Below are 143,363 nucleotides of genomic sequence, written 5' to 3'. Positions count from 1 at the left end.
TGAGGCTGTTGTGTGTCCTTTGAAATCTGCGCAATCTCTCAAGAAGGGGTGTCTTTGCTTCCTATGGCTGCCATAACCACCCAGCACACACACAGCACAGTCCTGTCCTGCGAGTCTGCAGTGAACCCGACGGGGCTCGAATCCAGGGTCAGTGGGGCTGTACCCCGTCTGGAGTCTTCAGGGCAGGATGTGTTTCTCTCCCTTTTCCTGGATTCTGGGGGCTGCCTGCATCCAGGGCTCACGGCCCCTTCCTGTGTCTTCACAGCTCATCACTCCTGCCTCTGCTTCTGCTCTCACGCTTCCTCTGTCTTTCACTCTCTTGCCCCTACCTCATGAGGACCAGGATGATAACACTGAACCATGTGGAGAATCCAAAAAAAGAGTCCCCCCACCTCACCATCCTTAACTTCATCATGTCTGCAAAATCTCCTCCTTTGTTGTGTAAAAGGAGGGATTCACAGGGTCTGGGGTTAGGGCACGGGCATCTTTGGAGGACTGTTATTCTGTCTACCTCAGGGGACTTCTCTCTTCCTTCTTCCGTGCAGAGGACTCAGGGTATTGTGGGGTCAAGACCACAAGGGGCTCTATTCTGGAGCAGGTCCCCCCGACCTCATCTCAGGGTGCCTTCCTTCCCCAGTATAGGCACAAAGTGTTTGCTGAAGCCAAGAGCTCTATTTTTAAGTTTTGCTCTTTACACTTAAGGCCGGTGCCAGGTCTCAGCCTTTGACTGCAGGCGGTGAGGGCCCCCTGGCCTCTCACACTTGGCTGTCACTGCTGAGTGACAGGAGCGAGCCTGTCCTTGTCTCTGGTCCAGGCTCAGGTTACCAGCACCTGATTCCACACGCCTTCTCTCTACCAGCTCCCATGTCTCAACCCCGAGACAGCATGCCAGCTGTGCACCCCTGTTCTTATCCCCGCTGCTCCCCTCGGATAAAATGTCCAGGATACCGGTGCCCTACTTCCCAGTCCTGTGGGTGAGTGATCCGATCCAGAAACAACTTGCAGGGCTGGCTTCCGAGGAAGAGTCACTGCTGGAGTGGATGGTCTCCAGTCAGGTTTCCTGGAAGCAGAGCAAGAGAGAAGATTCCAGAGTTTCCTGGAGGGGTCACTGGAGGGAATCCGGGCAGCACAGAGCCAGGAGCTAGCCAGGGTCAGGTCTGAGGGGGGACGTGCTGCAGCCTGACCGCGGGGCTCTGAGCACACACTTCAGCCCATGGCTGGCCTCACCTGGGGCTCCAGAGCCCTGCACCAGGCAGTCCTGGCTGCTGGCTGCTCCCAGGAATGGGTGGGGGGCAACTGTCTGAAGAAGGGACTGTGGCTCAGCTGAGGGCAGTCTCTGCAACAGAGTGAGGGCCTCTGTGAGACCACTGAGCAGCCTGGGTACAGGCACCACACCGTGCACCCACGGCAGGCACTATATCATATAAATATTTTTAGAGGAAAAGATCAGACTCTCTGGGAAACACATCAGATGCTTTGGAAACAGAGGTGGCAATTAGGATTCTGATCTGGGGTGAGATGAGAGATTATAAGACTCCAAAGCACATGAAAGGAAGTGAAAGTGAAAGTGAAAGTCGCTCAGTCGTGTCTGACTCTTTGCAACCCCATGGACTGTATAGTCCATGGAATTCTCCAGGCCAGGATACTGGAGTGGGTAGCCTTTCCTTTCTCCAGGGGATCTTCTCAACCCAGGGATCGAACCCAGGTCTCCCACATTGCAGGTGGATTCTTTACCAGTTGAGCCACAAGGGAAGCCCCTCCAAAGCACAATCAGGGTTAAACAGTCACTAAGAGAAAGGACGCTCTCCAGACCCAGCCCAGGGGGAGGGGTGTTCATTATATCTGTGTGTGTTTATGTGTGTGCACCTCTGTGTTTGTGTGTGAATAAGTATGTGTATGTGTATATTTGTGTGTATGTGCCTATATGTGTGTGTGTTTGGACATAGGGAAATGTTTGTGTGTGTTTACATGTTCGTGTATATTTGTGTGTGTTTAAATGTGTCTATGTAATCTGTACGGACATGCAGGTGTGGGTATATGTATGTGTATTCACATGATTATAGGTATCTGTGTGTGTGTGTGTGTGTGTGTGTTTCTGTGTGCTGTGCATCTGCCTGTGAAGGGGGTTAGGGACACACAGGCACAAGTCAGCTGACACACGGGAGTTCCGGGGCTAGAAAGGCAGAGAATGAGCAGGGAGTAGAGGATGTCAGGACCCAGGAGGAATGGGAGGAAAGAAAAAGCTTGAGCTGAGACTGTGGCGGTTCAAAAAAGGAAAGGACCAGAGGGCTTGGGGCGGGGACTAGAGTGTAGGACCGGAGGGCAGGGTTTCCAGGCTTCAGCTGGGACCAGGCAGAGAAGGGCAGGGCTGGTCTGGGGTGCGGGGTAGGGGTGTCTGGGTGGGGAGGAAGACCTGCAGGAGAGGGAATGGCCACCCGGGGGCGCCCAGCGTCCTTCCACAGAGTTCGCCAGACGCTGAGACCCGTGAGTAGATGAAACCGACTCAGACCCTAGCGGAGGCTCCAGAGCCGAGGAAGGCGAGGGGATCGACGACAGAAGAATCTAGAACACGAGATGGGGTAGGGGAGGAAATGGAGGAGGACAAGTGAGACCGTGGTGAGCAGAGCCTGAAGAATCCAGCAACTGGAGAGTGGGAGGGGGAGAGAATCAAGTATGGGGCAGGCCTAGGAGTGTGCAGAGCCCGGAAAGGTCTAGAAAAGCCGGGGAGAGGAGACGAATTGAGGGGGCCGGGGATGAACACAGGGTCACGGCCCTGACAGACAGAAGGGAAAGTCGGGGTGAGGAATAACTCGGCGGCGGGGAGTGGGGGCAAGCGGGGGCTGCTTGCGCGGTGTCAGTTCTTGAGGCTAAAAGAGGCCTGAGTCCCCCCCAGGGCTGCTGCAGCCGCCAGCCTCCCGGGCCGCCTTGGGGAGCTCAGGGCTTGTTGGAGTCCACACCGTCCGCACGCTTCCCCTTCGGGGCGGTCCCTCCCCTCCGAGGGCGCCTCCGTGGCGCAGCTTCTCCTTCCCCCTGTTCTCCCCCTGGTCTGTCCCTTGAAGACCAGCGCCCGGGCCCTGTGCCCCCCACCCGACTCCTCTCAAGGTCCGCAGGGCTCCTCCGGCCCTTCTCCCTCAGGTCGGGAACCGGCCTCCCAGCTCCGCGCCCAGCGCTGCCCTGTTCCCCACGCCGACCTCTCCTCAGGGCTCCCGTCCGGAGTTTTCCCTTGGAAACCTCTTCTGCCCTCGGCCCTCCTGCCTCCTCGCTCCTCCAGACGCGGCCCTCCCCCTGCTCTGCGCCCGCCTGCGGGACCCTCACCCCAGCAGGAGAAGAAAGTCAGCACACGAACAGGCAGGAGACCACAGTTACCGTTTTATTTCTCCAGGGTCAGGTGATTTATTGTCAGAAAGGCGGAGTTGGTATGTAGACGGTAACAGCCAAAGTTTGCTTTCCAATTTTCTCCCAGTGTTTGCAGAATTGGCAATTTAGGAGCCAATATACTAATTCAAATCCGATGTGTTTTTCCAAACTCGTATCATAACGTTAGTGACATTTCTTCAGTTTCTAATCACTCTTCGTTAGGCAGGTGCAACTGGTAGGTATAATTAACAAGGAAACTTACATCTCTGTTTTAAACTTCCCACAATGATGCCTGTTCTTATACAATAGTATATGACGTCCTTTAAGATTTTCTGAATGTAGTATAGATAGCGAACGGATATATAAATAGAAATTAAGTCAGTCACTTTTGCTGGTTGATGTTTTATGCTTTTGGTGTTGTTGTTGTTGTTGATGTATTGTTTTTATTGACAAGGTTTATAGGAACAAATCAAGTATTTAAAACCAAAGGCCAGTTCTCAAGTCTCATTTAGTTGTTTATTTCAACCTTTCTTTAATGTCTTAATAACTTTATCAAGAAACAAGTCAAACCTGTGAAAATACCTGTTAGCAGTCAACGTATTTTTATAAATTTCTGTACTATGATGCAAAGATATTTTAAACACTCAATGGTTCATCAAGGGTCTAATTCTCAAATAAGCAGCAGTTTTAAAATTCAGATTATTTAATAAGTTGATTAAGACAATCAAAAGACAAAATTAGTCTCATTCAGGAGTGGTCCCTGTGTTGATCACCTAGAATCCTGATTGGCCAAAATTTAACACCCCTGATTCTGTGAATATGTTACGTTTCTTTAACATTTTAAGTCCATCACTTTTGAAAAATACTTTGTCAGATACCCACTATTGTCTACACATTATCATCTTCTGGCATTATAATTGATACTTGGAACCATAATTATAAAGGTAGCCAGGTTTCCTGTAAATACCAGCTTTTTATGTGGGCAAAAGCAGTTAAAAATCAGTATATTTATTTGAAGCCAAATGTGCTTCTACTTGATCCAGATCCCCCCAATTTTTGAAGTTTTGATGTGTTGATTTTGGTCTACCCTTAATATAAAATGTATCTACAGACACTTGCAGAGTTAACACTAAAACTATAAATTGATGACACTTGGAGGCAAAGCAGAGAACTATCTATTGCTTCAGTGTTTTCTTCACTGAATTCTGACTTTCACTGCTCCGTCATACCTTCTGGTTGAACACTGTCATTTCATAGTTTGTAACTGTAAAGATACCTACTTATATGAGTTTAAAAATTGATCTGCACAAAAGAAATAAAAAAACTTTATATACAATAAATTCGTTTTTAAAAATACAAAAATAACATCTGTCACTCCTGTCATGCTGACAATTTGACATACATATACATGCAGGAGAAAAGTTCCAATTTAGTTATCTGGGCAGCTGAAGCTCATATATTTTTAACATGATGAACACACTGCCACTGGTTTTAACACTGACAGACGTGTATTCAAAATATTTTATCTACTAAATACTGCAACAGTCTCTGCATGTATAAATGCCAATTACCATAGTTTCTGTTCTACTTGATTAAAAGTATGACTTAAGCTAATCTTGCGCACATACACTAAAAACTACAACAGTTCAAGAATCTATAGTCTTATATAAAGAAATCCAAAATGTACAAAATACAACTATAAAAGCAAGGGACAATTACTGTAGCCATGCAAAAATTTAAACTAAAAACTGCATAAAAATGCAGTTTAAAACGGCAAACGCAATTCACCTAACACTCAAGATAAAAAGGTCAGCAGGAAGTTCTACCAACAACGCTTGCAAAGATTTAGAAAAGGAAATACATTCTCTTTGCTGGTATAATGGTATATAAATCAGATCTTTAGCTCCATGGGCACAGGTCATCTGTCTCTGTCCTCTTTCTCAGGAAATCAGCTCTTTAACAGTTGTTTTTATGAACTCTTTATTTTCAGTTAAGTCATAAGCAGGATAATTTTCATATACCTCTTTGCAAATCTGCTTCATTGTGACTTCCTCCAAGTTAGCACTGGCCAATAGTTTCTTTACTGTTTCCTTTAACTCTTCATCTGTAGGAGGTTTCTTCAATTTGTTAATTAAAGGTTCATCATCTGAACTATCCTCAGATTCACTTTTTTGGAACTATTTTGATTCTTCTTGGTGGTACTGCTATCTGCCTTCTTAACATTAGCACTTTTTACAGATTTTTTACTTTTAGGAGTGGCTTTCTGTTTGGGCTTTTCTCTTTTGGATGTCTTTTTTGGTGGCTCGTCTTCACTCTCTTTATCTTCATCCTCTGAGGACTCTTCTTTGTTTTTCTTTTCCTCTTCATCACTGCTAGATTCATCTGACAGGATTTCAGGACATTTGGTTCGCTTAGCTTTCCTGGCCATCCCAGAACTGTTCTGTTCCTTTTTGTTGCCTTTGCTAGAACTTTTTTTAGATTTTGGCAATGGTTTGCCAGAAGGCTTTGGATGCATTAAAAAATTCAAGATCCTTTTCACCAGTTCACTATTTACACCCAATCTCTCCAAGTCAAGAACCTCGCAGATGCTCTTTAACATGGCATTTCTAAATTTTTTCAACATTTCTTCCTTCTTTTTATATTGGATACTTCCTTTTTCAAATGGAAAGCCACTGAACTGACCCACATTCTTCTTTAATGAGGACACTGTTCCTGGTCTGTTGTAAAGCAGTTTATGGAGATTTCTAAGTTCATCTGTTTTCTTCTTACTCAAAAAGAAATGTATCCTTTCCATTTCACAAAGTTTCTGCCCTTTTCCTTGTGCGATTGTAAATGGCTCTCTTAGTAAGGAAGAGACTTGCATCGTCAACCTCTCTACTTTCTTCTTTTCTCTCTTCATCCTCCTCTGCTTCGTCGTCGTCCTCATCCTCCTCTTCACTTTCCTCTCTCGGGCTGGGCATGTCGGGCTCTTTTTCCGACGCGGGCTGGGCGGGGGCTGCCTCTCCCTCCACAGCTGTGCCCGAGGAGAACATGCCGTGGATCGCGGGTCCCAGCGGCCAAGGGCCTGGTGCGCGAGGGCACAAAGAGGCTCCCGGTGATGTTTTATGCTTTTAAAGACGTACATGAGCTTATTTTTTAAACAATTCAGGTATAACTGGTTGTATGTCCCGGATGTTAATTTCTGTAGTACAAATATCAATATCCTTTTAATCAGGTATGCAACCAACCAGTTTAAGGCTTTTAGGACTTGCTCCGTTCCATGTATCATTACTTTATTATTTATGAATTTCCTTACCTTCTCTGTGAGGAATTCAGCAACCATACCCGCTAGAAGTTCCATGGTCTTGTGCTCCTTCAGTGAAATAAGTAAAGCCATGGGGAAAACTGCAAGTGCGTCTGCTCCTTTCAGTCCCCGTCCAGAATTTGGTTTCTCTGACAGAAGTCACGGGATGAAGTCACTGGCCAGTGAGTGTGTAACAGGAACAGGGCGCCACTTGAGGGAAGAGGTTAGTTCACGCCCACTTGTTTGCCGGCATGATGACTAATCATAAAACTTCGGGGAGGATTCAGTGTATAAGTCAAAGTCCATAGTGTGTGTCACATTGCACTTGAAAATGTATTGGTCATTTTAAAATATATTTTGATATTGAGTTCTGACTAATTCAACAGTGATAAGAGAATAGACTGTGTATGATTTTGATACCTTTAGACCATGACGTGTTTGTACCTTGTTTTATGTCCCTGGATGTGTTCCAGTGTCTCCTAGTTTATGGGAACTTGAAGAGAATTTGTATCCTACTGTTGTGTGAAAATTATGTAAGTCTTAATTATGTTGAATTGGTTCCTTGTGCTTTTCAGGTCTACTCTATCCTCTACCTCTCTGAATATTCATTCTATACATTTTTGAGAGTTTGATATTGAAACTCCAATTACAAATCTTAATTTATCTATTCAAAATATAATTACAATATACAGTGGAAATACATGTAACCTTGTTCTCTATTTTTCAAGTCTCCTGTAAATGTGTTTGCATACTTTCATAATTAAAAAATAAAAGAGAGAAAAATGAATAAAGACTAACAATTTAAAAAATTCGGGGAAAGACTGATATGCAGCGGGCCTCTCCCTCTAACACTATTGCCGTTGGCGGCCCTTAGCACCTGGTAACTGAGAATGATCCTGTGCAGAGTGGACCCAGGGGGACACGGTACTAAACAGGTGTCAGTTCAGAGCCTTTTTCCTTTTATCCTCTTCTGCGGAACTTCTGACAGTGGGAGCAGATTGCCATCCTGTTTATTAATTTAAAGTATAGTTGATTTACAATGTTGTGTTTGATTTCTGCTACACTGCAAAGTGATTTATTTACATATCTATCTAGTCTTTTTCATATTTTTCCATTATGGTTCATCACAGGGTAATGAGTGCTATACTCTAGGACCTTGGTGTTTACTCACCCTATATATAGCAGCTTCCATCTGCCAGTCCCAAACTTGCAATCCTTCCCTCTCCCAACCACCTTCCCCTGGGCAACCACAAGTTGTTCTCTATGGCTGTGAGTCTGTTTTTGCTTCAAAGACAAGTTTGTTTATGTCTTATTTTAGATTCCACATACAAGTGATCTATGGTATTTGTCTTTCTCTTTCTAACTCACTCAGTATGATAAATCCTAGCGCCGTCCATGTTGCTGCAAGTCACATTATTTCATTGTTTTTAATGGCCGAGTGATACTCCATTATGTACGTAAAATGTATATATATGTATGTACATGTACCACATCTTCTGTATCCGTGCATCTGTTGATGGACATTTAGTAGTTTCCATGTCTTGGCTATTGTCAGTAGTCTTGGCTATTTTGAACACTGGGGTCCATCTACCTTTTTGAATTACACATATGTCTCAATACATGCCCAGAATTAGGATTGCAAGATATATGGCAACTAGATTTTTAGATTTTTTGAGGAACCTTCATATTGCTTCCAAGTGGTTGTACCAGTTTACATCCCCACCGCCTGTTCTCCACAACCCCTGCAGCATGTATTATTTGGACACTGGTTTCTCTTCCTAACTCCTCCCCTGGGCTGCCGTCAATGTCCCTGTCCCCAGTGGCTGCAGCGTAAAACCCCCGCGTCCTGTGCAGGGGGTCCCCCCACCCCCAGTGCACTCGAGCAAAATATGAAGATTTCTGCTCATATGTCAGGAGACTGTCTTTCTTATTTACCTTATAAGGCTGCTCAGAAGGTAAGAATCACTAATTTCTGGAGGAACAAAGAAGAGAGCAAAGAAACATATTTCCATTTTACTCACAGAGGGAATTTACTCAATTGCTGTCAGTCATTAGTAGCTTGAGGGCAAGGGCTTTGCTTTGTCTGGAAATCACAGATCAAACCCAATACTATTTCAGTGCACAAAATCCACCAACTTTAAAATTATATTTACAAGTTGTTTCAGTAACTCATCTTTTTTGTGAAACACTTTTAGGATATCATCAGGTTTTTTACATTAGGATTTTAAAATTTCTTTTACCAGCTGAGCCACAGGGGAAGCCCCCTGGGTTGGGAAGGTCCCCTGGAGAAGGGAGTGGTTGGCTACTCTCCAGTATTCTGACCTGGAGAATTCCATGGAGTGTAATCCATGGGGTCGCAAAGAGTCGGACACGACTGAGCAACTTTCACTTCATTTTAAATTTCCTAATGTGCAATTGATCAGAGACCAGTGCTTCTCAAAATGGTCTTCCCTCTATGAAGCACTTTTGCAAAACCATCAGAATACAAGAACTGTCTGTGAGTGACTTAAAGATATGGTGACACGCGTGAGCACAATGTAATGGGTTAAGAAACTGGATTACAATAACCAGAATTATGACTTGGTAACATCAGGACATACCAGGTTTGTAGGAATTCCATAATTTTTAACACATCTCTATTAATAGCAACCATCCACAGTAGAACTCTAGAAGACTTACATTTGATAATGCTCCCCATGGTATTTAACACACCAGTCATGCTGCTGCTGCTGCTAAGTCGCTTTAGTCGTGTCCGACTCTGTGTGACCCCATAGACAGCAGTGAACCAGGCTCCCCTGTCCCTGGGATTCTCCAGGCAAGAACACTGGAGTGGGTTGCCATTTCCTTCTCCAATGCATGAAAGTGAAAAGTGAAGTCGCTCAGTCGTGTCCGACTCTTAGGGACCCCATGGACTGCAGCCTACAAGGCTGCTCTGCCCATGGGATTTTCCAGGCAAGAGTACCGGAGTGGGGTGCCATCGCCTTCTCCGACCAGTCATGCTAGTTAATCTAATATTTGCCTCTGAGCTGCCTCCCACTTCTCTGGAACATTCAAAGTTAGTTAGAGAAAGAGACTTACCATCTGTTCTCCAAGGCAGCTCATTATTCCAGGAAAGGTTTGTTCTGTTACCAGAGAGAGAAAACCAAATTCCAGTCTTGTACCAGCTTACTATTAAAAATAAAGTTCTTTACCTAATTAAATTTAATATAACCTTAATCAATCCTCCTTTTTTTTTTAAAACGTTCCTCATTTTTTGTATCCATATGATGTGTCTCTTGCTTTTCCCTATCCAAATCAGCAAAATTATCCTCTTGTTAGATTTCAAGAAAAACTACTGTTACTTTCTATATCTTCTATTGACAACAAACATATATCCTACTTGCATTCCATTCTCTTAGCATTTTTAGTAACTGTAAATACATTGCATTTTTTAAATCCCTTAAAACTTAAAACCAAGAATCAAGCAATTGAATTGTATTTCTTTTTACGAATATTAGATTTCATAAAGTATATGACATACATATTTCATAGCATAATTTTTCTTCAGGTAGTAGAAGATGTGTGTTTAATGAACACATTTAGTGTTTTTATTCATAAGAAGGTAAAGATAAATAAACATTGACTTGTTCAGTAGTCAATGTTTCACTATTTTATCTAAAATTGATTTCAATATTCAATGCATTCTCATCATTTGACTGAATTTAGAAAACCCTAAAGTTGTAAATTCCCAAGAATCCAGAAACACAAACTACAATTCTTTTAAAGAGGTTACCTAAAAACCTCTCTACCGTTTATCTCTTCTTATCTATGACAATATCCTCATGGTTAATTTTCTTGCAGTCAAAGTTGGCAACAGATATGACTTTTTGACTGGCAGTGGAACCAGGTGCAATGAAAGTGGATGACAATGTTGGTGACTCATGTCTCCATTAATTCACACACAGTTAAAGAACAACCTAACCTGAGGTCAGTACCAGATATGGACTTAATATTGAACATTTCCCAGATTATGTGAACCTTAGAAATACTTTATTTGTAAGCGCTAACTTTTCTTTTAGTCAATTAAATGGACCTCATTTAGAAATGAATCTCAGGAATTTTATCTAAAGACAAAGACACCCTGAGTCATACATATATTCAGCTAAGACTAGATCTCATTTTTTCATCAGTCTTATTTGACTGTTTTCCTTTCCACATTTTCTCACTTCTCTGGTTAAATTTGTTCTTTTTTTGTTTTTTCTAATCTTCCTGCAAGGCATGTGGTATATTCGTAGCCCGAACAATTATTCAGCCTTCAGCCCCTGAATTTGACTGGTGGAGTCTTAACCACTAGACCAGGAGTTAAGTCCCTACATTTATTCTTTGGTGAAAGTTTTCTTTACAGACAAAAGGCAGGCAGAGGACTTGGCTGGGGGTTTATTCTGGGAAAGCCTCAGACGGTCCTGCTTGGTTACAATCTGTCCCTTCCCTGGTCTGCCCCTGGCTGGAGTCTCAGCCCTCCAGGAGAAGGAAGTCAGCACAGAACCGGGCAGGAGACCACATGAGAGTTCAGATATCCTTTATATTCTTAGAGTGAAGTCTATACAGAAGACAATGGCACTCTACTCCAGTACTCTTGCCTGGAAAATCCCGTGGACAGAGGAGCCTGGTGGGCTGTAGTCCATGGGGTCGCTAAGAGTCGGACACAACTGAGTGACTTCACTTTCATGTTTCACTTTCATGTTTCACTTTCATATATTAGAGAAGGAGATGGCAGCCCACTCCAGTGTTCTTGTCTGGAGAATCCCAGGGACGGCAGAGCCTGTTGGGGTGCAGCATACACTGTTAGGGGGCTCAGTGATAAAGAATATGCCTGCAATGCAGGACATGCAGGGAACATGCATCTGATCTCTGGGTCCATAAGATCCCCTGGAATAGGAAACGGCACCCCACTGCAGTCTTCTTGCTTGGGAAACCCCATGAACATAGGAGCCTGGTGGACTACAGTCCGAAGAGTCACAAACAGCAACTGAAAAGGCACACAGGTCATCCGTTGTCAGGAGGGTAAGAGGTGGTGTGTTGCTGGTAACAGCAAAAATTCTGTTTCTAAATTTTTGTCAAGTGTTAGAGCAAACTGCTGTTGAGGAAGCAATAAAGGACGGCAAGCTGGTAATCTGTGTCTTCTGAATACTATTATCATAATCTTAAGGATGTTTCCCCTAGGTTCAAATCAGTCTTGTTGGTTAGGCAGGCAGAGTTGGGATGTATACATCAGAAGGAAACTGAAATCTTAGCCGTAAACATCCCACAGTGACGAGTCCTTTTACCCAATAATGCACGATGCTGTCTTGTCACTGCTGCTGCTGCTGTAAATCGCGTCAGTCGTGTCCGACTCTGTGCGACCCCGGAGACGGCAGCCCAACAGGATCCTCTGTCCCTGGGATTCTCCAGGCAAGAATACTGCAGTGGGTTGCCATTTCCTTCTCCATGCTGTCTTGTTAAGACTTCACAATGATAGCGTAGATACTGAACTGATATATAAATAGAAATTAAACCATGATGATTCAGCTGGTTGGTGGCCAAACTTCTTAAAGACATATATGATCTTACTGCTTAAGCAACTCACGCCTGTTTCCATGTCACCAGAGCCATCTTGTGTAGGACAGATAGCAGCAACCGCTGGACTAGGTGTTTAAGCCACTCACTGAAGGGCCTCTGGGCCGGCCCCAATTCATAGACTTGCAATTTATCTTCTGCAAATGTCCATAAAATCTCTGTGAGAAGGTCAGCAACTATATTTTCAAGAGATTCTTTGACCTTGTTCTTGGCTAAATGAATCAGTGTCTCCATGCCAAAAAAGTGAGCATTTCTGTTGCTTTTAGTCTAGGTCCTGATTTACTTGCTCTGACAGACATAGGGGAAGTCTCCATCTCCTAGAGGCTGTGTTTTGGCTACTCCTTACTGTGTGTTGGATACAGCACAGTATCCAGCAAAGGGGCACAAAGTAACCCTTTATTGCTACATACAGTACTTTCTTGACTGTATATGAAGTGGATATAAGGAAAAAGTTTTTATACTTTTATACTGTTTTCTTGTAGTGGATATAACAAAAAAAATTTGTTATCTACACAAGTTTCCTGGCCAGGAGTGGATATGACAAAAAAAGCAGAAGAGAGATATTTTGAACTAGTGGTTTCTATGGGAGGGCAGGAGCTTAAATATGGGGAGGGGGAGGTACCAACTGCTGGGAGGAAGACAGGCTCCCCTGTCCATGGAATTTTCCAGGCAGGAATAGTGGGATTGGGTTGCCATTTCCTTCTGCAGACAATCTCCCCTACCCAGGGATCGATCCCGTGTCTCCTGTGTGTCCTGCATTGGCAGGCGGATTCCTGAACACTAGTGCCACCTGAGAAGCCCTAAGGCAGCTTCAAGGATGGATCGTACAACATGGGAATATAGGCAATATTTTGTAGGAACTGTAAATGGAAAGTGGCTTTCAAAATTGTCAACAAAATAATTGTAGAATTTAAAACAAAGGAAGTGAGTTGAGCCTGGGTGTGTGAGTAAAGGGTCGCTGGACTGGAGCCCAGGGGAAGTGAGGGAGGCCAATGGTGAGAGGTTTTGGGGTGGGGTCTAGAATGTGGGACAGAGGGCAGGCTTTCCAGGCTCCAGCTGGGACCAGGCTGAGAAGGGCAGGATTTCTCTTAGATGGGGTCTGGGTGGGGCCTGCAGCATCTGGAGAAGCTCTGTAGGAAAGCGAATGCCCCCCTTGGAAGTCGAAGTCATGCATCAACCGAGTTTGAGAGATACTCAGATGTGTGAGTAGGTGAACCAAACTGAGACCAGAGTGGAGGCAAAACAGATCCAGGGTCCAGGGAAGGGATGGCATGAGGACAGAAGCATCTAGAACACAGGGAGCGGGGAGGGAGGAAAGGGAGGAGGGTGTTGACCTAGGAGTGTGCAGAGCCTGAAGGGTATGTTACCCACCAGGGTTCTTGGAATCCTAAGTCAATAGACATTGATAAGAGCCCAGACAGGATATTCAGACAAGGTTTTATTGGAGCTCTGGCTGCATCAGGAAGGGAGTCAAACAAGTTGCAAGTTGCCTTGTTTGCTTCTGGGGGGTGAGGAGGTGTTGGGGCACATGTGGGAAATCTGGTCCATTAAGTGGGGTGAGCTCAGGCTGGGTCCAGCATTGGGCTGGAGGGCTGACTGCCAGGTCTGCCCAGCCCCTTGGTGGTGCTCTGTGCAGGCATCACGTCCAAGACCCCATCTTTGCCCTCCAGCTCCGAAGGGGTGACTGGAGTTTTGATCTTTTTTCTTTTTTTATATCGTGCATCGTTTCCCCAAGCTGTTCAGGTATGTAGAACTGTAGTGAGTCCCTTGTCGTTTCCTTGTTGTCTGTGGCTCAAGAAGATGTGTGTCCACGTGGAAGCACTGCAGCCCAGGTCCCAGCGTGTCTGAAATCTAGAACCTGGAGAGCGGGGAGGGGCAGAGAATCGACGATGGGGCAGGCCTAGGAGTGTGCAGAGCCCAGAAGAATCTAGAAAAGCCGGGGATGGGGGATGAGTTTAGGGGGCAGGGGGTGAGGAGAGGGGCACTGCCCTGAAGGATGGGAGGGGAAAGTCAGAGTGAGGAATAACTCTGATGGGGGAGGGACGGGGCTGCATTCCCAGTTTCCCTCCTTGAGGCAAATAGAGGCCTCAGGTGCATCCGGCACTGTTGGAACCGCCAGCCTCCTGAGCCTTGCCTTGAGAAGCACGGAGCTTCTTGGAGTCCACACCATGGTCCACAAGCTTCCCCTCGGGGTGATCCTTAAACCCCGGGGACTCCTCCATGGCACAGAGCTTCTCCTTCCCTCTGTTCTGACCCTATTCTGTCCCTTGAAGACTGGCGCCCGGGCCCTGTGCCCCTGATTCGTCTCGGGGCCGCCCGGGTTCCTCTGGCCCCTCCGCTGAGATCAGGAGCCCGTCTGTGCGGGCACTGCCCCTACTGCCCACAGGACGCCTCCTCAGGGCTCCCCTCCGGAATGTCCCATTTGGCACCTCGCAGCCTTCCACCCTGCTGGGATTCAGGTCCCTCAACCCTCCTGCCCCCAGGACCCTGTTCTTCTAATTGCTCCTGGCTTCCCTGAAGATCTCCTTGCCAAAACTGGGCCTCTGTGTACTGGGGCCAGATTTCATCTGAGAGCGAGTTTTTAAATGAAATGGAAAAACTAACAAATGCTTTGCCATACTCGGGGGACCAAGCAGGCTAATGCCCTCAAGACTGTGTCCTGAGACTTCCCTGGTGGTCCAGTGGTTTAGAGTCCACCTTGAAATGCAGTGGACGTGGGTTCGATCCCCGGTGGGGAATCTAAGATCTCACAGCCCAGGAGCAGCTGAGCCCTCGCCCCACAGCTGGTGAGGCTTTGCGCTACATCAAGATCCCATCAGAGGTAGGGGCTATCCCGCATCTGCAAATGAGAACCAAGGCAGCCAAATAAATAGATACATAAAATATTAAATAAAAGGCCGTGTGTCTGGTGGAGGGGTTTGAGGAGTCTTATAGTGTTCAAGGAGTAGAGCTTGATCAACTTGAGGATGCTCTTCTGTTGGGTCTGTGGTGAGGTCTCTGGGAGTAGCAGCATCACCCTTGTGCTTCCAGCCGGTCTCAGGTCTTCCTGCTTGTGGGTGGCATCGTTCACTTCTTCCATCTGGCACAGGTTTCAGATTCTGTGAAAGGGGTCAAAGGTCCTGGCTCTGAATATTATCGATAGCCCTTGACGCAGAACTAACAGTCCATGAGTTTGTTTAATAGCTATGATATTATTATATTGACTTCTTTGACAGTTTCCTTTCTTTCTGCATTTTCTCACTTCTATGATTAAAGACATTCTTGACTAAAGTTGTTGTTCATAGATGAAAGGCAGGTGCACATGGGTGGGGATCTACGAAGGCATCATGAGTTCCTTCTGGGCTACAATTCCAAGGGGAGTCAACCTATCTGATTTGAGGAAAGGACACAAGAGCTGGAAATAATCTCAAGTTCCAAGTTTTGTTAGCATCAACAGTTGGTGTTAAGGAAATATTATTTGTCTCTTTGATAACCTTGTCCTAGCCCCTGGACAAACATTTGAAAAATATGAAAGCATATTACAATGAGAATAATGATTAATGATTTGCAATATTTTTCAAAAGAGTCCTCCTATTTTAGAGGGCAACAAGCAAGATGAGTTGTCAAGTGTTTCCATGTGATAAATATGCGGTGTCCCAGTGGTCCTTGCTGTGAGGCTAGAGCTGGAATTGTCTCGCTCACAGTTAGTGTTGCAACTAGAGAAAGCCCGCACTAGCAATGAAGAGCCTGTGTGCTACGTCAAAGACCAGCCTCCAAGAATGAGTAAATAAGTAAATCATAAAACCATATGTACAAAAAAGAGTCTCAGACTGAATTCCAGAAGACAGGAACCAACACCATTCTAACCTCAGGAAGTCCAGGCCCAAATCCTGCCATTTGATTTTGCTTGTGGATTTCTCTCTTCGTAAGGGCCCCAAAATATGAAGGTTATTGCAAATGTCAGGAGACAGTCATTTTTATTTACCTGATAAGGCTGCTCAGAGTTAAGCATCTCTAAGTTCTGGAGAAACCAAGCGAGAGAAAAGTAACATATTTCCATTTTACTCACAGAGTGCATTTATTCAATTGCTGTCAATCATTAGTAGCTTGAGGGGAAGGGCTGGGCTTTATCTAGAAAGCCAACACATCAATGATATTTCAGAGCAAAAAAAAAAAAAACAAAAAAACCCATAAACTTTAAACTATATTTACAAGTTGACTCAGTATTTCATCTTTTGTTAAACACTTTTATAATAGCAAGTTTTTTAAATTGGGATTTTAAAATATCTTATCCAGTTAGTTGCCTGGTATAATGTGAAACTGATCAGATATCACTGCTTGTCAAAATGCTCTCTCCTATGAATCTTGTTGGAGATGAAGACCTTTTGCAAAACCATCAGAGTACAATAACTATGTGTGACTGACTTAAAGACTGAAAGATATAGTGACACAACTGAGCACAATGTAATGGGTTAAGAAACTTGGTTACAATAACCAGATTTATGACTTGGTAGCAGAACTTGGTATGCCCTGGTATGTCCTAATTATGACATTGGGACCTACCAGGTTTGTAGGAATTTCATAATTTTTTTTTTTTAGCAAATCTCTATTAATAATATCCATCCCAGTATAATCTGAGAAGGCTTCTCATTCACTTGATAATGCTTCCCATGGTGTTTAACATACCAGTGATGCTAGTTAGTCTAATATTCCCCTCTGAGATGCCTCACAGTTCCTCTGGAACACTCGGAGTTAGCTAGAGAAAGAGACTTACCATCTGTTCTCCAAGGCAGCTCATATTCCAGGAAAATTGTGTTCTGTTAACAGAGAGAGAAAACCAAATTCCAGAATTGTTGCAGCTTACTATTAATAATAAAAGTCATTTACTCAATTAAATTATATTTAATCTTAATCAATCCTGAAATGTATGCAATTCTTGCTAAAGTCACATCATGAGAAACGCTGCGCTGGAAGAAGCAGAAGCTGGAATCAAGATTGCCAGGAGAAATATCAATAACCTCAGATATGCAGATGACACCACCCTTATGGCAGAAAGTGAAGAAAAACTAAAGAGCCTCTTGATGAAAGTGAAAGAAGAGAGTGAAAAAGTTGGCTTAAAACTCAACATTCAGAAAACTAAGATCATGACATCAGGTCCCATCGCTTCATGGCGAATAGATGGGGAAACAGTGGAAACAGTGTCAGACTTTATTTTTGGGGGGCTCAAAAAGACTGAAGGTGGTGACTGCAGCCATGAAATTAAAAGATGCTTACTCCTTGGAAGGAAAGTTACGACCAACCTACATAGCATATTCAAAAGCAGAGACATTACTTTGCCAACAGAGGTCTGTCTAGTCAAGGCTATGGTTTTTCCAGTGGTCATGTATGGATGTGAGAGTTGGACTGTGAAGAAGGCTGAGCGCCGAAGAATTGATGCTTTTGAACTGTGGTGTTGGAGAAGACTCTTGAGAGTCCCTTGGACTGCAAGGAGGTCCAACCAGTCCATCCTAAAGGAGACGAGTCCTGGGTGTTCATTCGAGGGACTGATGCTGAGGCTGAAACTCCCAATTATTTTTAGTAGATATTAAATCATATCACATTAGCACAATCCCTTAGAACTGAAAATCAAGAAATAGGCAATTTAATTTTTTTATCAACAGTATATTTTATAACGTATAAGACATGCATATCTTAGGGCACAGTTTTTCTTTTTGTCATACGAGATATATACTTAATAAATTCAAAAATGTTTAGTGTTTTTTCATAAAAGGAAAGGTAAGTAAACATAGACTTGTTCAGAACTCAATGTTTCACTGTTTTATCTAAAATTGATTTACATTTTCAATGAAGTCTCATCATTGAATTTAATTGAACAAAACTCTAATGGTTTAAATTCCTGCGCGTCCAAAATACAAAGTGTAATTCTTTTAAAGAGCTTACCTAAAAGCTTATACACCATTTATCTCAGTTATTTATGACAGTTATCAGTGTGAGTGAACTTTCTTGCTGACAACTTTTGCCACAGGTATGACCTAGTGACTAGCAGTAGAGCTAAGTACAGTGAAAGAATGTTGGTGTCTCGTGTCTGCAGTAATCAGACACAGTTAACAAGCTAAACTGATGTCAGTGCCAGACAGAGACTTAACTGAACATTTCCCAGATTTTGTGACTCAGAAATACTCCATTTGTAAGCCCTTATTGTACTTTTAGTCAATGGAATAGAGCTCATTTAGAAGTTAATCTCAGGAATATTTTCTAAAGACAAAGACACTCACGGAGACATACACACGAGCAGAGATCTGTTTCGTCATTTTACATTTCATGAATGAGGCACTGCAATTAAACTTGTCAGTTGATGAGAACCATCAAATGTTCACACTCAAGGTCAAAGGCTTCTTTTTCTTTCCTCCTTCCACCCGTCTCCCGGCTCGGTTTCAGTTCTTCTAAATAAGCCAAGGCTGAAACGCAGGCAATGTGGGCTGTGTTTGGATTAATACCTAGGGACATGGTGAGGCTTAACATCAACTTTTCTCCTAAGAATATCTTTGTTCTCTCAGAGTGAGTGTTCTAAAAAACTAAAGTGTGTTATCAAGCCACTCTCTCCAACTGCACATGCAAAAAGAACCAGTTCTGAAATTTCAAGAGTTTCATCTCAACCATTTTCTCCAAAGTCTAAAGAATATTGTGACTACATAGTGTTAAACTATTTTGTCCTTATTGATAGGTTTAAACGTGTAGGTTGACCAGTCATCCAAAATGTGTCCTAGGAGGTTATCAGAGGGAATCAAAGGAGCATTTCCCATTTTGGATCAGATACCTATGAGCCAAAAACAAACCAGACCTCATTAGCTGATGGAAATCTTATACAAGGGGGAAGACACCAGAAAGCATAAAGCTCAGAGTGGCTGTTTCCAATTCCTGCGAAGTCCGTGACCTTAGTTCTTAGACCTCACAGGTGGGATTTCCAACATAACTAACCAGACAGGCACTCAGTGTTCCCCAGATGGAAACAAATGTTCCTCAGATGGACATGTTGAAGGAGCCTTGGATACACAGTGGGGGACTCACCCAGATGCTGGTCGAGATGTCTCGATGTCCCAGATGTTGTCTTTCTCCTTCCTCAAAATATTTCCTTGGAGCAGCAAAATTCAAGCTGGTGTGGGCTGGAGGAAGACAGGAACATCCTTGAGGTGAAGGTGGCCTCCCCACCCTCTAGGGCGGCCCTTCCTCTTCCCTCCTCTACCGCCTTGGAGTCCCCACTGCCTGCTTGGTGGACCGAGTATGACTGCGGCTCAGCCTTCTTGACACGGGTCCTTGGGGATCAGGCCTCTGAAGGAATCTTCCCAGCGTTCCAACCTTCTGGAAAGAGGCTGCATGGAGGAAAAATCTAGAGAGTGTGATGGAGCCAGGGGACACCCAGGGGGTCACCCCTAAGCCAACCCCACACGGGACTCCAAATTTGTTACCCAAATTCAGCCTCTGTACACCAAGGCAGAGTGAAGTCTGTAAGAAAGAAGTTTGGGTGAGGTAGAAAGAAAGAGCTTTACTGCTTTGCTAGGAAAAATGGGCCACATTGGCCTAGTGCCCCCAAGACCATGAGTGCCAGCCTGGAGTGGGTATGTGGAGTCTTTAGTGTTTATGGAGCCATGGCTGGTGTTGAGGCAGTGGGGAGGCCACAGCGTCAGCCTTCTTGTTCCAGCCAGTCTGGGGTCTACCTGCTGTGGGCAGCAGTTCACTTGTTCAGCCTGGTGGGGGTTCCAGTAACTGAAAAATAGCTCACACATAAGGCACAGAATATTACCAAGAGACTTGAGGAAGAAAAGTCCTTGACTTTGTTTGATGGCTCCAGTATTATTGTCTTTTTTGACATTTTCCCCTTCAGGATTTTCTCACTGCTCTGATGAAATTTATTCTTTGTTTTCCCCCATCCTCATGCCAGAAGGCATGAGGGATCTTTGTTCCCCGACCTGGATCCTACCTTCAGCCCATGAATTTGACTGGTGGAGTCCTAGCCACCAGACCACCAGGGAAGCCCCTAAGTGGATTATTTGGTGAAACATTTTCTACAGACAAAAGGCTGGTGGAGGACTTGACTGGGGGTTTCTTCTGGGAAAGCCCCAGTGGGTCCTGCTTGGTTACAATCTGGCCCTTCCCTGGTCTGCCCCTGCCTGGCGTCTCAGCCCTCCAGGAGAAGGAAGTCGGCACAGAAACAGGCAGGAGGCCACATGAGAGTTCAGATGCCCTTTATTTCTTCAGGGTGAAGTGTACACGTTGTCAGGGTGGCTGAGCAGTAAAAAATATGCCTGCAGTGCAACACATTCCGGGCACTTGAGTCTGGTCTCTGGACGAGTAAGATCCCCTGGCGTAGCAAATGGCACCACTGCAGTATTTTTGCCTGGAAACCCCATGGACATTGGAGCCTGGGGGGCCACAGTCCAAAGGGTCGCAAAGAACCACTGAACAGGCACACAGGCAGGAAGGTAATTTTCGTGCGGTGTTGATAACAGCAAACTTTCGGTTTCTATATTTGTCCTGGTTCCTGCAGTGGAGGAACAAGTACAGGAAGGCAAGCTCGTAATCTTTGTCCTGAGCACTGTTACCATCATGTCAGTGATGTCTCTCCAGGTTCAAATCAGTCTTGTTGGTTAGGCAGGCAGAGTTGGGATGTGTAAATCATAAATCCTGATCATAAAGATCCCACTGGAATAAATCTTTTAACATAAAAACGTGTAAGATTTCGCAAAAATAGCAAAAATACTGAAGTGGTAGATAAATGGAGATTAAACCGTAAAGACTTCAGATTGTTTGTGACCAAACATCACCTTAAATATATACAAGGTCTTATTCTGTAAAGAACTCAGGCCCAGGTGGTTCCATGCCACGGAACCTATCTTTTGTAGGGCCCATCCCACCAAGCATTTGACTAGGTGTTTAAGCAGCCGTTTGAAGGGCGTCCGGGCCTGGTCCATTGTATATAATTGTAATTCATCTTCTACAAATTTACTTATTTTCTCCGTGAGAACATCAGCAAGTGTATTTTGAAGAGTTTCCATTAGCTCGGTCTTGGTTAAAGAAATCAATGTCTCCATGCCGCAACACTGAGCTTCTCTGAGTGTGTCTGTTCCCCTTAGTCCCAGTCCTCTATTTATTTGCTCTCAAATCCTGCCCTTTTTATCAGACAAACTAGGCTACTTTTGTAGCTCTTTTTAGCATGCAAAAAACAAACAACAAAAAAAAAAAAACGCTCTAAAGGGCAGCTGCAAATGCCCAGTTCAGGAAGTCCCCAGTTACATGCTGCATTTTTCTGATCATATACAATACAAAATTGACTCTAAAGGGCACTTGGAAATCCCCAGTTCAGGAAGGTCCCAGTTACAGGCTGCATTTCTGTGATTATAGATACAATACAAAATTGACTCTAAAGGGCAGCTGGAAATCCCCAGTTCAGGAAGGCCCCAGTTACATGCTGCATTTTTGTGATCATAGATACATACAAAATTGACTCTAAAGGGCAGTTGGAAATCCCCACTTCAGCAAGTCCCCAGTTCAGGAAGGCCCCAGTTACATGCTGCATTTTTGTGATCATAGATACACTACAAAATTGACTCTAAAGGGCAGTTGGAAATCCCCACTTCAGCAAGTCCCCAATTACAGGCTGCATTTCTGTGATCATAGATACAATACATAAAAGACTCTAAAGGGCAGTTGGAAAAACCCACTTCAGCAAGTCCCCAGTTCAGGAAGTCCTCAGTTAGAGTCTGCATTTTTTACTGTGCTCTTAAATATGTTCACCAAGATTTAAATGTTCAACCTTCTGTTTCATGTTACTAGAACCTCCCTAGCTTTACTTCCCTGTGACTCATGTGGTCACTGTATTTTTGCAGATCTTTATTCATCACATCTCAGTTCTTAAGTCCTTGCCATAAGGGTGTTTATTGCAGATATAAGTTTAGAGCCTCATATGTGCCTCCTCTTGTCTCTTGTCTGTCATAGGCCTTTTTTAGTCCCTTAGTACTTCTTGTGCCCAGTCTCATTTTCTCTTCATTGTTCTGCCAGGAGTTTGCTTTTATGCAACCATCTCTGACTTTGTTCATTCTTTCTAATACATATTAATGAGACACTGAGTAATTTGATTTGGCTTTATTTCCTTTCTCCTTTAAAGTTTTGTTCTTTTCCCCCTATTCTTTTTTTTTTTTTTTTAATTGTGTCTGAGTACAGTATTTTTGCCTGGAGAATTTCATGGACATAGGAGCCTGGTGGGCTACAGTCCATGGGGTCACAAACAGTCCAACATGACTTAGAGACACAATGAACAAAAACACTATAGACACATTTTACTCTTTAGAATGGAAAATTATATTAATCAACAAACAATTTAGAGAGTAGTTCTGATAAGGAGATGTCAGTTGTCAGACTTAAGTGAAAAACTTTCAACCTCTTAGTTTCTTATATAGGGATTAAGGAGAATAACTTTATTCCTTCGGGATTTTATTTATAATAGTTTCTAAATTTCTTCCAAAATTATGGCATATTACAGTGCATCTTACTGCTCTTTTTTTTTTCCTATTATGCATTTTAATGGTCTTTATGATTCATAAATACCATCTTCAAAATTTTTGGGTGGCTACTGTTTTATAGTTAGCTTTACAGAAAATCATATGGCTGGTCTGTTCTCTTCAGAAATTCATAATAGGGATGGCTTTTCTTCCTCTACCTGTTTCCTTTTCTATCAGTTCTGTTCAGTCACTCAGTCGTGTCTGACTCTGCGACCCCTGGATTGCAGCACACCAGCCTCCCTGTCCATCACCAACTCCCAGAGCTTGCTCAAACTCATGTCCATTGAGTCGGTGATGCTGTCCAAACATCTCATCCTCTTTCATCCCCTTCTCCTCCTGCCCTCAATCTTTCCCATCATCAGGGTCTTTTCCAATGAGTCAGTTCTTCACATCAGGTGGCCAAAGTATTACAGCTTCAGCTTCAGCATCAGTCCCTCCGATGAATATTCTGGGTTGATTTCCTTTAGGATTGATTGATTTGATCTCTTGGCTGTTCAAGGGACTCTCAAGAGTCTTCTCTAACACCACAGTTGAAAAGCATCAATTCTTCAGCGCTCAGCTTTCTTTATGGTCCAACTCTCACATCCATACGTGACTACTGGAAAAACCATAGCTTTGACTAGATGGACCTTTGGTGTCTGCAAATAATGTCTCTGCTTTTTAATATGCTGTCTAGGTTTGTCACGGAGAAGGCAATGGCACCCCACTCCAGTACTCTTGCTAGGAAAATCCCATGGGCAGAGGAGCCTGGTAGGGTGCAGTCCATGGGGTCGCTAAGTCAGACACGACTGAGCAACTTCACTTTCACTTTTCACTTTCATGCATTGGAGAAGGAAATGGCAACCCACTCCAGTGTTCTTGCCTGGAGAATCTCAGGGACGGGGGAGCCTGGTGGGCTGCCATCTCTGGGGTCGCACAGAGTCGGATACGACTGAAGCGACTTAGCAGCAGACTTTCTATGGGGTCACACAGAGTCGGACACGACTGAAGTGACTTAGCATAGCATAGCAGCAGCAGCAGGTTTGTCATAGCTTTTCTTCCAAAGAGCTGCTGCTGCTAAGTCACTTCAGTCATGTCTGACTCTGTGCAACCCTGTAGGGCAGCCCACCAGACTCCCCTGTCCCTGGGATTCTCCAAAGAGCAAGCATCTTTTAATATCATGACTTTTCTCTAGACTTGGAGAAAAAATATTAAGAAAAAATAATCAGAGATCTAGGCAGTGATTTTCTATTGGATGCATAGCTATGGAAGTGACTTCATTAAGACAGAAAAATACTGAACGCATGTGATTAGGTCAGTCTTTCTGGGATACAATTAAATAGGAACATTTCAGTGTTATCACAGAGGTGACAGTGACTGGAATGCATGTGTGTGTGTGTGTGTGTGTGTGTGTATACTTATAAGCACACAGTCAATTTAGAGGAAGATGAAAGTTTGGAATTATTTCTTTAAAAAGAATTCTTGTAAATCGTGCTGCTACTTAAATATTTAAGGAATTCAAAAAATTAGGTAGTTATCATAAAGTGTTCCTTCCCATTTGTTCTATTGCAACTGACAACAAAAGAGAGAATATTAAGCCTTCAGTTCAGTTCAGTTCAGTTCATTTCAGTCACTCAGTCTTGTCCGACTCTTTGCGACCCCACTGTGATTCAATGAATACTTGTATGCCTCCCTCCCAAAACATTTTTAAAGTTGAGATAGTATCAGAGTTAATAAATATGTGTAAATAGTTTTGATTAGTATTCTCATTTTAATGAAAAGTGAAAGTGAAAGTCGCTCAGTCCCGTCTGACTCTTTGCAACCCCATATAGTCCATGGAATTCTCCAGGCCAAAATACTGGAGTGGATAGCCTTTTGCTTCTCTGGGGATCTTCCCAACCCATGGATCTAACCCAGGTCTCCTGCATTGTAGGCAGATTCTTTACCAGTAGAGCCACAGGGGAAGCCCAAGAATATTGGAGTGGGTAGCCTGTCCCTTCTCCAGTGGATCTTCCTGACTCAGGAATTGAACCAGGGTCTCCTGCATTGCAGGTGGATTCTCTACCAACTGAGCTATGAGGGATGCCCATTTTAATGGAGGTACTGTTCATCTGGTACAATCCATTCTTTTCTTTCTCATCCTTTTAAAATTGCATATATAAGATGTATGTTTTGTTTTGATACATTGAATGCTGTTTTAAACATTTTTAGTGTGTGTATATGAGCTAATGTTTGATTTGTTTCTGTATAGCATGATTGAAGATAATAATGGGAAAATCTACACATTTTTTTCATCCTTTGGAAATGTGTATTCTAACATTTTTTAAGAATATGCATTTATTTTGTACATAATAAATTAGCTTTGTACATGAAAATGGGTTTGAATCAAATAAAAAACGATGTTACTTTCTTCAGCTCAAAAAAAAATAATAAAGAAGAAAAATAACAAAAATTTAAAGGACAAAGAAAATAAAGGTCAAAGGAAAACATTCAGTGTCTGTGAAAATGTCCTAAAGAATCAACAATGTCAGGGATAGTTCTGTAAAGGCAAACTTCGGCCAGGAGGATAAAGAGACAATGAGACTGGTCACAATAAGCAGTGCTAGGAACAAAAAGGGAAACGATGACAGACAACAGAATAGGAGGGTATTGTGAGCATGTTTATTGCAAGTGCTTGTAAAGGAAGATATGAAGTCACACCAACAAATGTGAACTGAAGACAAAGTGAGTCACAAAAAAACAAAAGTAGGGCAGGTGTTTCTGAACTACAAAAGTTAATGCTAAGCCTCATCGGACACACAGAAGATAAAGCTGACCATCAGCTTTTCTCCTAAGAATATTTTTGTTCTCTCAGGGTCAGTGTTCTAAAAAAAAAAGTGCGTATCAAGCCTCCTTTCTCTAATAGCACATGGAAAAAGCGCCACTTTTGCAATTTCACAGGAGTTTCATCCACAAAAGAGATGAGGTCCTTCTTTTTACGGAATCTCACTTTAAACAGAACATTATAAAAAAATGTATTTAAAGAATACGCCAAACCTTGTTTGACAGAGGTGCTTTACAATTTCTCAAGGCACTAAAACATGTTCATTTGGACAGTGCAAAATGGGAACAGATGAACTCATCTGCAATACAGAAAGAGTTACAGATGTGAAAAACAAATCTTATGGTTACAAAAGTGAGGTGGGGAAGGAGAAAGTAACGGGAAGATTGGGGCCGACAAGTGCACACTACTGTATATAAAATAGATAATGAATAAGGACCTGCTGTATAGCACAAGGAACTCTATTCCATGCTGCATAATCGGCTATGTGGGAAAGAATCTCAAAAGAGTGTATGTATGTAAAACTGATTCCCTTTACTTTACGCCTCAAACTAAGACAACCTTGTAAATCAACATTATTCAAATACAATTGGGAAAAAAAAAAAGACGGGGAAAAAGAACAAAACTTTAAGGGAGAAAGGAAATAAAAGCCAAATCAAATTACTCAGTGTCTCATTAATATGTATTAGAAAGAATGAACAAAGTCAGAGATGGTTGCATAAAAGCAAACTCCTGGCAGGACAATGAAGAGAAAATGAGACTGGACACAAGAAGTAACACAGGGACTAAAAAAGGCCTATGACAGACAAGAGGACCTTGCTTCTATCACCAGTCACATCCACAGCTGGGTATTGTTTTTGCTTTGGCGCCATCCCTTCATTCTTTCTGGAGTTATTTCTCCACTGGTCTCCAGTAGCATATTGGGCACCTACTGACCTGGGGAGTTTCTCTTTCAGTATCCTATCATTTTGCCTTTTCATACTGTTGATGGGGTTCTCAAGACAAGAATACTGAAGTGGTTTGCCATTCCCTTCTCCAGTGGACCACAGTCTGTCAGGCCTCTCCACCATGACCCTCCGGTCTTGGGTGGCCTCACAGGCATGGCTTAGTTTCACTGAGTTAGACAAGGCTGTGGTCCTAGTGTGATTAGATTGACTAGTTTCTGTGAGTATGGTTTCAGTGTGTCTGCCCTCTGATGTCCTCTTGCAACACCTACCCTCTTACTTGGGTTTCACTTACCTTGGACATGGGGTATCTCTTCACGGCTGCTCCAGCAAAGCGCAGCCGCTCCTCCTTACCTTGGACGAGGGGTATCTCCTCACCGGCGCCCGTCCTGACTTTGAACGTGGAATAGCTCCTCTAGGCCCTCCTGCGCCCACACAGCCACCACTCCTTGGACATGGGGTTGCTCCACCCGGCCGCGGCCCCTGGCCTCGGATGCGGGGTTGCTCCTCCCTGCCGCCGCCCCTGGCCTCAGATGCGGGGTAGCTCCTGGCCGCCGCCCCTGGCCTCGGGTATAGGGTAACTCCTCTTGGCCGCCACCCTTGACCACGGAAGTGGGGTACTCCTCCCGGCCTCCGCCCTTGACCTCGGAAGTGGGGTAGCTACTCCCGGCCGCTGCCCTTGACCTCAGAAGTGGGGCGGATCCTCTCGGCCGCCACCCCTGGCCTAGGGCGTGGTGTAGCTCCTCCCGGCTGCCGCCCTTGACCTCAGAAGTGGGGCGGATCCTCTCAGCCTCGGCCCCTAGCCTAGGGCGTGGGGTAGCTCCTCCCGGCTGCCGCCCTTGACCTCAGAAGTGGGGTAGCTCCTCTCGGCCGCCGCCCCTGGCCTAGGGCATGGGGTAGCTCCTCCCGGCTGCCGCCCTTGACCTCAGAAGTGGGGCGGATCCTCTAGGCCGTTCCTGCGCCGTCGCAGCCTGGCACTCTCAGACGCTGCCCCTGACCTCGGACGTGGGATAACTCCTCTTGGCCGCAGCCCCTTGGGCATGGGGTCCTCCTGGCTTCTGCCCCTGACCTCGGACGTGGGGAAGCTCCTCTCGGCCACGCTAAGTGCGCCAGTGGCAGCCGCCCGCATTCATGTCCTCAGCATCCCCTTTCTCACCTACAGCTTCCTAGTCTCTGTCTCCAATCTCTGTCCACAATATGCCCAGCTGGAGTCCATGTTGAAGCCTCCCCTAGTCTCTGTCTAGTCTTTCCCATCCTGCCTATCATATTGTCTAGGCAGTCGACAGCTCTGCTCTGCTTGCTGAGCTCCTGATGAACCACCTGGGAAAAGGCAGGGCAGAAGTGGGAGCTGTCTGTGGTGCTGGAGTGGATCAGCTCAGAAATCTTCCTAAGAAAGGAGGGCCCCAGGAAGGATTTACAAGGCAGATCACACTTGTGCTCTGTAGTGTTTTCGGTTTCTTCAACAGGACCACCATGCCTGAAAAAGTAAAAACTTCTCCAGCAGGTGTGTTTACTCCATGTCCAGCCCAGATTCTCACCCAAGTGGTCTAACCACAAATGAACATTCCTCACGTCATTTCCTGTTATTGCAATATGTTTTTCCGGTTTTATTTTATTTGTTTGGTGCACTAGGTCTTTGTTGCTGTGTGGGGGCTTTCTCTCTGCTGTGAGTGGAGGCTACTCTCTAATTGGGGTACACACGCTTCTTGTTGTGGTGGCTTCTCTTGTGGAGCATGGGCTCTAGGCAGGCAGGCTTCAGTAGGTGTGGAGCACGGGCTTAAATGCCCCAAGGCATGTGAAATCTTCCTGGACCAGGGATGGAACCCATGTCCCCTGCATTGGCAGGTGGACCCTTAACCACTGGAACGCCAGGGAAGCCCTACATGTATCTTTCTTGTTACATGTAATTCTTCTTCATTTCAATGACTAGATTGAATCTTAGTGCTGTTGTGTAACCAAGTTGTGTCTGAATCTTTTGTGACCCCCATGGATTGTAACCCACCAGGCTCCATGAGATTTTCTAGGCAAGAATCCTGGAATGGGTTGCCCTTATCTCCACCAGGAGATCTTTCCAAGCCAGGGATCAAACCCGTGTCTCTTGAATTGGCTGGTGGGTTCTTTACCACTGAGGCACCTGACAAGCCCAGGGGGACCCTGAGGTGTACCAAAAAGGGACTCAGAGCCAGGCAAAGCAAGATGATTGGCTAAAGGAAATCCAGAAGAAATGCCCCTTAAAAGTGATCCTACCTACCATGAGGCCCGACTCCCCCACTCTCTCTGAGCCCTCTGGCATGTCTACCCACAAGCACCCTTTCCCTCTTAATAAACACTTTGCTTGCTTCACCATTTTCCATCTCTAGGTGGGGATTCACCTCTACATAGATAATGAGTCAGGGTCTGTCACCAGCCATTCACCTTGGTGGTCTAGTGCTTAGGATCCAGTGCTCTCCCTCCCACAGCCCAACCTCAGTCTCTGCCCAGGGCTGAAACCCTACTTTGAGTCACTGCAGGCCGAGATCAGTCTCCTGCCTGGTTGGCTGCTGACCTCCTTCCCCTGCTGAGCTGAGGCTCTGGCGAGGCACAGGGCAGGGGAAGGGCCAGATCTGGAGGGCCTAGGGCCAAGGGATCTGAGCCCCCTGCGTTCGAGGGCTTGGGGAGGTTTTCAGAGGGCACATTCTGGAGGGGAGCCCTGAGGGGTTCAGTGTGGGGAGCAGGGGTAGCGGTGTGGCAGAGATCTGGGAGCTCAGAGGCTGGTTCCTAATCTGAGCAGAGGGGCCCTGGTGGTCTTGAGAGAAGCTGGGGGCACAAAGGACCCAGACGCCAGTCTTCAAGGGACTGAATAGGGTCAGAGCAGAGGGGAGGAGCAGCTCTTGTGAAGTCTTAAGAAAATGCACTATTGTGTTAGAGGACTTATCAGTGTGGGATGTTTATGACCAAGATTTCAGTTTGCTTTATGATTTACACATCCCAACTCTGCCTGCCTAACCAACAAGACTGATTTGAACCTGGAGAGACATCACTGACATGATGATAACAGTGTTCAGGAGACAAAGATTACCAGCTTGCCTTCCTGTACTTGTTCCTCCACTGCAGGAACCAGGACAAATATAGAAACCGAAAGTTTGCTGTTATCTGCACCACACGAAAGTTACCTTCCTGCCTGTGTGCCTGTTCAGTGGTTCTTTGTGACCCTTTGGACTGTGGCCCCCCAGGCTCCAATGTCCATGGGGTTTCCCAGGCAAAAATACTGTAGTGGCGTGCCATTTGCTACGCCAGGGGATCTTATGCATCCAGAGACCAGACTCAAGCCCCCGCCATGTCTGCAATGCAGGCATATTCTTTACCCCTGAGCCACCCGGACAATGTGTACACTTCTCCCTAAAGAAATAAAGGGCATCTGAACTCTCGTGTGGCCTCCTGCCTGTTTCTGTGCCAACTTCCTTCTCCTGGAGGGCTGAGACGCCAGGCAGGGGCAGACCAGGGAAGGGCCAGATTGTAACCAAGCAGGACCCACTGAGGCTTTCCCAGAAGAAACCCCCCAGTCAAGTCCTCCACCAGCCTTTTGTCTGTAGAAAATCTTTCACCAAATAATCCATTTAGGGGCTTCCCTGGTGGTCTGGTGCCTAAGACTCCACCAGTCAAATTCATGGGCTGAAGGTAGGATCCAGGTCGGGGAACAAAGATCCCTCATGCCTTCTGGCATGAGGATGGGGGAAAACAAAGAATAAATTTCATCAAAGCAGTGAGAGGATCCTGAAGGAGAAAATGTCAAAAAAGACAACATAATACCGGAGCCATCAAACAAAGTCAAGGACTCTTCTTCCTCAAGGTCTCTTGGTAATATTCTGTGCTTTATGTGTGAGCTATTTTGCAGTTGCTGAAACCCCCACCAGGCTGAACAAGTGAACTGCTGCCCACAGCAGGTAGACCCCAGACTGGCTGGAACAAGAAGGTTGATGCTGCGGCCTCCCCACTGCCTCAACACCCGCCATGGCTCCATAAACACTCAAGACTCTACATACCCGCTCCAGGCTGGCACTCACGGTCTTGGGGGCACTAGGCCAATGTGGGCCAATTTTCCTAGCAAAGCAGTAAAGCTCTTTCTTTCTTTTTTTTTCCAACCACAATTTCATTTTATTTTTAAACTTTACAAAATTGTATTAGTTTTGCCAAATATCAAAATAAATCCACCACAAGTATACATGTGTTCCCCATCCTGAACCCTCCTCCCTCCTCCCTCCCCATACCATCCCTCTGGGTCGTCCCAGTGCACTAGCCCCAAGCATCCAGTATCGTGCATTGAACCTGGACTGGCAACTTGTTTCATACATGATATTTCACATGTTTCAATGCCATTCTCCCAAATCTTCCCACCCTCTCCCTCTCCCACAGAGTCCATAAGACTGTTCTATACATCAGTGTCTCTTTTGCTTTCTTTCTACCTCACCCAAACTTCTTTCTTACAAACTTCACTCTGCCTTGGTGTGAAGAGCTGAATTTGGGTAACAAAATTGGTATTCGAAGGAGAGACGGCCTAGGCGACTATTTATATGTTAATTAGAGATGTAAGAGTAATAGAATGAGGATAGCTCAGTAGGAAAATTCAGTGGAGAAAAGAAGCTGAGTGGCTTGGTTTATGCGGAAAATCAATATAACCCGTGACACCAGGTTAGCTCTGACCACGGAGGCCGCAGGCGCCCTCTCGAATAGTGGAAGGTGCCCCACCTTAGACACCTTCTCGAGTGGGTCTCAGAAGCCCAGGCAAATAAATGGTCGCAGAGGATATCCGCACTCCAGATGGACACTCAGCTGGAAGTTAAAGGGAAGAATGACATGGGGAGACCAAGCGTTGGTGAGCAAGGCCCATAGCTTTATTTCAACAGGGGTTTTTATGCCCTAAGTTACACATAGAGGATAATAGGGGATGCAAAGTCAGCAGTCTTTGATGCTTATCAAAAACCAGGGTTTCTTTCCTGCAAATTTATCATATACAAATGGTTTAGGTGATTTACATCATCTTCTGGCCAGAAGGCCTATTAACATTTTATGACTCTTGACAAGGACTTATCAACAAAGACTTATTTTCTCTAAGAGTAATTATTTTAAGGTTTGGCGCCATCTTTCGAAGATAAAATTACATTCCTATAGGGCGGATGTGTAATGGGTTTACAAAGGAAAGAATTTATTACCTTAAGGGTCTAAAGTTACTAACACCAAGGCCACTACTTATTTTTTCGACATAGCAACTATATTAATTAATACACATTCAAGGATACAATACAGGGGATGTGGAAACTTGGCAACAAACATTGGCTCATCAATGAAATCTTTTACTAGTTTTATTCTGACAGTTTCTAACTCTCTGAGAGGCTCTAAGCTATTTGAATATCTTAGGCTTCCCGTGCCTCTCGGGGCTGGGAGACTGTAAACAATCGTATGCATAGCTGTAGGTGTCCGGGAAACTTGTCAGGCGAGTTAGAGAGCCATCTGAGGGGTTTGGACTTAAACACTCCTAATTGCCCAGGAACTTTATTAATTGGAGCTGTAAGTTAACTCTTTGACAGAGAGAGCGAGATGGTGGTGGGGGACAGCCCCCAGTAAAGTCAGAGGTGAGAGCACAAAGCAATAAAGTAGGCAGACTCTGGTTTTTGGGGGTGGATGCTCGAGAATATCCGGGGGCACACCCGAGGCTCGATCCCGCCTTTGCGTATGCCGAGCCTCCTTCCTCATGACCTTTGTCACGAGTGGAATGTCTCTCGCTGGCTCCCGGCATCTCCCCCTTTTTTATTTCTTAAAACAGCCAGATGTAGCTCAGTCGCGAGCCTCTGAATGCTCTGCCGAAGAATCCTGACAATACAAGGAAGAATGATTATGAGAAGCAGAATTAAAGCAGCCACCGCAGCATAGCTAAGGATGGTAGACAGAATATTCTTTCCTGAGATGTAGTTAGAGAAAGTATGGAAGAAATCATTTGCTGTTCCAGCGGCAGTAAAATCTAATCGGGAGTGTTCCATGGTTGCTATTTGATTGTGAAGTTTCCCTAAGTCTAGACCAGTGTCAGAGCTGTTCCAGATACCTGAAATATGGTTTTTAATCTTTTCCCATTCAAAATCTGTCTCATTTACTTTCAGGGGTGTTACACATATCCACCGATAGTCAGCATGACAGGACAATGCCATTTTCACCTTTAAAGCCTGCAATTCAGTCCCAATATGTATTACTGCTTCCTCTAGGGCGTCTACCCTCATTTCTAATTTCCTGTCTATAGCTTCCTGTGTTGCCAATGCTAAAGAAACATTTTTGGACATAGACTCAACATATTGAGCAGTATGTACTTGTTGAGTCAATGATATTGCTGCCACAGTAACAGAAGTGATTGCACTTATCAAAGCTGCTATTCCCAAGATAAGTAAGCCCACAAACCGTCGTGTTCGCATTAAATCCTGCAGTTGTTGTAATACAACCAAACCGTAATTATCATACCAATAAGAATGCACAGACACAAGTATCATGAGATAGGGTGGGCGTTTCAACACAACAAAAGAACAAACATTATATTGGGGGGTCAAACAAGATGAAAGCACACATTGTTCACAAGTTACTATATTAGGTCCACCTGAATAATTCATGTGTACATTTAATCTTTTGGAGTCATTAGTAAAGAGAAAAACATAAGGTGAGGGTACACAAGCTAAAACAGAATAAGTAGAATTGCTATTTGGACGGAATAAGGAAATGGGAGCAGTGGCAGCAAGGGCCCTCCAAATTTCTGGCTGCCAAGAGGTTCTGTTCTTAGTTGTATAAGACAATATGGGTGACACAAATCGATTATTATGCCATCTAGTAATGCTTAATGGCCAGGAAATAAAATCTTTCTTCCAATTATAAAATCTGCTGGGAAAGTCATCAAGGGGCAATGGGCTCCTACCTAGGTCTGAGTTACTCCAGTCTTGAATCATGTAATTCCCTCTTCCCGGTATTCTATAATCAGCTCTTAAACGGTAAGCACAAGATTTCCAAATCGGATACCCTGTACGATCATCTATGGTGTTCCATACGGCATCTGAAGGCTCAGTATTATAACAACTTGGATATCCAGGAGGGGGTCTATGGAATATAAATTCGTGGGGATCAAGGGCCCTGGGCATACGAGCTTGTAAGACCCAAAGCGCTAGACGCCCTCTATGTTCAATACCTGAGGCTGGAGAATGAGTCAGAACTGCCTTTTTAGAGGCTCCGACACATCCTTCTTTAGGGGGAATAATAAAGCTTTCTATATCACTGGGGAAGTTAAAGCAAACAGGAAGGTCGTCTGCTAATCCTCTGAAGGTAAAATTGAAATTAATAGGATATTCGTCTGTGGTGTAGGAAGTATATGACCCTCCCAGTAACTGAGGCTGGTTTGTATGGACCCTTAGGGGGTCACTGTTCCAGGTAACTACTTGAAAGGTTGGAGGATCTGGGAAGTAAGCCCAATACTTTTCAGGAGTGGAGGAGGAGGCGCTTACCTGGCAAGATAATAAGGCAAGCATAGCAATAAACATCTTCTCAGGGGAGGAAGGAGAGCCCTGCAAAGAAGTTATTCCCCGTGCCTGATGGCAGAGTGTTTTTATTTGTCCCCAAGTAGGTATGGAGGCATTCCGGGTCGCCTGAGTCAGGCGGCCTGACCCCCTTTTGTGAGGCAAAGGATGGGGGGAGCAATATCCTGTATGTGAAGTTGAGACATCTGTTTAGTGGGCGGATCCATTCCCTGCTCATCCAGGATCCCTGATGTCAGTTGCTCCGATGTCAGTGGTGTTTCCCGTGCTGGCAGGGGGAGCGAAGGCAGAGGAGGCCCTTTCCTCTTTCGGGGTCGCCGCGGCCGTGAAACCCGGTATCCGAGAGGCTGAGACATGGCGAATTAATCTATCTGGAACCCAAATTGGAGAATCTGCGTCCTGTGGAAAAATACAAGCATATCCTCGACCGCTGGTTAACAATGGGTCGGGACCTTTCCATTGTCCGGAAAGGAGGTCCTTCCGTTTAACTAATGGTTTTGCATTCAGTTGCTCCGGGCACCAATGGCGAAGCATTGCAGTCATTCCAGCTGAATCAGTATTTAAAATATTTATTACAAAAAGAGCATGTTGCAAGAGGTGATGGGGAGAACTATATTTAAATTCCCCTTCTTTTAGTTTTTGAATTTGGGTTTTTAACGTTTGATGTGCTCTTTCCACAATGGCTTGTCCTTGTGGATTATAAGGGATGCCTGTATTATGTTTAATTTGAAACTTTAGACAAAATTCCTGAAAAGACTTAGATGTGTAAGCAGGAGCATTATCAGTTTTCAAGGCTTTTGGCAGACGCATATATGAGAAACAAGTAAAAAGATGTTGTATTACATCTTTAACTGCTTCCCCTGTGCGAGCAGTTGCAATAATAACATGAGAAAAGGTATCTACTGTTACATGAACAAAAGACAATTTTGCAAATGAAGAGATGTGAGTTACATCCATCTGCCAGAGTGCATTAGGTTTAAGACCGCGAGGGTTAACTTCCATAGGTAAACTATTTACAGTAGTGGGACAATGAGAACAGGAACGAACAATCTCCCGAGCAGATTCTCGAGGAATCTGAAATTGATATCTTACCGCAGTAGCATTTTGATGGTGGAGTGAATGAGAAGCTCGGGCTTCTTCAAAAGCAGAAGCCACTGTGACCTTAGTTAGTGAATCTGCCAGGTCATTTAAGGCATTTAAAGGTCCAGGCAATCCAGAATGAGCCCGAATGTGGCCAATAAAATATGCTCGGCTTCGTTTCCAAATTTGCAGCTGCAGTTTAGTTAACAAGTGAAATATTGCAGTTTTGTTCTCAGGCAGGACCACAGTCTCAATGTGTGGAAACAGCCTGACCACATACTGAGAATCAGAGTAAAGGTTAAATTCCTCCTCTGCAAACATAACAAAAGCCTCTATAACAGCTGTGAGTTCAGCTCTCTGGGCCGAAGTTTCCTGCGTATGTAAAACTTTATGCTGATCTTTTGTAACTATAGAAGCTCTGCCATTAGCAGACCTGTCAGTAAAAACCATTTGAGCATCTGAGATGGGAGAATATTTACATCTAACAGGGAAAATAACCGGGTGTTTAGACATAAAATTTAGCAAAACATGTGAAGGTAAATGATGCAGAATTTGACCAAAATAATTTCCTATAGCAATCTGCCAATCCTCATCAAACATTAGAAGAGCATCAAGTTGTTCTTTATTATATGGAATTACAATTTCTGCTGGTTCTTTACCAAACAAGTCAATGCTACGTTTTCTCCCTTTCAATATCAACGAAGCTATCAGTCCTGGATAAGAGGCCACTACTTTTTTAGGCTGGGCGGGGAGATGGACCCATTCCAGGGGGCCGTTTTGCCATAAAACTCCCGTAGGTGCTGTTGGAGTAGCTAGGCAGAGGAATTGCCTATTTGTTTGTAAATTAACTCTTTTAACATAGCTATCAGATAAAGCTGCTTCCACTTTTTCTAAGGCCTCCTGAGCCTCAACAGTTAATTGTCTCTTAGAAGTTGGATCAGGATCCCCGCGTAAAATGTTAAAAAGAGGCTTTAATTCAGCAGTGGTTAATTTTAAATAAGGTCTGAGCCAATTAATGTCGCCTAAAAGTTTTTGATAATCATTTAAAGTAACAAGGTGATCTTTTCTCAATTTTAATGGGGCATGAGTCACAGTTTCTGAATTGATAACCCGTCCTAAGTAAGTTATGGGCGGATTGACTTGAATTTTTTCTGGGGCAATTTTTAAGCCTCTGTCTGTTAATGCCTGGGTCAAATCTTGAAGGACAGTTTGCAAATGAGCTCTATCAGGGTGAGCTATTAAAATATCATCCATATAGTGAATCATATACAGTTGTTCATATTTAGCCCTAATATTTTCTATAGCTGCATTAACAAATTTTTGACATAAAGTAGGGCTATTTTTCATTCCCTGGGGCAACACTTTCCATTGAAACCTTAAATGAGGCTGTTTTAAATTTTCTGCTGGTAAACTAAAGGCAAATTGCTTTTTATCTTCAGCATTTAAGGGGATGGTGAAAAAAACAGTCTTGTAAATCAATTACAATAATATTATATCCTTCTGGGATGGCTACTGGGGAAGGAAGCCCAGGTTGTAAGGCTCCCATATCTTCCATAGTGGCATTGATAGCTCTTAAATCTTGTAAAAGTCGCCACTTGCCAGATTTTTTCTTAATAACAAAAATAGGAGTATTCCAGGAGCTATTGGAGGGCTCAATATGTCCCAATTCTAGTTGTTCAGAAATTAACACTTTGGCTGCCAGTAGTTTTTCTTTAGTCAGAGGCCATTGTTCTACCCACACCGGGTCTTGAGATTTCCATGTAATGGGGTCGGCAGCAAAAACAATGGCCTCCATCAAAAATTTGGATACCCTAATCCAGTACGGAACTTTCGAGGAGCCGGGCAAATTGGCTCAATTATTCCTGTCTGTTGTTTACCTAATCCTTTTGAAGGGTCATAGCCCATTTGTAGCATTTGAAAAGTTACTTTATCATCAGGGCTAAAAAGTAACATGCCCATTTGAGACAGCACATCTCTCCCCCACAGTGAGAAGGGCAGCGAAGGAATCACATACGGTTGAAATGTTCCACGGGTATCATCAAATTGCCAGTCTAAAATTTTTGCACTTTGAGCTACTGTAGGAGCTCTCCCGATGCCCACTATGTTATTTGCAGTAGTATGTGTGGGCCAGGAATTGGGCCAATCTTTCCCAGAAATACAGGAAACATCTGCTCCTGTGTCTAATAGCCCTTCAATAGACTTGCCACTGACAAGAATAGATTTCATAGGACGCTTTTTAGTAATTTCTGTTACCCAAAAAACCATGTCACTAGACCCAAATCCTTTGTCTTGTCTTTCATTTTGGGTGGCTGTTTGCCCAATTGCATTATAATATGGCAAAAGTAAAAGTTGGGCTATTCTCTGTCCCTGATGTATTTGAAAAGTTTTAGTCGGGGGTGAAATCATTATCTGAATTTCTCCTGTATAATCTGAGTCAATTAGTCCAGGAATAATTTTAAGACCTTGTATAGCTAAGGAACTTCTGCCTAGTATAATTCCTACCAGGCCTGTTGGTAACGGGCCTTTAACTCCTGTAGGGATTTTTATAGTGGGGCTATCTGGTGTTAATATTGTTGAGGTGGTGGAACTGAGGTCCAGGCCTGCGCTGCCAGGGGTTGCTCTGATGAGCTCTGCGACGGGACGAAGGGAATGAATGGGTTCAGTGAGGCTGCCCCAATCGTCGTCGGGGCCTGGGGCTGGCCCCTCAACCCGTTTCCCGACTGCTGGTCGGGGCCTAAAAAGGCTCCGTTTCTATAAAATCTTGACCTACAGTCCCTTGCCCAGTGATATCCTCTCTGGCAGCGAGGGCAAAGATACCTAGGATTAATGGGCAGGGGGGCAGGGTTTTGCGGAGCAGACACAGCCGGTTGGGCTGGATTAGGCAGATAAGAACCGGGTGTTCTTTGAGGGCAGTCATGAAAGGTGTGTCCCTTCTGGCCACAGGAAAAACAAGTTCCAGGGAATGCATTCCTGCCTTGGTTATTGGGATCATCTTGTGATGGCTTATTTTTGTTAGTAAAAAAAGATTGGACTGCCTGCTGATAAGTATTTCCTTTTATCGCTGCAGCTATCGCAGCACCCTGTGGCATTGACGGTCCTACATCTGCACACTGTTTCATATAATCAATTAAAGATCCAGTTCTTCTAACAGGACGCAATATAGCCTGGCAGGTGGAATTATCATTTTCAAAGGCCAAGTGTTTTGTTAACAGTTTAGCTGCCTCAGAATCAGAAATTATTCTCTGGACAGCTTCTGAAAGTCGTGAGACAAAGTCTTCAAATGGCTCTTCTGACTTTTGTTTAATATCAGATAGAGCGGCACCTGATGCCTTACCATCAGGCAATGAGCGCCAGGCAGTAAAGGCACAATCAGCCACCTGTTGTATAGCAGTCCTATCTAATTTCATCTGTTCGTCATACCAGGGGTAGTCGGTCTGTCCAAGTAATATAGCTTCAGTGATATGTTTAAAGTCTCCATTTTGGTTAGAAAAAGCATATATACGAGCGAGATCATCATATTCAGATTTCCAAAGTATAAAATGTCCTCCAGACAGGCAGGCCCTAGCAATTGATTTCCATTCTCGAGGTGTTAAGCATTGGCCTGCTAAATTTTCTACTAGCTGCATCGTATAGGGGGCTTTAGGCTCATATGAAATACACGCATTTTTGAGTTCTTTTACCAATTGAAAAGAAACAGGCTCCCTGTCGATAGCCTTTTGTTCTCTTTCATCATTGTCAAAAATTAAAGGGAAACAAGGCTGAAGTTGGGGATCGAATTTCTCGCCAGGGGCAGAAAAGGCCTGTCTCCGTGGGATCGATTTTGGAATTTTCCCACTTCGATAGGGAGGTGGCAGCAATAATGCAGGTTTAATAGGACCTGTACGGCTTGGTATGGGAGGTGGTATGGGAGGTGGTATGGGAGGAGGTGGCAATGGCATAGGTTCCACATTCTCTGCTCTGTACTCTGGAGCTCTTTGAACTGTTTGGTATCCAGAGGTTACATATGGATTAACTGGGAAGGTCTCTTGGAAATCCCTAGAGGCATATGGCCTGATGGGAGACGTTTCCCTTAAGCTCTTTGGAGCTGATGGCCTGACAGGGGAAGTTTCTCTTAGGCCTTTTTGGGCATCTTTGTTTAAGAGATGCTGATCTCCATCAGAGTGATATTTAGCTGTTATCTCGCCTAAATTCTCTTTTTCTTTTGGGGAAGGCTGATCTTGTTTCTAATCCCTATCTTTAAGTTGTTCCTGAGTAGTCATGGCTGCTAACATTTTTCTTAGTTGCTGATAGTCAGGTGGGTCTTCGTTTTTCTCATTTTCCTGAGGTTTAACTACAGTTTCGACCTCATTTTCCTCTTTAAAGCTTACTTTTTTAGATTCAGGGGCAGGTTTAGCTACAGCATTTTCTTCACTATCCCCTTTAAGATGTACTTTTTCTGAATCGGGGGCAGGGTCTAAGACATCTCTAATGATGTTCCATAAGGAAAAGGCGTCATTAGGGACATTTTCTGAGCCATGTTCGGCATGGTAAGTTTTTAGCTGTTTTCCTACTTTTTCCCAGACATCTAAGTTAACAGAGCCTTCGTCTGGTAACCAGGGACAGTGCTCTTGTACGAATGAAAAAAATGATTGAATGGCAGATTTTTTAACTTTGATTCCTCTTTTATTTAATAACTGTAAGATTACTCCTATAAAGAGCTGTCTTTCATTTGATTCAGTGTTACCCATGTCAGAAAATTAAGTATAGTAAAAGATTTTGCTTTTAGCTATCAAAAGATCAGGCTTTTCTTTGGCCTTTTAACTTCAGAAACTGTTTTCTCTCTCTAAGTCTAACACTTTAACACTTTCAACACTTCCCACTCCTCTCGCCCTGTCTATCGTACAGGGGGGTCCGCGGCACCCTTGAGTGGGGTCCTAGCCATCCTGAACACTGGAAGAAAAATAGGGCTGATGACCCAGATTGTTCCGGGGGAGGAACAGTAGGCTGATGGCCCAAACTGTTCCGAAGGAGGAGCAGTAGGGCTGATGACCCAAACTGCTCCGTGGGGGAACAAGAGGGCTGATGACCCAGTTGTTCCGAGAACAGGGGAGCAATAGGGCTGATGACCCTAATTGCTTTGGGGAGCTTACCTTCGAAAAACCTGTCTCGGGCGCCACCTGCCGAGGTCCAGCCCGGGCTGATCTAGGGTATTCGAAGGAGAGACGGCCTAGGCGACTATTTATATGTTAATTAGAGATGTAAGAGTAATAGAATGAGGATAGCTCAGTAGGAAAATTCAGTGGAGAAAAGAAGCTGAGTGGCTTGGTTTACGCGGAAAATCAATATAACCCGTGACACCAGGTTAGCTCTGACCACGGAGGCCGCAGGCGCCCTCTCGAATAGCGGAAGGTGCCCCACCTTAGACACCTTCTCGAGTGGGTCTCAGAAGCCCAGGCAAATAAATGGTCACAGAGGATATCCGCACTCCAGATGGACACTCAGCTGGAAGTTAAAGGGAAGAATGACATGGGGAGACCAAGCGTTGGTGAGCAAGGCCCATAGCTTTATCTCAACAGGGGTTTTTATACCCTAAGTTACACATAGAGGATAATAGGGGATGCAAAGTCAGCAGTCTTTGATGCTTATCAAAAACCAGGGTTTCTTTCCTGCAAATTTATCGTATACAAATGGTTTAGGTGATTTACATCATCTTCTGGCCAGAAGGCCTATTAACATTTTATGACTCTTGACAAGGACTTATCAACAAGGACTTATTTTCTATAAGAGTAATTATTTTAAGGTTTGGCGCCATCTTTCGAAGATAAAATTACATTCCTATAGGGCGGATGTGTAATGGGTTTACAAAGGAAAGAATTTATTACCTTAAGGGTCTAAAGTTACTAACACCAAGGCCACTACTTATTTTTTTGACATAGCAACTATATTAATTAATACACATTCAAGGATACAATACAGGGGATGTGGAAACTTGGCAACAAACATTGGCTCATCAATGAAATCTTTTACTAGTTTTATTCTGACAGTTTCTAACTCTCTGAGAGGCTCTAAGCTATTTGAATATCTTAGGCTTCCCGTGCCTCTCGGGGCTGGGAGACTGTAAACAATCGTATGCATAGCTGTAGGTGTCCGGGTAAACTTGTCAGGCGAGTTAGAGAGCCATCTGAGGGGTTTGGACTTAAACACTCCTAATTGCCCAGGAACTTTATTAATTGGAGCTGTAAGTTAACTCTTTGACAGAGAGAGCGAGATGGTGGTGGGGGACAGCCCCCAGTAAAGTCAGAGGTGAGAGCACAAAGCAATAAAGTAGGCAGACTCTGGTTTTTGGGGGTGGATGCTCGAGAATATCCGGGGGCACTCCCGAGGCTCGATCCCGCCTTTGCGTATGCCGAGCCTCCTTCCTCATGACCTTTGTCACGAGTGGAATGTCTCTCGCCGGCTCCCGGCAGATGCAACTTTCTCCATCCGCTCCACTCTTTCCTTCCCTAGTCCACCAGTCCCTTCTCTATATCTGTGTCTCCATTCCTTCCCTGAAAACAGGTTCATCAATACCGTTTATCTAGATTCCATATATATCATTAATATACAATATTTGTTGTTCTCTGACTTACTTCACTCTGTATGACAGGCTCTAGGTTTGACTGAGCGACTTCACTTTCACTTTTCACTTTCATGCATTGGAGAAGGAAAGGGCAACCCACTCCAGTGTTCCTGCCCGGAGAATCCTAGGGACGGGGGAGCCTGGTTGGCTGCTGTCTATGGGGTCACACAGATTCAGACACGACTAAAGCGACTTAGCAGCAGCAGCAGGTTCAGCTACCTCACTAGAACTGACTCAACTTTTTTCCTTTTTATAGCTGAGTATTATTCCATTGTATATACATACCACAACTTCTTTATCCGTGGACATCTAGGTTGCTTCCATGTGCTGCAATAAACACTGGGAGAATAGACATTTTGATGATGGTCATTCTGACCAGTGTAGGGTGAAACCTTATTCGAGTACTGATTTGCAGTTCTTTATAATTTGAGATGTTGAGTATATTTCCAGGTCCCTGTTTCTCTTCTACACTGTGAGTACAACTTACCTCTTGCAATTAGCTTTTTGAAGTTCTGCCCTGTTTTAAATTCTTTTCTGGTGATTTACCCCAGGGCATTTCTTAAGGGCAGGCTTGTGAATAGCCATCAGCCCCGGCTTTCAAGCGGTTGTTGTGGGAAATGACCACAAGGTGGCAGCATTTCTTCATGCCCAACTCTGGGTACCTGGGCAACCAGAGCCTTAGGGCAAGTCCTATTTCTGGGTTGTCAGTGAGAGTGGCTATGCTTAAGACTTGTGTCTCCTTACTTCCTCCCCCTTACCCTCCATCCCCAAGACAGATCCCGATTGCAACACCACTCTGCAGAAGGGGGTGTCATCCACAGGTGGGGTGACGCTAAGGAAGGAAGCTGGAGGTGGGAACCCCAACCCCACCACCAGGAGACGCAGAGCCCAGGGGACTTTGCAAAGTTCTTCCAGTCCAGAGGCTCCACCATCCTTTGGGGGCACTATGGTTGGTTCTGCTGCAGGAGGACCCGCCTGGGTCTGGAGACTGTGGGCTCATACAGAGGGGAAAAGGAAGTTCATGTCTGTCGTGGTGGGGGGCTCATTGCCTGGCGCACCCTCCCCAGACCCTCAGCCCCACTACAGTGCAGTCTGGGGACCCAAGCCTACTCAGGCTCCAGGGATTTGACATCAGCCCAAGTCCCAAGGCCTGAGCAGAATAGGGTCTTCAGTTTTGTTTTGTATTTTTTGTCTTTCTAAATTTGCCACTTATTTTGAATTGGAATATATAGATAACTTACACTGTGGTGGGTTTTATTTTGTTTTTGTTTTAGGTGTACAGCAACTTGAATAATTCACACATGACTTATATGTTCTTTTTCAGCTTCATTCCCCATGTAGGTCATTACAGAATGTTGAGTAGGGTTCCTTGTGCTTTGCAGTGGGTCCTTGTGGATTATTTTATAAACACTAGGGTATCTGTTATTCTCATGTTCCTAATTTTTCCCTGCCCCCAAACTTTCATTTTTTGGTAACGATAAAGACTGTTTCTAAGTCTGGGAGGCTGTTTCTGTTTTGTCAAGAAATTTACCGTATCCATGTTTAGATTCCATCTGGAAGTGATATCTTAGGATATTTGTCTTTCACTTACTTATGATCATCTGTGGGTCCATTTAAGCTGCTGTCAATGGCCTTCTTTCCTTCGTTTTTTTTTATTGGCTGAGTGTATTCCAGTATATAGATGGACCAGTTACCCTTTATTTCTCTATTGATGGACATTTTGGTGGATGGTCTGTCTTGGAGGTTAAATAAATCAGTGTCTCCATGCCGAAAAAGTGAGGGTTTCTGTTCCTTTTAGTCTAGGTCCTGAATTTACTTGCTCTGACAGACATATGGGAAGTCTCCATCTCCTAGAGGCTGTGTTTTGGCTACTCCTTACTGTGCTGTTGGATTACAGCACAGTATCCAACAAAGTGGCACAAAGTAACACTTTGTTTCTATATACAGAACTTTCTTGACTGTATATGAAGTGGACATAAGAAAAAAGTTTTTATACTTTTATACTGTTTTCTTGTAGTGGATATAACAAAAAAAAATGTTATATACACTACTTTCCTGGCCAGTAGTGGATATAACAAAAAAAGCAGCAGAGAGATATTGTGGAAGTAGTGGCTTCTAGTGGGAGGGCAGGAGCTTAAATATGAGGAGGGGGAGGTACCAACTGCTGCGAGGAAGACAGGCTCCCCTGTCCATGGACTTTTCCAGGCAAGAATAGTGGGATTGGGTTGCCATTTCCTTCTGCAGGCGATCTCCCCTACCCAGGGATCGATCCCGTGTCTCCTGTGTGTCCTGCATTGGCAGGCGGATTCCTGAACACTAGTGCCACCTGAGAAGCCCTAAGGCAGCTTCAAGGATGGAGCGTACAGCACGGGGAATATAGGCAATATGTTGTAAGAGCTGTAAATGGAAAGTGCCTTTCAAAAGTGTCAATGAAATAATTTTAGAATTTAAAACGAACTGAGTTGAGCCTGGGTGTGTGAGTAAAGGGTTGCTGGACTCGAGCCCAGGGGAAGTGAGGGAGGCCAATGGTGAGAGGTCTTGGGGTGGGGTCTAGAGAGTGGGACAGAGGGCAGGCTCCAGCTGGGACCAGGCTAAGAAGGGCAGGATTTCTCTTAGAGGGGGTCTGGGTGGGGCCTCCAGCATCTGGAGAAGCTCTGTAGGAAAGTGAATGCCCACCTTGAAGTCAAAGTCATGCATCAGCCGAATTTGAAAAATGCTGAGATGTGTGAGTAGGTGAACCAAACTGAGACGACACTGGAGGCAAAACAGATCCAGGTTCCAGGGAAGGGATGGCACCGAGGACAGTAGAGTCTAGAACACAGGGAGCGGGGAGGGAGGAAAGGGAGGAAGGTGTTGACCTAGGAGTTTGCAGAGCTGGAAGGGTATGTTACCCACCAGGGTTCTTGGAATCCGAAGTCAATAGACATTGATAAGAGGCCAGACAGGAAATTCAGACAAGGTTTTATTGGGGCTCTGAGTGCAACAGGGAGTCAAACAAGTGACAAATTGCCTTGTTTGCTCCTGGGGGTTGGGGGGCTATCGGGGCGCACATGGGAAATCTGGTGCACTAAATGGGGTGAGGGCAGGCTGGGTCCAGCATTGGGCGGGAGGGCTGAATGCCAGGTCTGCCCACAGGCTTGGTGTGCTGTGTGCAGGCATCACGTCCAGGACCCCATTTTAGTTCTCCAGCTCCAAAGGGGTGACTGGAGTTTTGATCTTTTTTCTTTTTTATCTCGTGCATCATTTGCCCCAGCTGTTCATGTATGTAGAGTTGTTTTTAGTCCCTTCTCCTTTCCTTCTTGTCTGTGGCTCAAGATGTGTGTCCACGTGGAAGCACTGCAGCCCAGGTCCCAGAGTGTCTGAAATCTAGAACCTGGAGAGCGGGGAGGGGCAGAGAATCGAGGATGGGGCAGGCCTAGAAGTGTGCAGAGCCCAGAAGAATCTAGAAAAGCCGGTGATGGCAGACGAGTTTAGGGGACAGGGGGTGAAGAGAGGGGCACTGCCCTGAAGGATGGGAGGGGAAAGTCAGGGTGAGGAATAATGCTGATGGGGGAGGGACGGGGCTGCATTCTCAGTTTCCCTCCTTGAGGCAAATAGAGGCCTCAGGTGCATCCGGCACTGTTGGAACCGCCAGCCTCCTGGGCCCCGCCTTGGGAAGCACGGAGCTTCTTGGAGTCCACACCGTCATCTACACACTTCCCCTCTGGGGCAGTCCTCACACTCCGGGGGCTCCTCCGTGGCACAGAGCTTCTCCTTCCCTCTGTTCTGACCCTATTCTGTCCCTAGAAGCCTGGCGCCTGGGCACTGTGTCCCCAACTCCTCTCGGGGACGCCCGGGTTCCTCTGGCCCCTCCGCTGAGATCAGGAACCCGTCTGCGTGGGCACCGCCGCCCCTGCTGCCCACAGGACGCCTCCTCAGGGCTCCCCTCTGGAATGTCCCGTTTGGCACCTCGCAGCCTTCCACCATGCTGGGACTAAAGTCCCTCAGCCCTCCTGCCCCTAGGACCCTGTTCTTCCAATTGCTTCTGGTTTCCCTCCAGATCTCCTTGCCAAAATTGGGCCTCTGTGTACTGGGGCCAGATTACATCTGAGAGAGAGATTTAAGTGAAATGGAAAAACTAGCTTTACTGCTTAGCCACACACGGGGGACCAAGCAGGCAAATTGCTCTCAAGACTGTGTCCTGGGACTTCCCTGGTGGTCCAGTGGTTTAGAGTCCACCTTGAAATGCAGTGGACGTGGGTTCGATCCCTTGTGGGGAATCTAAGATCTCACAGTCCAGGAGCAGCTGAGCCCTCGCCCCACAGCTGATGAGTCTTTGCGCTACAAGAAAGATCCCATCAGAGGTAGGGACTATCCCGCATCTGCAAATCAGAAACGAAGGCAGCCAAATAAATAGATAAATAAATAAAATATTTAAATAAATGAAAGGCCATGTGTCTGGTCCTGGAGGGGTTTGAGGAGTCTTATATTGTTCAAGGAGCAGAGCCTGATCAACTCAAGGACGCTCTTCTGTTGGGTCTGTGATGAGGTCTCGGGAAGCAGCAGCATCACCCTTGTGGTTCCAGCCGGTCTCAGGTCTTCCTGCTTGCGGGAGGCATCGTTCACTTCTTCCATCTGGCAGAGGTTTCAGATTCTGTAAAAGGGGTCAAAGGTCCTGGCTCCAAATATTATCGATAGCCCTTGACGCAGAACTAACAGTCCATGAGTTTGTTTAATAGCTACGATATTATTGTTTTGACTTCTTTGACAGTTTCCTTTCTTTCTGCATCTTCTCACTGCTATGATTAAAGACATTCTTGACTGAAGTTGTTGTTCATAGATGAAAGGCAGGTGCACATGGATGGGGATCTACGAAGGCATCATGAATTCCTTCTCGGCTACAATTCCAAGGGGAGTCAACCTATCTAATTTGAGGAAAGGACACAAGAGCTGGAAATAATCTCAAGTTCCAAGCTTTGTTAGCATCAACAGTTTGTGTTAAGGAAATATTATTTCTCTCTTTGATCGCCTTGTCATAGCCCCTGGACAAACATTTGAAAAATATGAAAGCATATTACAATGAGAATAATGATTAATGATTTGCGATATTTTTCAAAAGAGTCCTCCTATTTTAGAGGGCAACAAGCAGATGAGTTTTTGACTATTTCCGTTTGATTAATATGTGGTGTCCCAGTGGTCTTTGCTGTGAGGTAGAGCTTGAATTGCCTCGTTCACAATTAATGTTGCAACTAGAGAAAGCCCGCACTAGCAATGAAGAGCCTGTGCGCTATGTCAAAGACCAGCCTCCAAGAATGCGTAAATAAGTAAATCATAAAACCATATGTACAAAAAAGAGTCTCAGACCGAATTCCAGAAGACAAGCAACCAACACCATTCTAACCTCAGGAAGTCCAGGCCCAAATCCTGCCATTTGATTTTGCTTTCAGATTTCTCTCTTCTAAAGGGCCCCAAAATATGAAGATTTTTATAAATGTCAGGAAACAGTCATTTTTATTTACCTGATAAGGCTGCTCAGAGTTAAGCATCTCTAACTTCTGAGAAACCAAGCAAGAGAAAAGTAACATATTTCTGTTTTACTCACAGAGGGCATTTATTCAATTGCTGTCAATCATTAGTAGCTTGAGGGGAAGTGCTGGGCTTTATCTAGAAAGCCAACACATCAATCATATTTCAGAGCAAAAAAAACCCCATAAACTTTAAAACTATATTTACAAGTTGACTCAGTATTTCATCTTTTGTTAAACACTTTTATAATACCAGCAGGGTTTTTTAATTGGGATTTTAAAATATCTTATCCAGTTAGTTGCCTGGTATAATGTCAAACTGATCAGACAGCAGTGCTTGTCAAAATGGTCTCTCCTATGAATCTTCTTGGAGATGAAGATCTTTTGCAAAACCATCAGAGTACAATAATTATGTGTGACTGACTTAAAGACTGAAAGATATAGTAACACAACTGAGCACAATGTAATGGGTTAAGAAACTTGGTTACAATAACCAGAATTATGACTTGGTAGCAGAACTTGGTATGCCCTGGTATGTCCTAATTATGACATTGGGACCTACCAGGTTTGTAGGAATTTCATAATTTTTTTTAGCAAATCTCTGTTAATAATATCCATCCCAGTATAACCTGAGAAGGCTTCTCATTCACTTGATAATGCTTCCCATGGTGTTTAACATACCAGTGATGCTAGTTAATCTAATATTCCCCTCTGAGATGCCTCACAGTTCCTCTGGAACACTCGGAGTTAGCTAGAGAAAGAGACTTACCATCTGTTCTCCAAGGCAGCTCATATTCCAGGAAAATTGTGTTCTGTTAACAGAGAGAGAAAACCAAATTCCAGAATTGTTGCAGCTTACTATTAATAATAAAAGTCATTTACTTAATTAACTTATATTTAATCTTAATCAATCCTGAAATGTACACAATTCTTGCTAAAGTCACATCATGAGAAACGCTGGGCTGGAAGAAGCAGAAGCTGGAATCAAGGTTTCCGGGAGAAATATCAATAACCTCAGATATGCAGATGACACCACCCTTATGGCAGAAAGTGAAGAGGAACTAAAAAGCCTCTTGATGAAAGTGAAAAAGGAGAGTGAAAAAGTTGGCTTAACGTGCAACATTCAAAAACTAAGATCATGGCATCAGGTCTCATCACTTCATGGGAAACAGATGTGATGTGGAAATAGTGGAAGCAGTGAGAGACTTTATTTTGGGGGGCTCCAGAATCACTGCAGATGGAGACTGCAGCCATGAAATCAAAAGATGCTTATTCCTTCGAAGGAAAGTTATGACCAACCTAGAGAGCATATTAAAAAGCAGAGACAGTACTGTGCCAACAAAGGTTCATCTAATCAAGGCTATGGTTTTTCCAGTGTTCATGCATGGATGTGAGATTTGGACTGTGAAGAAAGCTGAGTGCCGAAGAATTGATGCTTTTGAACTGTGGTGTTGGAAAAGACTCTTGAGAGCTCCTTGGACTGCAAGGAGATCCATCCAGTCCATCCTAAAGGAGACCAGTCCTGGGTGTTCATTGGAAGGACTGATGCTGAGGCTGAAACTCCAATTTGTTTTTAGTAGATGTTAAATCATATCACATTAGCAAAATCCCTTAAAACTGAAGATCAAGAAATAGGCAATTTAATTTTTTTTATCAACAGTATATTTTATAACATATAAGACATGCATATCTTAGGGTACAATTTTTCTTTCTGTCGTACGACATATGTACTTAATAAATTCAAAAATGTTTACTGTTTTTTCATAAAAGGAAAAGGTAAGTAAACATAGACTTGTTCAGAACTCAATGTTTCACTGTTTCATCTAAAATTGATTTACATTTTCAGTGAATTCTCATCATTGAATTTAACAAAACTGTAATGGTTTAAATTCCTGTGCGTCCAAAATACAAAGTGTAATTCTTTTAAAGAGCTTACCTAAAAGCTTTTATACCATTTATCTCAGTTATTTATGACAATTATCAGTGTGAGTGAACTTTCTTGCTGACAACTTTTGCCACAGGTATGACCTAGTGACTAGCAGTAGAACTAAGTTCAATGAAAGAATGTTGGTGTCTCGTGTCTCCAGTAATCAGACACAGTTAACAAGCTAAACTGATGTCAGTGCCAGACAGAGACTTAATACCGAACATTTCCCAGATTTTGTGACTCAGAAATACTCCATTTGTAAGCGCTTATTGTACTTTAAGTCAATGGAATAGAGCTCATTTAGAAGTTAATCTCAGGAATATTTTCTAAAGACAAAGACATACACGGAGACATACACACGAGCAGAGACCTGTTTCATCATTTTACGTTTCATGAATCAGGCACTGCAATTAAACTTGTCAGTTGATGAAAAATGGAGAGAACCGTCAAATGTTCACACTCAAGGTCAAAGGCTTCTTTTTCTTTCCTCCTTCCACCCGTCTCCTGGCTCGGTTTCAGTTCTTCTAAATAAGCCAAGGCTGAAACGCAGGCAATGTGGGCTGTGTTTGGATTAATACTTAGGGACATGGTGAGGCTTAACATCAACTTTTCTCCTAAGAATATCTTTGATCTCTCAGGGTGAGTGTTCTAGAAAACAAAAGTGTGTCATCAAGCCATCTCTCTCCAACTGCACATGCAAAAAGAACCAGTTCTGAAATTTCTAAACTTAAAAAAGAGTTTCGTCTCAACCATTTTCTCCAAAGTCTGAAGTCTAATATTGTGACTACATGGTGTTAAACTATTTTGTCCTTACTGATAGGTTTAAACGTGTAGGTCATTTTGCACCAGTCATCCAAAATGTGTCCTAGGAGGTTATCAGAGGAAATCAAAGGAGCATGTCCCATTTTTGATCAGACACCCATGAGCGAAATGCAAACCAGATCTCATTAGCTGATGGAAATCTTATACGAGGGGGAGGACACCAGAAAGCATAAAGCTCAGAGTGGCTGTTTCCAATTCCCGCCAAGTCCATGACCTTAGTCCTTAGACCTCACAAGTGGAATTTCCAACATGAAAACTAACCAGACAGGCACTCAATGTTCCCCAGATGGAAACAAATGTTCCTCAGATGGACATGTTGAAGGAGCCTCGGATACACAGCGGCGGACTCACCCAGATGCTGGCCAAGATGTATCGATGTCCCAGATGTTGTCTTTCTCCTTCCTCAAAATAATTCCTTGGAGCAGCAAAATTCAAGCTGGTATGGGCTGGAGGAAGATAGGAACATCCTTGAGGCGAAGGTGGCCTCCGCACCCTCTAGGGCGGCCCTACTTCTTCCCTCCTCTACCGCCTTGGTGTTCCCACGGCCTGCTTGGTGGACTGAGTATGACCGGGGCTCAGCCTTCTTGACACGGGTCCTCGGGGATCAGGCCTCTGAAGGAATCTTCCCAGCGTTCCAACCTTCTGGAAAGAGGCTGCATGGAGGAAAAATCTAGAGAGTGTGATGGAGCCAGGGGACACCCAGGGGGTCACCCCTAAGCCAACCCCACACGGGACTCCAAATTTGTTACTCAAATTCAGCCTCTGCACACCAAGGCAGAGTGAAGTCTGTAAGAAAGAAGTTTGGGTGAAGTAGAAAGAAAGAGCTTTACTGCTTTGCTAGGAAAAATGGGCCACATTGGCCTAGTGCCCCCAAGACCGTGAGTGCCAGCCTGGAGCGGGTATGTAGAGTCTTTATTGTTTATGGAGCCATGGCGGGTGTTGAGGCAGTGGGGAGGCCACAGCATCAGCCTTCTTGTTCCAGCCAGTCTGGGGTCTACCTGCTGTGGGCAGCAGTTCACTTGTTCAGCCTGGTGGGGGTTTCAGCAACTGCAAAATAGCTCACACATAAGGCACAGAATATTACCAAGAGACTTGAGGAAGAAGAGTCCTTGACTTTGTTTGATGGCTCCGGTATTATTATGTCTTGTTTGACATTTTCCCCTTCAGGATTTTCTCACTGCTCTGATGAAATTTATTCTTTGTTTTCCCCCATCCTCGCCAGAAGGCATGAGGGATCTTTGTTCCCCGACCTGGATCCTACCTTCAGCCCATGAATTTGACTGGTGGAGTCTTAGCCACCAGACCACCAGGGAAGCCCCTAAATGGATTATGTGGTGAAAGATTTTCTACAGACAAAAGGCTGGTGGAGGACGTGACTCGGGATTTCTTCTGGGAAAGCCTCAGTGGGTCCTGCTTGGTTACAATCTGGCCCTTCCCTGGTCTGCCCCTGCCTGGCGTCTCAGCCCTCCAGGAGAAGAAAGTCAGCACAGAAACAGGCAGGAGGCCACATGAGAGTTCAGATGCCCTTTATTTCTTTAGGGTGAAGTGGACACGTTGTCAGGGTGGCTGAGCAGTAGAGAATATGCCTACAATGCAGGACATGGCGGGGGTTTGAGTCTGGTCTCTGGATGCATATGATGCCCTGGAGTAGGAAATGGCACGCCACTATAGTATTTTTGCCTGGGAAACCCCTTGGACATTGGAGCCTGGGGGGCCACAGTCCAAAGGGTCACAAAGAACCACCGAACAGGCACACAGGCAGGAAGGTAACATTCGTGGGGTGCGGGTAACAGCAAATACTCCGTTTCTGTATTTTGTCCTGGTTCCTGCAGTGGAGGAACAAGTACAGGATGGCAAGCTGGTAATCTTTGTCTCCTGAACACTGTTATCATCATGTCAGTGATGTCTCTCCAGGTTCAAATTAGTCTTGTTGTTTAGGCAGGCAGAGTTGTGATGTGTAAATCATAAGCAAACTGAAATCTTGGTCATAAACATCCCACACTGATAAGTCCTCTAACACAATAGTGCATTTTCTTAAGACTTCACAAGAGCTGCTCCTCCCCTCTGCTCTGACCCTATTCAGTCCCTTGAAGACTGGCATCTGGGTCCTGTGTGCCCCCAGCTTCTCTCAAGACCACCAGGGCCCCTCTGCTCAGATTAGGAACTGGCCTCCGAGCTCCCGGGTGTCTGCCACAGCACTACCCCTGTTCCCCACACTGAGCCCCTCAGGGCTCCCCTCCAGAATGTGCCCTCTGAAAACCTCCCCAAGCCCTCGAACGCAGGGGGCTCAGATCCCTTGGCGCTCGCTCCTCCAGATCTGGCCTTTCCCCTGCCCTGTGCCTCGCCGGAGCCTCAGCTCAGCAGGGGAAGGAGGTCAGCACCCAACCAGGCAGGAGACTGATCTCGGCCTGCAGTGACTTGAAGCAGGGTTTCAGCCCTGGGCAGAGACTGAGGTTGGGCTGTGGGAGGGACAGCACTGGATCCTAAGCACTAGACCACCAAGGTGAATGGCTGGTGACAGACCCTGACTCATTATCTATGTAGAGGTGAATCCCCACCTAGAGATGGAAAATGGTGAAGCAAGCAAAGTGTTTATTAGGAGGGAAAGGGTGCTTGTGGGTAGACACAACAGAGGGCTCAGAGAGAGTGGGGGAGTCGGGCCTCATGGTAGGTAGGATCACTTTTAAGGGGCATTTCTTCTGGATTTCCTTTAGCCAATCATCTTGCTTTGCCTGGCTCTGAGTCCCTTTTTGGTACACCTCAGGGTCCCCCTGGGCTTGTCAGGTGCCTCAGTGGTAAAGAACCCACCTGCCAATTCAAGAGACATGGGCTCGATCCCTGGCTTGGAAAAATCTCCTGGTGGAGATAAGGGCAACCCACTCCAGGATTCTTGCCAAGCAAATCTCATGGAGCCTGGTGGGTTACAATCCATGGGGTCACAAAAGATTCAGACACAACTTGGTTACACAACAGCACTAAGATTCAATCTAGCCATTGAAATGAAGAAGAATTACATGTAACAAGAAAGATACATGTAGGGCTTCCCTGGTGTTCCAGTGGTGAAGGGTCCACCTGCCAATGCAGGGGACATGGGTTCCATCCTGGTCCAGGAAGATTTCACATGCCTTGGGGCATTTAAGCCTGTGCTCCACACCTACTGAAGCCTGCCTGCCTAGAGCCCATGCTCCACAACAAGAGAAGCCACCACAACAAGGAGCAAGCATCCTCCAACTGGAGAGTAGCCTCCACTCACAGCAGAGAGAAAGCCCCCACACAGCAACAAAGACCTAGTGCACCAAACAAATAAAACCGGAAAAACATATTGCAATAACAGGAAATGATGTGAGGAATGTTCATTTGTGGTTAGACCACTCGGTTGAGAATCTGGGCTGCAGATGGAGTAAACACACTTGCTGGAGAAGTTTTCACACTTTCAGGCATGGTGGTCCTGTTGAAGAAACCGAAAACACTACAGAGCACAAGTGTGATCTGCCTTGTAAATCCTTCCTGGGGCCCTCCTTTCCTAGGAAGATTTCTGAGCTGATCCACTCCAGCACCACAGACAGCTCCCACTTCTGCCCTCCCTTTTCCCAGGTGCTTCATCAGGAGCTCAGCAAGCAGAGGAGGGCTGTCGACGGCCTAGACAATATGATAGGCGGGATGGGAAAGAGTAGGCTGAGACTAGGGGAGCTTCAACATGGACCCCAGGAGGGCATACTGTGGGCAGGGATTGGAGACAGAGACTAGGAAGCTGTAGGTGAGAAATGGGACGCTGAGGACATGGGAAGGGACACCAGCCTCATCAGAGACAAGCCCTTTCTCTCCAGAATCTACCCAGAGGGAATCAGCCACAGCTCTGAATAGCAGGGAGCCTCATGAGCACAGAGGTCATCTGGAACCTCCTGGATTCTAGGTTCTATGTGCCCAGATTTAAATGAGCTCAATGTCAGTGCCTGCAGCCCTGCTCTTCAGAGACTATTCATCTTCCTCAAGGCTGAGTCATTTAGACATACTTTAAATTCACTGGCTCACATGACAGAGAATCTGCCTGAAATGCAATCCCTGGGTCAGGGAGAAGGGAATGGCAACCCACTCCAGTATTCTTGCCTGGAGAATTCCATGGACAGAGGACCCTGGGGGGCTACAGTCCATGGGGTTGTAAAGAGTTGGACACAACTGAAGCGGCTCTTGCTGCACTAAATGCTCTGAAAGTTGTAGGGGTTGTGACTTCAGGGCGCCCGACCCTGGAGAGAATAGCTGTCATCAGCGTTGATTGCAAGCTTGGCCCCCGCCACATCCACTCACTCATTCTTGACCAGTAAGAGCCCCTGATGTTTGCTTTGCCTCGTGCTTTTACAAATAAAAGCCCAGAAGTCAGAGCCACATCATATCCAGGTGTGATCCTGTCTTAATGAATAGTATATATGAGGAGTTTTGTGTGTCCAGGTGTTTGCAGAAAAGTGTTTGCAGAAATATTTTGGATAAAAAGACATCTGGGGATTCCCTAGTGGACTAAGTGGTTAAGAATCTGCTGGCAATGCAGGTAAATACATATGAAAAGTTAAAGTGTTAGTTGCTCATTTGTGTCCGACTCTCTGCAACTTCACGGACTGTAGCCCTCCAGGCTCCTTTGTCCATGGAATTCTCCAGGGAAGAACACTGGAGTGGGTGGCCATTCCCTTCTCCAGGGATCTTCCTGACCCAGGGATGGAACCCCATCTACTGCATTGGAGGCAGAATCTTTACCATCTGAGCCACCAGGGAAGCGCATCTACATATAAAATAGAAGAATATAATGTTTCACTTTAACTGATGCCTGACCTAAATTTCCAGTCATACTAGCCATTGTTTTAAAATATCCCTTATGGGCAGAGACACAGTCAGTCAGTCAGTCAGTCAGTTTAGTTGCTCAGTCGTGTCCGACTCTTTGCGACCCCATGAATTGCAGCACACCAGGCCTCCCTGTCCATCACCAACTCCCAGAGTTGACTCAGACTCACGGCCATCGAGTCAGTGATGCCATCCAGCCATCTCATCCTCTGTCGTCCCCTTCTCTTCCTGCCCCCAATCCCTCCCAGCATCAGAGTCTTTTCCAGTGAGTCAACTCTTCCCATGAGGTGGCCAAAGTACTGGAGTTTCAGCTTTAACATCATTCCTTCCAAAGAAATCCTCAGGCTGATCTCCTTCAGAATGGACTGGTTGGATCTCCTTGCAGTCCAAGGGACTCTCAAGAGTCTTCTCCAACACCACAGTTCAAAAGCATCAATTCTTCGGCACTCAGCCTTCTTCACAGTCCAACTCTCACATCCATACATGACCACAGGAAAAACCATAGCCTTGACTAGACGAACCTTTGTTGGCAAAGTAATGTCTCTGCTTTTGAATATGCTATCTAGGTTGGTCATAACTTTCCTTTTAAGGAGTAAGCGTCTTTTAATTTCATGGCTGCAGTCACCATCTGCAGTGATTTTGGAGACCAGAAAAATAAAGTCTGACACTGTTTCCCCATCTATTTCCCATGAAGTGGTTGGACCGGATGCCATGATCTTCGTTTTCTGAATGTTGAGCTTTAAGCCAACTTTTTCACTCTCCACTTTCACTTTCATCAAGAGGCTTTTGAGGTCCTCTTCACTTTCTGCCATAAGGGTGGTGTCATCTGCATATCTGAGGTTATTGATATTTCTCCCAGCAATTTTGATTCCAGCTTGTGCTTCTTCCAGTCCAGCGTTTCTCATGATGTACTCTGCATAGCAGTTAAATAAACAGGGTGACAATATACAGCCTTGACGAACTCCTTTTCCTATTTGGAACCAGTTTGTTGCTCCATGTCCAGTTCTAACTGTTGCTTCCTGACCTGCATACAGATTTCTCAAGAGGCAGGTCAGGTGGTCTGGTATTCCCATCTCTTTCAGAATTTTCCACAGTTTATTGTGATCCACACAGTCAAAGGCTTTGGCATAATCAATAAAGCAGAAACAGATGTTTTTCTGGAACTCTCTTGCTTTTTCCATGATCCAGCGGATGTTGGCACTTTGATCTCTGGTTCCTCTGCCTTTTCTAAAACCAGCTTGAACATCAGGAAGTTCACGGTTTACATATTGCTGAAGCCTGGCTTGGAGAAATTTGAGCATTACTTTACTAGCGTGCGAGATGAGTGCAATTGTGCAGTAGTTTGAGCAGTCTTTGGCATTGTCTTTCTTTGGGATTGGAATGAAAACTGACATCTTCCAGTCCTGTGGCCACTGCTGAGTTTTCAAAATTTGCTGCATATTGAAATTTGCAGCACTTTCACAGCATCATCTTTCAGGATTTGGAATAGCTCAAGTGGAATTCCATCACCTCCACTCGCTTTGTTCGTAGTGATGCTTTATAAGGCCCACTTGACTTCACATTCCAGGATGTCTGGCTCTAGGTCAGTGATCACACCATCATGATTATCTGGGTCGTGAAGATCTTTTTTATACAGTTCTTCTGTGTATTCTTGCCATCTCTTCTTAATATCTTCTGCTTCTGTTAGGTCCATACCATTTCTGTCCTTTATCGAGCCCATCTTTGCATGAAATGTTCCTTTGGTATCTCTGATTTTCGTGAAGAGATCCCTAGTCTTTCCCATTCTGTTGTTTTCCTGTATTTCTTTGCATTGATTGCTGAAGAAGGCTTTATTTTCTCTTCTTGCTATTCTTTGGAACTCTGCATTCAGATGTTTATATCTTTCCTTTTCTGCTTTGCTTTTCGCTTCTCTTCTTTTCACAGCTATTTGTAAGGCCTCCCCAGACAGCCATTTTGCTTTTTTGCATTTCTTTTCCATGGGAATGGTCTTGATCCCTGTCTCCTGTACAATGTCATGAACCTCAGTCCATAGTTCATCAGGCACTCTATCTATCAGATCTAGGCCCTTAAATCTATTTCTCACTTCCACTGTATAATCATAAGGGATTTGATTTAGGTCATACCTGAATGGTCTAGTGGTTTCCCTTCTTTCTTCAATTTAAGTCTGAATTTGGCAATAGGGAGTCATGGTCTGAGCCACAGTCAGTTCCTGGTCTTGTTTTTGCTGACTGTATAGAGCTTCTCCATCTTTGGCTGCAAAGAATATAATCACTCTGATTTTGGTGTTGACCATCTGGTGATGTCCATGTATAGAGTCTTTTCTTGTGTTGTTGGAAGAGGGTGTTTGTTATGACCAGTGCATTTTCTTGGCAAACCTGTATCAGTCTTTGCCCAGCTTCATTCCATATTACAAGGCCAAATTTGCCTGTTACTCCAGGTGTTTCTTGACTTCCTACTTTTGCATTCCAGTCCCCTATAATGAAAAGGATATCTTTTTGGGGTGTTAGTTCTAAAAGGTCTTATAGGTCTTCATAGAACCGTTCAACTTCAGCTTCTTCAGCGTTACTGGTTGGGGCATAGACTTGGATTACTGTGATATTGAATGGTTTGCCTTGGAAACGAACAGAGATCATGCTGTCGTTTTTGAGATTGCATCCAAGTACTGCATTTTGGACTCTTTTGTTGACCATGATGGCCACTTCATTTCTTCTGAGGGATTCCTGCCTGCAGTAGTAGATATAATTGTCATCTGAGTTAAATTCAAGCATTCCAGTCCATTTCAGTTCACTGATTCCTAGAATGTTGACATTCACTCTTGCCATCTCTTGTTTGACCACTTCCAATTTGCCTTGATTCATGGACCTGACATTACAGGTTCCTATGCAATATTGCTCTTTACAGCATTGGACCTTCCTTCTATCACCAGTCACATCCACAGCTGGGTATTGTTTTTGCTTTGGCTCCATCCCTTCATTCTTTCTGGAGTTATTTCTCCACTGATCTCCAGTATCATATTGGGCACCTACTGACCTGGGGAGTTTCTCTTTCAGTATCCTATCATTTTGCCTTTTCATACTGTTCATGGGGTTCTCAAGGCAAGAATACTGAAGTGGTTTGCCATTCCCTTCTCCAGTGGACCACAGTCTGTCAAATCTCTGCACGATGACCTGCACGTCTTGGGTTGCCCCACGGGCATGGCTTAGTTTCATTGAGTTAGACAAGGCTGTGGTCCTTGTGTGATTCGATTGACTAGTTTTCTGTGAGTATGGGTTCAGTGTGTTTGCCTTCTGATGCCCTCTTGCAACACCTACCGTCTTACTTGGGTTTCTCTTACCTTGGGCGTGGGTTATCTCTTCACGGCTGCTCCAGCAAAGCGCAGCCATTGCCCCTTACCTTGGACGAGGGGTGTCTCCTCATCGCTGCCCTTCCTGACCTTCAACGTGGGATAGCTCCTCTAGGCCCTTCCCCCTCTATTGCAGGTCATAGAATGGACAGAGAAAAGACCGATCTTATCAACAGATGATTCCACCCATATGCCCCCTCCCTAGAACCTGAAAGGGCTCTCACACCCTGGGGAGGAGGGAAAACTAATTAACATCTCTTTAGGCTCTGAAGTCCTTCCCTTGTGCACGGGCCCAGCAGAATTGTGCATAAACATTAGCCGACAAACTTGGGCTTTCGCCCTGCCTCCCAAAAAGGATTTTCGGACGTTGCTTGGATTCTTTACTGCCCTTTCTTTGTCTGTGAACCACGTTTATACTACTGAGACTTTAGGGAAAGTGTTAGGGAAAAGAACAAAGAACATTATGCACAGGGTTTACTTATAAGAACTTTACATATACTCCTGTTCGTTTGGACTAATGTCAAGCCAAATCAGTAAAATTAATGTTTGTGGCTAATCACATAATTCTTGATTGGGGACCCCATGGTATGTGGTTCTCTAACTGCTCAGAAGAGGTTAATAGCACGGTGTGTGATTATGTTACACAAGTGACATGGAAGGTCACTGACACTACGATGGAACATTACCATGGCAAAGGACTTCTTGGGTGGCTTGACGGTGGACTAGCCCCCTTCGTCCGAGGATAGTCCTTGATAAACAGAGTGGGCCTGAACAATGACACATTTGGAAACTTGCTGTGAGCACAGAAGAACTTGGAACTTGGACCGGACATTTCACAGGGACCAGTCGTGGTCATAGTAACTATTTCTTTCGCTATAATCAGTCATATTTATACAGGCCTGTGTCCCACTTCCTTTTGTTATAGCCATGGGAAATTTACAATTTAATAAGACTTTATGTTCTGTAACTTGTATTAATTGCAAACTATATACTTGTCTTAACTCCTCTATCTCTTTAAGAAATGATTTCCTTTTGATACTTCCATCTCAACGTAGTTTGCGGTTACCAGTAAATCTCCAACGACCCTGGGAAGAAGGTCCCATGGCTGGACTTGTTTCCAGATGACTTCAATTTTGTGTTACTCCCATTCATTTTAATCATAGTGCCTACAACTGGGAACAAATCAAATTTCCTTTTACAAACATAATAAAATAGGGAGAATTGTCAGGAAGCATTTAACAGGAGGCTTCCTGTGTGCTGTTTTGGGTCTGTCATGAATTCTCTGTCCCTTATTAATTCCTGAATATTCTGGAATTAAATGGAGTAGCAAACTACTCCCGGGCGCTTAGGAATGCATGCATTTCCGTCGTTAGTTTTTCCACACGGTGATAAGTAACTATTACGACCCTCTTCCCTTTTATGAACCATACAGTAAAAGTGATTATGTACAACCCTCTCTCTTTCATATGGATGACCTCATGTTTCCTTGAGAACTTGTAAGTTTTGATTTTTATCTCTGCTGAAAATAGCTATCTTGTAAGACAGTATAAATACGCACACGATGTTGAATAAAACACCTTTGCTCTACCAAAGCTTTGGTCCCCATGTCTTTCTTTCTCTCTCTCTCTCGGGCTAATTCTCTGGAGCGCAGAGACCCGTTGTGCTCACTCTCCTGCCCGGGGTTCTAAGACCCTCTCGAGAAGGCGCCCTGTCCCTTCACCTGGTTCGAGAGGGTGCCAGGTGCCTTCGTGAGTGACGCAAGCTCTGTGTCAAAGGACTTTATTGGTTTTCTGCATAAACCAAGGAATGTCAGCCTCTTTCTCTTTCTCTCTTTTACTTTCTTATCGTCAACTCCAGACCACCAGGTTCCGGTCCATTAAAGGACCTTAACATATTACTCATTTGATAATACTGCCCATGTAATTTAACCTACCCAATGAACCTAATTAGCTTAATAGCTCTCTTTGTCCTGTTTCAGGAGCCCTTTGAAGCATCCCAGAGTTAGCTAGGGGTCAAGAAGACTTCATTAGAATTTGATTTAGGAAGTTTTGTTGAAAATACCAAAAGGGGTTCAAACACTAAATCAGATAGAGTCATAGATCAGTGTGAAACAATGGTTATTCACTTTGCCAACTGTGGTGGATGGTCACTTAGCTTGCTGATATGTTACAGTGAGCATATACTGAGGCTCAGGGCCTAGTGGAAGTCGACTCTGCCATCTTGGCCTTAGTTGGTTCTATCAGGCGAGTGTATGCTCCTCGGTTCTGTCTCGTCACAACAAAGATTTGGAGTGACAGACATTAAAGCCCCCTCAGCGTGTCACAGCTCTCGGGTCTTGGAGAGATCGTGTTATAGCTCTCAGGTCTCGAACGGACCGTGTTATAGCTCTTACACAAATCAGTGTTACAGCTCAATATTACAGCTCTATTTTATTTAGAAGATAGCAGGAAAATCCATCTTTGAGGCGCGAGGGCACGTTGATCCAAAGACACGAAGAGATGAGCGCCCCAGCATGTGGGAGAGAGTGAGCGAGCTAGCTTTGGCTCCTCTTTTTATATGTTTTTTTCCTGGGCCTGTCCTATGTCAATTGGGCCAGTCAGGAGTGGTGTTTGTTTTACCTCAGGTCCTCACTCCGGTCCTCAGACCTTCTTTTGTTGTATTTTCGCGGGCTTTTCTGTTCCTCATCTTTTAGACACTGCCATTCTGGACTCCTTTTCCCTATTCTAACTACCTAACATTACCCCCTCAAGAGATGGAAGGCCCAATTCTTTGGGAATAGGGGCGTCGAGGTCTTTCTGGCTACTTCCTGCTGAACTGGGACGGCGAGGGGTATTGGGCCTCCCCCTCTTGCTAGTCTCAAGCCTCAGAGTCCTTATAGCGGTGTCCATCTCAGGGTGAGTGATATTTTCCATGGTCGGCTGTAGTTTTATATCTTTGTTGAACTGGCACTGCATGTTGTAGCTGGTTGACTCGGGAAGAGAAAAAACAGGTTAGACAATTGACAGTACGTGGAACAATCATAAGCATCATCAATATGGCAGAACATGGACTAGTAGGGGCATCAGTCAATTTTAAATTCACATGGCCAGGATGGCTCAAGTCCCTCCTTATTTAGGGATCAGAAGATCTATCTCCTGTCTGTTTTGGAGCACAGTCTCTACCAAGCTGTGTTGGCTCTTTAGAGCTATCCTGAGAAATCTTATCCCCAGAAACCAGATTTTGGGGGTGTTCATTAGAATGGCACTCATTGGTGGTCCTGAATAGGTATCTGAGATCTCCCAGGGGCTCACAGGTGTATTGAGTGTCCTCTTCTGTTTTTTTCCACGGCCTGACTCAGGTTCTTGATGTCTCGTCACAGAATGAATCCAGTGAGAGACAAAGTGATAGGTAAGAAGTAGATTTATTCGTAGAGAAACACTCCCCACAGACAGAGTGTGAGCCATTACAGAGGGCGAGCACAACAGCCTGGAAATGTGGTGTGGTTAGTTTCTATGGGCTGGGTCATTTCATAGACTACTAACTGGGAGGATTATTCCAACAGTTTTGAGAAAGGGGAGGGGATTTCCAGGAGTTGGACCACGGCCCACTTTTTGGTCTTTGATGTTTGACCTCGGACCTGTCACGTCATCTTTGAGTGTGCCATTTAGCTTGCTGATGTGTTACAATGAGTTATACCAAGGATCAAGGTCTAGTCAAGTTGACTTGTCGGCCATCTTGGACCCGTTTGATTTTAATTCGTTTATGTTGTGCCCTCGGGATATGTCAAAGGTTGTGCCCTGCCCTTTCCCCTCCTGTTTCAAAGGAGCCTCAGAATATTCACCTGGGGACTTACCCAGATGCTGGCCAAGGTGTCTCCATGTCCCCGATTCTTTCTCCTTCCTCCAAATAATTCTTTGGAGCAGAAACATTCAGGCTGACATAGGCTGGAGAAACTCCTTTAAGGTGAAGGTGGCCTCCCCAGCTTCTAGGGTGGTCCTCCTTCACCCTCCACTTCTGACTCAGAGCCCCCACTGCCTGGATGCAGTACCTGGTAGGACTGGAGCTCAGCCTTCTTGACAAGGGTCCCAGGCCACCTGGCCTATGAAGGACTCTTCCAACCCTCTGCCTTTTCAACAGAGCCTGGCATGGAGGATTGACCTCGGAGAGTCTGATCAAGCCAGGGGACCCCCGTGGGGCTGCCCCTAAGTCAACCCCATACCGACTGCCCAATTTGTTGCCCAAATCCGGCCTCTGTACAGTGGTGCAGGATGAAACCTTTAAGGAAGAGTTGGGTGAAGTAGAAAGAAAGTAGCTTTACTGTTTGGCCAGGCAAAGAGGGCCACAGCAGGCAATGCCTTAAGACTGTGCGTCCCAGCCTGGTGGTGGTAGTGAGGAGTCTCACAGTGTTTACGGAGCTGTGGTCGGTGGGGAGGTAATGAAGAAGCAGCGTCATCAACCTTCTGTTTCCAAGTGGTCTGGGGTTGACTTGCTTGTGGGCGACATACAGTTAACTTCCTCCACCTGGTAGGGGTTTGAGTATCTGCTAAACAGTTCCCATATAAGGCACAGAACAATATCTGTAGACCTTGAGGAAGAACTAAATAAAGGTCCTTGACTTTGTCTAATGGCTGAAGTATTATTATTTTGGCTTGTTTGACTGTTTTCCTTTTCTTTCTGCATTTTCTCAGTTCTCTGATTAAATTTATTCTTTAAAAAAATTTTTACTTTTATTTTCTGGCCGCATCGCAAGCAAGTAGGATTCTCGTTCCCCAACCAAGATCAAACCTGCGTTCCCTGCAGTGGAAGCTCAGAGTCTTCACCCACTGGACCCCCAAGGAAGTCCCCAAGTTTATTCTTTGATGAAAGATTTTCTACAGACAAAAGGCAGGCGGAAGACTCGGCTGGGGCTTTATTCTGGGAAAGCCTCCTAGGGTCCTGCCTGGTCACCATCTGGCCCTTCCCCTGCTCTGCGCCTGGTTGGAGTCTCGGTCAGCACAGAACCAGGCAGAAGACGAGATGACAGTTTGGTAATCCTTTATCTCCAGGGTCAAGTCTATTCATTGCCAGGAAGGCACAGTTGGTGTCTTGCTTGGAGCAGCAAAAGTTCGATTTCTTAATGTTTGCCATTGTTGGAGGAAATCACAGTTTAGCGGCTACCACAGGAAGCCAAGCTGGTAATCTGTGTCTCCTGAAACCTGTTATCATGTTAGGGATGTCTCCCTAGTTTTAAATCAGTCCTCTCTCTTAGACAGAGGAGTCAGTATTTATAATTAATAAGGATATCCAAATCTCTACTGTTAACTTCCTTCAATAATACGGCTTCTTTAACAATAATATACGACGTCGTCTTCTAAGATTTTGCAAAGATAGCATAGATTCCGAACAAATATATAAAAAGAAATTAAACCATAATGGCTTCTGCTATTTGGCGACCAAACATCTTTTTAAAGATATATATGATATTGTTTTATGACCGATTCATGTTTAACGACTTGCTATCTTGTGTAGTACAAATATCAGCATCCCTCGGACTGGGCAACCCAACAATTCAAGGGTTTCAGGGATTGTTTTGTTCCATATATCATTAATTTATCTAAGCGAAACCCACGGAAAATATATATTATGCATACAAACATAATATATATCTACTATATATTGTATTATGCATTATATATGATATAATATGATATATATCATGTATGTTATATACGTGTGTGCGCGCATGCTCAGTCACGTCCGACTGTGACCCCCATAGACTATATAGCCGGTTAGGTTCCTCTGTCCATGGAATTTTCTAGGCAAGAATAATGGAGTGGGTTGTCATTTCCTACGTCAGGGGATCTTTGTGACCCAGAGATTGAACCTGCATCTCTTGCATCTCCTGTGTTGGCAGGCAGATTCTTTACTACTGTGTCACCTGGGAAGCCCCATATATATATCATGTATATATATTTTTAGTATACATATTATTATAATATATACCAGACACTGGTATGTATCTGGTACATGTATATTGCTTTGACTTTCATTTTCTTTTCCATTAAGAGTTTTGTTCTTTTCCTTCCTTAAAAATCTTTTTTTCTATTTTTACAGTGTTGTGTTAGTTTCAGTTATACAGCAAAGTGAGTCATACATATATCCACTCTTCTAGATTCTTTTTCCATGTAAGTCATTACAGAGTACTGAGTAGAGTTCCCTGTGCTATACAGAAGGTCGTTATTCCTCATCTATTTTATATATAGTCGTGTATACATGTCAACCTCAGTCTTCCAGTTTATCCCTCCCCTCCTTACCCCAGGTAACCATCAGATTGCTTTCTACATCTATAATTTTATTTGTTTTGTAGATAAGTTCATTTGTATCCTTTTCTCATTTCTCAGTTGGTGTGCTTTAGATGCTTTTGGTTAGATAAAAGAGTAAACATGATCTATTAAGTGGGAGAAAACAGTGGCAAATACTATATGATATCACTTACATGAGGAATTTAACAAAATACCACAAACTAGTATATGTAACAAAAAAGGGAATGTCCATCTCTGGGCTTCAAATGTGCTTCCGCTGAGCTTGTGTGAGGCTGAGATGTGTGAGCAAGTGAAGACCGCTATGAGACCACAGCGGAGGCTGAAGAGGAGCCAGAGCCAAGGGAGGGGAGGGGAGCGCGGCAGAAGAATCTAGAACACGAGGGCACAGGATGAGTAAGAATGAGGAAGACTGTGGTAGGCAGAGCCCAGAAGGAGCTAGAAAAGCCGGGAAGCGGGCACGAGTTTAGGGGGCAGGGAAAGAAGAGCGGGTTACTGCCCTCGGGGAAGGGAAGGGAAAGCGGATGTGAGGGCGGGGCTGCTTGTGCAGTTTCAGTTCTTGAGGCAAAAAGAAGCCTCAGTCACATCTCCCGCTGTTGGAACTGCCAGCCTCCAGGCCCGCCTTCGGAAGCACAGAGCTTGTTGGGGTCCACACTTCCCTTCCCAGAACGGTCCTTACACTTGGAGGGCTCCTCGGTGGCGTGGAGCTTCTCCTTCCCTCTGTTCTCACCCAATTCTCTCCCTTGTCCGGGCCCCCGCGCAGCCCTGACTCCTCTCAAGGCCCCATGGCTCCTCGCCCTCCCAACAGGTCGGGATCAGCCCGCCCCAAACTCCCAAGTTGGCACCCACAGGGCAGATGCCCATTAAAGGTTCAGTTGGCAGATCCCCTCTGTTGACCAGATCCCCATATAGAGTGGGCAACTTCCTGGCCAGCCAGATGCCCTTCCCCAGCGGACTGGATGACCCTGCTGGGTAAGAAGCATCCAGTCCAGGACATCACGGAAAAACCATTCCTCCAGGGAGAGGCCTTCGGGCTACATGGGGCCATCCGCATTCAGCCTTGAGGGGGAGGACAGAGGAAACACACTACTCCTCTGGGAGTATCTATCTACTCCAGCTTGGGAGGAAGCCCAGAAGCCCTTTTGTAACCTCTGCCCAGCAGTAACCTAATAAATAAAGCCTGTGTTTCTCAAAGAGGCGGAAGAAATGAAAAGCCCCCCTCCCCCCACAAAAAACCCCAAACATAGTTCACAAAGATAGTAGAGATCCCAAATGCATATAGAAATGGAAATAGAAATCAAGCCACAATCACTTCTGTTGGTTGATCACCCATCTTTTCAAATATATATATGCTCTTTTTTTTAAAAAATTTCATGACCATCCAGTTGCATGCCACCGAAGCTATCTTGTGTAGAACACATATCAGTATCCCTCTGATTGGGTATGGCATCAACCAGTAAACGGGTTTCAGGGCTTGCTCCATTCTACATGTTGTTAAAATAATTTTTATATATTTTGTTACCTTCTGTGTGAGAAATTCAGCCCCCACATGCTCTGGGACTTCCACGACCTTGTCCATGATCATCGAAACAAGTGAACCCTCTCTGGCTTCTTCCTGCTGGACAAGAGGAGTCAGTATTTATAATTAATAAGGATATCCAAATCTCTACTGTTAACTTCCCTGAATGATGCGGCTTCTTTAACAATAATATACGATGTCGTCTTCTAAGATTTCGCAAAGATAGCATAGATTCCGAACAGATATATAAAAAGAAATTAAACTGTAACGGCTTGTGTTGGTTGGCGACCAAACATCTTTTTAAAGATGTACATGATATTGTTTTATGAACAATTCACGTTTAACTGGTTGCTATCTTGTCTAGTATAAATATCAGCATCCCTCGGACTGGGCAACCCAACAATTCAAGGGTTTCAGGGCTTGTTTTGTTCCATATATCATTAATTTATCTAAGCGAAACCCACGGAAAATATATATTATGCATGCAAACATAATATGTATATCTACTATATATTGTATTATGTATTATATATTATATGATATATATCTACTATATATTGTATTATGTATTATATATAATATATTATGATATATATCATGTATGTTATATACGTGTGTGTGTGTGTGTGTGTGTGCTCAGTCGTGTCCGGCTGTGACCCCATAGACTATATAGCCTGTTAGGTTCCTCTGTCCATGGAATTTTCAAGGCAAGAATACTGGAGTGGGTTGTCATTTCCTACTCCAGGGGATCTTCGTGGCCCAGAGATTGAACCTACATCTCTTGCATCTCCTGTGTTGGCAGGCAGATTCTTTACTAATGTGTCAACCGGGAAGCCCCGTATTATATATATTATATATATATATATATATATTTTTTTTTTAGTATACATATTATTATAATATATACCAGACACTGGTATGTATCTGGTACATGTATATTGCTTTGACTTTCATTTTCTTTTCCATTAAGAGTTTTGTTCTTTTCCTTCCTTAAAAATCTTTTTTTCTATTTTTACAGTGTTGTGTTAGTTTCAGTTATACAGCAAAGTGAGTCATACATATATCCACTCTTCTAGATTCTTTTTCCATGTAAGTCATTACAGAGTACTGAGTAGAGTTCCCTGTGCTATACAGAAGGTCGTTATTCCTCATCTATTTTATATATAGTCGTGTATACATGTCAACCTCAGTCTTCCAGTTTATCCCTCCCCTCCTTACCCCAGGTAACCATCAGATTGCTTTCTACATCTATAATTTTATTTGTTTTGTAGATAAGTTCATTTGCATCCTTTTCTCATTTCTCAGTTGGTGTGCTTTAGATGCTTTTGGTTAGATAAAAGAGTAAACATGATCTATTAAGTGGGAGAAAACAGTGGCAAATACTATATGATATCACTTACATGAGGAATTTAACAAAATACCACAAACTAGTATATGTAACAAAAAAGGGAATGTCCATCTCTGGGCTTCAAATGTGCTTCCGCTGAGCTTGTGTGAGGCTGAGATCTGTGAGCAAGTGAAGACCGCTGTGAGACCACAGCGGAGGCTGAAGAGGAGCCAGAGCCAAGGGAGGGGAGGGGAGCGCGGCAGAAGAATCTAGAACACGAGGGCACAGGATGAGTAAGAATGAGGAAGACTGTGGTAGGCAGAGCCCAGAAGGAGCTAGAAAAGCCGGGAAGCGGGCACGAGTTTAGGGGGCAGGGAAAGAAGAGCGGGTTACTGCCCTCGGGGAAGGGAAGGGAAAGCGGATGTGAGGGCGGGGCTGCTTGTGCAGTTTCAGTTCTTGAGGCAAAAAGAAGCCTCAGTCACATCTCCCGCTGTTGGAACTGCCAGCCTCCAGGCCCGCCTTCGGAAGCACAGAGCTTGTTGGGGTCCACACCGTCCACACTTCCCTTCCCAGAACGGTCCTTACACTTGGAGGGCTCCTCGGTGGCGTGGAGCTTCTCCTTCCCTCTGTTCTCACCCAATTCTCTCCCTTGCCCGGGCCCCGCGCAGCCCTGACTCCTCTCAAGGCCCCATGGCTCCTCGCCCTCCCAACAGGTCGGGATCAGCCCGCCCCAAACTCCCAAGTTGGCACCCACAGGGCAGATGCCCATTAAAGGTTCATCTGGCAGACCCCCTCTGTTGACCAGATCCCCATATAGAGTGGGCAACTTCCTGGCCAGCCAGGTGCCCTTCCCCAGCCGACTGGGGGACCCTGCTGTGTAAGAGCATCCAGTCCAGGACATCACGGAAAATTTTTTTACCTTCTGTGTGAGAAATTTAGCCCGCACCCACTCTCGGACTTCCAAGACCTTGTCCACGATCAGCGAAAGAAGTGAAGACATGGCGCAAGCTTGAGTTGTGGGTGTTCCTCTCAGAACACACCCTAAATTTATATCCTCCGGAAGACGTCATGGGAGGTGCCCGCTTCACAGAGGAAGCCCAGGGGGCGGGGTTTTCAGAGAAGAGCTCCATGCCAATCAATCAAGGCCTTGGTGAGGGAGATCTGTGGGTTGAGTGTGTGTGAATATGTATCCATATATGTATGTCTATTTGTGTGTATGTATGTAGCTATGTGCCTACATACGTGTGTGTACACGGGTGTGTGTGTGTGTCTGTGTATTTGTGTGTTTATATCTATTTGTATGTGTGTGTGTGTGTTTCTATGTGTTTTGCATCCGTTTGTGAAGGGAGTTAGCGACACGCAGGCATAAATCTCCTGGCACAAAGGAGTCCCAGGGAAGAGGAGTGGGTGGAGAAAGGGTCCAGGAAACCAGGTGGAGAAGGAGATTGGAATCCTTTGGGGCTAGAAAGGCAGACTTTGAGTAGGAGTTGGGGGATGTCAGGACCCTGGAGGAGACAGAAGTCTTGAGCTGAGGGTGCAGACGATTCAAAAAATGAAGGACATGAGCAGTGGGGATGGGGGCCAGAATAGGGTTCCTGGACTCCAGCCCTGGGGAAGTGAGGGAACGGCTTGGGGTAGGGCCTAGAATGTAGGACAAGAGGGCAGGGTTTCCAGGTTCCAGCTGGAACCAGGCTGAGAAGGGCAGGGTTGCTCTCAGAGGGGGTCTGGTTGGGACCTCCAGCGTCTGGGGGAAGCCCTGCAGGAAAATGAATGTCCACGTGGGGGCGCCAAACGTTCCTCCATGGAGTTTGCGAGATGGTGAAATGTGTGAGTAGGTGAAACTGAGGCCACATGGAGGCTGAAAAGGATCCAGGGCCCAGGGAGCGGAGGGTATAGTGGGCAGAAGAATCTAGAATACAAGAAGTGGGAAGGGAAGGAAATGGAGGATGGGGCAGGCCTAGGAGTGTGCAGAACCCAGAATGATCTAGAAGAGCGGGGGAAGGGGGACGAGTTTAGGGGGCAGGGAAAGAAGAGAAAGTTGCTGTCCTGGGGGATGGGAGGGGAAAGTCGGGGTGAGGAATGACTCTGCAGAGATGAGATTACTAGTGTAGTTTCTGTTTTTCAGGCAAAAAGAGGCCTCAGGCGCATCCTGCCCTTTGGAACCACCAGCCTCCCTTGGGAAGCTCAGAGCTTGTTGGGGTCCACACCATCCACATGCTTCCCTTGTGGGGATGGTCCTTCCACTGGGAGGGTTCCTCTGTGGTGCAGAGCTCCTCCTTCCCTCTGTTCTGACCCTATTCTATCCCTTGAAGACTGGCTCCCGGGCCCTGTGTCCCCCACCCTCCTCTCAAGGCCGTGCTGGTGCCTCTGGGCCCTCTGCTCATATGGGGAGCCTGCCTCCCAAGCTCCCAAGTCTACACTGTTCAAGCAGTCTGAGCACGGGTTGTAAAAGAATTTCCAGACACAGGGCATTTCAGAAGGGAGTGAGTTTCTTAAAAACAAAGAGCAGAGAGAGAGTGGGCACCGCGAGCGCAGCTGGCTGACAACTGCTGACAGACCAGGGAGAGGCCACAGTGTTCATGAGTTAATAGCCAACTTCTGTAGCCTTAAAACAAAGAAAATTCCTGCTGAAAGGTTGGCATTAGGTGAGTGGCTGGGATGCTCTAGGGTGTTTACTGGAGTGGGCGTCTTTGCTAAATTGGGAGTCAGGCAGCTTTTAAGTTACTATTAGGGGTTTTTTTGGAGAAGGCAATGGCACCCCGCTCCAGTGTTCTTGCCTGGCGGATCCCAGGGACGGGGGAGCCTGGTGGGCTGCAGTCCATGGGGTCGCTAAGAGCCGGACATGACTAAGTGACTTCCCTTTCACTTTTCACTTTCATGCATTGGAGAAGGAAATGGCAACCCACTCCAGTGTTCTTGCCTGGAGGATCCCAAGGATGGGAGAGCCTGGTGGGCTGCCGTCTATGGGGTCGCACAGAGTCGGACACGACTGAAGCGACTTAGCAGCAGCAGCAGGGGGTTTTTGGCAACAGTTATAAAGTGGGACAGTCAGCTTTCGAGGTGACTTTGGTTCTGGGCTCTGCTTCTGTGGCCTTGGTGCAAGACCTCACACCTGTGCCCCGGGGCAGGATTCAGTGTTCCCCCCTCTTATTAATGGGCCAAATCTTTGTCCCCTTATACCCTGCTCATGTCTAACTACCTGCCTATCCTCTCTTGCGATGTGGGGACCCGAGTCATTGGGGAAAGGGGCAGAAACTGCTCTGGCTTCTTCCTGCTGGACAGGAGGGTCGTGGGGTCCTGGTCCCAATGCCCACACTGTCAGGGTGCATTTTTGGAGGGAGATGAGCGTCTGTGGAATGAGAAAGCCGCTTGTTCTCGCATAGTCCGTGTGTCAACCAGCTGGTATCCTTGTTGCATCAGCATCTGGAGATTTTATTTGTATTCTAGAAGAAACAAACTTAACAAGAAGGTTAGAGATACACGGCCTGAAGATTAATACAAGTAGAAAAACTGCCGAGGGGTCTAAAAGAGGGGCTAGTCAGGAGAACCAAGGCCAGAGATTGGTCTGTGATGTTGGGGCTTCTCCAGGTATGAGAAGATGCAAGAATTGGGGTTCATGAAAATCTTTAATTGAAAACGTCTATCTGAAGGCCTGTCCTGCCAGTTTTTCTTAGAGCACAGAACGCCTCATTCATGATTTCTACCCTGAATTCCTTTCTGCCGGTGTAGAAAGTCAGCCACTATAGTGGCTCCTGATTTCATCTTTGTAGAGGCAGATGGCAAGTGCCAGCTTCCAGCCTCAGACTCCCTTCATGGCCATAGATTTGACCATGGTTTCAGGGGCATATTGTGATCACTTTGTCCCACGATGTTAGGAATGTTTGTCTAGTGAAGATATATTAGGAATGCTCATTCCCAGGTCTAGTGAAGATGTTTTGATTGTCCACTCAATGTGCTGTTACTGGACTAGGCTATGAAAGTAGCAAAAGTCCTGGATCATATCTGCCTTACTAGTAGTCTCTTATAGTCCATGACGGAGAAGGCAATGGCACCCCACTCCAGTATTCTTGCCTGGAAAATCCCATGGATGGAGGAGCCTGGTGGGCTGCAGTCCATGGGGTCGCAAAGAGTCAGATACGACAGAGTGACTTCACTTTCACTTTTCACTTTCCTGCATTGGAGAAGGAAATGGCAACCCACTCCAGTGTTCTTGCCTGGAGAATCCCAGGGACGGGGGAGCCTGGTGGGCTGCCATCTATGGGTCACACAGAGTCGGACACGACTGAAGTGACTAAGCAGCATAGTGCATGAAAACATTCCGTCTTTTTGCTTCTTCTCATACCTAGAGTTACATTATTATAATCATTGATCTCATATGGAACTATAGATCATCCTTCTACTAGAGACTCAGTCACACAGTTGGTAATGTAAAAGACAGCAATTCTGTAAAATAGGCAATATAGAAAGCAGTATAGCTAGCAGTAATAGTAACGTCACAAGTAAGAATTTAAGAGCTTCTATTAGGGGTAGCCCAGTATTTACCTTGTCGTCTGACTTAGTTTGTTGAGTGACTATAAGCTGGTGTTCATCCTCTGGTTGTAGATCATGGAGCATCTGCTCTTTATCCAAAGATTGATCATGAAGTTAGTCTTCAGAAACAAACTTAGAATGTCCTCTTATGAACTTAATTAAATTTTATAACAACAAATAATTATTTCAGAAATGAATCTTAGTAAACACTAACCTTAATTAACAGAACTAGGATTTAATATTCAATGAGACAAATTTTTTTCTACCATTACTCTAATTTTTATTAAACACAGCCAAGTCTAATTTGCTTTTAATATGTTTGGTCCGTTGACTGTAGATGTCATAGGTCTGTCATCAGTTTTTGTTGAGGTGGATTTTTTCTTCTAGAGGGCCCCACTATGCTTTGAGATTTCTTTGAGACAGTCTTTTTATTTACCTATAAGGTTGTTCGGATGTCTGGCTCTAGGTGAGTGATCACACCACCATGGTTTTCTGGGTCATGAAGATCCTTTTTGTACAGTTCTTCTGTGTATTGTTGCCACCTCTTCTTAATAGTGTCTGCATCTGTTAGTCCATACCATTTCGTCCTTTATTGTGCCCATATTTGCATGACATGTTCCCTTGGTATCTCTAATTTTCTTGAAGAGATTTCTAGTCTTTCCCATTCTATTGTTTTCCTCTATTTCTTTGCATTGATCACTGAGGAAGGCTTTCTTATCTCACCCTGCTATTCTTCAGAACTCTGCATTCAAATGGGTATATCTTCATGACCCAGATGACCATGATGGTGTGATCACTCACCTAGAGCCATCTTGGAATGCAAAGTCAAGTGGGCCTTAGGAAGCATCACTACAAACAAAGCTAGTGGAGGTGATAGAATTCCAGTTAAGCCATTTCAAATCCTAAAATTTGCTGTGAAATGATGCTGTGAAAGTGCTCTACTCAATATGCCAGCAAATTTCGAAAACCCAGCAGTAAGCACAGGACTGGAATAGGTCAATTTTCATTCCAATTCCCAGGAAAGGCAATGCCAAAGAATGTTCAAACTAGTGCACCATTGCACTCATCTCAATCGCTAGCAAAGTCATCATCAAAATTCTCCAAGCCAGAATTCAACAGTACGTGAACCAAGAACTTCCATATGTTGAAGCTGGATTTAGAAAAGGCAGACAAACCAGAGATCAAATTGCCAGCATCCGTTGAATCATTGAAAAGACAAGAGAGTTCCAGAAAACCATCTACTTCTGCTTTATTGACTATGCGAAAGTCTTTGACTGTGTGGATCACAGGAAACTGTGGAAAATTCTGAAAGAGATGGGAATATCAGACCACCTTACCTGCCTCCTGAGAAATCTGTATGCAGATGAAGAAGCAGCAGTTAGAACCGGACATGGAACAACGGACTGGCTCCAAACTGGGAAAGGAGCCTGGCGTGCTTCAGTCCATGGGGTTGCAAGGAGTCAGACACGACTGAGCAACTGAACTGAACTGATTAACGTAATAGTGAATATTTCCCAGTTTACATGAGCCTGAAACTCATGTAGTTTACTTTTTCTTGAATTCAGAATCGCTTGATTTATAAGTGCTTACTTTAGTGTATGTATTTTAGTCGCTCAGTTGTGTCTGACTTTTTGCGACCCCATGGACTGTAGCCCACCAGTCTCCTCTGTCCGTGGAATTCTCCAAGCAAGAATACTGGAGTGGGTAGCCATTCCCTTCTCCAGGGGATCTTCCCGACCAGGGATTGAACTTGGCTCTTCTGCATTGCAGGCAGATTCTTGACCATCTGAGCCACCAGAGAAGCCCTACTTTTCTTTAGGCCAATTAAATAGAGCTCATTGACAAATTAGCCTCAACAATATTATCCAAATCAAAGACACACACTGAGGCATGCATATATCTGGACAGACAGAGATCTCATAGTTTTCCACTTGAGATTTAAAATATCTCTTTGCCCCCTTTTCCCCCTTGGCTTGAAGTTCTACTAATTTGCTCTCAGCTGGAGTCTCAGGCAGAGTGGGCTGTGTATCTCAAGGACATGAAAAGAGTTAACTTCAGTTTTTTTCCTAGGAATGTTTTTGCTTCTCAGGCAGGGTCAGAACTCCAAAAACAAAGTATCTTAACAAGCCAGCTTTTTCCTAATTGCACCTGCAAAAAGAAATAGTTTTGCAATTTCAAAAAGATTTCATTTTAGCCAGTTTTTTTTTTTTCTGGATTCTAAAGAATATCATGGCTATATTGTCTTTTTCCTTTCTGTAGTCATGGTCTTGTAGCTTAAATTTTTAAATTGGAGAGTGTTCAAATTCACATTGGTGCTGGTCACAGGTGCGGATTGACTGATAAGGTGTTTTCCCAGCAGGGATTGTTCCTCTGGGATGGTGGGATCTTGGTTTGATTAGAAGAATCTGAAGGAGTAAGGGAACTTGTAGGAATAGGGGAAGCTTAGTTCTGTTGCCACTTCCTTCTCTCCTACCCCACTGCCCCAAGAGACAGGAGGAGTTAGAAGGGGATTCTTTAGAATTTTAGAAGAGTTTTTTCCAGGCTTTTGATTATAGGAAAAAGTTCTGGACCAGGAGACCTGGTGGAGGGAGAGACAGAGCAGGATGAGGGGATAGGGCAGCAGCAGAAAGACATATGTGGCATGAGCCCCTGAGATCTGGAATCTGACTGAGTGTCATAAAGTTTTGAGCAGAAGGAACATCAAAAGAGATCAAATTGGAGGATTGTGTTGTAATTTAGTGGGCCACGAGGAAGCCATTTTTCTTGGTTCCTCAATTTGTACTGGCTCCAAGTTTTGTTGCAAAAGAAAGTGACCCTTTTCTTCTTAAGATTTTCAGGGTCAAATTTTTTTTTCCAGTTCTTCAGAATACAGCCTAGAGGTGAGTCTGAGGGAGGGTCTCAAGACAAACCTGAGCCCATTTTTAGAATGGGGTGCCGAGAATTCACTGGCCACAGAAGGCATTCCAGCTGTCCCAATGAAGGCTCTGCGAGTGACGAGGCACCGTGTGGCTAACGACCCAAATGGCCCACCATCCCAGCAACTGCGTCCGACAGTGAGAGATCACCTCTGAATGTGTGACCACGAGTGGCACAAAACCGCGTGGCTAGGCACCAGCCTAGGCCCAAACCGTGGAAAACACCTGGTGACTAGGGCCGGAAAGGACGGAGAGAGTGTTCCCGGAACAACCGTGACTCGCCTTTTGAGGATCCTCTGACACGTGGCAGGCATTCTTTGGAATGATTCAGAGGCTACTCCTAGGCCCCTGTAAATTAAATCATGACAGAGGGAGGGAAAGTGAAAGAGACAGAGAAGACAAGCTGAGGGCTAATCTGCTGTTTACTCCTGCTAGGAGGTGGTGGCCTGGGCAATGGGCTCAGTGTCTTGCTTGAACCAATACGGCACATACAGTGCACGGAAGTTGTCTTAGGGGCAGAAGCTCTGATAGCCTGATCTGTTCCATGACTCCCTTTATTCTGCCACAGGTGTCTTCTAGCGGCAGGCACCCTAGTGGCTTTTAAATGCCTGGCCCATGCCAACACAATATTGATTTGCCTAGTCCTCAGTTGGAAAGGAGTAAAAAAGAGAGATCCTCACCCATTTGGGCGGCAACTGCTGGGGCACAGCGAGCAGTGGGGCCTTCGGGACACACCAGAGGGTGACGCTGGTCAGAGTTCCTCAGTTGCTTCCACAGCCACTTGCCTGTTCGCAGAGGGCCCAAGGAAGAAGGAAAGAGGAAAGGAGACTGGGGGAGGGTCCCCTGAGAGCAATCCCCATAGGCCACCAGATGTTGAGGCAGTATGAGCATGGGTTGGAAAAGAATTTCCAGACCAGAGCACTTGAGAAGGGAGTGAGTTTACTAAGAACAAAGAGCAGAGGGAGAGCGGGCACTGTGAACGCAGCCAGCTGTCAACTCCTGACAGACAGGAGAGTTGACAGTGTTCATGAGTGTTCATGAGCCAGCTTTTATATCAAGACAAAGAAAATTCCTGCTGGAAGGTTGGCGTTAGGTGATTGGTTGGAATGCTATAGGGTGTTTACTGGAGTGGGCATCTTTGCTTAATTGGGAGTCTGGAGGGTTGTTAGTGATTATCAGGGCCTTTTGACAAGGCTACAAAGGGGCTCAGTCAGCTTTGGTGGTGACCTTGGTTCTGGGCTCTGCTTCTGTGGCCTTGGTGCAAGACCTCACACATGTAACCTGGGGCAGCACTCAGCAAGTTCCTCTTTTTAAAGTATTTATTTACGCATTCGGCTGTGGTGGGTCTTAGTTGTGGCACACAGGCTCTAAAGCTCGCAGGCCCAGTAGTTGCGGCACGCAGGCTTAGTTGCTCCAGCGTGTGGGATCCTAGTTCCTCGACCAGGGATCTAACCCACGTCCCCTGCATTGCAAGACTGATTCTCAACCACTGGACCACCAAGGAAGTCCCACAAAGGAAGTTCCTGATGCACCTCGGAGTGTCCCGTTAATGCCTAATCTCAATGTTGATTCTAAACCGAGTCTTACCCCAGAGAAGGCTGAGAACCTTGTCTGCCTGCTGTTCCACTCCCCATTGGAATCATCTGGATAATTGCCAGCAGTTGTCCTTAGGGGCTTCCCAGGTGGTGCAGTGGTAAAGGTTCCCCCTGCCAATGGAAGGAAACTCAGGAGATGTCGTTTCGATCCCTGGGTCGAGAAGATCCCCTAGAGGAGGAAATGGCCACCCACTCCAGTTTTCTTGCCTGGGAAATCCCTTGGACAGAGGAGCCTGATGGGCCACAGTCCATGGGGTCACACAGACAGAGGAGCCTGGCAGGCTACTTTGTGTAAGAAACACACACACTCTCTGCCTGTCTCTGTCTCTTTCTCTATGTCTCTCACTGTATCTCTCTCTTTCTGTCTCTCTCTCTGTCTCTGTCTCACTCTGTCTGCCTCTCTCTCTCTCCCTGTCTCTCTCTCCCTCTGTCTTTCTCTTCTGATCTGAGGAGGAAGAGGACTGTGCCCAGGAAAACATTTGCTTCTCATTGGAGACACAGCAGATGCTCCGTGCAGACGCTGCTGTTGTCTCTGATGCTGCAGCTGGTGTGGTGATGGCGTCTCTGTGGGCAGAGCGCATCTCAGGACCCAGTCCCTATAACTACAGACTCAGGAGCCCCTGGTCCATCCTGAGTAACTCTTACCTGCACAGAACTCTGGAGCAAAGAGCAAGAGTCAGGTGAGTGCTTCTTTATGCTCCACCGCTGAGCGAAAAACAGAGGGGTCTCCAACAGGAGAGAACCTTGGAGCTGTGTTTGTGCACTGACGTTGGGCAGGAAACGTGCTGACCCTGCTCCACTGACCACACCCCGGCTCCGGCTGGATGGAAGGATGATTGGGGAGCAGAGCGTGGGGTTTCCAGTGGGGCTTTACTGAGCAAAAATTCAAGTGCAATTTTTTTTTTTTTTTTTTTGCTAACATAAAAGGTTTTATGGGATTTATTGACGTTACCATATAAAACCTAGCTTTCTGGAGTCCCTGGGAATTTGCAGGTAATTATAATTCAGAGGAGAGCTCAGAATGAATGAATGTCTGTATTTCCTCTGTTGTGGGAGATGCTGGGGAAGAGAAGGAGGGGAGGCCCCCTGTGTGCAGACATGGAGGGCAGAGCATCTGTGAGTGGGTAAGGAGAGCAGTGCTCGTCCTCACACGGCTCTCAGCGTATCAGGACGACAGGGGACAAAGGAGTAAAAAAACAAAACAAAGTATGAATTTTGTTTTGAGACTAACAGAGCGGCTTGGTTGTGCTGATTGAGGATGACCAAGAGGTGTGTCTGGGCAGGTGAAGCCTGCTGGGCTGGACTGGGAGAAGGAGCGAGGAGAGTGAAGTGGTGGGAGGGGGGTTCCAGGAGGAGGGAGAATGTGAATCGCTGGGATGAAACCAAAACGTGTTTCTTGCTTTTTCGAGGGCAATTAATTCAGCCGGATCTAGACAGGAACGGAAGACAGAATGGAACTGAGCTGCTCCAAGTCTTAGGTGCCTGATGGAAGGTTGCGCTCCGCCATGTGCCTACCAGTGGTAAGAAATGAAACATTTTCTTCTGAAAGAGAAAAAAAAACTCTTGGTTTCACTGTCCTGTTTTATTAGTTCTCTGGTCTTTATTTCATTCACTTCTGCTCTGATTTTTAGTATTCCTTTCCTTCTGCTAACTTTAGGCTCATTTCTTCTCTTATTATAGTTCCTTGAAGAATAAAGTTAGCTTGTTAAGTATAAAGTTAATTTGTTAACAAGTTAGCTTGTTAATTTTCCTTTACAGAAAATGTTATTTATTTTAAATTTTACGGGAAAACCCCCAAACTTCTCATTGTCAGTAAATAGAGACAAAACATGAATACAGGGCTAGAATAACACCCACAGAACCTGAATCTGTCCAGAAACAAGTAACAGTAAAGTGCTGCTTTCTTTCTGGACTTTTCCTCCAAAACCTAATTAGTTCACCTTTGAAATATGCTTTGCATTCTAATTTGTATTTATGTTGGAGCTCTATATAAGAAAGATCTTGCTGTTTTGGAAAACTTAAAAAACAAGTTTAATATGTAGTCATTTTTACTGTAGTGGTCAGTTCTGTTAGATGTATTCTTATTGTTATGCTATAGAGCAGCAGTCTCCAACATTTTGGGGACTGGATTTGTGGAAGGCAATTTTTCCAGGGACTGGGGAGGGGGATGATTTCTGGATGATTCAAGGGCATTCATAACAACTGGAAAAACTGTGCTGATGGGCACTTAATATTCAACAAGTAACATTCACTTAATTTTTACCATTCTGAGGGTTTTCTATTTTTTTTTCCTGTTTATGGCTCCCCTTGCTGAGCAAATGCTTTTAAAGTCAATGAGACCCCATTTGTTTAGTTTAGTTTTCCATTACTCTAAGAGGTAGACCCAAAAAGTTGTGATTTATGTCAAAGCATATTATACCTATATTTTCCTCAAGAGATTTGGATTGGTGGCCTTCTATTCAGCTCTTTGATCAATGTGGAGTTTCTTTTCTCTCTGGAGTGTCCTAATTTCATTCCCTTTTTACTTGAGAAACCTCCGCGCTGTTCTGTGTGCTGGCTGTTAGCATCGACATTGCCAGCACCGCTGTAGGAGGGTTCCCTTCCCTCCACAACCTCCCCAGCGTTTATTGGTTTTAGACCTTTTGCCGATGCCCATTCTAACCTGTGTGAGGTGATACCTCATTGTAGCTTTGATTTGCATTTCTCTTAAGATTTCACAATGTTGAAATATGTTCATGTGATTTTTTAGAAAACAGTGAGAGTCAGACTGACCTCCTGAGTATGTCCTCTCGACAGTCTGCTCTGTTTTGCGTTCTTTCTCCGTTACCAACCCAGGGACATTTGTTGAGGGCTGTGTATTTTACTGACAGCCCCACAGACGTGGTGAATATTAAGTGCCCATGAGAACAGGTTTTTCTGTTGTTGTTACCAACAGTGGCCACAAGGCGGCAGCACTTCTCCGTGCTCCACTGTTTTTCTTTTGTAATTTAGTGTCTGTTTTCTATTGGAGAAGAGCTGATTTCCAACGTTGTGTTTGTTATAGGTATACAGGAACTTGGTTTAGTTATACATGAACGTTTATCTGGCTTTTTTCAGATTCTTTTCCCATATCGGTTCCTTCCATGTGTTCAGTAGACTTCTGTGTGCTAGTCACTAGGTCCTTTTGGATTCTGTAGTTGATAAGTACTCAGTTCAGCTCAGTTCAGTTCAGTTCAGTCGCTCAGTTGTGTCCGACTCTTTGCGACCCCATGAATCGTAGCACGCCAGGCCTCCCAGTACTATGTGTATGTTAATCCCAACCTCTTAATGTCTCCCTTCCCCTACCTTTTTAAAAAATAAAAAATAACCATAAGTGGGTTTTCTAAGTCTGTGAGTTCGTTTCTGTTTATAAATTAGTTCGTTTGAATGAAATGACAGATTCCACCTGTAAGTGACAAGACATTTCTCTTTCCCTCTCTGACAGACTTCACCCAGTATGATAAATCTCTTGGTCCATCCATGCTGCGGCCAGTATGGCGTATTTTTGTTCTTTTTGAGGGCTGAGTGTATTCCAGTGTATAGAGGACTAGTTACTCTTCATTTCTCTATGGATGGATATTTTGGTTGATGCTGTGTGTTTCATAGTGTCAATAGTGCTGCCCTGAAAAAAGGGATGCACGTGTCATTTAAAATTAATCTTCCTTCCGGATCTAAGGCAAGGAGTGGGCTTGCCAGATCATGTGCTAACTCTATAGTTAATGCTTTATGGAACCTCCATACTGTTTTACTTCATGGCTGCAGGCCACCCATTTACTTCCCGGCCCACAGTGTAGGAGGATTCCCTGTTCCCCTCGCCTTCAGCAACATTTAATCTTTGTAGATCTTTGAGAAGATGGACATTCTGAGGGGTGTGAGGTGATATCTTGTTGCCATTTTGATTTGAATTTCTCCAGTAATTAGTGATGCTGAGCATCTTTTTTGGTGCTGTATGGCCACCTGGATGCCTTCTTTGGACAAACGTCCATTTAGATCTTTGGCCCATTTTTCTACTGGGTTGATTGTTTTTTTTGGTATTGAGCTGCATGAGCTGATTGCATGTTTTGGAGAGAAAGTTCTTGTTTCTAAATTCAGCTGCAAACATTTTTCCCCCTCATTCCCAGGTGTTTTTAAGTTTGGTTTACGGTTTCCCTTGCAATGCAAAAGCTTTTGAGGTTAGAGGCTCTTCTGTTGAGTTTTGTTTAATTTTTCATTATTTTAAAAGTGGATCTGTTAGGAGAAGAATGCTGACTGAAACCACCCACCCTGGCCAGGCACCATAGTAACTATTTGCATGAATTGTTTTCCGACAGGAGGTCCTGGTAAGGAACACGGAACTTATAAGCCACCACCAACCAGAAGAATTCGGGAAAGGTCAAAAGGAGACACCACATATCTGACCACCTCCCAGAATCCTTCTCGCTGTCATCCATCTTGGCTGAACAAGGCATGCACCACCAGGAAGGACTCTGAGTCAGAATGATTAGCTAAAGACAACCCGGAAACTAATCCCATCACCGCCCACAAGCCATGTGACAGAGCTGCTCTCCTGGGTTCCCTTACCCTCCTGTTCTCCAGCCGGGTGCCCTTTCCCAAGAAAATCTCTTGCTTTGTCAGCGCATGTGTCTCCTCAGACAATTCATTTCCGAGTGTTAGACAAGATCCCAGTTTTGGGCCCTGGGAGGGGTCCCCCTTCCTGCAATGGATCCAAAAGGGCTTGCTGCCGTTTATGTCAAAGTGTGTTTTCCCTGTAAATCCCTCAAGAGGTTTAGAGTAATTGTCCCCCCGTTTAGCTCTTCAGTCATTTTGGAGTTATTTTTTTCTGTAGGGGGATAGGGAGTGTCATAATTTCACTCACTGTTCTCTTGTTTAAGGAGGCTCCACCCTCTCCTCTGTATGGACTCTTAACAATTTACATTGACAATATCAGTGCAGGAGAATTCCCTTTTCTCCAAAACCTACCAGCCTTTATTGTTTGTGGACTTTTTGACAAAGGTCATTTTGACCAGTGTGAGGTGATTCCTCATTGTAGTTTTGATTTGCATTTCTATACGATTTTAGTGTGTGGAGGCTTTTCATATGATTTAAAAAAAATAACAACAAAACAGTGTAAAACTGACCTGTGGAGATTGCCCTCTTGTTGTCTGCCCTCTTTTGAATTCTTTTTCCAGGACCTGCTTGAGGACATTTGTTGAGGACAGGTGTTTTTCCCTTACATTCTCACAGGCCTGGTGAATACAAGTGTCCAAGTGAAAGTGAAAGTTGCTCAGTCGTGTCTGACTCTTTGCGACCCCATGGACTATACAGTCCATGGAATTCTCCAGGCCAGAATACTGGAGTGGGTAGCTGTCCCCTTTTTCAGGGGATCTTCCCAACCCAGGGATCGAACCCTGGCCTCCCACGTAGCAGGTGGATAAGCGTCCAAGAGCAGAGGTTTTTCAGTTGCTGATACTAAAGTGGCCACAAGGGGCAGCATTTCTACCTGCTCCAGCTGTGGTTTTTGTTTTGGTTTAGCAGCAATGGCAACCCGCTCCAGTACTCTTGCCTGGAAAATCCCATGGACGGAGGAGCCTGGTGGGCTGCAGTCCATGGGGTCGCTAGGAGTCGGACACGACTGAACGACTTCACTTTCACTTTTCACTTTCATGCACTGGAGAAGGAAATGGCAACCCACTCCAGTGTTCTTCCCTGAAGAATCCCAGGGACAGGGGAGCCTGGTGGGCTATGGGGTTGCACAGAGTCGGTCGGACACGACTGACGCGACTTAGCAGCAGTAGCAGCAGCAGCGTTTATTTTCTAATGAAGTAGAGTTAATTTCCAATGCTGTGTTTGTTTTAGGTACAGGAACTTGGTTTTGTTATACATGAACATATATCTAGTTTGGGGAGAGGAGGTCTTTTCCCATACAGGTTCTTTCAGTGTATTCAATCAGTTCAGTTCAGTCACTAAGTCGTGTCCGTCTCTTTGCAACTCCATGGACTGCAGCACACCAGGCTTCCCTGTCCATTACCAGCTCCTGGAGCTTGCTCACACTCATGTCCGTGGATGTCATCTAACCGTCTTATCCTCTGTTGTCCCCTTCTCCTCCTGCCTTCAATCTTGCCCAGCATCAGGGTGTTTTCAAATGAGTCAGTTCTTCACACGAGATGGCCAAAGTATTGGAGTTTTGGCATTACCGTCAGTCCTTCCAGTGAATATTCAGGACTGATTTCCTTAAGGATGGACTGGTTGGATCTCCTTGCAGTCCAAGGGACTCTCAAGAATCTTCTCCAATATCACAGTTCCAAAGCATCAATTCTTCAGTGCTCAGCTTTCTTTATGGTCCAGCTCTCACATTTATGCATGACTACTGGAAAAACCATACCTTTGACTAGATGGACCTTTGTTGGCAAAGTAACGTCTCTGCTTTTTAATATGCTGTCTCGGTTGGTCATAGCTTTCCTTCCAAGGAGTGAGCATCTTTTAATCTCATGGCTGCAATCACCATCTGCAGTGATTTTGAAGCCCAAGAAAATAAAGCCTATCACTGTTTCCAATGTTTCCCCATCTATTTGCCATGAAGTGATGGGACCAGATGCCATGATCTTAGTTTTCTGAATGTTGAGTTTTAAGCCACCTTTTTCACCCTCCTCTTTCACTTTCATCAAGAGGCTCTTTAGTTCTTCTTCACTTTCTGCCATAAGGGTGGTGTCACCTGCATATCTGAGGTTATTGGTATTTTTCCTGAAAATCTTGATTCCAGCTTGATTCCAGCTTGTGCTTCATCCAGCCCAGCATTTCTCATGATGTGCTCTGCATCTAAGTTAAATAAGCTGGGTGACAATATACAGCCTTGATGTACTCCTTTCCCAATTTGGAACCAGTCTGCTGTTCCATGTCCAGTTCTAACTGTTGCTTCTTGACCTGCATATAGATTTCTCAAGAAGCAGATCAGGTGGTCTGGTATTCCCATCTCTTGAAGAATTTTCCAGTTTGTTGTGATCCACACATTCAAAGGCTTTGGCATAGTCAATGAAACAGAAGTAGATGTTTTTCTGGAACTCTCTTGCTTTTTTGATGATCCAGTGGATGTTGGCAATTTGATCCCTGGTTCCTCTGCCTTTTCTAAATCCAGCTTGAACATCTGGAAGTTCATGGTTCATGTACTGTTGAAGCCTGGGTTGGAGAATTTTGATCATGACTTTGGTAGCCTGTGAGATGAGTGCAATTGTGGAGTAGTCTGAACATTCTTTGGCATTGCCTTTCTTTGGGATTGGAATGAAAACAGACCTTTTCCAGTCCTGTGGCCATTGCTGAGTTTTCCAAATTTGCTGGCATATTGAGTGCAGCACTTTCACAGCATCATCTTTTAGGATTTGAAATAGCTCAACTGGAATTCTAGCACCTCCACTAGCTTTGTTCATCGTGATGCTTCCTAAGGCCCACTTGACTTCCCACTCCAGGATGTCTGACTCTAGGTGAGTGATCACACCATCGTGATTATCTGGGTCATGAAGATCTTTTTTATATAGCTCTTCTATGTATTCTTGCCACTTCTTCTTAATGTCTTCTGTTTCTGTTAGGTCCATAGGGAAACCCTAAAGGAAAACAAAGATAATCCTCAAGGGGAAAAAAAATGTTTGCAACCAAGGAAAAAGTAAGGAATGCATTCCCCAGACATGCAAACAACTCATGCTGTTCAATTTAAAAAATTAAAAAATGCGCCAAAGTTCTAAATGGACATTTCTCCCAAATAGGCATCCAGGTGGCCATAAAGATGCTCACCTCACTAATTATTAGAGAAATGCCAATCAAAACTAGAACTAGAAGTCTCAAGCCTGTCAGAATGGCCTTTGTCAAAAAGTCTACAGACAATAAATAGCGGAGAAGTTTTGGAGGAAAAGACACTATCCCACCTTGATGCTGGGAATGTAAACTGCTAACAGCCAGCTCAAAGGAGAGAATGGAGGTTCCCTAAACAAGTGCAAAGCAAATAAAATTACGCTGCCTAAGCCCATACCGGAAACGAAACTCCAAATCGATTAAAGAACTAAAAGAATGGAAGATTACTCTAAAAGCTCTTGAGGAAAATATAGGCAGAACATACTTTGACAGAAATGGCAGCAAGTTTTTTTTGGATCCACTCTTAGAATAATGAACAATAAGACCTAACTCAGCAAAAGGGGCCTCAGTAACCTGAAAAGCTGGTGCCCCGCAAGGAAAACCCTAAACAAAGAAAGGCAACACGAAGCATAGGAAAAAAGCAGTTTGCAACCAAAAATAAAAACTCAGAATTTATCTAGAAAACAGGCAGACAGCTCATAAAGCTCAATTAAAAGAATAATAAACAAAAAAAACCCAACCCAACAGAAAATGATGCCAAAGATCGAAATGAATATTTCACTAAGAAGGCATCCAGAAGGGCATAGCACACATGAAAGATGCCCAGCATCACTGTCAGATGAGTGCCAATCAAAGCTGCAAGCGCCAGCCCCTCACACAGGCAGAATGGCCATCCTCCAAAAGAGAACAAAGAGTAAATGCTGCTGAGAAAGGAGATTCTTCTACACTGGGTCAGGGATGTCAATGGGCAGTCAGGTCACAAAGGAAAACAGTATGGAAATTCTTAAACCACTAAATGCAGAGTTACCACTCTCTCTGGCAAGCCCACCCCTTGCCTCAGATCCGGAGAAAATCATAATTTAACTTGATACTTGTTCCCCTATATTCAGGGCAGCACGATTGACAATATTCCAGACAGCAGAAGTGAAAGCATTAGCTGCTCAGTCGCGTCTGACTCTCTGCAACCCCTGTGGACTCTAGCCCACCAGGCCCCTCTGTCCATGGGATTCTCCTGGCAAGAATACTGGAGCGGGTTGTCGTGCCGTCCTCCAGTGGATGCTGCAAACCCAGGAATCAAACCTGAGTCTCCTGCATTGCAGGTGGATGCTTTACCACTGAGCCACCATAACATCCAAAGCAGAGCATCAATCAAAAAGTCCATCAATAGAGAAATGACGAGTAACTAGTCCATGTAGACACTGGAATACACTCAGTCATCACAAAGAAGGAAAAAACACCTTGGAGGCAGCATAGATGGACTGAGAGATTCATCATACACAGTGAAGTCAATCAGAGAGGGGGAGAAATATTGTCACTTACAGGTAGAATCTATGAATTCATTAAAATGAACTTTATAAAGAGAATGAACTTTATAAAGAGAAACTCACAGACTTAGAAAACCAACTTATGATTATCTTAAAAAAATACATAGGGGAAGTGGGACATTAAGAGGTTCAGGTTAACATATTAACACACTGCTTATCATCAGATAGATAATCCAAAAGGGCCTACTGAATAGCACAGGGAAGTCTACAGAATACACTGAAAGATCTTATTTGGAAAAAGCCCCCTTAAAAGCAAAGAATCGATATACGTCTATGTATAGCTGAATCAAATTCCTGTAAACTTTAAACAGATAAACAACAGTAAGCAACCCTACACCGATTAAAGTTGTTACCATGCTGCTGCTGCTGCTAAGTTGCTTCAGTCGTGTCCGACTCTGTGCGACCCCATAGACGGAAGCCCACCAGGCTCCCCCGTCCCTGGGATTCTCCAGGCAAGAACACTGGAGTGGGTTGCCATTGCCTTCTCCAATGCATGAAAGTGAAAAGCGAAAGTGAAGTCACTCAGTGTTGCCCGATTCTTAGCGACCCCATGGACTGCAGCCTACCAGGCTCCTCCGTCCACGGGATTTTCCAGGCAAGAGTACTGGAGTGGGGTGCCATTGCCTTCTCCGAGTTGTTACCGTGATCCCCCAGCAAAAGTGTGGCGCATGAAGAAATGCTGCCTCCTTGTGGCCATTTTTGGTAACAACAACAGAAAAAGCGTTGCGTACGTGCACATGTGCCTATGCGCCTATTCCCTGGGGGCTCAGAGGTTTAAAGCTTCTGCCTCCATTGTGGGAGACCCGAATTCGATCCCTGCGTCGGGAAGATCCCCTGAAGAAGGAAATGGCAGCCCACTCCAGTATTCTTGCTTGGAGAATCCCATGGACGGAAAAGCCTGGTAGGCTACAGTCCACAGGGTTGCAAAGAGTCGGACACGACTGAGCGACTTCTCTTTCCTTTCTTTCACATGAGCACTTACTCTTCACCAGCCCTGCGGGAATGCAAGGAAAAGACACCTGTCCTCAACAAATGTCCTGGAAAAGAATTCAAAACAGAGCAGACTGTCAAAAAGCCAAACTCGGGAGTTCAGTTTTACTCATACCGTTTTTTGTTTTTTGTTTTTTTTGAAAGGATTTCAAAATCATGAAATCTTGCAGAAATGAAAATCAAAACTACAATCACACATCAGCTCACACCGGTAAGAATGGCCTTTGTCAAAAAGTCTACAAACAATAAACGGTGGAGAGGTTGTGGAGGAAAGGGACCCTTCCTGTACTGATGCCGGCATTGTTAAATTGTTAACAGTCAGTAGGCAGGATAGCGAGGAAGTTCCTTAGTGAAAAGAGAATGACATTACCACTCTGCCTAACCTCAGAGAAAAAGGAATTCCAGATTGATTGACGATCTCCTTGGAGAGGTGATTACTCTCTCCCTCTTGAGAAAAATACATGCAGAACTCACTTTGACATAAATCACAGCAGTTATTGTTGGATCCACCTTTGAGAGTAATGAAAATAAAATGGAAGTGAACAGAAGGGACCTCATCGACCTTAAGGGTTTGCACAGCAAGGGAAATCCTAAATGACAGAAAAAGTCCATCTTCAGATTGGGAAAAGTAAAGGTTTCCAAATGAGGATACCCACAAGGAATTCATCTCCAACAGATGCAAACAGCTCATGTAGCTCAACATCAAAAATCCAAACAACCCAATAGAAAAACGGGCCAATGGTCTAAATGGACACTCCTCAAAGAAGGCATCCAGATGGCCAGAGAGCACGTGAAAAGGGGCTCAGGATCCCTGTTAAAGAAATGCCGACCCAAACTGCACCGAGGTATCTTCCCAAACCTGTCAGACGGGCCCTTTTCAAAAAGTCTACAAACAATAGTGGAGAGGGTTTGAAGAAAAGCTAATTCTTTGATACAGATGCTGGGAATGTAAATTGTTAACAGCCAGAATGGAGAACAGGGAGAAGGTTCCTTAAACAAGAGAAAAGTGAGTGAAATTACAACACTCTCAAACCCCATGCAGAAAAAGAAACTCCAAATTAATTAAAGAGCTAAATGGAGGGATGATTACCCTAAACCTCTTGAGGAAAATACAGGTAGAACATGCCTTGACATAAATTGCAGCAAGTTCTTTTTGCATCAATTCTCAGAATAATGGGGAAAAAAAATTTAAACTCAATAAAAGGGACCTCATTAACCTCAAAACCTTTGGCCCAGCAAGGAAAATACTAAACAAAGGGGGGAAAAACCCTCAAAATGGGAAAAAAAGTTTGCAACTGAATTTAAAAATGGAATTCACCTCCAAAACATGCAAACAGCAGCTCAATATCAAGAAAACAATCAAGTCAAAAAAAACAAAAAAATAGGCCAAAGATCCAAATGAACATTTGTTCAAAGAAGGTATCCAGATGGCCATAAAGCACCGGAAAAGATGCCCGGGATCACTGTTAGAAAAATGCCAATCAAAACTGCAGTTAGGTATCAGCTCACATGGCTCAGGATGGCCATCTTCCTAAAGATCTACAAAGAATTAAATGCTGCTGAGGGCGAGGGGAAGAGAGCATCCTCTACTCTGTGGGATGGGGGTGTACATGGGTGGTGCAGCCATGAAGAAAAACCATGGAGATTCCTTAAAACACTAAATACAGACTTAACACATGATAAGGCAAGCGCACCCCTTGCCTTAGAGCTGGAGAAAATCATAAAATGATTTTTAAATCATTTAAAATGATTTGTGCACCCCAATTTTCAGGGCAGCACTGTTGACGATATCCAACACAGAGCATCAACCAGAGTGTCCATCAATAGAGAAATGAAGAGACTCTGGAATACAGTCAGCTATCCCAGAGAATGAAAAAATGCCATTGTCAGGAGCATGGAAGGACTGAGGTTTATCATACTGAGTGAAGTCAGTCCGAGAGGGAAAGAAATATATCACTGATGGGTACAATCTATAAATTCACACACATGAACTAATTTATAAACAGAAACAGACTCACAGACTTAGAAAACCAACTTATGATTATTTTTTTTTAAAAAGGTAGGGGAAGGGGAACATTGAGAGTTTAGGACTGACATATATGCACTACTTACTAGCAGATGTAATCCTAAAGGACCTGCTGTTCGCACAAGGAAGTCTGCGGAACACACTGAAAGAACCTATTTGGGGAAAGCCCCCTTAATAGAATCGCTATATGTCTGTGTATGACTGACTCAAGTTTCTGTAAACCTAAAACAACACAACAACAGAAATCAACTCTACTCCAATGGAAAGTCGAAACTGAAAGTGTTAGTTGTTCAGCCGTGTCTGACTCTTTGCGATCCCATGGACTGTCGCCCGCCATGCTCCCCTGTCCATGGAATTCTCCAGGCAAGAATACTGGAGTGGGTTGCCATTCTCTTCCCCAGGGATCTTCCTGACCCAGGGATTGAACTCGGGTCTCCTGCATTGCAGGCAGATTCATTACTTTCTGAGCCACCAGGGAAGCCCAATAGAAAATTAAAATTAGCCAGAAAACAAACAAACAAACAAAAAAACCCAGTGTGGAGCATGAAGAAATGCTGCCGCCTTGTGGCCGCTTTTGGTAACAACAGTGGAAACCTCTGTGCTAATGGGTACTTAAAAGTCAGTCACCAAGCCTGAGGGGATGTGGGAAAAAACACCTATCCTTAACAACTGTCCTTGGGGAGGTTCTGAAAAAAGATTTCAGATGAGAGTAGATGGCCAAGAAGACAATCTCGAGAGATCGTTTTTGCTCACAGTGTTGTTTTTTTTTAATCATATGAAAAACTTTCAACATCATGAATCTTATAAAAATGCAAAGCAAACTACAATGAGGTATCAGCTCATACCTGTCAGAACGGCCTTTGTCAAAAAGTCTACAAGCAATAAATTCTGGAGAGGTTGTGGAGAAAAGGGAACACTCCTACACGGATGCCGCCAATGCATGTTGTTAACAGCCAGGATGCAGGAGAGGGTGGAGGTTCCTTAAACAGAGAAAAGTGAAAGAATTTACATCTCTCAGAGAAGGCAATGGCACCCCACTCCAGTACTCTTGCCTGGAAAATCCCATGGATGGAGAAGCCTGGTAGGCTGCAGTCCATGGGGTTGCTAGGAGTCGGACACGACTGAGCGACTTCACTTTCACTTTTCACTTTCATGCATTGGAGAAGGAAATGGCAACCCACTCCAGTGTTCTTGCCTGGAGAATCCCAGGGACGGGGGAGCCTGGTGGGCTTCCGTCTCTGGGGTCGCACAGAGTCGGACACGACTGAGTGACTTAGCAGCTAACCACTTGCGGAAAAAGAAACTCCAAATCAATTAAAGAGCTAAACGGAGGGACGACTACGCTAAACCTCTCGAGGAAAATATACGCAGAACACGCTTTGACATAAATCGCAGCAAGTTCTTTTTGGATCAACTCTTACAAGAGGGAAAATTAAAGCAAAACTCAACAAAAGGGACCTCATTAACCTCAAAAGCTTTTCAACAGCACGGAAAACCCCAAAGGAAAGAAGAAGACAAACCTCAAAATGGAGGGAAAAAATGTTTGACACCAAATTTAAAAACAAGGAGTTCATCTCCAAAACATGCAAACAGTTCATACAGCTCAATATATATATATATATATACATACATACATACATACATATGTACATACACATACACACACACACAACAATCAACCCAATAGAATAGGGGCCAAAATCTAAATGGACATTTGTCCAAAGAAAGCATCCAGATGGACATAAGCACATGAAAAGATGCTCAGGATCACTGTTAGTGAAATGCCACTCAAAACTGCAATGAAGTGTCAACTTACCCCTCTCAGAATGACCATCTTCGAAAAGTGAAAGTGTTAATCACTCAGTCGTGTTTGAGTCTTTGCAGTCCCATAGACTGTAGCCTGCCAGGCTCCTCTGTCCATGGGAATGCTCTAGGCAAGAATACTAGAGTGGGTTGCCGTTTCCTTCTCCAGGGGATCTTCCCAACCTAGGGACTGAACCCAGGTCTCCCGCCTCGCAAGCAAATGCTTTACCATCTGAGCCACCAGGGAAGCCCTTAATCTTCAAAAGATCTATAAAAAATTAAGTGCAGCTGAGGGCAAGGGGAATAGGGAATCCTCCTACACTGTTTCAGAGATGTATATGGGTGGGTGCAGCCACGAAGGAGAACGGTGTGGAGATTCCTTAAAACACCAAATACAGACTTACCACCTGATCTGGCAAGCCCACTCCTTGTCTTAAATCCAGAGAAACTCATAATTTAAAATGATACCTGAACCTCTGTTTTCAAGGCAGCAGTATTGACAACCTCCAAGACAGACCATCCACCAAAATATCCATCAATAGAGAAATAAAGGGTAACTGGTCCATCTATATACTGGAATACACTCAGCCATCAAAAAAACCGAAGGAAAGAAGGCCATTGGTAGCAGCTTAAATGGACCCACAGGTGATCATAAGTAAGTGAAAGACAAATATCCTAAGATATCACTTCTAGTTGGAATCTAAACATGGATACAATGAACTTGTTTACAAAACAGAAACAACCTCCCAGACTTAGAAACAGTCCTTATGGTTACCAAAAATGAAAGTTTGGGGGCAGGGAGAAATTAGGAACATGAGAATAACAGATACACTAGTGTTTATAAAATAATCCACAAGGACCCACTGCAAAGCACAAGGAACCCTACTCAACATTCTGTAATGACCTACATGGGGAACGAAGCTGAAAAAGAACATATAAGTCATGTGTGAATTATTCAAGTTGCTGTACACCTAAAAAAAAAAAAAAAACACAAAAAACCACCACAGTGTAAATTATCTATATATTCCAATTCAAAATAAGTGGCAAAAATAGAAAGACAAAAATAATTTAAAAAAGAACTGAAGACTCTATTCTGCTCAGGCCTTGGGACCTGGGCTGATGTCACATCCCTGGAGCCTGAGTAGGCTTGGGTCCCCAGACTGCACTGTAGTGGGGCTGAGTGTATGGGGAGTGTGCGCCAGGCAATGAGCCCCCCACCACGACAGACATGAACTTCCTTTTCCCCTCTGTATGAGCCCACAGTCTCCAGATCCAGGTGGGTCCTCCTGCAGCGGAACAAACCATAGTGCCCCCAAAGGATGAATTGGTGTGTTCTGTGGTACCTTTTGGGGTTCCTAAGTGGCGCTTGTGGTAAAGAACCCATCTGCCCATGCAGGAGACATAAGAGATGTGGGTTCGATCCCTGGGTGGGGAAGATCCCCTGGAGGAGGGCATGGCAACCCACTCCTGGAGAATTCCATGGACAGAGGAGCCTGGTGGGCTACAGTCCATGGGGTCGTAAAGAGTCAGGCACAGCTGAAGCGACTTAGTACGCATGCACAGACGCACATGGAGTCTCCCCCGAGAGCCTGGACTGAAGAGGCCAGGAGGGCGCAGGGCACTGGAAGGGAACAAGAAGTAACTGTTCATGACATGTGGTTGCTTCTACCACATGTGGTTGCTTCTTCCTGTTCATATTTGCGTGGACATCAGCCAGCCCCATTTTCCCACGTCCCTTCCTGCGTTTGCAAAGGAAAAAAGTTTGAGAGCTAGCCATGATCCCTCGGTCCTCAGGGCAGCAGGAGCGCAGCCCAGAGCCCTTGGTTGGACAAGGGCTCCCCCCCACACACTTTTTTAAAGCTCTCCTGTAATATTCTACTCTTAAAATTTTACTTATTTAATTTGGCTGTGCCAAGTCTTAGGTGCAGGACCGGGATCTTCCATCTTCATTGCGGCTTTCAGGATCTTTAGCTGCAGCACGCAAACTTTTAGCTGCGGCGTGAGGGATCTGGTTCCCTGACCAAGGTTGGAACCCAGGTCCCCTGCACTGGGAGTGAGGCGTCTTAGCCACTGGACCTCCAGGGAGAGTCCCAGGGTAAAGATTCTTGTGAATGTCATCCTTTTCTGTTAATATCATACCCACCACGTTCTGCCACCAGAACTTCTCTCTCCCAGGAAACAGTGATGGAGGTTAGGATAATTTAGATATAATATTTTTCTGTGTACCCCTGTGCCCCCAGGATAGAGTGGACTCAGAGTTATGGGTGAATTTCTGCTACGAGACCATTCCCCCAAGCAAAATACGGACAAATGAGGGCCTTTCGCCATAAAGCCCCATCTGTGGTCCCGCGTGAATGGGTTGACCAGACTATTTCCAGGTGAAAAAAGCTAATTTTTAGGGATGGGCGGATTTGAGGTGCTTGCCATGGGCATACATGGGAGCCAGAGCCGGAGCCAGCTGCTCGGCTTCCTAACTAAAAAGCAGAAGAAGCATCTTTGAGATTTCGGCGAGGAGCATCCCTTCTACGACAAGGTTTCCAGAAAGGAGGCAAAACCACAGACTTGTCAACTGTCAGAGAGTTCAGATACTTCAGGTTCTGAAAGTGAAGCAGAGAGTGAACCAGAATAAGTGTCTCAGTTCAGTTCAGTTCAGTCGCTCAGTCGTGTCCGACTCTTTGCAACCCCATGAATCGCAGCACGCCAGGCCTCCCTGTCCATCACCAATCCCCAGAGTTCACCCAGACTCACGTCCATCGAGTCAGTGATGCCATCCAGCCATCTCGTCCTCTGTCGTCCCCTTCTCCTCCTGCCCCCAATCCCTCCCAGCATCAGAGTCTTTTCCAATGAGTCAACTCTTCCCATGAGGTGGCCAAAGTACTGGAGTTTCACCTTCAGCATCATTCCTTCCAAAGAAATCCCAGGGCTGATCTCCTTCACAATGGACTGGTTGGATCTCCTTGCAGTCCAAGGGACTCTCAAGAGTCTTCTCCAACACCACAGTTCAAAAGCATCAATTCTTCGGCGCTCAGCCTTCTTCACAGTCCAACTCTCACATCCATACATGACCACAGGAAAAACCATAGCCTTGACTAGACGGGCCTTTGTTGGCAAAGTAATGTCTCTGCTTTTGAATATGCTATCTAGGTTGGTCATAACTTTCCTTCCAAGGAGTAGGCGTCTTTTAATTTCATGGCTGCAGTCACCATCTGCAGTGATTTTGGAGCCCCCAAAAATAAAGTCTGACACTGTTTCCACTGTTTCCCCATCTATTTCCATGAAGTGATGGGACCAGATGCCATGAACTTCGTTTTCTGAATGTTGAGCTTTAAGCCAACTTTTTCACTCTCCACTTTCACTTTCATCAAGAGGCTTTTGAGGTCCTCTTCACTTTCTGCCATAAGGGTGGTGTCATCTGCATATCTGAGGTTATTGATATTTCTCCTGGCAATCTTGATTCCAGCTTGTGCTTCTTCCAGCCCAGCGTTTCTCATGATGTACTCTGCTTAGAAGTTAAATAAGCAGGGTGACAGTATACAGCCTTGACGTACTCCTTTTCCTATTTGCACCCAGTCTGTTGTTCCATGTCCAGTTCTAACTGTTGCTTCCTGACCTGCATACAAATTTCTCAAGAGGCAGATCCGGTGGTCTAGTATTCCCATCTCTTTCAGAATTTTCCACAGTTGATTGCGATCCACACAGTCAAAGGCTTTGGCATAGTCAATAAAGCAGAAATAGATGTTTTTCTGGAACTCTCTTGCTTTTTCCATGATCCAGCTGATGTTGGCAATTTGATCTGGTTACCATCAATTACTCACCACATTAAAGAATGTTTCCAAGGAAGATGAGGAGGAGGAGGAAGATGACAGTGTTATGGATGAGACAGAAATGAAGATGATGAGACATCTTGAAGCTGGCGATAGTGACATCAGTGAGGAGGAACAAGTGGCAGCAGAGTCTGCTGACATGCAGAGGAGTGTGGCCTTACCTGCAGACCCCGAGGGAAAAGATGGGCACGGGCCACCGGGCACATCAGAGGAATCCCCTGAGGAATTTCAGTTCAGTTCAGTTCAGTCGCTCAGTCATGTCCGACTCTTTGCGACCCCATGGACTGCAGCATGCCAGGCCTCCCTGTTCATCACCAACTGCCAGAGTTCACCCAAACTCATGTCCATTGAGTCGGTGATGCCATCCAACCATCTCATCCTCTGTCGTCCCCTTCTCCTCCTGCCCTCAATCTTTCCCAGCATCAGGGTCTTTTCCAATGAGTCAGTTCTTCATATCAGGTGGCCAAAGTATTGGAGTTTCAGCTTCAGCATCAGTCTTTCCAATGAATATTCAGGACTGATTTCCTTTAGGATGGACTTGTTGGATCTCCTTGCAGTCCAAGGGACTCTCAAGAGTCTTCTCTAACACCATAGTTCAAAAGCATCAATTCTTCGGTGCTCAACTTTCTTTATGATCCAACTCTCGCATCCATACATGACTACTGGAAAAACCACAGCTTTGATTAGACAGACCTTTGTTGGCAAAGTAATGTCTCTGCTCTTTAATATGCTGTCTCTTTTGGTCATAACTTTTCTTCCAAGGAGTAAGCGTCTTTAATTTCATGGCTACAGTCACCATCTGTAGTGATTTTGGAGCCCCCCAAAATAAAGTCTGTCACTGTTTCCCCATCTATTTGCCATGAAGTGATGAGACCAGATGCCATGATCTTCGTTTTCTGAATGTTCAGATTTAAGCCAACTTCTTTACTCTCCTCTTTCACTTTCATCAAGAGGCTCTTTAGTTTCTTCTTCGCTTTCTGCCATAAGGGTGGTGTCACCTGCATATCTGAGGTTATTGATATTTCTCCTGGCAATCTTGATTCCAGCTTTTGCTTCATCCAGTCTGGCATTTCTCATGATGTACTCTGCATATGAGCTAAATAAACAGGGTGACAATATACAGCCTTGACGGACTCCTTTCCCAATTTGGAACCAGTCTGTTTTTCCATGTCCCGTTCTAACTGTTGCTTCTTGATCTGCCTACAGATTTCTCAGGAGGTAGGTCAGGTGGTCTGGTATCCCCATCTCTTGAAGAATGTTCCACAGTTTGTTGTGATCCACACGGTCAAAGGCTTTGGCATAGTCCATAAAGCAGAAGTTGATGTTTTTCTGGAACTCTCTTGCTTTTTCAATGATCCAACAGATGCTCGCAATTTGATCTCTGGTTCCTCTGCCTTTTCTAAATCCAGCTTGAACATCTGGAAGTTCATAGTTCACATACTGCTGAAGCCTGACTTGGAGAATTTTGAGCATTCCTTTGCTAGCGTGTGAGATGTGTGCAATTGTGCAGTAGTTTGAGCATTCTTTGGCATTGCCTTTCTTTGGGATTGGAATGAAAACTGACCTTTTTCAGTCCTGTGGCCACTGCTGAGTTTTCCAAATTTGCTGGCATATTGAGTGCAGCACTATCACAGCATCATCTTTCAGGATTTGGAATAGCTCAACTGGAATTCCATCACCTCCACTAGCTTTGTTCATAGTGATGCTTCCTAAGGCCCACTTGACTTTGCATTCCAGGTTGCCTGGCTCTAGGTGAGTAATCACACCAGCATGGGGGATAGATTCATCCTTAAGGAATGATGCCAAGGTACATGATTCTGAAAATCTAAAGAAATTCTTTCTCTTTCCTACTTACTTCTCTCTCTACAATATGCTCTAGGTTCTTCCATCTCATTAAGACTGACTCAAATGCATTCTTTTGTAAGGCTGAGTAACATTCCATTGTATATATGAACCGCAATTTCTGTATCCATTCTTGTCACTGGATATCTAGGCTGCTTCCATGTCCTAGCTAGTGTGAAAAATGCTGCAATGGACACTGGGTGATGGGAGGGAGGTTCAAGAGGGAGGGGACACATGTACACCTGTGGCTGGTTCATGTTGATGTATGGCAGAAACCAGCACAATATTGTAAAGCAAATACCTTGCAGAAAAAGAAAGAAATTCCTATGATATAACTTCTTCTTAGTAAGATATTTCTTCCAAACGATAAGGGGTCTTGTATTCATTGCTAAAACCTCTCTTCAGATGGCAATATCAGAATAGCCTGTCTAATGACAATGCATATGGATTTATTATGTATCGTTTCTTTCCAATGTCTACAGAATCGCCCTCATCGTACTTTCAGTATAACCCAGTGGGTGACATTCTGTCTTGTGGTTACCCGCTTTGGAAAACTAGTCTTCCCACTTGGGAGCTACAGGTAGCCATAAGTTTATCCCCCCTAAATATGCCTCCTGAACCCGAATGTGCCCTTTGTCCAAGACCAACCCCAGTCTCTCAACTCCCCAGAGCCCTCTTTGCTCCTCTTCTAGCACAATCAGTCCACTAGAGGGCACTCAAGCTCCTCTTTTGCCATCAGTTCAGTTTAGTTCGGTCGCTCAATCGTGTCTGACTCTTTGCGACCCCGTGGACTGCAGCACGCCAGGCCTCCCTGTCCATCACCAACTCCCAGAGTTTACTCAAACTCATGTCCATAGAGTCGGTGATGCCATCCAACCATCTCATCCTCTGTCGTTCCTTTCTCCTCCTGCCCCCAATCCCTCCCAGCATCAGGGTCTTTTCCAATGAGTCAACTCTTTGCATGAGGTGGCCAAAGTATAGGAGTTTCAGCTTCAGCATCAGTCCTTCCAATGAACATACAGGACTGATATCCTTTTGGATGGACTGGTTGGATTTCCTTGCAGTCCAAGGAACTCTCAAGAGTCTTTTGCCATCACCTGAGACAAATGCCCGTGTGTTCATTGCCACAACCACCAGCCCTCAAACACTCTCTAGATTTGCTCTGGGCGAAGCTCCTGGGATAGACATCAGGGTCCCGCAGGAAGAACCTCACGTGGAGGAGGTGGCAGGATGGACTGGTGACCTGGAACCCACCCCAGGACCCAAGTCACTCTGAGGGGGACGGCTCCAGGTACAGTGGGCAGTGTGGGCTGAACACAGGTGCCCAGACACCTAGGCCATCAGCGTGGGCACTGGGGGAAATGGCTGTGAACCTGCGGCCCCGTCACTCAGGATCTGTGCACATGCCCTTGGCTGGGCTGCTGAGGAACCTTCCAGAATGGACCCTCAGGAGGCCTTGTGCTGGGAAGGGTCAGGGGAGATGCGTCCATCACTGCAGCACAGGTTCTCCTGGGGCCTGAGGGGGCAGGTGGGGTCCCAGGCTCACCGTCAACCCCAGGTCAGGACCCGGGGTGCTGGGACGGGGAGGTCCTGCCACCCCGTCTCTCAGGACCATTCCTGCGCTTGACACCCCTTCCCACTCCCTGCAGTGCAGGAAAAGAGATCACAGAGTCCCTTCAAGTAGATCGGACAATGTAGGTGCACAGGTGAGATTCAGCAGGTGGACGTGAGGAGAGGCTGGTGTTCCTGAAGGGGGAGCAGTTAGATGATGGACAGACACCCATGCACTGTCCACCCAACTGCTGCCGCTGAACCAGTGGGTGGGCGGTTTTCCTTGGAGACTCCAGCCGTGTCCCGGCAAACATCTGAGAACTTCTCACTTCATTCCTGTGCTTCCCTGGTGACTCAGATGGTAAAGAATCCACCTGCCAATACAGGAGTCCCGGGTTCAATCCCTGGGTCAGGAAGATCCCCTGGAGAAGGAAATGGCAACCCACTCCAGTATTCTTGCCTGGAGAATTCCATGGACTGAGGAGCCTGGCGAGCTACATAGTCCATCGGGTCGCAAAGAGTCAGACACGACAGAGCAACTAAACAACCACACTTCATTGCTTCTAGCCGAGGGGCCTTAACTCTGTTCCCCCACCCAGTCCTGCTTCAAGTCTGTGTCCTGACCACGCTTGGGCAACTCAGTTTGACGGCTTCAGTTTTCCAGATACACCCAGGTCATCAGAATGGTCATTGCCACCTCTGACCCCACCAGGATGGAGGCTGAGTCCTGCCCTCCTGGTGGGCTGTGTGACCAGGCTCTCAGCCTCCATATCCTGCTTATCAACCATCTCCCAGGATGATTGCAGCAACTGAGCTGCAGAGGAAAGAGGCAGGGACAATTGTTATCCATCCCTTGTGTCTGCAAGACCTGTGGGGGAGGAAGCCAGGAAATGACTGAACTTCCTGTCATTTGCATGTGGTAGCGCTGCCTCGGAGAAGGCAATGGCACCCCACTCCAGTACTTTTGCCTGGAAAATCCCATGGATGGAGGAGCCTGGTAGGCTGCATTCCATGGGATCGCTAGAGTCGGACACGACTGAGCGACTTCACTTTCACTTTTCACTTTCATGCATTGGAGAAGGAAATGGCAACCCACTCCAGTGTTCTTGCCTGGAGAATCCCAGGGACGGCGGAGCCTGGTGGGCTGCCGTCTCTGGGGTCGCACAGAGTCGGACACGACTGAAGTGACTTAGAAGAAGAAGCGCTGCCTGGGAAATTTAACATGGAACACACGGGTGTTGTCCTGTTTTGCAGACACAAGATTTTGAGTGTGGAATCATAGGTTTCTGTTGGGTGTCACCATCAACAACAATCCTACCCATTTGGGGCACAGACTGAAAATTCCTCACCCCAGGAAAAGGTTGGTGTGGGGGCCAAGGCACTGCCAGGCTCGTCAGGGCGACCCTTTGTAGGGGCAGCTGCTGCAGAGACGTGGTCTCTCTTGGGAATAGCAATGCTTCCTCCTTGGACATCAGTACCCAGCTCCCTCCCCCTCCCTGCAGTCCCCAGGCCATCTGCCCTTCACAATCCCATCTCAACCCTCACAGCAGACTCCCAGCGACTGTCCCTGGGACATCACCTGGCTCGTTCCCTCTCTTCAATTTTCTCCTGATGCCTGCCTGGTGCTGTGCAGGGTCCTGTAGGTGCCCTGAAGGGTGTCTGTATGTGATTGGCCCCTGCACATGGATAATATTTCAAGCTGAAGGAATTTGACAGTCATTTTGAAATGTTTATTTTAAATGCAAGAATTCACGATTAGGACTTCTACGTGGAATCAACCAGGGTCTGTCTGGGAGACTGGATCACTCTTGTTTTTTTTAAAGTATGTATTTATTTTATACCTACTTTTGGCTGCACTGGGTCTTCATTACCGCGCACAGGCTTTCTCTAGTTACAGCGAGAGAGGGCTACTCTCTAGTTGCAGTGTGCAGGCTTCTCGTTGCAATGACTTCTCTTGTTTCAGAGCACAGGCTCCAGGGTGTGTGGTTTTTAGCAGTTGCTGCATGGCTTAGTTGCCCCATGACAAGCGGGATCTTCCCAGACCAGGGATCAAACTTGTGTCCCCTGCACCTGCAGGTGGATTCTTAACCACTGGACCACCAGGGAAGTCCGATCCCATGACCCTTGATTGAACAAGCAGGTGGATGGAAAGAACAGGACGCAATGTATGAGGAGGGAGCCTGTGTGGAGACCAGAAAGAAACCTTTTAATTGTGTGCAGAGAAGGTGGCTGAGAGTGAAGGGTCTGACTGGTGAAGTATGGGCCCAGCTTAGATGAGAGGCCAGCGAGGAGTGCTGGGCGCAAGTGCAGCCAGAGTGATATGATCTTACAGTGTGGACCTGGATTGAGGTCTTCAGGCTTCCAAGGTGTGGACGAAATCGAGTGGGCAGTGGGACAGCTAACAGGGCACACAGACTCGAGATCCGGCCTCCACCAGGGACTTCCTGTGCCGGCCTGTCACAGTTTCCTGGCTGCCCTGCTGGTGGCCAGCGCTGTCCTGTACGTGACAGCTAAGGACTCACAGAGACACTGGTCAGGCCATTATTGACCACCGCATGCCCTCATCGTCCTTGTTTTCCTTGTTAAATTGTGACTGGCTGCATACGTGTACTTTGGTGGCCCCAAAGTGAAACTAATTTAAAGGGCGATTTGTTTTTATTTTATTTATTTATTTTCGGCTGTTCTGGGTCTTCGTGCCGACTTCTCATTGCGGTGGCTTCTCCTCTTACGGAGCACAGGCTCTAGAGCATTTGGGCTTCAGTAGTTGTGGCACGTGGGCTCGGTGATTACGGCTTCCAGGTTCTCGGGCACAGGCTCAACAGTTGTGGTGCACGGGCTTAGTTGCTCCGCGGCATGTGGGATCTGCCCGGATCAAGGACCGAACCTGTGTCTCCTGCACTGGCAGGCAGATTCCTTACCACTGAGCCACCAGGGAAGCCCTCCTTAAAATTTAATATTTATCTTATTTTGTATTGGGGTATAGCTCGGTGAGGAGATACCCCTCATCCAAGGTAAGGAGCAATGGCTGCGCTTTGCTGGAGCAGCCGTGAAGAGATACCCCACGCCCAAGGTAAGAGAAACCCAAGTAAGACGGTAGGTGTTGCAAGAGGGCATCAGAGGGCAGACACACTGAAACCATACTCACAGAAAATTAGTCAATCTGATCACACTAGGACCGCGGCCTTGTCTAACTCAGTGAAACTAAGCCATGCCCATGGGGCAACCCAAGATGAGCGGGTCATGGTGGAGAGATCTGGCAGAATGTGGTCCACTGGAGAAGGGAATGGCAAACCACTTCAGTATTCTTGCCTTGAGAACCCCATGAACAGTATGAAAAGGCAAAATGATAGGATACTGAAAGAGAAACTCCCCAGGTCAGTAGGTGCCCAATATGCTACTGGATATCAGTGGAGAAATAACTCCAGAAAGAATGAAGGGATGGAGCCAAAGCAAAAAACAATACCCAGCTGTGGATGTGACTGGTGATAGAAGCAAGGTCCGATGCTGTAAAGAGCAATATTGCATAGGAACCTGGAATGTCAGGTCCATGAATTAAGGCAAATTGGAAGTGGTCAAACAAGAGATGGCAAGAGTGAATGTCGACATTCTAGGAATCAGCGAACTGAAATGGACTGGAATGGGTGACTTTAACTCAGATGACCATTATATCTACTACTGTGGGCAGGAATCCCTCAGAAGAAATGGAGTAGCCATCATGGTCAACAAAAGAGCCCTAAATGCAGTACTTGGATGCAGTCTCAAAAATGACAGAATGATCTCTGTTCATTTCCAAGGCAAACCATTCAATATCACAGTAATCCAAGTCTATGCCCCAACCAGTAACGCTGAAGAAGCTGAAGTTGAACGGTTCTATGAAGACCTACAAGACCTTTTAGAACTAACACCCAAAAAAGATGTCCTTTTCATTATAGGGGACTGGAATGCTAAAGTAGGAAGTCAAGAAACACCTGGAGTAACAGGCAAATTTGGCCTTGGAATATGGAATGAAGCAGGGCAAAGACTGATAGAGTTTTGCCAAGAAAATGCACTGGTCATAACAAACACCCTCTTCCAACAACACAAGAGAAGACTCTATACATGGACATCACCAGATGGTCAACACCAAAATCAGAGTGATTACATTCTTTGCAGCCAAAGATGGAGAAGCTCTATACAGTCAGCAAAAACAAGACCAGGAGCTGACTGTGGCTCAGACCATGAACTCCTTATTGCCAAATTCAGACTTAAATTGAAGAAAGTAGGGAAAACCACTAGACCATTCGGGTATGACCTAAATCAAATCCCTTATGATTATACGGTGGAAGTGAGAAATAGATTTAAGGGCCTAGATCTGATAGATAGAGTGCCTGATGAACTATGTACTGAGGTTCATGACATTGTACAGGAGACAGGGATCAAGACCATCCCCATGCAAAAGAAATGCAAAAAAGCAAAATGGCTGTCTGGGGAGGCCTTACAAATAGCTGTGAAAAGAAGAGAAGCGAAAAGCAAAGAAGAAAAGGAAAGATATAAACATCTGAATGCAGAGTTCCAAAGAATAGCAAGAAGAGAAAATAAAGCCTTCTTCAGCAATCAATGCAAAGAAATATAGGAAAACAACAGAATGGGAAAGACTAGAGATCTCTTCAAGAAAATCAGAGATACCAAAGGAACATTTCATGCAAAGATGGGCTCGATAAAGGACAGAAATGGTATGGATCTAACAGAAGCAGAAGATATTAAGAAGAGGTGGCAAGAATACATAGAAGAACTGTACAAAAAAGATCTTCATGACCCAGATAATCACGATGGTGTGATCACTGACCTAGAGCCAGACATCCTGGAATGTGAAGTCAAGTGGGCCTTAGAAAGCATCACTACGAACAAAGCTAGTGGAGGTGATGGAATTCCAGTTGAGCTATTCCAAATTCTGAAAGATGATGCTGTGAAAGTGCTGCACTCAATATGCCAGCAAATTTGGAAAACTCAGCAGTGGCCACAGGACTGGAAAAGGTCAGTTTTCATTCCAATCCCAAAGAAAGGCAATGCCAAAGAATGCTCAAACTACTGCACAATTGCACTCATCTCACATGCTAGTAAAGAAATGTTCAAAATTCTCCAAGCCAGGCTTCAGCAATATGTGAACCATGAACTTCCTGATGTTCAAGCTGGTTTTAGAAAAGGCAGAGGAACCAGAGATTAAAGTGCCAACATTCGCTGGATCATGGAAAAAGCAAGAGAGTTCCAGAAAAACATCTATTTCTGCTTTATTGACTATGCCAGAGCCTTTGACTGTGTGGATCACAATCAACTGTGGAAATTCTGAAAGAGATGGGAATACCAGACCACCTGATCTGCCTCTTGAGAAATTTGTATTCAGGTCAGGAAGCAACAGTTAGAACTGGACATGGAACAATAGACTGCTTACAAATAGGAAAAGGAGTACGTCAAGGCTGGATATTGTCACCCTTCTTATTTAACTGCTATGCAGAGTACATCATGAGAAACACTGGGCTGGGAGAAACACAAGCTGGAATCAAGATTGCCGGGAGAAATATCAATAACCTCAGATATGCAGATGACACCACCCTTATGGCAGAAAGTGAAGAGGAACTAAAAAGCCTCTTGATACAAGTGAAAGTGGAGAGTGAAAAAGTTGGCTTAAAGCTCAACATTCAGAAAATGAAGATCATGGTATCCGGTCCCATCACTTCATGGGAAATAGATGGGGAAACAGTGGAAACTGTGTCAGACTTTATTTTTCTGGGCTCCAAAATCACTGCAGATGCTGACTGCAGCCATGAAATTAAAAGACGCTTACTCCTTTGAAGGAAAGTTATGACCAACCTAGATAACATATTCAAAAGCAGAGACATTACCTTGCCAACAAAAGTTCATCTAGTCAAGGCTATGGTTTTTCCAGTGGTCATGTATGGATGTGAGAGTTGGACTGTGAAGAAGGCTGAGCGCCAAAGAATTGATGCTTTTGAACTGTGGTATTGGAGAAGATTCTTGAGAGTCCCTTGGACTGCTAGGAGATCCAACCAGTCCATTCTGAAGGAGATCAGCCCTGGGATTTCTTTGGAAGGAATGATGCTAAAGCTGAAACTCCAGTACTTTGGCCACCTCATGCGAAGGGTTGACTCATTGGAAAAGACTCTGATGCTGGGAGGGATTGGGGGCAGGAGGAGAAGGGGACGACAGAGGATGAGATGGCTGGATGGCATCACTGACTCGATGGCCGTGAGTCTGAGTGAACTCTGGGAGTTGGTGATGGACAGGGAGGCCTGGCGTGCTGCGATTCACGGGGTCACAAAGAGTCGGACATGATTGAGCGACTGATCTGATAGCTGATTAACAATGCTGTGATAGTTTCAGGTGGATGGCAAAGGGACTCAGCCATATCTATACATATATCCTTTTTCCCCCAAACTTCAAGGGGCAATTGTTCTGGGCATCTTTTTTCTTCCTTGTGCACCATGAATATAATTTTAAAAAAAATCCCCACCACCAGGGTACTGGCAGATGCCAACACCCTTTTCCCCCCCCTCAAAAACATTTCTTCCCTCACAGTCAGGACCATTTAATAACAGGAACTGCTGAAATACACAAGAGTTTCTTGAGAGCCTGTGACCGTGCACCTCACAGCAGGCACACTTCCAGCTGATGGAGTCGACGCTCTGCAGCACGTGGTGGGCCTGCGAGCAGCTATGTCCCAGGGAACACTCAGCTGTATGTGCAGGTCCCATCCTGACGTAAAGGAAAGTAATGATGGGAGAGTTGCTTATCTGAGGGCTGTCACTGCCCAAGGAAACATCCTCACTTCTCTCTGGTGGCCATGTGGGAATACTTGCTGGGCTCAGCTTTCTAAACCATTAGACCAGGGAATTCCCTGGTGGTCCAGCAGATAAGAATCCACCTGCCAACGCATGGGACACGGGTTCGATCCCTGGTCTGGGAAGATACCACATGCTGCAGAGCAACTAAGCCCGTGTGCCACAACTACTGAGCTCGGGCACTGCAACTACTGAAGCCCGTGTGCCCTAGAGCCCATACTCCACACCAAGGAAAGCAATGAGAAGCCCGGGCATCACAACGAGTAGCCCCTGCTCGCCACAGCTAGAGAAAGCCTGCATGCAGCAACCAGCACCCAGGGCAACCAAAGAATAATTGATTAATTAAGTTTAAACAATGCTAGGCCCTAACTTTAATCAAGCTTTTGACTGAATCAACAGAGGGATAGTGGTTCCATTATATGATATGAGGAACTCTTGGGAAAATCACTGTGGAAACCTAAAAGAACCCAAGAGCCTCATTTGGACATAAAACCTGAAGATGCCTATTAGACACATTCTGGTCACTTGTCCTGTGGAGGCCTTACTTGCTCTGCCCATAAAGATGGGGAGTTTCTTTCAGTCTCTCAAGCCTGTTATCTCCCTAGTCTTTTGTTTCGCCCTTAAATCCCATTACAACAGACTTATTTACACTTTCTCTTGGTCCTCAGAAGCCTGGACTCTTAACAGTGCCGACAGAGGCATGTGTTGCAGTGAAAAGAACAAGGACTTTGCAGTCAGGCAGATGTGGGCTCAAATTCCGTCATCAGTGCTTTCAACCCCCCTGAAACCAAACAAGCTGTGAACCCTCCCTGGTCCTAACACCTCCCTCAACGTGACACCTGAGAAGGGCCCTGTGTGGAAGAGGACCTTGCAGGACACTTGGTTTTGAACAGGTGTCAGCTAAGACGGATTCTCCTGTCACTCTCTTCAGCTGAGCTTCTAAGAGTGGAAGCAGAGAGTGGTCCACTAGTTTCTCTTCCTAACTCCTCCCCTCGGCTGCCATCAGTGTCCGCGTCCCCAGTGGCTGCAGCATAAAACCCCCACGTCCTGTGCCGGTTCTGCAGACACTACATGGGGTCCCCCCATCCCCAGTGCACTCGAGCATGCCTTCCATGCATTTCCAACTCTGGGCCTGGGCTCACGCCCCTCCCTTAATCAGAAACGCGCCCCTCATTTCTCTTGGAGGGTTCACATCCTAAAGCCCCTCAAGGATGAACTCAGGTTCATAAACCATCATGGTTTGCCCCATGCCTGGGATTCCAATCCAAACAACACTCAGTTCCTAAATTCACTACAGGAATTTAGGATCTAGTCAAGAAAAGACACTAGATCTATAACTTGAGGAACTGTAGGTTTTTTTTTTTCTTTTGGCCACACTGTGCAGTTTGCAGGATCTCAGTTCCCCAACCAGGCTAGGGCCTGGGCTCAGGGAAGTGAAAGCGCTGAGTCCTAACAGCTGGACATCCAGGGAATTTCTGAGGCTGTTGTGTGTCCTTTGAAATCTGCGCAATCTCTCAAGAAGGGGTGTCTTTGCTTCCTATGGCTGCCATAACCACCCAGCACACACACAGCACAGTCCTGTCCTGCGAGTCTGCGGTGAACCCGACGGGGCTCGAATCCAGGGTCAGTGGGGCTGTACCCCGTCTGGAGTCTTCAGGGCAGGATGTGTTTCTCTCCCTTTTCCTGGATTCTGGGGGCTGCCTGCATCCAGGGCTCACGGCCCCTTCCTGTGTCTTCACAGCTCATCACTCCTGCCTCTGCTTCTGCTCTCACACTTCCTCTGTCTTTCACTCTCTTGCCCCTACCTCATGAGGACCAGGATGATAACACTGAACCATGTGGAGAATCCAAAAAAAGAGTCCCCCCACCTCACCATCCTTAACTTCATCATGTCTGCAAAATCTCCTCCTTTGTTGTGTAAAAGGAGGGATTCACAGGGTCTGGGGTTAGGGCACGGGCATCTTTGGAGGACCGTTATTCTGTCTACCTCAGGGGACTTCTCTCTTCCTTCTTCCGTGCAGAGGACTCAGGGTATTGTGGGGTCAAGACCACAAGGGGCTCTATTCTGGAGCAGGTCCCCCCGACCTCATCTCAGGGTGCCTTCCTTCCCCAGTATAGGCACAAAGTGTTTGCTGAAGCCAAGAGCTCTATTTTTAAGTTTTGCTCTTTACACTTAAGGCCGGTGCCAGGTCTCAGCCTTTGACTGCAGGCGGTGAGGGCCCCCTGGCCTCTCACACTTGGCTGTCACTGCTGAGTGACAGGAGCAAGCCTGTCCTTGTCTCTGGTCCAGGCTCAGGTTACCAGCACCTGATTCCACACGCCTTCTCTCTACCACTCCCCACATCTCAACCCCGAGACAGCATGCCAGCTGTGCACCCCTGTTCTTATCCCCACCGCTCCCCTCGGATAAAATGTCCAGGATACCGGTACCCTACTTCCCAGTCCTGTGGTGAGTGATCCGATCCGGAAACAACTTGCAGGGCTGGCTTCCGAGGAAGAGTCACTGCTGGAGTGGATGGTCTCCAGTCAGGCTTCCTGGAAGCAGAGCAAGAGAGAAGATTCCAGAGTTTCCTGGAGGGGTCACTGGAGGGAATCCGGGCAGCACAGAGCCAGGAGCTAGCCAGGGTCAGGTCTGAGGGAGGACGTGCTGCAGCCTGACCGCGGGGCTCTGAGCACACACTTCAGCCCACGGCCGGCCTCACCTGGGGCTCCAGAGCCCTGCACCAGGCAGTCCTGGCTGCTGGCTGCTCCCAGGAATGGGTGGGGGGCAACTGTTTGAAGAAGGGACTGTGGCTCAGCTGAGGGCAGTCTCTGCAACAGAGTGAGGGCCTCTGTGAGACCACTGTGCAGCCTGGGTACAGGCACCACACCGTGCACCCACGGCAGGCACTATATCATATAAATATTTTTAGAGGAAAAGATCAGACTCTCTGGGAAACAACATCAGATGCTTTGGAAACAGAGGTGGCAATTAGGATTCTGATCTGGGGTGAGATGAGAGATTATAAGACTCCAAAGCACAGGAAAGGAAGTGAAAGTGAAAGTGAAAGTCGCTCAGTCCTGTCTGACTCTTTGCAACCCCATGGACTGTATAGTCCATGGAATTCTCCAGGCCAGGATACTGGAGTGGGTAGCCTTTCCTTTCTCCAGGGGATCTTCTCAACCCAGGGATCGAACCCAGGTCTCCCACATTGCAGGTGGATTCTTTACCAGGTGAGCCACAAGGGAAGCCCCTCCAAAGCACAATTAGGGTTAAACAGTCACTAAGAGAAAGGACGCTCTCCAGACCCAGCCCAGGGGGAGGGGTGTTCATTATATCCGTGTGTGTTTATGTGTGTGCACCTCTGTGTTTGTGTGTGAATAAGTATGTGTATGTGTATATTTGTGTGTATGTGCCTATATGTGTGTGTGTTTGGACATAGGGAAATGTTTGTGTGTGTTTACATGTGTCTATGTAATCTGTACGGACATGCAGGTGTGGGTATATGTATGTGTATTCACATGATTATAGGTATCTGTGTGTGTGTGTGTGTGTGTGTATGTTTCTGTGTGCTGTGCATCTGCCTGTGAAGGGGGTTAGGGACACACAGGAGTTCCGGGGCTAGAAAGGCAGAGAATGAACAGGGAGTACAGGATGTCAGGACCCAGGAGGAATGGGAGGAAAGAAAAAGCTTGAGCTGAGACTGTGGCGGTTCAAAAAAGGAAAGGACTTGAGGGCTTGGGGCAGGGACTAGAGTGTAGGACCGAAGGGCAGGGTTTCCAGGCTTCAGCTGGGACCAGGCAGAGAAGGGCAGGGCTGTTCTGGGGTGCGGGGTAGGGGTGTCTGGGTGGGGAGGAAGACCTGCAGGAGAGGGAATGGCCACCCGGGGGCGCCCAGCGTCCTTCCACAGAGTTCGCCAGACGCTGAGACCCGTGAGTAGATGAAACCGACTCAGACCCTAGTGGAGGCTCCAGAGCCGAGGAAGGCGAGGGGATCGACGACAGAAGAATCTAGAACACGAGATGGGGTAGGGGAGGAAATGGAGGAGGACGAGTGAGACCGTGGTGAGCGGAGCCTGAAGAATCCAGCAACTGGAGAGTGGGAGGGGGAGAGAATCGAGTATGGGGCAGGCCTGGGAGTGTGCAGAGCCCGGAAAGGTCTAGAAAAGCCGGGGAGAGGAGACGAATTGAGGGGGCCGGGGATGAACACAGGGTCACGGCCCTGACAGACAGAAGGGAAAGTCGGGGTGAGGAATAACTCGGCGGCGGGGAGTGGGGGCAAGCGGGGGCTGCTTGCGCGGTGTCAGTTCTTGAGGCTAAAAGAGGCCTGAGTCCCCCCCAGGGCTGCTGCAGCCGCCAGCCTCCCGGGCGCCTTGGGGAGCTCAGGGCTTGTTGGAGTCCACACCGTCCGCACGCTTCCCCTTCGGGGCGGTCCCTCCCCTCCGAGGGCGCCTCCGTGGCGCAGCTTCTCCTTCCCCCTGTTCTCCCCCTGGTCTGTCCCTTGAAGACCAGCGCCCGGGCCCTGTGCCCCCCACCCGACTCCTCTCAAGGTCCGCAGGGCTCCTCCGGCCCTTCTCCCTCAGGTCGGGAACCGGCCTCCCAGCTCCGCGCCCAGCGCTGCCCTGTTCCCCACGCCGACCTCTCCTCAGGGCTCCCGTCCGGAGTTTTCCCTTGGAAACCTCTTCTGCCCTCGGCCCTCCTGCCTCCTCGCTCCTCCAGCCGCGGCCCTTCCCCTGCTCTGCGCCCGCCTGCGGGACCCTCACCCCAGCAGGAGAAGAAAGTCAGCACACGAACAGGCAGGAGACCACAGTTACCGTTTTATTTCTCCAGGGTCAGGTGATTTATTGTCAGAAAGGCGGAGTTGGTATGTAGACGGTAACAGCCAAAGTTTGCTTTCCAATTTTCTCCCAGTGTTTGCAGAATTGGCAATTTAGGAGCCAATATACTAATTCAAATCCGATGTGTTTTTCCAAACTCGTATCATAACGTTAGTGACATTTCTTCAGTTTCTAATCACTCTTCGTTAGGCAGGTGCAACTGGTATGTATAATTAGCAAGGAAACTTACATCTCTGTTTTAAACTTCCCACAATGATGCCTGTTCTTTTTTTTTTTTCCATTTTTCAATTGTTTTAGCTTTTTTATTTTATTTTATTTTTAAACTTACATAACTGTATTAGTTTTGCCAAATATCAAAATGAATCTGCCACAGGTATACATGTGTTCCCCATCCTGAACCCTCCTCCCTCCTCCCTCCCCATTCCATCCCTCTGGGTCGTCCCAGTGCACCAGCCCCAAGCATCCAGTATCGTGCATCGAACCTGGACTGGCAACTCATTTCATACATGATATTTTACATGTTTCAATGCCATTCTCCCAAATCTTCCCACCCTCTCCCTCTCTCACAGAGTCCATAAGACTGTTCTATACATCAATGTCTCTTTTGCTGTCTCGTACACAGGTTATTGTTATCATCTTTCTAAATTCCATAGTATATGACGTCCTTTAAGATTTTCTGAATGTAGTATAGATAGCGAACGGATATATAAATAGAAATTAAGTCAGTCACTTTTGCTGGTTGATGTTTTATGCTTTTGGTGGTGTTGTTGTTGTTGATGTATTGTTTTTATTGACAAGGTTTATAGGAACAAATCAAGTATTTAAAACCAAAGGCCAGTTCTCAAGTCTCATTTAGTTGTTTATTTCAACCTTTCTTTAATGTCTTAATAACTTTATCAAGAAACAAGTCAAACCTGTGAAAATACCTGTTAGCAGTCAACGTATTTTTATAAATTTCTGTACTATGATGCAAAGATATTTTAAACACTCAATGGTTCATCAAGGGTCTAATTCTCAAATAAGCAGCAGTTTTAAAATTCAGATTATTTAATAAGTTGATTAAGACAATCAAAAGACAAAATTAGTCTCATTCAGGAGTGGTCCCTGTGTTGATCACCTAGAATCCTGATTGGCCAAAATTGAACACCTCTGATTCTGTGAATATGTTACGTTTCTTTAACATTTTAAGTCCATCACTTTTGAAAAATACTTTGTCAGATACCCACTACTGTCTACACATTATCATCTTCTGGCATTATAATTGATACTTGGAACCATAATTATAAAGGTAGCCAGGTTTCCTGTAAATACCAGCTTTTTATGCGGGCAAAAGCGGTTAAAAATCAGTATATTTATTTGAAGCCAAATGTGCTTCTACTTGATCCAGATCCCCCCAATTTTTGAAGTTTTGATGTGTTGATTTTGGTCTACCCTTAATATAAAATGTATCTACAGACACTTGCAGAGTTAACACTAAAACTATAAATTGATGACACTTCGAGGCAAAGCAGAGAACTATCTATTGCTTCAGTGTTTTCTTCACTGAATTCTGACTTTCACTGCTCTCCGTCATACCTTCTGGTTGAACACTGTCATTTCATAGTTTGTAACTGTAAAGATACCTACTTATATGAGTTTAAAAATTGATCTGCACAAAAGAAATAAAAAAACTTTATATACAATAAATTCGTTTTTAAAAATACAAAAATAACATCTGTCACTCCTGTCATGCTGACAATTTGACATACATATACATGCAGGAGAAAAGTTCCAATTTAGTTATCCGGGCAGCTGAAGCTCATATATTTTTAACATGATGAACACACTGCCACTGGTTTTAACACTGACAGACGTGTATTCAAAATATTTTATCTACTAAATACTGCAACAGTCTCTGCATGTATAAATGCCAATTACCATAGTTTCTGTTCTACTTGATTAAAAGTATGACTTAAGCTAATCTTGTGCACATACACTAAAAACTACAACAGTTCAAGAATCTATAGTCTTATATAAAGAAATCCAAAATGTACAAAATACAACTATAAAAGCAAGGGACAATTACTGTAGCCATGCAAAAATTTAAACTAAAAACTGCATAAAAATGCAGTTTAAAACGGCAAACGCAATTCACCTAACACTCAAGATAAAAAGGTCAGCAGGAAGTTCTACCAACAACGCTTGCAAAGATTTAGAAAAGGAAATACATTCTCTTTGCTGGTATAATGGTATATAAATCAGATCTTTAGCTCCATGGGCACAGGTCATCTGTCTCTGTCCTCTTTCTCAAGAAATCAGCTCTTTAACAGTTGTTTTTATGAACTCTTTTCTTTCAGTTAAGTCATAAGCAGGATAATTTTCATATACCTCTTTGCAAATCTGCTTCATTGTGACTTCCTCCAAGTTAGCACTGGCCAATAGTTTCTTTACTGTTTCCTTTAACTCTTCATCTGTAGGAGGTTTCTTCAATTTTTTAATTAAAGGTTCATCATCTGAACTATGCTCAGATTCACTTTTTTGGAACTATTTTGATTCTTCTTGGTGGTACTGCTATCTGCCTTCTTAACATTAGCACTTTTTACAGATTTTTTACTTTTAGGAGTGGCTTTCTGTTTGGGCTTTTCTCTTTTGGATGTCTTTTTTGGTGGCTCCTCTTCACTCTCTTTATCTTCATCCTCTGAGGACTCTTCTTTGTTTTCCTTTTCCTCTTCATCACTGCTAGATTCATCTGACAGGATTTCAGGACATTTGGTTCGCTTAGCTTTCCTGGCCATCCCAGAACTGTTCTGTTCCTTTTTGTTGCCTTTGCTAGAACTTTTTTTAGATTTTGGCAATGGTTTGCCAGAAGGCTTTGGATGCATTAAAAAATTCAAGATCCTTTTCACCAGTTCACTATTTACACCCAATCTCTCCAAGTCAAGAACCTCGCAGATGCTCTTTAACATGGCATTTCTAAATTTTTTCAACATTTCTTCCTTCTTTTTATATTGGATACTTCCTTTTTCAAATGGAAAGCCACTGAACTGACCCACATTCTTCTTTAATAAGGACACTGTTCCTGGTCTGTCGTAAAGCAGTTTATGGAGATTTCTAAGTTCATATGTTTTCTTCTTACTCAAAAAGAAATGTATCCTTTCAATTTCACAAAGTTTCTGCCCTTTTCCTTGTGCGATTGTAAATGGCTCTCTTAGTAAGGAAGAGACTTGTATCTCTCTCTACTTTCTTCTTTTCCCTCTTCATCCTCCTCTGCTTCGTCGTCGTCCTCATCCTCCTCTTCACTTTCCTCTCTCGGGCTGGGCATGTCGGGCTCTTTTTCCGACGCGGGCTGGGCGGGGGCTGCCTCTCCCTCCGCAGCTGTGCCCGAGGAGAACATGCCGTGGATCGCGGGTCCCAGCGGCCAAGGGCCTGGTGCGCGAGGGCACAAAGAGGCTCCCGGTGATGTTTTATGCTTTTAAAGACGTACATGAGCTTATTTTTTAAACAATTCAGGTATAACTGGTTGTATGTCCCGGATGTTAATTTCTGTAGTACAAATATCAATATCCTTTTAATCAGGTATGCAACCAACCAGTTTAAGGCTTTTAGGACTTGCTCCGTTCCATGTATCATTACTTTATTATTTATGAATTTCCTTACCTTCTCTGGGAGGAATTCAGCAACCATACCCGCTAGAAGTTCCATGGTCTTGTGCTCCTTCAGTGAAATAAGTAAAGCCATGGGGAAAACTGCAAGTGCGTCTGCTCCTTTCAGTCCCCGTCCAGAATTTGTTTTCTCTGACAGAAGTCACGGGATGAAGTCACTGGCCAGTGAGTGTGTGACAGGAACAGGGCGCCACATGAGGGAAGAGGTTAGTTCATGCCCACTTGTTTGCCGGCATGATGACTAATCATAAAACTTCGGGGAGGATTCAGTGTATAAGTCAAAGTGCATAGTGTGTGTCACATTGCACTTGAAAATGTATTGGTCATTTTAAAGTATCTTTTGATATTGAGTTCTGACTAATTCAACAGTGATAAGAGAATAGACTGTGTATGATTTTAATACCTTTAGACCATGATGTTTTTGTACCTTGTTTTATGTCCCTGGATGTGTTCCAGTGTCTCCTAGTTTATGGGAACTTGAAGAGAATTTGTATCCTACTGTTGTGTGAAAATTATGTAAGTCTTAGTTATGTTGAATTGGTTCCTTGTGCTTTTCAGGTCTACTCTATCCTCTACCTCTCTGAATATTCATTCTATACATTTTTGAGAGTTTGATATTGAAACTCCAATTACAAATCTTAATTTATCTATTCAAAATATAATTACAATATACAGTGGAAATACATGTAGCCTTGTTCTCTATTTTTCAAGTCTCCTGTAAATGTGTTTGCATACTTTCATAATTAAAAAATAAAAGAGAGAAAAATGAATAAAGACTAACAATTTAAAAAATTCGGGGAAAGACTGATATGCAGCGGGCCTCTCCCTCTAACACTATTGCCGTTGGCGGCCCTTAGCACCTGGTAACTGAGAATGATCCTGTGCAGAGTGGACCCAGGGGGACACGGTACTAAACAGGTGTCAGTTCAGAGCCTTTTTCCTTTTATCCTCTTCTGCGGAACTTCTGACGGTGGGAGCAGATTGCCATCCTGTTTATTAATTTAAAGTATAGTTGATTTACAACGTTGTGTTTGATTTCTGCTACACTGCAAAGTGATTTATTTACATATCTATCTAGTCTTTTTCATATTTTTCCATTATGGTTCATCACAGGGTAATGAGTGCTATACTCTAGGACCTTGGTGTTTACTCACCCTATATATAGCAGCTTCCATCTGCCAGTCCCAAACTTGCAATCCTTCCCTCTCCCAACCACCTTCCCCTGGGCAACCACAAGTTGTTCTCTATGTCTGTGAGTCTGTTTTTGCTTCAAAGACAAGTTTGTTTATGTCTTATTTTAGATTCCACATACAAGTGATATATGGTATTTGTCTTTCTCTTTCTAATTTAACTCACTCAGTATGATAAATCCTAGCGCCGTCCATGTTGCTGCAAGTCACATTATTTCATTGTTTTTAATGGCCGAGTGATACTCCATTATGTACGTATAATGTATATATATGTATGTACATGTACCACATCTTCTGTATCGGTGCATCTGTTGATGGACATTTAGTAGTTTCCATGTCTTGGCTATTGTCAGTAGTCTTGGCTATTTTGAACACTGGGGTCCATCTATCTTTTTGAATTACACATATGTCTCAGTACATGCCCAGAATTAGGATTGCAAGATATATGGCAACTATATTTTTAGATTTTTTGAGGAACCTTCATATTGCTTCCAAGTGGTTGTACCAGTTTACATCCCCACCGCCTGTTCTCCACAACCCCTGCAGCATGTATTATTTGGACACTGGTTTCTCTTCCTAACTCCTCCCCTTGGCTGGCTGCCATCAATGTCCCTGTCCCCAGTATCTGCAGCGTAAAACTCCCGTGTCCTGTGCAGGGGGTCCCCCCACCCCCAGTGCACTCGAGCAAAATATGAAGATTTCTGCTCATATGTCAGGAGACTGTCTTTCTTATTTACCTTATAAGGCTGCTCAGAAGGTAAGAATCACTAATTTCTGGAGGAACAAAGAAGAGAGCAAAGAAACATATTTCCATTTTACTCACAGAGGGAATTTACTCAATTGCTGTCAGTCATTAGTAGCTTGAGGGCAAGGGCTTTGCTTTGTCTGGAAATCACAGATCAAACCCAATAATATTTCAGTGCACAAAATCCATCAACTTTAAAATTATATTTACAAGTTGTTTCAGTAACTCATCTTTTTTGTGAAACACTTTTAGGATATCATCAGGTTTTTTACATTAGGATTTTAAAATTTCCTTTACCAGCTGAGCCACAGGGGAAGCCCCCTGGGTTGGGAAGTTCCCCTGGAGAAGGGAGTGGCTGGCTACTCTCCAGTATTCTGACCTGGAGAATTCCATAGAGTGTAATCCATGGGGTCGCAAAGAGTCGGACACGACTGAGCAACTTTCACTTCATTTTAAATTTCCTAATGTGCAATTGATCAGAGACCAGTGCTTCTCAAAATGGTCTTCCCTCTATGAAGCACTTTTGCAAAACCATCAGAATATAAGAACTGTCTGTGAGTGACTTAAAGATATGGTGACACGCGTGAGCACAATGTAATGGGTTAAGAAACTGGATTACAATAACCAGAATTATGACTTGGTAACATCAGGACATACCAGGTTTGTAGGAATTCATAATTTTTAACACATCTCTATTAATAGCAACCATCCACAGTAGAGCTCTAGAAGACTTACATTTGATAATGCTCCCCATGGTATTTAACACACCAGTCATGCTGCTGCTGCTGCTAAGTCGCTTTAGTCGTGTCCGACTCTGTGTGACCCCATAGACAGCAGCGAACCAGGCTCCCCTGTCCCTGGGATTCTCCAGGCAAGAACACTGGAGTGGGTTGCCATTTCCTTCTCCAATGCATGAAAGTGAAAAGTGAAGTCGCTCAGTCGTGTCCGACTCTTAGGGACCCCATGGACTGCAGCCTACAAGGCTGCTCTGCCCATGGGATTTTCCAGGCAAGAGTACCGGAGTGGGGTGCCATCGCCTTCTCCGACCAGTCATGCTAGTTAATCTAATATTTGCCTCTGAGCTGCCTCCCACTTCTCTGGAACATTCAAAGTTAGTTAGAGAAAGAGACTTACCATCTGTTCTCCAAGGCAGCTCATTATTCCAGGAAAGGTTTGTTCTGTTACCAGAGAGAGAAAACCAAATTCCAGTCTTGTACCAGCTTACTATTAAAAATAAAGTTCTTTACCTAATTAAATTTAATATAACCTTAATCCTCCTTTTTTTTAAAAACATTCCGCATTTTTTGTATCCATATGATGTGTCTCTTGCTTTTCCCTATCCAAATCAGCAAAATTATCCTCTTGTTAGATTTCAAGAAAAACTACTGTTACTTTCTATATCTTCTTTTGATAACAAACATATATCCTACTTGCATTCCATTCTCTTAGCATTTTTAGTAACTGTAAATACATTGCATTTTTTAAATCCCTTAAAACTTAAAACCAAGAATCAAGCAATTGAATTGTATTTCTTTTTACGAATATTAGATTTCATAAAGTATATGACATACATATTTCATAGCATAATTTTTCTTCAGGTGGTAGAAGATGTGTGTTTAATAAACACATTTAGTGTTTTTATTCATAAGAAGGTAAAGATAAATAAACATTGACTTGTTCAGTAGTCAATGTTTCAGTATTTTATCTAAAATTGATTTCTATTTTCAATGCATTCTCATCATTTGACTGAATTTAGAAAACCCTAAGTTCTAAATTCCCAAGAATCCAGAAACACAAACTACAATTCTTTTAAAGAGGTTACCTAAAAACCTCTCTACCGTTTATGTCTTCTTATCTATGACTATATCCTCATGGTTAATTTTCTTGCAGTCAAAGTTGGCAACAGATATGACTTTTTGACTGGCAGTGGAACCAGGTGCAATGAAAGTGGATGACAATGTTGGTGACTCATGTCTCCATTAATTCACACACAGTTAAAGAACAACCTAACCTGAGGTCAGTACCAGATATGGACTTAGTATTGAACATTTCCCAGATTATGTGAACCTTAGAAATACTTTATTTGTAAGCGCTAACTTTTCTTTTAGTCAATTAAATGGACCTCATTTAGAAATGAATCTCAGGAATTTTATCTAAAGACAAAGACACCCTGAGTCATACATATATTCAGCTAAGACTAGATCTCATTTTTTCATCAGTCTTATTTGACTGTTTTCCTTTCCACATTTTCTCACTTCTCTGGTTAAATTTGTTCTTTTTTTGTTTTTTCTAATCTTCCTGCAAGGCATGTGGTATATTCGTAGCCCGAACAATTATTCAGCCTTCAGCCCCTGAATTTGACTGGTGGAGTCTTAACCACTAGACCAGGAGTTAAGTCCCTACATTTATTCTTTGGTGAAAGTTTTCTTTACAGACAAAAGGCAGGCAGAGGACTTGGCTGGGGGTTTATTCTGGGAAAGACTCAGATGGTCCTGCTTGGTTACAATCTGTCCCTTCCTTGGTCTGCCCCTGGCTGGAGTCTCAGCCCTCCAGGAGAAGGAAGTCAGCACAGAACCGGGCAGGAGACCACATGAGAGTTCAGATATCCTTTATATTCTTAGAGTGAAGTCTATACAGAAGACAATGGCACTCCACTCCAGTACTCTTGCCTGGAAAATCCCGTGGACAGAGGAGCCTGGTGGGCTGTAGTCCATGGGGTCGCTAAGAGTCGGACACAACTGAGTGACTTCACTTTCATGTTTCACTTTCATATATTAGAGAAGGAGATGGCAGCCCACTCCAGTGTTCTTGTCTGGAGAATCCCAGGGACGGCAGAGCCTGTTGGGGTGCAGCATACACTGTTAGGGGGCTCAGTGATAAAGAATATGCCTGCAATGCAGGACATGCAGGGAACATGCATCTGATCTCTGGGTCCATAAGATCCCCTGGAATAGGAAACGGCACCCCACTGCAGTCTTCTTGCTTGGGAAACCCCATGAACATAGGAGCCTGGTGGACTACAGTCCGAAGAGTCACAAACAGCAACTGAAAAGGCACACAGGTCATCCGTTGTCAGGAGGGTAAGAGGTGGTGTGTTGCTGGTAACAGCAAAAATTCTGTTTCTAAATTTTTGTCAAGTGTTAGAGCAAACTGCTGTTGAGGAAGCAATAAAGGATGGCAAGCTGGTAATCTGTGTCTTCTGAATACTATTATCATAATCTTAAGGATGTTTCCCCTAGGTTCAAATCAGTCTTGTTGGTTAGGCAGGCAGAGTTGGGATGTATACATCAGAAGGAAACTGAAATCTTAGCCGTAAACATCCCACAGTGACGAGTCCTTTTACCCAATAATGCACGATGCTGTCTTGTCACTGCTGCTGCTGCTGTAAATCGCGTCAGTCGTGTCCGACTCTGTGCGACCCCAGAGACGGCAGCCCAACAGGCTCCTCTGTCCCTGGGATTCTCCAGGCAAGAATACTGCAGTGGGTTGCCATTTCCTTCTCCATGCTGTCTTGTTAAGACTTCACAATGATAGCGTAGATACTGAACTGATATATAAATAGAAATTAAACCATGATGATTCAGCTGGTTGGTGACCAAACTTCTTAAAGACATATATGATCTTACTGCTTAAGCAACTCACGCCTGTTTCCATGTCACCAGAGCCATCTTGTGTAGGACAGATAGCAGCAACCACTGGACTAGGTGTTTAAGCCACTCACTGAAGGGCCTCTGGGCCGGCCCCAATTCATAGACTTGCAATTTATCTTCTGCAAATGTCCATAAAATCTCTGTGAGAAGGTCAGCAACTATATTTTCAAGAGATTCTTTGACCTTGTTCTTGGCTAAATGAATCAGTGTCTCCATGCCAAAAATGTGAGCATTTCTGTTGCTTTTAGTCTAGGTCCTGAATTTACTTGCTCTGACAGACATATGGGAAGTCTCCATCTCCTAGAGGTTGTGTTTTGGCTACTCCTTACTGCGCTGTTGGATACAGCACAGTATCCAACAAAGTGGCACAAAGTAACCCTTTATTGCTACATACAGTACTTTCTTGACTGTATATGAAATGGATATAAGAAAAAAGTTTTTATACTTTTATACTGTTTTCTTGTAGTGGATATAACAAAAAAAAATTGTTATATACACAACTTTCCTGGCCAGGAGTGGATATAACAAAAAAAGCAGAAGAGAGAGATTTTGAACTAGTGGTTTCTAGTGGGAGGGCAGGAGCTTAAATATGGGGAGGGGGAGGTACCAACTGCTGGGAGGAAGACAGGCTCCCCTGTCCATGGAATTTTCCAGGCAGGAATAGTGGGATTGGGTTGCCATTTCCTTCTGCAGGCGATCTCCCCTACCCAGGGATCGATCCCGTGTCTCCTGTGCGTCCTGCATTGGCAGGCGGATTCCTGAACACTAGTGCCACCTGAGAAGCCCTAAGACAGCTTCAAGGATGGATCGTACAACATGGGAATGTAGGCAATACTTTGTAAGAGCTGTAAATGGAAAGTGCCTTTCAAAATTGTCAACAAAATAATTGTAGAATTTAAAACAAAGGAAGTGAGTTGAGCCTGGGTGTGTGAGTAAAGGGTCGCTGGACTGGAGCCCAGGGGAAGTGAGGGAGGCCAATGGTGAGAGGTCTTGGGGTGGGGTCTAGAGTGTGGGACAGAGGGCAGGCTTTCCAGGCTCCAGCTGGGACCAGGCTGAGAAGGGCAGGATTTCTCTTAGAGGGGGTCTGGGTGGGGCCTGCAGCATCTGGAGAAGCTCTGTAGGAAAGCGAATGCCCACCTTGGAAGTCGAAGTCATGCTTCAACCAAGTTTGAGAGATGCTGAGATGTGTGAGTAGGTGAACCAAAGGAGACCAGAGTGGAGGCAAAACAGATCCAGGGTCCAGGGAAGGGATGGCACGAGGACAGAAGCGTCTAGAACACAGGGAGCGGGGAGGGAGGAAAGGGAGGAGGGTGTTGGCCTAGGAGTGTGCAGAGCCGGAAGGGTATGATACCCACCAAGGTTCTTGGAATCCTAAGTCAATAGACATTGATAAGAGGCCAGACAGGAAATTCAGACAAGGTTTTATTGGGGCTCTGGGTGCATCAGGGAGTCAAACAAGTGACAAGTTCCCTTGTTTGCTCCTGGGGGGTTGGGGGGAAGGGTATAGGGGCACACATGGGAATCTGGTCCACTAAACGGGGTGAGGGCAGGCTGGGTCCAACATTGGGTGGGAGGGCTGAAATCCAGGTCTGCCCACAGGCTTGGTGTGCTGTGTGCAGGCATCACGCCCAGGACCCCCACTTTAGTTCTCCAGCTCCAAAGGGGTGACTGGATTTTGATCTTTTTTCTTTTTTTATCTAGTGCATTATTTGCCCCAGCTGTTCATGTATGTAGAACTATATTGAGTCCCTTGTCATTTCCTTGTCTGTGGCACAAGATTTGTGTCCACATGGAAGCACTGCAACCCAGGTACCAGTGTGTCTGAAATCCAGAACCTGGAGAGCGGAGAGGGGCAGAGAATCGAGGATGTGGCAGGACTACGAGTGTGCAGAGCCCAGAAGAATCTAGAAAAGCCGGGGATGGGGGAGGAGTTTAGGGGGCAGGGGGTGAAGAGAGTGGCACTGCTTTGAGAGATGGGAGGGGAAAGTCAGGGTGAGGAATAACTCTGATCGGGGAGGGACGGGGGTGCATTCTCAGTTTCCCTCCTTGAGGCAAATAGAGGCCTCAGGTGCATCCAGCGCTGTTGGAACCGCCAGCCTCCTGGGCCCCGCCTTGGGAAGCACGGAGCTTCTTGGAGTCCACACTGTCGTCCACACGCTTCCGCTCCGGGGCGGTCCTTACACTCGGGGACTCCTCCATGGCGCATAGCTTCTCCTTCCCTCTGTTCTGACCCTATTCTGTCGCTTGAAGACTGGCGCCCGGGCCCTGTGCCCCCGACTCCTCTCGGGGCCGCCCGGGTTCCTCTGGCCCCTCCGCTGAGATCAGGAGCCCGTCTGTGCGGGCGCCGCCGCCCCTGCTGCCCACAGGATGCCTCCTCAGGGCTCCCCTCTGGAATGTCCCGTTTGGCACCTCGCAGCCTTCCACCCCGCTGGGACTCAGGTCCCTCAGCCCTCCTGCCCCAGGACCCTGTTCTTCCAATTGCTCCTGGCTTCCCTCCAGATCTCCTTGCCAAAATTGGGCCTCTGTGTACTGGGGCCAGATTACATCTGAGAGAGTTTTAAGTGAAATGGAAAAACTAGCTTTACTGCTTAGCCACACACGGGGGACCAAGCAGGCTAATTGCCCTCAAGACTGTGTCCTGGGACTTCCCTGGGGGTCCAGTGGTTTAGAGTCCACCTTGAAATGCAGTGGATGTGGGTTCGATCCCTGGTGGGGAATCTAAGATCTCCCAGCCCAGAAGCAGCTGAGCCCTCACCTCACAGCTGATGAGTCTTGGCGCTACAAGCAAGATCCCATCAGAGGTAGGGACTATCCCACATCTGCAAATCAGAACGAAGGCAGCCAAATAAATAGATAAATAAATAAAATATTAAAATAAATGAAAGGCCGTGTGTCTAGTGGTGGAGGGGTTTGAGGAGTCTTATATTGTTCAAGGAGCAGAGCTTGATCAACTCGAGGACGCTCTTCTGTTGGGTCTGTGATGAGGTCTCAGGGAGCAGCAGCATCACCCTTGTGCTTCCAGCCGGTCTCAGGTCTTCCTGCTTGTGGGCGGCATCGTGCACTTCTTCCATCTGGCAGAGGTTTCAGATTCTGTAAAAGGGGTCAAAGGTCCTGGCTCCGAATATTATCGATAGCCCTTGAGACAGAACTGACAGTCCATGAGTTTGTTTAATAGCTACGATATTATTGTTTTGACTTCTTTGACAGTTTCCTTTCTTTCTGCATTGTCTCACTGCTATGATTAAAGACATTCTTGACTAAAGTTGTTGTTCATAGATGAAAGGCAGGTGCACATGGGTGGGGATCTACGAAGGCCTCATAAGTTCCTTCTTGGCTACAATTCCAAGGCGAGTCAACCTATCTGATTTGAGGAAAGGACACAAGAGCTGGAAATAATATCAAGTTCCAAGCTTTGTTAGCATCAACAGTTTGTGTTAAGGAAATATTATTTCTCTCTTTGATCACCTTGTCATAGCCGCTGGACAAACATTTGAAAAATATGAAAGCATATTACAATGAGAATAATGATTAATGTACAATGAGAATAATGATTAATGATTTGCGATATTTTTCCAAAGAGTCCTCCTATTTTAGAGGGCAACAAGCAAGATGAGTTTTCGAGGGTTTCCCTCTGATAAATATGCGGTGTCCCAGTGGTCTTTGCTGTGAGGCTAGAGCTTGAATTGTCTCACTCACAATTAGTGTTGCAACTAGAGAAAGCCCACACTAGCAATGAAGAGCCTGTGCACTACGTCAAAGACCAGCCTCCAAGAATGCTAAATAAGTAAATCATAAAACTATATGTACAAAAAAGAGTCTCAGACTGAATTCCAGAAGACAAGGAACCAACACCATTCTAACCTCAGGAAGTCCAGGCCCAAATCCTGCCATTTGATTTTGCTTGTGGATTTCTCTCTTCTAAAGGGCCCCAAAATATGAAGATTATTGCAAATGTCAGGAGACAGTCATTTTTATTTACCTGATAAGGCTGCTCAGAGTTAAGCATCTCTAAGTTCTGGAGAAACCAAGCGAGAGAAAAGTAACATATTTCCGTTTTACTCACAGAGTGCATTTATTCAATTGCTGTCAATCATTGTAGCTTGAGGGGAAGGGGTGGGCTTTATCTAGAAAGCCAACAGATCAATAATATTAAAGAGCAAAAAAAACCCATAAACTTTAAAACTATATTTACAAGTTGACTCAGTATTTCATCTTTTGTTAAACACTTTTATAATACCAGCAGGGTTTTTTAATTGGGATTTTAAAATTTCTGATCCAGTTAGTTGCCTGGTATAATGTGAAATTGATCAGACATCAGTGCTCATCAAAATGGTCTCTCCTATGAATCTTCTTGGAGATGAAGACCTTTTGCAAAACCATCAGAGTACAATAACTATGTGTGACTGACTTAAAGACTGAAAGATATAGTGACACAACTGAGCACAATGTAATGGGTTAAGAAACTTGGTTACAATAACCAGAATTATGACTTGGTAGCAGAACTTGGTATGCCCTGGTATGTCCTAATTATGACATTGGGACCTACCAGGTTTGTAAGAATTCCATAATTTTTTTTAGCAAATCTCTGTTAATAATATCCATACCAGTATAATCTGAGAAGGCTTCTCATTCACTTGATAATGTTCCCCCTGGTGTTTAACATACCAGTGATGCTAATCTAATATTCCCCTCTGAGATACCTTACAGTTCCTCTGGAACACTCAGAGTTAGCTAGAGAAAGAGACTTACCATCTGTTCTCCAAGGCAGCTCATATTCCAGGAAAAGTTCGTTCTGTTAACAGAGAGAGAAAACCAAATTCCCGAATTGTTGCAGCTTACTATTAATAATAAAAGTCATATACTTTATTAACTTATATTTAGTTTAATCAATCCTGAAATGTACACAATTCTTGCTAAAGTCACATCATGAGAAACGCTGGGTGGGAAGAAGCAGAAGCTGGAATCAAGATTGCCAGGAGAAATATCAATAACCTCAGATATGCAGATGACACCACCCTTATGGCAGAAAGTGAAGAGGAACTCAAAAGCCTCTTGATGAAAGTGAAAAAGGAGAGTGAAAAACTGGCTTAAAGCTCAACATTTAGAAAACTAAGATCATGGCATCTGGTCCCATCACTTCATGGGAAATAGATGGGGAAACAATGGAAACAGTGTCAGACTTTATTTTTTTGGGCTCCAAAATCACTGCAGATGGTGATTGCAGCCATGAAATTTAAAGACGCTTACACCTTGGAAGGAAAGTTATGACCAATATAGATAGCATATTAAAAAGCAGAGATATTACTTTGCCAACAAAGGTCCATCTAGTCAAGGCTATGGTTTTTCCAGTCGTCATGTATGTATGTGAAAGTTGGACTGTGAAGAAAGCTGAGTACTAAAGAATTGACGCTTTTGAACTGTGGTGTTGGAGAAGAGTCTTGAGAGTCCCTTGGACTGCAAGGAGATCCAACCAGTCCATCCTAAAGGAGACCAGTCCTGTGTTCATTGGAAGGACTGATGCTGAGGCTGAAATTCCCATTTATTTTTAGTAGATGTTAAATCATATCACATTAGGAAAATCTCTTAAAACTAAAGATCAAGAAATAGGCAATTTAATTTTTTTTATCAAGAGTATATTTTATAACATATAAGACATGCATATCTTAGGGTACAATTTTTCTTTATGTTGTACGACATATGTACTTAATAAATTCAAAAATATTTAGTGTTTTTTCATAAAAGGAAAAGGTAAGTAAACATAGATTTGTTCAGAATTCAATGTTTCACTGTTTTATCTAAAATTGATTTAAATTTTCAATGAATTCTCATCATTGAATTTAACAAAACTCTAATGGTTTAAATTCCTGCGCATCCAAAAAACAAAGTATAATTCTTTTAAAGAGCTTGCCTAAAAGCTTCTATACTATTTATTTCAGTTATTTATGAAATTAACAGTGTGAGTGAAATTTCTTGCTGACAAATTTGCCACAGGTATGACCTAGTGACTAGCAGTAGAACTAAGTACAGTGAAAGAATGTTGGTGTCTCATGTCTCCAGTAATCAGACAGTTAACAAGCTAAACTGATGTCAGTGCCAGAGACTTAATTCTGAACATTTCCCAGATTTTGTGACTCAGAAATACTCCATTTGTAAGCGCTTATTGTACTTTTAGTCAATGGAATAGAGCTCGTTTAGAAGTTAATCTCAGGAATATTTTCTAAAGACAAAGACACACACAGAGACATACACACGAGCAGAGATCTGTTTCATCATTTTACATTTCATGAATCAGGCACTGCAATTAAACTTGTCAGTTGATTAAAAACAGAGAGAACCGTCAAATGTTCACACTTGAGGTCAAAGGCTTCTTTTTCTTTCCTCCTTCCACCCGTCTCCCGGCTCGGTTTCAGTTCTTCTAAATAAGCCAAGGCTGAAATGCAGGCAATGTGGGCTGTGTTTGGATTAATACTTAGGTACATGGTGAGGCTTAACATCAACTTTTCTCCTAAGAATATCTTTGTTCTCTTAGGGTGACTGTTCTAGAAAACTAAAGTGTGTTATGAAGCCACTCACTCCAACTGCACATGCAAAAAGAACCACTTCTGAAATTTCAAAAGAGTTTCATCACAACCATTTTCTCCAAAGTCTAAAGAATATTGTGACTACATGGTGTTAAACTATTTTGTCCTTACTGATAGGTTTAAACGTGTAGGTCATTTTGCACCAGTCATCCAAAATGTGTCCTAGGAGGTTATCAGAGGAAATCAAAGGAGCATTTCCCATTTTTGATCAGACACCCATGAGCGAAATTCAAACCAGATCTCATTAGCTGATGGAAATCTTATATGAGGGGGAAGACACCAGAAAGCATAAAGCTCAGAGCGGGTGTTTCCAGTTCCTGCCAAGTCCATGACCTGAGTCCTTAGACCTCACAGGTGGGATCTCCAACATGAAAACTAACCGGACAGGCACTCAATGTTCCCCAGATGGAAACAAATGTTCCTCAGATGGACATGTTGAAGGAGCCTCGGATACACAGTGGGGGACTCACCCAGATGCTGGCCAAGATGTATCGATGTCCCAGATGTTGTCTTTCTCCTTCCTCAAAATAATTCCTTGGAGCAGCAAAATTCAAGCTGGTGTGGGCTGGAGGAAAACAGGAACATCCTTGAGGCGAAGGTGGCCTCCCCACCCTCTAGGGCGGCCCTTCCTCTTCCTTCCTCTACCACTTTGGTGTCCCCACTGCCCGCTTGGTGGACCGAGTATGACTGGAGCTCAGCCTCCTTGAAACGGGTCCTCAGGGATCAGGCCTCTGAAGGAATCTTCCCAGCGTTCCAACCTTCTGGAAAGAGGCTGCATGGAGGAAAAATCTAGAGAGTGTGATGGAGCCAGAGGACACCCAGGGTGTCACCCCTAAGCCAACGCCACACGGGACTCCAAATTTGTTACCCAAATTCAGCCTCTGCACACCAAGGCAGAGTGAAGTCTGTAAGAAAGAAGTTTGGGTGAAGTAGAAAGAAAGAGCTTTACTGCTTTGCTAGGAAAAATGGGCCACATTGGCCTAGTGCCCCCAAGACCGTGAGTGCCAGCCTGGAGCGGGTATGTGGAGTCTTTAGTGTTTATGGAGCCATGGCTGGTGTTGAGGCAGTGGGGAGGCCGCAGCACCAACCTTCTTGTTCCAGCCAGTCTGGGGTCTACCTGCTGTGGGCAGCAGTTCACTTGTTCAGCCTGGTGGGGTTTTGGTAACTGCAAAATAGCTGACACATAAGGCACAGAATATTATCAAGAGACCTTGAGGAAGAAAAGTCCTTGACTTTGTTTGATGGCTCCAGTATTATTATTTTGTCTTGTTTGACATTTTCCCCTTCAGGATTTTCTCACTGCTCTGATGAAATTTATTCTTTGTTTTCTCCCATCCTCAGCAGAAGGCATGAGGGATCTTTGTTCCCCGACCTGGATGCTACCCTTCAGCCCATGAATTTGACTGGTGGAGTCTTAGCCACCAGACCACCAGGGAAGCCCCTAAATGGATTATTTGGTGAAAGATTTTCTATAGACAAAAGGCTGGTGGAGGACTTAACTGGGGGTTTCTTCTGGGAAAGCCTCAGTGGGTCCTGCTTGGTTACAATCTGGCCCTTCCCTGGTCTGCCCCTGCCTGGCGTCTCAGCCCTCCAGGAGAAGGAAGTCGGCACAGAAACAGGCAGGAGGCCACATGAGAGTTCAGAAGCCATTTATTTCCTTAGGGTGAAGTCTATATGTTGTCAGGGTGGCTGAGCGGTAAAGAATATGACTGCAATGCAGGACATTCCGGGGACTTGAGTCTGGTCTCTGGATGGGTAAGATCCCCTGGAGTAGGAAATGGCAGGCCACTACAGTAATTTTGCCTGGGAAACCCCAAGGACATAGGAGCCTGGGGGGCCACAGTCCAAAGGGTCACAAAGAACCACTGAACAGGCACACAGGCAGGAAGGTAACATTTGTGCATTGCTGGTAACAGCAAAAATTCAGTTTCTGTATTTTGTCCTGGTTCCTGCAGTGGAGGAACCAATACAGGAAGGCAAGCTGGTAATCTTTGTCTCCTGAACACTGTTACCATCATGTTAGTGATGTCTCTCCAGGTTCAAATCAGTCTTGTTGGTTAGGCAGGCAGAGTTGGGATGTGTAAATCATAAGCGAACTGAAATCTTGGTCATAAACATCGCACACTGATAAGTCCTCTAACACAATAGTGCATTTTCTTAAGACTTGACAAGAGCTGCTCCTCCCCTCTGCTCTGATCCTATTCAGTCCCTTGAAGACTGGCGTCTGGGTCCTGTGCGCTCCCAGCTCCTCTCAAGACGACCAGGGCCCCTCTGCTCACATTAGGAACCAGCCTCCAAGCACCCGGGTCTGTGCCACAGTGCTACCTCTGCTCCCCAGAGTCTCTCAGGGCTCCCTTCCAGAATGTGCCCTCTGAAAACCTCCCCAAGCCCTTGACCCCAGGGGGGCTCAGATGCCTTGGCGCTCGCTCCTCCAGATCTGGCCCTTCCTCTGCCCTGTGCCTGGCCGGAGCCTCAGCCCAGCAGGGGAAGGAGGTCAGCACCCAACCGGGCAGGAGACTGATCTCGGCCTGCAGTGACTCGAAGCAGGGTTTCAGCTCTGGCCAGAGACTGAGGTCGGGCTGTGGGAGGGAGAGCACTGGATCCTAAGCACTAGACCACCAGGGTGAATGGCTGGTGACAGACCCTGACTCATTATCTATGTAGAGGTGAATCCCCACCTAGAGATGTAAAATGGTGAAGCAAGCAAAGTGTTTATTAGGAGGGAAAGGGTGCTTGTGGGTAGACACACCAGAGGCCTCAAGAGAGTGGGGGAGTCGGGCCTCATGGTAGTTAGGATCACTTTTATGGGGCATTTCTTCTGGATTTCCTTTAGCCAATCATCTTGCTTTTCCTGGCTCTGAGTCCCTTTTTGGTACACCTCAGGGTCCCCCTGGGCTTGTCAGGTGACTCAGTGGTAAAGAACCCACCTGCCAATTCAAGAGACATGGCTTCGATCCCTGGCTTGGAAAGATCTCCTGGTGGAGATAAGGGCAACCAACTCCAGGATTCTTGCCTAGCACATCTCATGGAGCCTGATGGGTCACAATCCATGGGGTCACAAAAGATTCAGACACAACTTAGTGGTTACACAACAGCAGTAAGATTCAATCTAGTCATTGAAATGAAGAAGAGTTACATGTAACAAGAAAGATACATGTAGGGCTTCCCTGGTGTTCCAGTGGTTAAGGGTCCACCTGCCAATGCAGGGGACATGGGTTCCATCCCTGGTCCAGGTAGATTTCACGTGCCATGGGGCACTTAAGCCCGTGCTCCACACCTACTGAAGCCTGCCTGCCTAGAGCCCATGCTCCACAACAAGAGAAGCCACCACAACAAGAAGCGTGCGTCCTCCAACTAGAGAGTAGCCTCCACTCACAGCAGAGAGAAAGCACACACACAGCAACCAAACAAAATAAAACCGGGAAAACATATTGCAATAACAGGAAATGACGTGAGGAATGTTCATTTGTGGTTAGACCACTCGGGTGAGAATCTGGGCTGGAGATGGAATAAACACACCTGCTGGAGAAGTTTTCAACTTTCAGGCATGGTGGTCCTGTTGAAGAAACTGAAAACACTACAGGGCACAAGTGTGATCTGCCTTGTAAATCCTTCCTGGGGCCCTCCTTTCCAAGGAAGATTTCTGAGCTGATCCACTCCAGAACCACAGACAGCTCCCACTTCTGCCCTGCCTTTTCCCAGGTGGTTCATCAGGAGCTCAGCAAGCAGAGGAGGGCTGTTGACTGCCTAGACAATATGATAGGCAGGATGGGAAAGAGTAGACTGAGACTAGGGGAGGCATCAACATGGACCCCAGGAGGGCATACTGTGGGCAGGGATTGGAGACAGAGACTAGGAAGCTGCAGGTGAGAAAGGGTACACTGAGGACATGAATGCAGGCAGCTGCGACCGGCGCACTTAGGGCGGTGGAGAGGAGCTACGCCCAAGGCCAGGCACAACTACTGAACCCTGCCTGCCTAGAGCCCATGTTCCACAACAAGACAAGCCACCACAACAAGAAGTGTGCATCCTCCAACTAGAGAGTAGCCTCCACTCACAGCAGAGAGAAAACACACACACAGCAACAAAGACCTAGTGCACCAAACAAATAAAACCGGAAAAACATATTGCAATAACAGGAAATGATGGTGGGGAATGTTCATTTGTGGTTAGACCACTCGGGTGAAAATCTGGGCTGCAGATGGAGTAAACACACCTGCTGGAGAAGTTTTCAACTTTCAGGCATGGTGGTCCTGTTGAAGAAACCGAAAACACTACAGAGCACAAGTGTGATCTGCCTTGTAAATCCTTCCTGGGGCCCTCCTTTCCTAGGAAGATTTCTGAGCTGATCCACTCCAGCACCACAGACAGCTCCCACTTCTGCCCTGCCTTTTCCCAGGTGGTTCATCAGGAGCTCAGCAAGCAGAGGAGGGCTGTCGAAGGCCTAGACAATATGATAGGCGGGATGGGAAAGACTAGACCGAGACTAGGGGAGCTTCAACATGGACCCCAGGAGGGCATACTGTGGGCAGGGATTGGAGACAGAGACTAGGAAGCTGTAGGTGAGAAAGAGAACGCTGAGGACATGGGAAGGGACACCATCCTCATCAGAGACAAGCCCTTTCTCCCCAGAATCTACCCAGAGGGAATCAGCCACAGCTCTGAATAGCAGGGAGCCTCATGAGCACAGAGGTCATCTGGAACCTCCTGGATTCTAGGTTCTATGTGCCCAGATTTAAATGAGCCCAATGTCAGTGCCTGCAGCCCTGCTCTTCAGAGACTATTCATCTTCCCCAAGGCTGAATCATTTACATATACTTTAAATTCACTGGCTCAGATGATAGAGAATCTGCCTGAAATGCAATCCCTGGGTCAGGGAGAAGGGAATGGCAACCCACTCCAGTATTCTTGCCTGGAGAATTCCATGGACAGAGGACCCTGGGGGGCTACAGTCCATGGGGTTGCCAAGAGTTGGACACAACTGAAGCGGCTCTCGCTGCACTAAATGCTCTGAAAGTTGTAGGGGTTGTAACTTCAGGGCACCCGACCCTGGAGAGAATAGCTGTCATCAGCGTTGATTGCAAGCTTGGCCCCCGCCACATCCACTCACTCATTCTTGACCAGTAAGAGCCCCTGATGTTTGCTTTGCCTCGTGCTTTTACAAATAAAAGCCCAGACATCAGAGCCACATCATATCCAGGTGTGATCCTGTCTTAATGAATAGTATGTATGAGGAGTTTTGTGTGTCCAAGTGTTTGCAGAAATATTTTGGATAAAAAGACATCTGGGGATTCCCAGTGGACTAAGTGGTTAAGCATCTGGCTGGCAATGCAGGTAAGTACATATGAAAAGTTAAAGTGTTAGTTGCTCACTTGTGTCCAACTCTCTGCAACCTCACGGACTGTAGCCCTCCAGGCTCCTTTGTCCATGGAATTCTCCAGGGAAGAACACTGGAGTGGGTGGCCATCCCCTTCTCCAGGGATCTTCCCAACCCAGAGGTGGAACCCCATCTACTGCATTACAGGCAGAATCTTTACCATCTGAGCCACCAGGGAAGCGCATCTACATATAAAATAGAAGAATATAATGTTTCACTTTAACTGATGCCTGGCCTAAATTTCCAGTCATACTAGCCATTGTTTTAAAATATCCCTTATGGGCAGAGACACTGTAACATATATTAAAATTAAACCAATTTTCTTGTGATTGTGAATTGGTTTCATAAAACAGCATCCTAGGGACTGCTCCCCCACCCCCTAGTTAAAACAGTTAATGTGCTCCAAAGTAAATGAAAACATAGTCTTCAAAGATGAAAATTTTGTAAAACCCTTATTACTAAAGGGGTGATTATCCCCATTTCTCCATTTGACACCCGAACCTTGCCTGGCCTAAGATTTGGGGGGAAATTTAGGGCATTCCATACTGGATGACTACTAATAATACTGCAGCTTCATCGATTAGAGCCCCCAGACTCAACATCCAATATTGTCAAAACCACTAATTCTGTTCAATCAACAACTGGCACATATTTTGTTCTGTTCAGTGCGTATGTCAACAGTCTCATCTAAGATAGCCTGCACTCCCAAAGGGACACAATTCCCCCTTTCCAGGCTTCCCACAGGTACCCCAAGGGCTCAGCATCTCCATTGCATACCCTCTGGGCAGACAATGTCTTAGCCGCATCCCCCTTTCTCCAGGAGCACAGGTATTGAAACAGGAGCAGAACCCTATGGTCCTTGCCCCCCATGCCCCACCATGTGCCTGCCTTTCTTCTATCTGAGGCAAACTTCAGTCAAAGAATGACTGCAATCAAAGAAGTGAGAGATGGGAAAGCAAAGGAAAAGAGTCAAAGGAGACTGATAATAATGTAGTCATTAAGCATAGTTGAGGATATTTAGCTGTTTCTGAAGGGCTATAAACAATATTCTGAGCCATATCCTGTGAGCCACCTTATAGATACCGAAGCACCAAGTGGAGATGTGATTTACATGATGGCTAGACTGCACCCAGGCCATAAGCTGCCACTGTTTTCCTTGGGAATGCAATTTATGTTGAAAAATTGTTACATGTTAGGAGGGACAGTCAATATACAAAGTACTCAATAGCAAGTAGATATTTTTAACCTTGGTTAATCAGACAACAAGTCTTAACAAATTTTCTTTTTTCGTATTTTCTATAGAAAATATAGCAGCTGACTGTGCTGTTTCTGCATATAGCGACCCCCTCACACTTCTGCCTGGAAAAGCTCTTGCCCCACTGGTTGCCAGGAAGGGTTTGGGTGGGGGAGCGGTCAGTTGGCCTTTGGACAGGTGTCCACCATCCTCCCCTCAGCCTGCCGGCGTCTGAAATAAAGCCAACTTTCCTTCTTTCCACCAACCTGGCCGGTCTACTTGTTTGAGAGCAGAGCAGCCTGACCCACCACACTTCTTCCGGCAGCAGTGTGAGGTTTCAGGATGACATCCACCTTCAAGGAGATGCAGTGGAAGCACGTTTCATGTGCTAAGGACACAGACATCTCATACCTTCTAGTCCTTTCCTGGGGTTCTGAGGCAACACAGTGCTCATGTACACATCTTCCTTCCATATTAGAGTCAACAGACAGTCCCGTCAGTGCCCTCAGAGACTCCTGCACTCAAGAAGCTTCGGGAACTGTATCTCCCACCATGTGGAGTCTCTGCACGGCTTCTGATGGCCACAACGTGCCCAAGGATTCGGGTGCAATGACACTACCCCTAGCAAGCTTTCTCAGCCCTCTCAAGACACAAGTACCTCCATATTTGATTCTCACACACACATAACCCATATTCCCATGGTCCTGGTCCCCGGCTTCTCAGAGACCACCTCCAGAGCTCCAAACACACTTGGGTTATTCAAAAAGGGATATGCAGCAGCTGGCTTGGCCCCACCCCACTCCCCACTTCCTGGAGCCCTTTTGTCTGAAAACCAGCAGATCTCAGCTGTGGTTTGGCACGCCCCCTCAAACTTCCACAGTGCTTTAAAACCTGCACCCTGCGCGGTGCCTCTCCTCACTAGAAGAGCCGTGAACGACTTCAGCTTCTGTCTGTAGTGACCCTGGCCTCTCTGCAGAGACGCTCAGGCACCCCTACGAATTAAGTCGCAGCCACCGCCTGATCGAAAGCAAGGCGATATTCATTATGTTTTGCGAGAGAGCCAGAACGACTTCTTTTATGCAAGACCTCCTCCTGTGCTTTCTAAAGCACCTTGTGTGGACTTATCTCGAGGGTAAGATGATGCTCTTTCTGCCAAATGAATCACCCTATCAAGATGTGTTTAAGGAATTTATTGAACTGATTTGTCTGCATGTAATTAAACCTATTTTGAGCTTTTTAACAGGAAAGATTGCTGGTGCTACAAGAAACTGGTTTCTCATTTACATTGCACCCAAGATGTCGTATTGCTTTAAGACACAATGTGATGAAGCAATACGGACAAATCCGGTTTAAACGACATTTGAAACGACTTGGCAACGATTTGGTGAAGAATACTTGACGTCCTTGTCACATTTAAGGAAGACGATCAGCTGAACTATGAACGAGAATTGAAAGGATTTGAAAATGGCATGACTTCTACACCTGTTTTGTTTGTGTGTTTCCCGCTATAGATGCCCAATCCAGTTTATACTGACAAATTTAGTTACATGTTAGGAGGGACAGCCCCTATACAAACATACTCAATAGCAAGTAGATATTTTTACCCTAAATTTTTACCCTTAATTCTTTCCCAGTATTTTCTTAGAAAATACTCCATTTGTAAATTCGAATTTGGCTGGCCATTTTGAGAGTCTTTTGGCTCCACATTTTGAACATTTGCATTTTCTTGTGTTGGTAGAGCCTTGGAGCTTCTCCTCTCTCTTCTTTTTGCTTCTCAAATTCTTGTTTCTTTGCAGCACGCATAGCTTGCTCATATTCTTCCTGTGCCTTTTGATTTGATGTTTGATTTTGCTTTGCAATGTTTCATAGAGTATATTTTCATGCTGCAGCATCCTTCTGGCAGAAGCCGTTCAGTGCTACAATGTCCTTCAGACAAAGCAAGGTCAGGGGTACCTTGGTTTTCTGGCAAAGACTGCTCACCTTGTTCTAACAAGGATTGGTCAGCTTTTCTCAGCTGCTTGCTGAATCTTTCCTCTCTAGCTAAGTAGAGATGGTTCCACTGATCAGGGTGTTAGGGCAAGCGCACTGAATGAAACTGCCCACCCTGGCCAGGCACCATAGTAACCATTTGCACGAGTTGTTTTACGACAGGAGCTTCTGGCAAGGAACACGGAACTACTAAGCCTCCACCAACCGGAAGAGTTTGGGAGAGGTCCAAAGAAGACACCACATGTCCGGCCACCTCCCAGAATCCTTCTCTCTGGCATCCATCTGGCCTGAAGAAGGTGTGCACCACCAGGAAGGGCTCTGAGTCAGAATGATTGGCTAAAGACAACCCGGAAACTAATCCCATCACCATAACACTGGAGACCACAAGCCATGTGACAGAGCTGTTCTCCTGGGTTCCATTACCCTATGGCTCTCCACCCGGGTGCCCTTTCCCAAGAAAAATCTCTTGCTTTGTCAGCACGTGTCTCCTCCGACAATTCATTTCTGAGTGTTAGACAAGAGCCCAGGTTCGGGCCCTGGAAGGGGTCCCCCGTCCTGCGACAAGGGTACCAATCTGTACACTGGGATTTTCCTGAGCTCATCTGACATGCTAGTAAAGTAATGCTCAAAATTCTTCAAGCCAGGCTTCAGCAATACGTGAACCATGAACTTCCAGATGCTCAAGCTGGTTTTAGAAAAGGCAGAGGAACCAGAGATCAAAGTGCCAACATCTGCTGGATCATCAAACAAGCAAGAGTTCCAGGAAAACATCGATTTCTGCTTTATTGACTATGCCAAAGCCTTTGACTGTGCGGATCACAATAAACTGTGGAAAATTCTGAAAGAGATGGGAATACCAGACCACCCGACCTGCCTCTTGAGAAATCTGTATGCAGGTCAGGAAGCAACAGTTAGAACTGGACATGGAACAACAGACTGGTTCCAAATGGGAAAAGGAGTACCTCAAGGCTGTATATTGTCACCCTGCTTATTTAACTTCTATGCAGAGTACATCATGAGAAATGCTGGGCTGGAAGAAACACAAGCTGGAATCAAGATTGCTGGGAGAACTATCAATAACCTCAGATATGCAGATGACACCACCCTTATGGCAGAAAGTGAAGAGGAACTCAAAAGCCTCTTAATGAAAGTGAAAGTGGAGAGTGAAAAAGATGGCTTAAAGCTCAACATTCAGAAAATGAAGATCATGGCATCCGGTCCCATCACTTCATGGGAAATAGATGGGGAAACAGTGGAAACAGTGTCAGACTTTATTTTGGGGGGCTCCAAAATCACTGCAGATGGTGACTGCAGCCATGAAATTAAAAGACGCCTACTCCTTGGAAGGAAAGTTATGACCAACCTAGATAGCATATTCAAAAGCAGAGACATTATTTTGTCAACTAAGGTCCATCTAGTCAAGGCTATGGTTTTTCCAGTGGTCATGTATGGATGTGAGAGTTGGACTGTGAAGAAGGCTGAGCACTGAAGGATTGATGCTTTTGAACTGTGGTGTTGGAGAAGATTCTTGAGAGTCCCTTGGCCTGCAAGGAGATCCAACCAGTCCATTCTGAAGGAGATCAGCCCTGAGATTTCTTTGGAAGGAATGATGCTAAAGCTGAAACTCCAGTAGTTTGGCCACCTCATGCGAAGAGTTGACTCATTGGAAAAGACTCTGTTGCTGGGTGGGATTGGGGGCAGGAGGAGAAGGGGATGATAGAGGATGAGATGGCTGGATGGCATCACTCACTCAATGGACGTGAGTCTGAGTGAACTCTGGGAGTTGGTGATGGACAGGGAGGCCTGGCGAGCTGCGATTCATGGGGTCGCAAAGAGTCGGACACGACTGAGTGACTGAACTGAACTGAACTGAGCCTTCTTTTCGCTCCAGAGCAATATCTTGGAAGCTTGCTGAATCTTTAGTTTTCTTTGAAATGGGAAGCCTCGTCCCTCGCGAATGCTCCCCGTGAAGGGCTGCAGATGGTTATTACGTCGCCATGTTCTCCGCTTCACATTCTTATTTCTGAATGCCACTGATGAGACTCCTTCTTCTCGCATCCCAAAACACCCTGTCCACACCCCACTCCCCCAACCCGTGGTGCCCTCCATCTACAACTTAAAAAAAAAAAATTGAAAGCTGATACCCGAGTAAAATAAAGATATAAGTAAATGCAATGCAGTGGATGGTCTGTTTCTTTGGTGTGATTTGCCTGATGTCCAGCCCAGGGTCTCTCCCGTGGACCCTAGAGTGGGAGCGGGTCTCCAACAGGAGAAAGTGCAGGGGTGGGGGTAGGAGTCGACAGGAGCCCCCTGTGGGGGGTGGAGGCCAGGGGGATAGGGTGCAGATGTGGTTCAGAGAAACGGGAAGGGGAGTGGAGGTCCACAGGCTCAAATTGTGGACTTGAGATCAGACAGGTTTTGAGAAAATCCTGCCTCAGTAGCCGAATATGCAGAGAGGCTGCGGTGGCACTGGATGGTTTGAGAAGGCAATTTCTGACGTCAAATCACATCCCAATCAGGATGTATACCAATGGAGCCCAGAGGAGAAATTGGAGCCTAGAAGATAAAGTGCGCGCATGAAAAGGGTGCATAGAAACCTTCCAATGGCTTCCTGATGTGAACGTTTTGTCCGTGGGACAAAAAGACCCAGATCTGGCCTTTCTTAATACATTGTTATGGCTTTCTGAATATTATAATATTATATTAGTATAATATAATGATATTATAGTAATTAAATGTTAATATAAATTATAATTTATATAATCTATATTTTAAAATTTTACATGAATTTTTAAATTTATATATAAATTTTATTTTTATTATGATTGAATTAATATAGTATTAATGATAATACATAAGATATATTCTATTACTATAATATATTATTTAAATATATATTATATTTAATGTTTAATTATATTATATATTATAATATATAATATAGTAAATATTCTTTTTATAATATATCAGTTATATATAAAATTGTATATATGATAAGGTAGAATAACAGATTATTCTATAGAATGTATTATATACAATATATAGTATTTCATATGACATTATATATAATTATATATTTTAGTAATATAAAAATTATATATAATGTTATATAAAATATTTAACAATATATAATGTATGTTATATAATGTATAATAAGAATATATACAATATATAATATGTATTATAAATGTACATTGTACATTATATGTAAAGCATATAATTTATCTATAATATTATATATTTATGTATTATAATATATTAATATCAATATGTTGTATATAATATTTACTCTATAACTGTATATTATATAATCTTTTACTATATATTATTATGCTATATATTATATCATTGTATATGTAATATTTTATTTATATATTTATTATTAGAGATTTTTAGCATATATTAAAACTTATTGCATTTTTAAATGCCTTAAAACTAAACCAAGAAACAAGCAATTGATTTTCTTTAACAGCATTAAATTTTATAACCTATAAGACATACAAATTTTATGGCTAATTTTTCTTTATGTAGTACAATATATGTACTTAGTAAACTGAAATATATTTAGTGTTTTTTTCATAAAAGGCAAAGGTAAGTAAACACAGACTTGTTCACAAGTCAAAGTTTCAGTATTTTATCTAAAATTGATTTAACTCTTCAATGAATTCTCATCATGGAACCTAATTTAACAAAACTCGAATTGTTTAAATTCCCGAGAATCCAGAAAAACAAAATATAATTCTTTTAAGGAGCTTACCTAAAGGCTTTTCTACCATTTATCTCAGTTATTTATGACAGTACATCAGTGTGGGTCAACTTCTGTGCTGACAAACTTTGCAACAGCTGTGACCTACTGACTGGCAGTAGAACTAGGTGCAAGGAAAGTGGTGCTGAGGCTGAATGTTGGTGTCTCGTGCCTCTAGTCATCAGACATAATTAAACAAGCTAAACTGACATCAGTACCAGACACAGACTCAATATTGAATATTTCTCAGATTTTGTGAGTCTTAGAAATTTGTAAGCACTTATTTTTCTTTAAGTCAATGGAATAGAGCTCATTTAGAAGTTAACCTCAGGAATATTTTTTAAAGATAAAGACACTCACTGAGACATACACACGAGCGGAGATCTGTTTCATCATTTTACATTTCATGAATCAGGCACTGCATTTAAATTTGTCGGTTTATGAAAAAGAGAGAGAATAACCAATGTACACACTTGAGGTCAAAGGCTTCTTTTTCGTCCCTCCTTCCACCCCCCTCCCCGGCTCAATTTCAATTCTTCTAAGTAAGCCAAGGCTGAAACACAGGCAATGTGGGCTGTGTTTGTATTAATACTTCAGGGACATGTTTTTTTTGTTTTTGTTTTTTTTTAATTAGAGGCTAATTACTTTACAATATTGTATTGGTTTTGCCATACATTAACATGAATCTGCCATGGGTGTACACATGTTCCCAATCCTGAACCCTCCTCCCACCTCCCTCCCCATACCATCCCTCTGGGTCATCCCAGTGCATCAGCCCTAAGCATCCTGTATCCTGCATCAAACCTGGACTGGCAATTCGTTCCTTTTATGATATTATACATGTTTCAATGCCATTCTCCCAAATCATCCCCCACTTCAGGGACATGTTGAGGCTTAACATCAACTTTTCTCCTAAGAATATCTTTATTCTCTAAGGGTGAGTGTTCTAGAAAACTCAAGTGTGTTATCAAGCCATCTCTCTCTAACTGCACATGCAAAAAGAACCAGTTCTGAAACTTCAAAAGAGTTTCATCTCAACCATTTTCTCAAAAGTCTAAAGAATATTGTGACTACATAGTGTTAAACTATTTTGTCCTTGTTGATAGGTTTAAACGTGTAGGTTGACTGTTGCTGCTTCTGCTACTAAGTCACTTCAGTCGTGTCCAACTCTGTGCGACCGCATAGACGGCAGCCCACCAGGTTCTGCCGTCCCTGGGATTCTCCTGGCAAGAACACTGGAGTGGGTTGCCATTTCCTTCTCCAATGCATGAAAGTGAAAAGTGAAAGTGAAAGTGAAGTGGCTCAGTCGAGTCTGAATCTTCATGACTGCATGGACTGCAGCCTACCAGACTCCTCTGTCCATTGGATTTTCCAGGCAAGAGTACTTGAGTGTGTTGCCATTGCATTCTCTGTAGCTTGACTAGTCTTCCAAAATGTGTCCTAGGTGGTTCTCAGAGGGAATCAAAGGAGGGTTTCCCGTATTTGAACAGACACCCATGAACCAAATACAAACCAGACCTCATTAGCTGATGGAAACCTTATATGAGGTGTAAGACACCAGAAAGCATAAAGCTCAGAGTCGCTGCTTCCAATTCCTGCCAAGTCCATGACTTTAGTCCTTAGACATCACAGGTGGGATTTCCAACATGAAAAATAACCAGACAGGCATTCAGTGTTCCCCAGATGGAAAAAAATGTTCCTCAGATGGACATGTTGAATGAGCCTTGGATACATGGCAGGGGACTCACCCAGATGCTGGCCAAGGTGTATCGATGTCCCAGATGTTGTCTTTCTCCTTCCTCAAAATAATTCCTTGGAGCAGCAAAATTCAAGCTGGTATGGGCTGGAGGAAGACAGGAACATCCTTGAGGTGAAGGTGGCCTCCCCACCCTCTAGGGCGGCCCTTCCTCTTCCCTCCTCTACCGCCTTGGAGTCCCCACTGCCTGCTTGGTGGACCGAGTATGACTGGGGCTCAGCCTTCTTGACACGGGTCCTCGGGGATCAGGCCTCTGAAGAAATCTTCCCAGCGTTCCAACCTTCTGGAAAGAGGCTGCGTGGAGGAAAAATCTAGAGAGTGTGATGGAGCCAGGGGACACCCAGGGGGTCACCCCTAAGCCAACCCCACACGGGACTCCAAATTTGTTACCCAAATTCAGCCTCTGCACACCAAGGCAGAGTGAAGTCTGTAAGACAGAAGTTTGGGTGAAGTAGAAAGAAAGAGCTTTACTCATTTGCTAGGCCAATGGGCCACATTGGCCTAGTGCCCCCAAGACCGTGAGTGCCAGCCTGTAGTGGGTATGTGGAGTCTTTAGTGTTTATGGAGCCATGGCTGATGTTGAGGCAGTGGGGAGGCCGCAGCACCAACCTTCTTGTTCCAGCCAGTCTGGGGTCTACCTGCTGTGGGCAGCAGTTCACTTGTTCAGCCTGGTGGGGGTTCCAGTAACTGAAAAATAGCTCACACATAAGCCACTGAATATTACCAAGAGACCTTGAGGAAGAAAAGTCCTTGACTTTGCTTGATGGCTCCAGGATTATTTTGTCTTGTCTGACATTTTCCCCTTCAGGATTTTCTCACTGCTCTGATGAAATTTATTCTTTGTTTTCCCCCATCCTCACCAGAAGGCATGAGGGATCTTTATTCCCCGACCTGGATGCTACCTTCAGCCCATGAATTTGACTGGTGGAGTCTTAGCCACCAGACCACCAGGGAAGACCCTAAATGGATTATTTAGTGAAAGATTTTCTACAGACAAAAGGCTGGTGGAGGACTTGACTGGGGGTTTCTTCTGGGAAAGCCTCAGTGGGTCCTGCTTGGTTACAATCTGGCCCTTCCCTGGTCTGCCCCTTCCTGGTGTCTCGGCCCTCCAGGAGAAGGAAGTCAGCACAGAAACAGGCAGGAGGCCACAGGAGAGTTCAGATGCCCTTTATTTCTTCAGGGTGAAGTGGACACGTTGTCAGGGTGGCTGAGGGGTAAATAATATGCCTGCAATGCAGGACATGGCGGGGGCTTGAGTCTGGTCTCTGGATGCATAAGATCCCCTGGAGTAGGAAATGGTAGGCCACTACAGTATTTTTGCCTGGGAAACCCCATGGACATTGGAGCCTGGGGGGGCCACAGTCCGAGGGTCGCAAAGAACCACTGAACAGGCACACAGGCAGGAAGGTAACATTTGTGCATTGCTGGTAACAGCAAAAATTCAGTTTCTGTATTTTGTCCTGGTTCCTGCAGTGGAGGAACCAGTACAGGAAGGCAAGCTGGTAATCTTTGTCTCCTGAACTGTTACCATCATGTTAGTGATGTCTCTCCAGGTTCAAATCAGTCTTGTTGGTTAGGCAGGCAGAGTTGTGATGTGTAAATCATAAGTGGACTGAAATCTTGGTCATAAACATCCCACACTGATAAGTCCTCTAACACAATAATGCATTTTCTTAAGACTTCACAAGAGCTACTCCTCCCCTCTGCTGTGACCCTATTGGGTCCCTTGAAGACTGGCGTCTGGGTCCTTTGTGCCCCCAGCTTTTCTCAAGACCACCAGGGCCCCTCTGCTCAGATTAGGAACCAGCCTCCAAGCTCCCAGGTCTGTGCCACAGCACTACCCCTGCTCCCCACACTGAGCCCCTCAGGGCTCCCCTCCAGATTGTGCCCCTGAAAACCTCCCCAAGCCCTCTACCCCAGGGGGGCTCAGATCCCTTGGCCCTCGCTCCTCCAGATCTGGCCCTTCCCCTGCCCTGTGCCTGGCCAGAGCCTCAGCTCAGCAGGGGAAGGAGGTCAGCACCCAACCAGGCAGGAGACTGATCTCGGCCTGCAGTGACTTGAAGCAGGGTTTCAGCCCTGGGCAGAGACTGAGGTCGGGCTGTGGGAGGGAGAGCACTGGATCCTAACCACTAGACCACCAGGGTGAATGGCTGGTGACAAACCCTGACTCATTATCTATGTAGAGGTGAATCCCCACCTAGAGGTGGAAAATGGTGAAGCAAGCAAGTGTATATCAAGAGGGAAAGGGTGCTTGTGGGTAGACACGCCAGAGGGCTCAGAGAGTGGGGGAGTCGGGCCTCATGGTAGTTAGGATCACTTTTAAGGGGCATTTCTTCTGGATTTCCTTTAGCCAATCATCTTGCTTTGCCTGGCTCTGAGTCCCTTTTTGGTACACCTCAGGGTCCCCCTGGGCTTGTCAGGTGGCTCAGTGGTAAAGAACCTGCCTGCCAATTCAAGAGACACGGGCTCAATCCCTGGCTTGGAAAGATCTCCTGGTGGAGATAAGGGCAACCCACTCCAGGATTCTTGCCTAGCAAACCTCATGGAGCCTGATGGGTTACAATCCATGGGGTCACAAAAGATTCAGACACAACTTAGTGGTTACACAACAGCAGTAGGATTCAATCTAGTCATTGAAATGAAGAAGAGTTACATGTAACAAGAAAGATACATGTAGGGCTTCCCTGGTGTTCCAGTGGTTAAGGGTCCACCTGCCAATGCAGGGGACATGGGTTCCATCCGTGGTGCAGGAAGGTTTCAGGTGCCTTGGGGCATTTAAGCCCGTGCTCCACAACTACTGAAGCCTGCCTGCCTAGAGCCCATGCTCCACAATAAGAGAAGCCACCACAACAAGAAGCGTGCGTCCTCCAACTAGAGAGTAGCCTCCACTCACAGCAGAGAGAAAGCCCTCACACAGCAACAAAGACCTACTGCACCAAAAAAATAAATAAATAAATAAATAAAATAAAACTGGGAAAACATATTGCAATAACAGGAAATGATGTGAGGAATGTTCATTTGTGGTTAGACCACTCGGGTGAGAATCTGGGCTGCAGATGGAGTAAACACACCTGCTGGAGAAATTTTGAACTTTTAGGCATGGTGGTCCTGTTGAAGAAACCGAAAATACTACAGAGCACAAGTGTGATCTGCCTTGTAAATCCTTCCTGGGGCCCTCCTTTCCTAGGAAGATTTCTGAGCTGATCCACTCCAGCACCACAGACAGCTTCCACTTCTGCCCTGCCTTTTCCCAGGTGGTTCATCAGGAGCTCAGCAAGCAGAGAAGGGCTGTCGACGGCCTAGACAATATGATAGGTGGGATGGGAAAGAGTAGGCTGGGACTAGGGGAGGCTTCAACATGGACCCCAGGAGGGCATACTGTGGGCAGGGATTGGAGACAGAGACTAGGAAGCTGTAGGTGAGAAAGGGGATGCTGAGGATATGAGTGTGGGCGGCTGCGACCAGCGCACTTAGCATGACCTGTGCACTTAGCACAGCTGAGAGGAGCTACCCCATGTCCGAGGTCAGGGGCAGAAGCCAGGAGGACCCCATGCCCGAGGGGCGGCGGCCAAGAGGAGCTACCCCAGGTCCGAGGTCAGGGGCAGTGGCAGGGAGGAGCTACCCCACGACCGAGGCCATTGGCGGTGGCCAGGTGGACAAACCCCATGCCTGAGGCCAGGGGCGGCGGCCAGGTGGAGCAACCCCATGTCCAAGGAGTGGTGGTTGCCCAGGCGCAGGAGGGCCTAGAGGAACTATTCCATGTTCAAGGTCAGAACGGGCACCGGTGAGGAGATACCACTATTCCAAGGTAAGGAGGAGCGGCTGCGCTTTGCTGGAGCAGCTGTGAAGAGATACCCCACGTCCAAGGTAAGAGAAACCCAAGTAAGATGGTAGGTGTTGCATGAGGGCATCAGAGGGCAGACACACTGAAACCATACTCACAGAAACTAGTCAATCTAATCACACTAGGACCACAGCCTCGTCTAACTCAATGAAACTAAGCCATGCCCGTGAGGCCACCCAAGACGGGTGGGTCATGGTGGAGAGCTCTGACAGAATGTGGTCCACTGGAGAAGGGAATGGCAAACCAGTATTCTTGCCTTGAGAACCCCATGAACAGTATGAAAAGGCAAATGATAGGATACTGAAAGAGAAACTCCCCAGGTCGGTAGGTGCCCAATATGCTACTGGAGATCAGTGGAGAAATAACTCCAGAAAGAATGAAGGGATGGAGCCAAAGCAAAAACAATACCCAGTTGTGGATGTGACTGGTAGTAGAAGCCAG

General features: G+C 45.1%; 1 protein-coding gene, 6 long non-coding RNA genes and 2 pseudogenes across 14 annotated transcripts in view; 2 read left to right on the top strand and 7 right to left on the bottom strand.

The window, feature by feature from the left end:
• The window catches only part of LOC112580302, an 8,537-nt gene extending 1,744 nt beyond the window's left edge, over positions 1 to 6,793 (bottom strand). Inside the window, exons 1-3 of the long non-coding RNA XR_003104664.3 lie at positions 6,653 to 6,793; positions 3,192 to 3,589; positions 960 to 1,060 (exon numbers count right to left, since the gene is read on the bottom strand). This is a non-coding gene — a long non-coding RNA (uncharacterized LOC112580302). The remainder of the gene's footprint in view (positions 1 to 959; positions 1,061 to 3,191; positions 3,590 to 6,652) is intronic.
• Positions 3,784 to 6,659, bottom strand: LOC102399240 (annotated as a pseudogene).
• Positions 6,794 to 15,101: 8,308 nt separating the features above from the next.
• Positions 15,102 to 21,448, bottom strand: LOC123465094. Of its 4 annotated transcripts, none has more exons than XR_006640138.1 (4): positions 19,283 to 21,448; positions 18,490 to 18,711; positions 16,989 to 17,031; positions 15,102 to 16,235 (listed from the first exon to the last, which is right to left on the bottom strand). It is a non-coding gene; the product is annotated as an uncharacterized LOC123465094 (long non-coding RNA). The 4 variants fall into 4 exon arrangements; XR_006640136.1 differs by having other exon boundaries at positions 18,490 to 18,672; positions 19,283 to 21,447; XR_006640139.1 differs by lacking the exon at positions 18,490 to 18,711 and having other exon boundaries at positions 15,102 to 15,721; positions 16,200 to 16,235; positions 19,283 to 21,447.
• A 9,535-nt stretch (positions 21,449 to 30,983) lies between these two features.
• On the bottom strand, positions 30,984 to 34,350 carry LOC123331044 (endogenous retrovirus group K member 13-1 Env polyprotein). Its single transcript, XM_045163218.1, has 3 exons — positions 34,023 to 34,350; positions 32,372 to 33,621; positions 30,984 to 31,006 (listed from the first exon to the last, which is right to left on the bottom strand). The coding sequence occupies exons 2-3, from the start codon at positions 33,471 to 33,473 to the stop codon at positions 30,984 to 30,986; spliced, it is 1,125 nt and encodes a 374-aa protein (XP_045019153.1). The 5' UTR covers positions 33,474 to 33,621; positions 34,023 to 34,350.
• A 42,657-nt stretch (positions 34,351 to 77,007) lies between these two features.
• Positions 77,008 to 80,709, top strand: LOC123465098. Its single transcript, XR_006640168.1, has 3 exons — positions 77,008 to 77,313; positions 77,730 to 77,840; positions 80,649 to 80,709. It is a non-coding gene; the product is annotated as an uncharacterized LOC123465098 (long non-coding RNA).
• A 16,342-nt stretch (positions 80,710 to 97,051) lies between these two features.
• On the bottom strand, positions 97,052 to 109,431 carry LOC123465097. 4 transcript variants are annotated; one of them, XR_006640167.1, is made up of 4 exons: positions 108,972 to 109,431; positions 106,789 to 106,888; positions 99,363 to 99,697; positions 97,052 to 97,891 (listed from the first exon to the last, which is right to left on the bottom strand). It is a non-coding gene; the product is annotated as an uncharacterized LOC123465097 (long non-coding RNA). The 4 variants fall into 4 exon arrangements; XR_006640165.1 differs by lacking the exon at positions 97,052 to 97,891 and having other exon boundaries at positions 99,234 to 99,697; XR_006640166.1 differs by lacking the exons at positions 97,052 to 97,891; positions 99,363 to 99,697 and adding an exon at positions 104,028 to 104,267 and having other exon boundaries at positions 106,784 to 106,888.
• Positions 109,432 to 109,940: 509 nt separating this feature from the next.
• Positions 109,941 to 112,808, bottom strand: LOC123465093 (annotated as a pseudogene).
• An 8,644-nt stretch (positions 112,809 to 121,452) lies between these two features.
• LOC123330133 lies at positions 121,453 to 125,458 on the bottom strand. Its single transcript, XR_006545825.2, has 4 exons — positions 125,448 to 125,458; positions 123,146 to 123,188; positions 122,376 to 122,411; positions 121,453 to 121,486 (listed from the first exon to the last, which is right to left on the bottom strand). It is a non-coding gene; the product is annotated as an uncharacterized LOC123330133 (long non-coding RNA).
• A 4,987-nt stretch (positions 125,459 to 130,445) lies between these two features.
• On the top strand, positions 130,446 to 135,752 carry LOC112580300. 2 transcript variants are annotated; one of them, XR_003104649.3, is made up of 2 exons: positions 130,446 to 132,720; positions 135,469 to 135,752. It is a non-coding gene; the product is annotated as an uncharacterized LOC112580300 (long non-coding RNA). The 2 variants fall into 2 exon arrangements; XR_003104650.3 differs by lacking the exon at positions 135,469 to 135,752 and adding an exon at positions 132,832 to 133,009.
• Positions 135,753 to 143,363: the final 7,611 nt, after the last annotated feature.

The sequence above is a fragment of the Bubalus bubalis genome, chromosome 18, assembly GCF_019923935.1.
Source record: "Bubalus bubalis isolate 160015118507 breed Murrah chromosome 18, NDDB_SH_1, whole genome shotgun sequence".
NCBI classification, from domain to species: Eukaryota; Metazoa; Chordata; class Mammalia; order Artiodactyla; family Bovidae; genus Bubalus; species Bubalus bubalis.
The sequence above is the reverse complement of the archived record's forward strand: the minus strand, read 5'-3'. Positions and strand labels throughout refer to the sequence as shown.

What these genes read in the sequence shown, in the direction of transcription:
- LOC123331044 (XM_045163218.1), bottom strand. Translation starts at nt 33,473, where the DNA reads ATGATTCAAGACTGGAGTAACTCAGACCTAGGTAGGAGCCCATTGCCC. An exon ending in TCTCATAATCATTCTTCCTT is followed by an intron (nt 31,007 to 32,371) that starts GTATTGTCAGGA and finishes ACCCAAATTCAG; the next exon opens with CTCTTCACACCAAGGCAGAG.